The sequence below is a fragment of the Cricetulus griseus genome, chromosome 3 (genome assembly GCF_003668045.3).
Source record: "Cricetulus griseus strain 17A/GY chromosome 3, alternate assembly CriGri-PICRH-1.0, whole genome shotgun sequence".
Lineage (NCBI taxonomy): Eukaryota > Metazoa > Chordata > Mammalia > Rodentia > Cricetidae > Cricetulus > Cricetulus griseus.
The window spans coordinates 22,890,467-23,034,645 of record NC_048596.1 but is presented as its reverse complement, the minus strand read 5'-3'; the positions used below and the strand labels follow the sequence as shown (position 1 = coordinate 23,034,645).

The 144,179-nt window shown below is 40.3% G+C and overlaps 3 protein-coding genes across 4 annotated transcripts; 2 read left to right on the top strand and 1 right to left on the bottom strand.

Annotated features, from left to right (window-relative positions):
* The first annotated feature begins 2,189 nt into the window (after nt 1–2,189).
* LOC113834833 (mortality factor 4-like protein 1) lies at nt 2,190–3,877 on the top strand. Its single transcript, XM_027407430.2, has one exon. It carries the CDS (start codon nt 2,243–2,245, stop codon nt 3,212–3,214), a length of 972 nt encoding a protein of 323 aa, XP_027263231.1. The 5' UTR covers nt 2,190–2,242; the 3' UTR covers nt 3,215–3,877.
* A 1,720-nt stretch (nt 3,878–5,597) lies between these two features.
* Nucleotides 5,598–34,669, bottom strand: Noc3l (NOC3 like DNA replication regulator). The gene is given in 21 exon segments (NM_001244292.1): nt 5,598–6,023; nt 6,533–6,617; nt 8,589–8,686; nt 10,494–10,622; nt 11,763–11,944; nt 12,263–12,334; nt 12,416–12,479; nt 12,561–12,633; nt 13,917–14,017; nt 14,247–14,327; nt 18,349–18,480; nt 20,908–21,036; nt 21,312–21,487; nt 23,469–23,562; nt 23,737–23,898; nt 27,753–27,883; nt 29,477–29,530; nt 30,066–30,223; nt 31,434–31,569; nt 33,371–33,578; nt 34,569–34,669. Coding segments are annotated over 21 exon segments (2,403 nt in total). The 5' UTR covers nt 34,578–34,669; the 3' UTR covers nt 5,598–5,894.
* A 25,115-nt stretch (nt 34,670–59,784) lies between these two features.
* Tbc1d12 (TBC1 domain family member 12) lies at nt 59,785–142,689 on the top strand. 2 transcript variants are annotated; one of them, XM_027407426.2, is made up of 13 exons: nt 59,785–60,537; nt 88,907–89,030; nt 103,164–103,279; nt 113,249–113,331; nt 115,995–116,112; nt 118,071–118,177; nt 125,293–125,373; nt 127,106–127,194; nt 130,527–130,598; nt 134,357–134,485; nt 135,211–135,320; nt 138,985–139,243; nt 140,912–142,689. In XM_027407426.2, exons 1-13 carry the CDS (start codon nt 59,840–59,842, stop codon nt 140,978–140,980), a joined length of 2,055 nt encoding a protein of 684 aa, XP_027263227.1. In that variant the 5' UTR covers nt 59,785–59,839; the 3' UTR covers nt 140,981–142,689. The 2 variants fall into 2 exon arrangements, with proteins under 2 accessions (XP_027263227.1, XP_027263228.1); XM_027407427.2 differs by lacking the exons at nt 59,785–60,537; nt 88,907–89,030 and adding an exon at nt 96,979–96,997.
* Nucleotides 142,690–144,179: the final 1,490 nt, after the last annotated feature.

Below are 144,179 nucleotides of genomic sequence, written 5' to 3'. Positions count from 1 at the left end.
GCACTATTTTAGTAAAAAAACAATTCCTTATGACAATTCACTCAATCCTGTGTGTACCACAATTAAGACATGTTTACACTGAAACTCTTTACATACAGCTTCTTCTATAAAGATGGGTTGACACATGGTCAACATAAGGTCTAGGGGGGATGACTGAAGTAAGCATAATAGCCCATGGGGGTCAAGACTGGCTTGGGCCTAAGATAACACTGAAGTTACTTTGGCTGTTGGGTTTTACAGACTGAGAAGCAGTGCTTAAGGTCTACAGAGGGAGAGTCTGGGATGAACAAACATAATAGTCTGGGGGAGCCAGGCAAAGCCAAAGATTGTAAACTACATCCATTTCCAGCATCCTGGGTAGAAAACAGGTAAGCATCTCCTGGCTTTGATAAGTCTGAATGTTCAACTTTCCTGGTTTCCCTAGTGCTTACCTGTGTGACCAAGGATCTCGTGCCCTCAACTTGAACCATGTCAAAGTTAGCAGCCCAATTTATAAAGAAAAACTATCTGGCAATAAAGAATTAGAGTAAGAAGCAAGCATGATACTTGGTAGGGAGGTGACAGAGATGCTCTTCCTCTCAATCACCTGTCCATTGACAACTCATTATTTGTCAAGATAAGAATACCACAAAGTGTCTGGGAATTGGGTGGTAAGGATCCGGGCAGAAATACTCTCCTGAGGTAAGGCCTCTTCGATTCAGTCATCCATAGCATAAGCACAAGTTTACAGAGTCTCCTGAAAATCAATATGGAGCCTCAACTCAATCAAAGTGGAGTTACAAGTGCCTTGTTTTAATCAAACCTGTTTCCTTAAAGGCTTCCCATCTTGATGGCTCTGGAGGTATTGATGGCTCATGAAGGCCCAGGATAATATATGCTAGGTCTTTTCAAAATTTTTCTTCCCCTTCCAGTTCCCTTCCAATATCTATGCAGATACTGAAGGCTTGGTACTGAAAACATAAGGGCTCTAAAATTAACTCTAAAACACAAAGCTCCATGAAAAGCTACTCTCTCCTGCCAATAAAGAATAAGGTTTTGGAGATACTGTATTTGGCAAAGTAAAATGCAGCCCTCCTAGCTGAGTGGTGGTGGCGCACACCTTTAATCCCAGCACTCGGGAGGCAGAGGCAGGTGGATCTCTGTGAGTTCGAGGCCAGCTTGGTCTACAAAGCGAGTTCCAGGACAGGCTTCAGAAGCTACAAAGAAACCCTATCTTGAAAAACAAAAATAAAAAAATAAAAAATAAAGATGCAGCCCCCAGGAAAGTAACCACAAGGTGTACTTTTAACCCCTTTACAATTGCCCCTCTCTCAAAAGCACCAAGGCCAGAAAAGGAGAGCACAGAGTCTCCAAGTGATCATACAGCAACCCCTTGGACAAAGTCCGGACCTTTCTCATCCCTCCCAGGACCCACAGTTAACTTACATATTCTCTGCCATCTTTTCCTACAAGTAACCAAAAGCTAAAGATTTCTGACAAGAGTTTGTTAAGTAGCTGGCTTTTAAACACATTCTGAACCTCCATTATGAAGATACTCTGACATCTCTTTGACTGAACACATACTCTGAAATGGAAATAATTCAGATGACAGCCTCTGAACCTGGAAATAATTCTTTCTGACAATGAACTTTGGAATACTGCATTTTTAAATAGTGTGAATTACCTGACTTGGCATCAAAGATCATGGAGCATCAAGGCTGTTTTGTTCCCACTATCCCACTTGACTATTAAATGCGTAGTGCACAGTAGGTGCCCCAGCCCTGTCTTCAACAATAATTAAGGCTGTACCTTAATCTAATCCTCAAGGTATATGTACACGTGCCTGGATTACTAGTGCCTGTAATACTTATCTCCAGAAAGGAAACACAAGGCTACATGAAAAAGGTAATGTACACATATAGTTCACCCTCAATTTCGATGGACTATCTGAATGCTAACTGTATAGAGTTATGGTCCAACTGTGACAAGAAACTGACAAGTGTAAAATGGTCATGAAATACCCAATCAGTCAATTCCTATTTTAAGTCTCATGCTCTACCAACCGAGCTAGCCGGGTGGCGGTTCAATTCCTATTTTAAAACTGACTTTTCACTTATAGATGTTGTTGCTGCCAAAATAAAATATAAATATATCCATGTTAGAAATAATTGACGGTTTTCTGACGCTAAGTTGGGTGGGGTAGAGAGTAGGGGGCGGTAGTCGGGGGTGGTGGGAGAAGGAGGAGGCGGCGAATCACTTATAAATGGCGCCCAAGCAGGACCCGAAGCCCAAATTCCAGGAGGGTGAGAGAGTGCTGTGCTTTCATGGGCCTCTTCTCTATGAAGCAAAGTGTGTAAAGGTTGCCATAAAGGACAAACAAGTGAAATACTTTATCCATTACAGTGGTTGGAATAAAAATTGGGATGAATGGGTTCCAGAAAGCCGAGTCCTCAAATATGTGGACACCAATTTGCAGAAACAGCGAGAGCTTCAAAAGGCCAATCAGGAACAGTATGCAGAGGGCAAGATGAGAGGGGCTGCTCCGGGAAAGAAGACATCTGGTCTGCAACAGAAAAATGTTGAAGTGAAAACAAAAAAGACCAAGCAGAAAACACCCGGAAATGGAGATGGTGGCAGTACCAGTGAGACACCTCAGCCTCCTAGGAAGAAAAGAGCCCGGGTAGATCCAACTGTTGAAAATGAAGAAACATTCATGAACAGAGTTGAAGTTAAAGTAAAGATCCCGGAAGAGCTGAAACCATGGCTTGTGGATGACTGGGACTTGATCACCAGACAAAAACAGCTTTTTTATCTTCCTGCCAAGAAGAATGTGGATTCCATTTTGGAGGATTATGCAAACTATAAGAAATCTCGAGGAAATACAGATAATAAGGAGTATGCTGTTAATGAGGTTGTGGCAGGGATAAAGGAGTACTTCAATGTAATGCTGGGCACTCAGCTACTCTACAAATTTGAGAGACCACAGTATGCTGAGATTCTTGCAGATCACCCTGATGCACCCATGTCCCAGGTGTATGGAGCACCACATTTACTGAGATTATTTGTGCGAATTGGAGCGATGTTGGCCTATACACCTCTAGATGAGAAAAGCCTTGCTTTATTACTGAACTATCTACATGATTTCCTCAAGTACCTGGCGAAGAATTCTGCAACTTTGTTCAGTGCCAGTGATTATGAAGTGGCTCCTCCTGAGTACCATCGGAAAGCCGTGTGAGGGGCGTGCTCACGCTCTCTCTCTCTCTCTCTCTCTCTCACTCGTGCTTGGATCTCTGTAAACAGTTTGATTCTTAGTCCTTCTCTTGTACAAATGCTGTACTTTGAAGACCATTAGTGTATAACAATTGATGTTTGTTTTCTGTTTGATTTAAACAGAGAAAATAAAAGGAGTCAGTGCTCCTTTTCTTCTTTCTTTTCATTTCAAAGTTTCTACCAGTGTATTCAGTGATGGACAACAGAGAGACATGCTGTAGAGTGTTTTATTGCCTAGTTGACAAAGCTGCTTTTGAATGCTGGTGGTTCTGTTCCTTTGACACTACGCACTTTTATAATATGTGTTAATGCTCTATGACAAAATGCTCTGATTCCTAGTGCCAAAGGTTCACTTCAGTGTATATAACTGAACACTCATCCATCTGTGCTCTTTTTTTTTTTAATGGTGCTTAAAGAGCCCATCCTTTGCAAGTCATCCATGTTGTTCCTTAGGTATTTTATCTTTGCTTAATTGTTAAAAAATGGTGGCTTGTTTCATGGTTTTTGTATTTGTGTCTAATGCACGTTTTAACATTATAGACGCAATGCATCGTGTAGCTACAGTTTTATGGAAAAGTCAATCTTGTAGGAGTTGTTTTTCAGATCTTCAATAAATTTTTTCTTTAAATTTCAAAAAAAAAAAAAAAAAAAAAGAAATAATTGACTTATGGCATACAGACAGATCTTTGGGTTGTACAAATATTTCTAACATTCCTGGATTTTTTTTTTATTATTATTCAAACACTGGGGCTTCTATGATGAACCATACATTTTCTCATCATCAATAATCAAGCCTTAGCTGGGTGTGGTAGCTGGCAGCAGAGCCAAGAGCCTCTCTGTGAATTCAAGGCTGGCCTGGTCTATATAGGGAGTTCCAGGACAGCTAGGACTACACAAAGAGACCCTGTCTCAAAACAAAAAAAACAATAAAACCTTAAAAATGTAGCTCCAGAAATATTTTTAGGCTGGGTATGGTGGTGCATGCCTTTAATCCCAGGCAGAGGCAGGCATATCTCTGAGTTCCAGGACTGCCCAAGCTATAAGGCGAGACGCTGAATTAAGAAAAAAGAAAAACAAAAACAAAAACAAAACAAAACAAAATAGACTTACTTTTACTTCTGGAACTCAATAAAAGAATATGCTCATGCCAGACAGCAGTGGCACACGCCTTTAGTCCCAGCACTCGGGAGGCAGAGGCAGGAGGATCTCTGTGATTTTGAGACCAGCCTGGTTGGTCTACAAGAGCTAGTTCCAGGACAGCTTCCAAAGCCACAGAGAAACACTGTCTCGAGGGAAAAAAACAAAAAACAAAAAACTCACATATTCAAATCCAGCTAGTTAATTGTCTCCCATTGCTCTCTCCTCCAATAGCTGTCAACCTGTCTCTGTCCAGACACCCACACACCCAGCTGAATTCTCAAAAGGAGTCACTGTTCCTTACTCTGCAGGACAGTAAGGGAATTTTTTCACATCTTCATGAGGAAAGAGCTCTAAGTCCCAGAGGATTGACTGTTGAATTAACAGTCTATTTAGCTGAACTGCTTTTCACTAACAATAAAAAACAATCAAAAACTCACAAGACTATGCAGTACAAAAGGAAGCTACTTTATTCAACTATTAGTAGCAGAAAATATTTATGTACACATTTTATAAATCATCTCTACAATATGCCAATGGCTATGATATAAAATAGTGCTTTATAACTCTCTATATAGGCATGTACAGTTTTTATCTGTAAGAATATAGAAGAAAAACACTTTACTATTTGTAGGGAACCAATGTCCCTACAGCACAATGGAATTCTCAGACCTGTTTTTGTCCTACTGAGCAACTTCCCCCCATCACTCTCATGTAAAAAAAATAAACACAACTTCAGAGTCTAGAATCTCATCCAAACTTTCTTTGAAACTAATCATAAGTGCACTCATCTGTCCTCCTTGTTGGTTTTTTGTTTTGTTTCTTTGACACAGAGTTTCTTGTTGTAACAGTTCTGGCTGTCCTGGAACTCACTCTTTAGACCAGACTGGCTCTGAACTCTCAAAGATCTGTCTGCCTCTGCCTCCTGAGTGCTCCCCGCCCCTCCCACCCCCCCAATACCCATTCCTTTTTAAAGGTCAGATTTGCTTATTCCTTATGAGTATCATTCAACAACAGCCAATGAACAAGAGTCTAAATCTTAAGCTAATTTTTAAAAAATCTTTACAAAATCTATGTATTATTTGCTTTCATTTATGATGCTGCAATAACAATATTTACTTGTAAAGAGGATTTAAAAATCGTCTTGTTTAGTTTTTGTCAACTTGACATACACTAAAGTCACCCATGAAGAGGGAACCTTAATTGAAGAACTGCCTCCATCAGACTTGCCTGTGGGCATGTCTGTAGGGCATTTATAGAATTAGTGACTAATGTGGTAGGGCCCAGCCCATAGTGGACAGTGCCACTCCTGAGCAAGTTGGCCGGGGCTGTACATAAAAGCAAGCCATAAACAGCAAACCAACAGCAGTGTCTTCTGTGGGCTCTGCTTCAGTCATCCTATAGTCATCCTTAGGAAGTTTTCCTTCAACACAAAGAAAAAGGCCCTCGTGTAGCTGCACAGACACATACAGATATATAAGACAGTCCACTGACTCTTCACCTTTGTACTACTGTACAGATGTTTTCAAACATTTGGTGAAATCCAGTGGTATCTCAGTAGTAACTTCATTGCAATATCTTTTGATTAGTTGATTTAAATCTTCATTCAAAAATGAGTCCCCTTGTAAAAGTTTATCCTGGAAAAAATATTAAAATTAACAGTTAAAACTGGTCACATTGTGCCAGATGGTGGTGGCACAATAATCCTTTACTCTCAGCATTTGGGAGGCAGAGGCAGGTGGATCTTCTGTGAGTTCAAGGAAAAAGTGAGTTCCAGACCAGCCAGAGCTATACACAGTGAAACTCTGTCTCAAAACAAACAAACAAAAACAACAAAAAAGAAATAGAGTAATGAGAGCTATCCAGTCAGATCTCAGATGTACCCTACACTAAATGAAAGTCTCACCAACCATCTCTAGAATTTCAGCCCCATGCATCCAACCCACTCTCAACTCCTAGAGCCAGGCCTTTGTGGTCAATACCTGTAAGTCTCAATTCATGGGAGGCTAAGGCAAGACAATAATAAATTCGAGGTCAGCCTGGATTATAAAGCAATACTCTGTCTCAAAAAAAGGAGAAAAAAGAAAACTGGCAGAGTTGAACTGACACACTGATATTCCCTCTATTTAAAAAAGTTATCACATACCTTCTTTTTGGAGTTTGAAGGTTCAACAGGAGGGTTGAATGTCATTGCTGCCATGCTGTAAGCCTCAAAAAGTTCAACTGCAGATCTATAGTTTTAAAAAATATAAGATATGTAAAGATAACACCATTATTTTATAACTCTAAGAGCTACACTGTATCTGAAGAATAATATCAAACATTCAACCATTCAGTTCATTCATTTGAGATACAAACTAGCCAGGCTTGGTGGCAAAGGCCTTTAATCCCAGCACTGGGGAGGCAGAGGCAGGTGGATCTCTCCATCAGTCTGAGACCAGCCTGGTCTACAGAGCGAGTTCCAGGACAGGCTCCAAAGCTACAGGAAAACTCCCAAACACAAGCAAACAAACAAACAAACAAAAAACCCCAAACAATACCACCAAAAAACCCCAAGCAACATCACCAAAAAAGAATGTACTCTTTTCCCTTTTTTTAAAAGTCCAATGTTAGGAGTCAGTGAGGCTGTGACTCAATGAGCAGTGCTTACCCAGCACATGCCAGGTCTTTGCTTATGTTCCTTGCAATGCGAAAAGAAAAAAGAAAAAAAGAAAGGAAAGGAAAGGAAAGGAAAGGAAAGGAAAGGAAAGGAAAGGAAAGGAAAGGAAAGGAAAGGAAAGGAAAGGAAAGGAAAGGAAAGGAAAAGAAAAGGAGCAAGGCTAGTGGCAGACATGGGAAGCTGTGAAAAAGAAAAGGCAGCCTCAGTATTTCTGACCAAACATTAACTCTTTTTTCCACAAAGGGCTCATAGAAAACAGCAATGCTGAGCCTCATTTGGAGGGCACAGCAGCTAACTATATTGGCAATTTAAAAGTACAAAATAGGGGTTGAAGAGAGAGATGGCTCAGTGGTTAAGAGCACTTGCTCTTGCAGAGGACCAGGTTCAATTCGAAACCATTGCAACTCCAGTTTCAGGGAATCTGATGTACTTTTTTGACCCAATGGAGCACCCAGCACACACGTGGTGCAGAGACATATGTGTAGGCAAAACACTCATACACATAAATGAATCTAAAAAGTTTTTTTTCAATTTGGTAATGAAATTACCAAATCCAGTATTTAAAGACAAACATGAAAAGTGAACTTTAAGTGAATTCTTCCGATCTTAAAAGGTCACAACTAGTCAGGCATAGTGGTGCACACCTGTAATCCCAAGTGCTTGGGAGGTGGAGTGAAGAGGATCAAGAGTGTAAGGTCATCATACAGAAACGTGGCCACCCTGGGCTCCATGGACCCCGTCTCAATCAAACAAAAATACGAATTTCTTCCATTTTTGTTCAGAATTTAAGAACAGTATGAAATTAGTAGCCTACAATCATATGGTATCTAAATTAAAGAAATCTATGGGCTTATAAAAAAAAAGAAAAGAAAAGCCTGGGGCTGGGCAGATAGCTAGTTGCTAAAGTACTTATCATGCAAGCATGAGAACGTGAGTTCAATCCTAGTCATTACCTTTAAAAGGAAGGAAGGAAGGAAGGAAGGAAGGAAGGAAGGAAGGAAGGAAGGAAGGAAGGAAGGAAAGAAGGAAGGAAGGAAATCAGATGTACTTATTTGTAATCCTAAACTGGAAAGACTGAGAATCAGGATAGCAAGGGTTCGATGGCCGGCAAGTCTAGATCCTGTCTCAAAAATATAAGGTGGATGGCTTCAGAGGAACAACACACAATCTGACCCCTAGCCTCCCTAAGCTCCTGTACACAAGTATGTACGCGCGCGCGCGCGCGCGCGCGCACACACACACACACACACACACACACACACACACACACACACACACACACACACACACACACACAGAGTATAAAAGGACAAAGACCAGATTCAGGGTATTTTAAGTCTTAGAATAGAAATTGGTTCTTTGTGTTTGATTCCAAACACAAAAAACAAAACAAAACAAAAACAGGCCAGGTGACACATGTTTTTAGTTATAGCCTTGGGAGGCAAAATCCAGTGGATATCTGAGTTTCAGGCCAGCCAAGGTGACATAGTGAGAACCTGTCTCAAAAAGCAGAAACATAAAGCAATGCACTGTCAAAGGCTACCTTCGGCTCAGCTCAGGCTTGAGGGCCTCGGAGCCTTCAGACGGTGCCCCAGCAAGTAGGTGAACTGCAAATCTTTGCACAACAGGATGGTAATGTCTCTGAAGAGGAAAAGAAACATTCACAGGTCAGTACTTTCAAAAACACAAGCCACAGCTTATTTTACAACTATAAAAACAAACAAACAAACAAACAAAAAACAGAAACATTTACACAAATCATTCAAAACACACACATTCATCACCTTTAGACCAGGAAATTGCTGTGAGATTACGTCTCCTACAAATGACAGGGAAGCTTCACCCTTTGTACTTCAACAGTATGGCTGGCTGCCTTAACAAGATCTGAACAAGGACAGCATCCAAGAGACAGGCTAATGTGGAAGGGGACTCTGACAAGGGCCCTACTCCTAGGCAAAGAACTACGGGTAACTAAGGAACACAGAGAGTGGGAGAGTTAAGTCTTTCCCAGGGTTGATCCCTTTAACTGGTTATCCAATACCAAGAGGTCAGCCCATAAAGCAACAATAAACAGTCTTGGCAAGTTGTATTTATGTATGTGCATGTATTTATACATTTATATTAAATATAATTTGTGTATGTATGTGTGTATGTATATATACAAGTGTATGTATATACATGTGTGTATATATATATACATGATATAAATATGTAAACAATTAAATATATGTGTATATATAAACAAAGGAAGAAAACATTAATTTGAGAGGGAGCTAGGAGAGATGGACTTGAGAAGGGATGGAGAGATAAAAGGGAAGGGAGAAATGATGTAATTATACTTTAGTTTTCAAAAAGTAAACTTTTAAAAAGTCTAAAAGAGTATTACTAGCCAGGTGTGGTGAAGCACATCCTTAGTATCACCACTTGGGAGACAGAGGTCTCACAGAGATCTCTGAGTTCTTGGGCGGCCAGGGTTACATGGAGAGTCCCTGTCTCAAAACATAAAGCAGAGTACTACCTTTGTTTCAGGATTAAATACATATTTGGAGAGATGGCTTAGTGGTAAGAGCACTGACTGCCCTTCCAGAGGAGCAGGGTTGGATTCCCAGAACCCATATGGGAGCTAATTCCAAGAGGAACCAATGCCCTCTTTTGTCTCCATGAGCACTGTATAAACACGGTACAGAGACACACATGCAGACAAAACACTCATCCACAAAACAATGTAAAAAATAAATAAATAAATAAACATCTGTGAAATGACCAAGTTAACAGCATAAAGAGAACTACCAAAAGACAGTTTCATTTCATAGTAAAAAATAAAAATAGTAAAAAATTTACCACAGTTTCTATAAGGCTCACTCTAATGCTGGCCTCACTATAGGATTCTGGCACTGTAGGTGAAGCTACTTTGCAATGGAGTCTACCAAACCTCCTTGGACACGATTCAATACAGTATATATGTGCTTGATAATAAATTCTCTTTTTAGGCGTGTGGTAGTGGCGCATGCCTTTAATCCCAGCACTCGGGAGGCAGAGGCAGGCAGATCTCTGTGAGTTCCAGACCAGCCTAGTCTACAAGAGCCCCCAAAGCCACAGAGAAACCTTGCCTTGAAACCCCCCCAAAAAAATTAATAAATAATGAACAAATAATAAATAAGTAAATAAATCTCCTTTTTTTTTCTGAACAGTGTTAGGGAGCCTTCAATAAATCTCCATAAACTCATTATAAAATTACCACCACTCTCCTGTTTTAGAAAATACACTCAACAGCTTAAGGAATATAGGGTTAAAGCAAGGTTCCAGAACACATTCATGAGCACTCTGGCAATAATACTTGAGGAAAAGGTGAAAACACATTGCTCATTCACAAAAAATGATGAGAGGAAGGAAGAAAAGGGCAAGTGGGGAGAGGGGAGTGGAGGAAAGAGGGGAGAAGGGCCCTTACCCGAAGTGCATGCAGCTCCCACAACGCGGTGTTCTGGGCGTTACAGTACTCTGGCTCCTCCAGCTCAGGCAGGAACACCCCACTGCCCTGAGACTCGTTATCAAGCAACAGATCCGTTCTGGGAAAAGTCTGCAAAAACATCACATTAAAGTGAAGAATTAACTAAGTTAGTTCAAAGAATGTAACTGACCTATACTTGTATTTAAATTTGCAGTTTTAATGTTAATGAGTTATGTGTTAATGAGAAATAATTTGCATCTGTATCACGAAACAATGTCTTGGTTTGGAAAGATTTACCAAATCTGCAAAGATGGTATATTCTTCCCACCTTCCAATCTCACTTTAAGATAGAAATATCTACAGCATCATTTATAAGAGCAATTTCTATATTCATTAAAAACAAAGAAGCATAAAAAAGCCAAGCCATGAGTGTGACTCCCACTTCTACCTGTTTCTTAACTCACAATAGTTTATTGAGTACAGTGCAAGCGGCCGCAGGCTGGGCAGTAACTAGAGCGCGCTGGCCACTCCACTTTTACAGTTCATCAGCACTGTGGCTGCGTTGAGTCACTTCCCTCCTCTTCACCCTTGTCCCAGCTATGAAGCAGGACAGGTAAGAATTGCTAGAGCTAGCTGAGTTATAAAAACTAATTGTTTGTGAAGTGCTTGCAACAATGTCAGGTGCACTGTAAGAATTGTGTTTGCTAAAGAATGAAAAAGCTTTAATCATTAAAAACATAAAATGTCTATCATTATACAATCTGAAAACAGTATATTGCATAATTCACATCATCTCCTTTCCATGACAACAAATGCTGTTTGTGTGTAGTGCAGGCCCTTCCTTACACAGGACAGTAATGACAGATACCAGGTGATGAAAATTAGCACCTGATTTTATTACAAATGTGGATTTCTTTTTTCCCCCCTTTTAAAAGAAATGTAATCTCACTATGCTGGTGCCACATGCCTTTAATCCCACCACCTGGGAGGCAAAAGCATTGGATGTTTGTGAGTCTGAGGCCAGGCTGGCCTGCATAGCTAGTTCCCGGCCAGTCAGAACTACACAGTGAGATCCTGATTCAAAGAGAAAGACAGGCTCTCAGTCTGCTGTTCAAGCTGGCTTAAAACTCCTGGGCTTGAGCTGTCCTCTCACATTAGCATAACTGTAGGCATGAAAACTACTGCACCTGGGTATGAATGAATTGAGTAATAATGGTAACTATTCAGGTGAAAGGGAACTCGGCTCTACTTCTTCACACCACTACTTACATGCATCAGTATTCTGGTAGTTGCTAAAAGGCCAATGCTTGAATTTGGAAGAACCTGCAGAGCAAGCGTACAAAGGCGCTTGATGAAGGCAAGAGCTCGCTGATGAGAAACCTGCTTTCTGCGCTTGCTTAGCATGACATCAAGGCAGTGGAGTACAATCTCAATACCATCGTTGGTAGCACCTAAAACAGACGTCCTTCAGTGTCGTTCTCATTGTTTTCACTATACAACCTTCTAAACCCCAGAAAATCCACAAAATGAATTCTCACACCTGCTGCAAACCATCTTCTAGTCAGTAGAGCAATACTTAGAGATGCTCTAGGAAGCATTTCCTGTCAACCCCAAATGTTCTTTCAACCCCACATCTTACATAACATTAACAGGTTCATGGCAAGAGCATGTCAGCATTTTTATGCACCAGATCCTATTTCTCGTCGGCTACAATTATGATCATAACATATTATACATATGTACCAAACAAGTATCTTCTAAAAACATACCTGCATGTAATTTAAACAACGTTTTGTAGAGATGTGTATAGAATTTCATCGGGTCGATATTTAGAACATCACCTTTGAGATGACAACAAACACAATTAGGTTAAATTACAGTCTTCAGTGACAAAGCAAATAAAACCTAAGACCGTAACTCACCTTGCCCAGAAAGAATATGAAAAGCAGTTTGAACACAGTGAAGACTTTCTTGATAACTCAGGTCCTTAAAAAATAATAATAATAAATGAGAATGACAGTTGCCATTTATATCTTTAAAAAGTAATTCACTGGTGGAGTTACTTACACCAGACTCAATGAGGGTATGAAGAACCACTAATAAATCATCAAAAAATTCCACATTTATAAGATGTGCAAACCTAGAATCAAATAAAACTTAGTTACTAAATAATCCAAAAGCAGAAATAAAGCAAGTAAAAATAGCTTGACTTTAAAATTGTATTTTAAATATTACTCATTTCAAGTTGTTAGTCATAATGGAAATAAGTGATCACTGACAGCTTTCACTTAATTCAAACTGACCTTTTACACAATTCTTCACATGGCTGAATGTTATACTTGGTAGGAATAAATGAGGCCTCAGTAAAAAAAATATGATATCCTGAGAAACAAGTTACCAAGAGCAAACAACTGCCCTAACTAAATGCATTAAGTTTCTACAAATCATAAGGAGTCAGCAGAAATAAGCTCTCAGGAAACAGAAAGCAGAAAAAAGAAAGGATTCTGTTGGGCAGTGGTGGCACACGCCTTTAATTCCAGCACTTAGGAGGCAGAGGCAGGTGGACCTCTGTGAGTTCAAGGCCAACTTGGTCTACAGAATGAGTTCCAGGACAGCCAGAGATGTTACACAGAAAAACCCTGTCTCTAAAAACAGAGAGAGAGAGAGAGAGAGAGAGAGAGAGAGAGAGAGAGAGAGAGAAAGGATGAAAGGATTCAGCCATTTATAAGAACATGGACTTTTGGGGTTGAGAGAGCTACAGTTGGTACACATACGAGGTCTCAGGTTTGATCCCTGGTCTTTAACCTGGGACTATGGACACTATGACCGCTTGAAAATAAAATGGAAAACCTGTTGGAGTGGTGGTGACTAAAGTTCTGCTACTATGACTATGTGACGCTACGTTGCATTACTTGACTGCCCTGGGCCTCTATTTCTGAAACAACTTAGGCAGCAGAGTTCAGGAATCTTCTCAGCTACTAGATGTACACTAGCAAACATCAGGTACAGAAGTCTGTTAAAGCTGTATAAACCTCTGAACAAAAAAGTCAGAGATTCCACACCTGTTGCTACCAATCTTGTGGGAAACAATGTGGCATTATTAACCAGAATTTAAAATGAGAAAGGGTTTTCATTTCATGGTGCACAGGCACACATGAACACAAATAAAACAAAACAAAATCAAGAACTGAGAGCTGAACCTTAGGGATGCCAGAAACATATTAAGCAGAAAGAAAAAATGAGAAATTATAAAAAATTTGAAATGAGGAAAGCAAAAGGCCCACAAGGAAAGGGGGCAGAATCGAAAGGAATGAGAAGTGGAGAAGAGCATTAGGACAGCATCAGGGGACACTCTGAGAGTCAAAGCTATGTTGCCAATATGTATTTACATCTAAAGGGTTCAGTCATCTACACAGCCCTTACTTGGCAAGACCTTCTAGAACCGCTGGCAGAAGAGGTGACCTCTGGGCCTTCTTCAATATTCTGAAGTAGGTCACAAACACTATGTTCAGAGTCTCTGTGTGCTGTCAGAGAAAGGAGACAAGAACACCTTAGAACTCTCTGGCAGCTCTCTCTGAGAGTTAGAATAATCACAACTTTCTTTTCCCTGGCATGCATCACATTGCACTTTCTTATATGTCATGAACACCATCTACCTAAGATTCACGAAATAAACCAAAATGATCTAACTTTAAGTTGAAACAAATTATAATTAAAATCACTCCGGGAGTATGACAGAATGGAGCTGCTCACCAGCTTCAGCTTTCTCTCGGTGCTCTCCGAAGCTTCAGCTTCCCGAAGTTCCCGCTCCAGTTTCTCCTCTGCTTTCTTCCACTGAAAACAGAAAAAGAGAAAAATAAATAAAGAAGAAATTTATACTAGTGAGGGCAAAAATTAGGCAAAGTGTCAACACAAAAACACAATATGGTCTATGAATATAAACATAAGCAAATGTTGAAAAAAAATGGGTAAAATACACAAGTGAGCTGGTAACTGGTAACACTGGCTGCCCCTAGGAAAAAGGTGGAAGAATGAAAGGTAGGAGAAAGAAGGACAGAGAGGACTCCTTCTCTAACAGTGGTAACTACTAATGTTTATAAAGACTGCCCAGCCTATGAACTTTTACATGTGCCACACATATCATCTTAACATTTAAATGTAAATTGACACTTAAAGGTAGGTATTATTTGCCCTTCTTCTAAATTAACCTTCAAAAGTGTCAGTAAATGAAAACAACCCCAATTTAAGAGACTAAAACTTTGGAAAATAAAACGATAGAATCAATAAAAAATGACTGTACCCTTTCTGTCAAGGAAAATGAAATCTGTATTTCATGATTCTAAATGGCTTTTCAAAAGCCACACAAAACCCAGTTTTTCTCTGTCTGCCTACAATTTTCCAATCAGACGTTAAATGATCTCAAAAACTGATCGTGTATCAAATACTGATCAAGTACCATGCCTGCCTGCCCGCCTGCCAACTGTGTTCCCTGCTATGATGCTCATGTACTAACCCTCTGAAACACAAGCAAACTGCCAATTAAATGCTTTATTCTACAAGTTGCCTTGGTCATGGTGTTTTATCTCAGCAAAAGAACAATTACTAAGACAGCTAAGTAGTTAAGAGCAACTGTGGCTTTTGCAGAGGACCCAGGTTCAGTTCCCAGCACCTCACAATAGTTTGTAACTCCAGTTCCAAAGAATTAAATACCCTCTTCTGACCTCCTTGAGTACTAGGAACCCATATGGTGCACATATGTGTAGGCTAAACACTCATTAACATAAAACAAAAATTATATTTAAAAAAAGACCTGAAAGTAAATTCTCAAGAGAAGAATATGAATGGCAAATAAAATGTTTTCAACATTGTTAACCACTTTGAGGTTCCATCTCACCCATTCAGTATGGCTGTCATCAAGAAATCATTAACAACTGGACAGTGGCCGAGCACACCTTTAATCCCAGTACTTGGGAGGCAAAGGCAGGTGGAACTCTGAGTTCAAAGCCAGCCTGGTCTACAGAGCAAGTTCCAGGACAGAAGAGGCTACCTAGAGAAACCCTGTTTCTACAAAAGGGGAGAGGGGAGACAGGGAGGGGTTGAGGGAGAGAGAAAGAAGACAAGGAAAGAAAAGAAATCACTAACAAAGGCTGACAAGAAGTCACTCTTGGTGGGAATGTAAACTGGTACAGACACTATGAAAATCAGTGTGGAGATTACTCAAAAAGCCAGAGGCAGAACTACATGTGATCCAGGTATTCTTCTCCTGGATATATAACCTACTATAAGTTACTATTTTGCTCATCCAAGTTCACTGTTGCTCTATTCGAAATATCTGGAAATAGAAAAGGCCTGCATGTCTATCAACTAATGAATGGATAATGGAAATATGGAACATACACACAATGGACTCTTATTCAGGTCTAAATAAAATGAAATTACAAAATTTGCAGGCAACTGGATGAAAGCACAGAAAATTATACTAAGAGAATTAGACTAGGCACAAAAAAAAAAAAAAAAAAATCTCCTTCATGTAGACTCTAGCTTCCAAACGCTAAGTCTGCACGTGTCAGGCCGGAGGTGGTAGCCCATACCTTTAATCCCTGCACTCAGGAGAAAGAGGCAGGAGTATCTCTCTGAGTTTGAGGCCAGCCTGGTCTACATAGTGAGCTCTAGAGCAGCTGGGACTAGGAAATTACAAAGAGGCATTGGGACCTGCGGTGGTACTGCAGAGGCCAGCATGGTCTACAAAGCTACTAAGACAAACCCTGTCTCAAAACTCCCCTGCCTCCAGCAAAGAAAAGTAAACAAAGAGGCATTGGGAGGGAAATGCCTTAAAGGAGGAGGCAGTAAAATGTAAATAATACAAAAGCAGAGGGGGAATTACTGGTGCTAGAAAGACTTAAGCAAGAGAAACATGATGGGGGAGGGGGAACTAACCAAATCAGAGACCTATAAAAACCTACTGTCTTAGGGTTTCTATTGCTTGCCAAAACATCATGACCAAAATGCTACTTGGGGAGGAAAGGGTTTATTTAATTTATACTTCCACATCATTGGAAGGAGGTCAGACAGGAACTCAAGCAGGGTTGGAACCCAGAGGCAGGAGCTGATAGAGACCATGGAAGAATGCTGGCTTGTTAGTAGAATATAGCAGTCTGAATATAATTGGCCCTAATCTCACAGGGAGTGGCATTGTTAGGAAGTGTGGCTTTGTGAGAGAGGGTATGGCCTTGTTGGAAAAGTGTGTCACTGTGGGGGTGGGCTTTGAAGTTTCCTATGCTCAGGATACTGGCCAGTGTCTCAGTTGACTTCCTGTTGCCTGCAAAATATAGGACTCTCAGCTACTCCTCCAGTATTACATCTGCCTGCACAATGCCATGTTCTGCCAAGATGATAATTGACGGAACCTCTGAAATTGCAAGCAAGCCACTCCAATTAAATGTTTTCCTTGTAAGATTTGTCATGCTCATGGTGTCTCTTCACAGTAATAAAAACCCTAAGATACCTATCTTGTAACCAAATTTATTTGTTTTTTTTGGGGGGGGGGGGCAGGGGTTGAAGGGGGATACCCTGCATGGCTAGGAAAAGCTGATCCCAGAAGCTGCCAGGTTTTATACAAAAACGCTAGTGCCCCAGAAGTCCCTAAGCAATACAGGCTCTTGCCATTCCTCTTGGGTGCCCACTAGAGCTAAATGGTAACACCCTGTTACAGAAGACACCACACACCTTATATTCATGATATAAAGAAATCAAGCTGGAGTTTAGCTGGAACAGTCCTCCCTGCTAGCTAACTTTCACAGTCCCTGAAGGTGCTACACAGCTGCTGGGGGAGAAAAAGCAGCAATGGCCTTATTTATCTAGTTGTGAATCCTATGTTTTTGATTGCCCAGTTAAGCAGGATGTGCCCACTTATGAATAGCAGCCTACTCTTACGGTAGTAGCTAACTGCTCTCTGACTAGACTTAAGACTTCCTTCACAGGACAGAATATAAGCCTGGTACTGTAAACAGTCACAAAACTATGATGGGGGAAGATCATAGCCCTAGGGGAGAAATGAACTGACATAGCCTCAAGCTGCCTTCTAAATATTTATGCTTATATTCACAGAAAATTCAGCCTTAATCAAAGAAGCCTCCCTCAGGTGAACAGTGGTGAATCCATGGACTCACTCAGCACATGGCGATGAGAATAAGTGATAGATGAGTGCACAGCTCAAAACAACTTTAGCCTCCTCTCTAAGGTTGGGGAACATTGCAGTTAAGGGGAAGGAAAGGCTGTAAGAGTGGGAAAATAGGAAGAAAGCCTATGAAATGTCATCTTCTGAACAAAACACAACCACTACAATCAGGAATTCATGGCAGCTGGGCTGCCTGGACTAAGTCAAGGATGGACGAATCAACACTCAGGCTTGGAGGGAAAAGGAGCTCAGGCAGGCACACCACTAACTGCTGAACTATTTGCTACTAATAGATTTAGAGAGGGAAAACTGCCTTCATTTGTTATACCCACAGATGACCCAATGGATACCCCAAATTGTCACAGATGGCCCTGGTTAAACTAAATGGGTCACAAAATGAGCCTATGAAAGAGACTACTGTGTATATCTGTGGGGGAGGAGGGACTGATAGAGACAGCAGGAGATTAACAAAACAGTGGGAGAGGGTAATCAGAATACAGTGTGTGTGTGTGTGTGTGTGTGTGTGTAAAACTGTCAAACAACAAAAGTAATCAATAAAGATCCTTTGCTAACTATGATTTATGTGAGATTTTTCTAATTACCCTTTGATTTCACTTATAATCCAAGATCAATCAAAACAGAATACTTAAATGAAATGAGGAAGAAAATAAACCAAACCTTTCTTTGCATTCTTGATAGAGTTTTTCTCTTTTCCTTGAAAGTCATGAACTTTTTTGGTTTGTTAATGTCCTCTGTGTCTTTTTTCACTTCTACTTCCTTGATTCGCAGGCATAAAAATGTTTTTAGCATCTAATATTAGAAAACAAACAAACAGGCAGCTTAATACTTACACTATTCCCAAAGACTAGTAGAAAAGAGCTTACGCCAAATGTGTTGAACGTCTTGTTCTACCCTCTTCTGATAACCATACTCTGACATCTACCTACGAAAAGTACACTAGTGTTCGGCTGAAGATTCAAAACAGCTCATTCACAAATATAAGGGAAAAACAGTGTGTGCACTGGGTAACCGGGCCAGAAAGAGGTTTTGGGAAAGTATGGAAAAAGACAAATCAACACATTCTGACTAGCTGTACTCTACCAAGTTTTGCAATTAGTAGCGTCAGCATTTACCTGATCCTCACAATACAAAATAGTACCAAGAGAAGTTGCTGAGACTCTTCAGCAACTTTCATAGGACACAACCACAGGATTTGTATTCTTTCAACATTTCAACTTGCACATGTTTCAGATAACAGGACTAAAAGCATGGGAGGAAAAGGAATAACCAAAAGCATAAAGTGTGAAACAGATCTAAAGTTATCCTAGGTATTGGAAAGATAAACCAATTATTTTGTAGGAATTCTATGTGCTTATAAAATATTATTAGCCAATGAAAAACAACTACAAATAATTAAAGGATACAGTTTGTAGGGGACTGGGGAATCTAACTTATTCTAGCATCACTGAAAGTCAAAGTATTTCTCTATAGCTGAGTTTCACATTCAAGCCATATTATCTAATATCTTTTCTTTTAAGAGGACTGCTATTTATCATTTTGGTGGTGGAAAATAACATATTAAGTGAAGAAACTCAAGCCCAGAAAGAAAAGCACATATTCTCCCATTTGTGGATTTTTTTTTTCCCCAAGACAGGGTTTCTATGTGTAGACCAGGGTGGCCTTGAACTCACCGAAATCCATCTGCTTCTGTCTCCTGAGTGCTGGGCAGAATGAAAGGCTTGTACCACCATTGCCCAACTTAGTTTCTAATTTTTTTTTTATAACTATCTATGAGAGAGAGAGAGAGTAGACACCAGAAAACTAGGTTGGGCTCATGAGAGGGGAGGATAAAAACTTTTAGCAAAAAATTAGTCTTCATTTAAATCTCAGTAAATGTTACCTATGCTATATAAAAAACTTTAAAAGTTGTGATTATTGGATAAGCACCTAGCCATTTTGAGATTTTTAATCCCTGATAATGTTCTATTAGTAACTGCTGCTTCAAATTTACTTGCAGGCATGTTTCCTCTTCTGATTAGTGATGCTACTGAAATGTAGGTATGTTTTTACACACTGATATACACTTAACTATTTCTATTGAGTTTCTTTTCTGTTTTTGTCTGTTATCTTTCATTAGTTCTCACTGTATAAATTTAAATTTTCTAGTAAAGCACTATCTTTGAAAAAGTATACAGAGAAGCAAAACTTTATTAATTAAACATGTATATATGACTAGAAAAATGGCTCACTCAGTAAAGGGCCTGCCATGGAAGCTTGAGGACCTGAGTTCAGATCCCTGGTTCTCATATTAAAAAGTTGGGTGTGACAGTGTGCCCATAACCCAGTGCTGAAGGGACTACACAGAGACAGGTGTATCCCAAAACTCAGTGACCAGTCAAATCAATAAGCTTCAGATACAAGGTAAGGCCCTGTCTCAAAGAAATAAAAGTGGACAGCAATCAAAGAAAATACTCAAGTTCACCTGTGCCATCAGCAATCACACACCTACATGTGAGCCTGAACACATGCATGCAGAGACCCATGTTATTAAGTCAAATACCCCCTACACACACACACACACACACACACACACACACACACACACACACACACACACGATGTGCAAATAAAAACATGTGCAACGTAGGCAGCTTTACAGCTCACAAAGTAACAAAAGATTAAACAGTAACATTCAGTATTGGGCAGTCCGTTGGGAAATGACTCAAACCACTAATGACATCCTGAATGACACAATATTATTAGAAAACCATCTGGCAATCTCTCGGTTTTTTTTTAAATGTGATTACTACTGGATCCACTAACTCTATCCAAGAAGTCTAATTCATAGAATACTCACAATATAAAAACCCAATATGGACGGTGGCCTCCCCAACACTGACTGTTACCCGGAAAACCCTTGAGATGACTGGCTATTTACCCAGCAGGGTGCTGTATGTTCATGTGTGGGATGCTGAAGCTGACCACACAACATATCATTCTGCTGCAGAAAGTGTTCCTTCTAGAAGCCTATTTTTTAAGTTTTGAAACAGGATGCATATGTCTCTTTACAAATACATCTAGGAAGATATATACAACAAACTGTCAGCAATGCTTACATTTAATGGATGCATATTTTTAACTTTTCACCTTATGTAAGTCTGTAAATAAATTTCTTGAAACAACAAAAATTAAACTTCATAATTTAAAACAAACTTCAAGAAGAAAAGAAAGGCTTACCTCTGGCCTAACTTCATAATTTCTGCCCTTTACAAAACCAGAAATCACTTTAATTACACCAAGAGAAGCTTGGCCTAATTTATCTTGTTTAAAGAGTTTCTTTACTGCTTCACAACACATTTCAGATACCTGAAAAAGAAAGTGTTACAATAAAGTAGTATTGACAGTATGAATCAGGCATCCCTGCTGTTGGGGAACTGTTCTGTGCATTATGTTAAAAGCCTCCATGGAGAATCACTCAGTAAACTAACGCTCAAATCATTTTCTTACAGACAGTACATAATAACCTGATACTAACTTCGTACTAACAGCTTATAAAGAACTTAGGGGTAAGATGAAATACCCTAAGATGTATAATCGTCTCATAAGGACAAGAGCAATAAACCAGTTTTGGAGTAACTCACCAATTTTGACCCATCGTTCATCAAGGGGACAATCAGGACAATGATGTTGTTGTGAAAGTTAAAATGGGGCAGGGCCACCAGCAGCTCACACAGGCTTTTCACAGCCACTTCAGCCAACCCTTTGTAGGCCTTTAAGGATACCACATTGCTCTTCTTCAACTTCCTTTGCTTCCAGTCTAATTAAAACACAAATGCAGTTACTTTTATCACTGCTCAGAGACTGAAATGATTAGCTTTTGTTTAACAGTAAACATGTATTCCCACACTTTTACTAAACTATAAAATATTTTCATGGTCAGATCTGTGTAGAACATCTGTATCTTTATGGTTTCAGACAGAAGCTACAAGCTACATAAACAGGAAACTGTAAAATATAGGATTTTGATCTTGGAACCAAAAGAGGTGAGAGAGAGAAAGAGAGAGAGAGAGAGAGAGAGAGAGAGAGAGAGAGAGAGAGAGAGAGAATGAGAGAATGAGAGAGAAAGAGAAGACTGTAAATCATCTTACTAATCTTTCAAACTAGTTACATGCCAAGATGGTAATACAAAACCCACAAGTTGACACAGTGAGTAATGGACCTCAGTTCAACCTGTGGAATCCACAGGATGGAAGGAGAGAACTGCCTCCCACAAGTTGCCCTCTTGAAACTCACATTCCCACAATACCAAATATGCACCCACATGTATAGCCACAAACAAATATATGTCTTTAAAAAAAGCATTTTGGACTTCCTTTTTTGTTTTGTTTGGAGACAGTCTCTGTGTAATAGTCCTGGCTGTCCTAGAACTAAACTCAGAGATCCCCCAGCCTCTGTCTCCTGGGTACCGGGATTAAAGGTGTATGCCACCACCATCTGAAGAAATGGTAATTTGGACACACATATAACTTAGTATTAAAGTTAATTTCATTTTTAGTGAAGTTACATTGTATGTGCCAAATTGCTGTGTGCATGATGAACGACTGTGAGTTCACATCCATGTGCGTGACAAAGCCAGAGGTCAAAACCACATGTCATTTTCTGTCACCTTTCACCTTATTTTATGGAGAGAGAGAGAGAGAGAGAGAGAGAGAGAGAGAGAGAGAGAGTGTGTGTGTGTGTGTGTGTGTTCTCTGTGTGGTGCACAGGTGAGTACAGGTGTCCATATGCTCCAAAAGAGGGCATGAGATTCACTGGAGCTGGAGTTACAGGCAGTTGTGAGCAGCCTGGCGTGTGTCCTAAAAACCAAACTTATGTCTCCTGAGCCACCTCTCCAGGTTCTCCACATTAGTTTTTGAGACAAGGTCTCTATTGGTCCTGTCCTGGGGCTTGCCAATGGCCAGGTACCTCCAGGATCAAATCCTAGTATGTTCGAAGCAGATGCCAAAGCATAAAAACAGTACCCAAGCCTCCCATCTCTACTCTACCACTTTTTTTTGCCCCACTTGGGCCAAAAGGAGACTCAGCAGTACTGTCTCAGCTGATAACTAGGTGATCCTTGGTCCTAGCACTCAGGAAAGGAGTCCAGGGAGATGAACTAAGTAAGCATCTAGGTTTCTTCTCCATTCACCACCCAATTTTCACTATGCCCCTCTTTATTTGGAGAAGGATGTGCAAAGAGCTTATCATACTAGCCAAGCTTAAGTTTGTTTTTAAAACATGAACAACTATTTCAAAATACATCTTTTTGTCTACAGTTTTAAAATAATAAGAAATCTCAACTGTTCATTAATTCAGCACACATATGACTACTTATGAAGGACGATAGCATGCTGAGCATTTAGCTCAGCTGTAGTATGCTTGCCTAGTGTGCCTGAGTTCCTGCATTCAATCCCAACACTATAAAAAGGAAAGACAAAGAACTACAGAAATAATAAGGCTAACACTAACAGCTGATAAAGTATCTAAATACTTTGTCTATAAATTCAACTGCTTCTCATAATCCTACAAGGTAAATGATATTATTACTATTTATTGATTAAAAAAAAGCACGGAGCTGGGCGTTGGTGGCGCACGCCTTTAATCCCAGCACTGGGGAGGCAGAGGCAGGGGGATCTCCTCGAACAGGGAGTTCGAGGCCAGCCTGGTCTCCAGAGCGAGTGCCAGGATAGGCTCCAAAGCTACACAGAGAAACCCTGTCTCGAAAAACCAAAAAAAAAAAAAAAAAGTTTAATAAATACCTTTAACTATTTGCTCCAGATTTTCCAAATAAAATTTGTATTGGCTAACCAGGCCTTCTTCAAATTCTCTTAACTTCTGGGTTTCTTTACGAATCTGAAAAGACCAAATCAGAGTATTAACTTCAAAAGCTGGCAAGAAAACAAGTGCCTTACACTTTGGGTTGGTTCAAGAACAAAGATTACATAACAACAATAACCCTCTATTCTCCCACCTCTAGTCCTCTAAAAGTTCTGGATTATTTTATACAATAATTTTATCTAGTATCACCTTGGTAGATTTTTCTGCTTCAGTTAGAGGCCGGATTTTATATGAGGGAGTGATGTCCTTAAATAGCTCCATCAGTGAAATTATCACCAACTTCCGAACAGTGACAGCCACATCAGGGTCCTGCTCCATTAGCATGGAACGCAACTCTTTCAGTTTTTTAATCTGTTAAAGAAATGAATCATAAGACTACAAAAATGGTGGCAAAACATTTTAGAGCAATAGACAACAGCCCCGCATCTGACTTTGTAAGTGGAATTCACATAACAACTCACAGAGCCAAGCTGCATTAAATTACAATGGACACATCACTAAAGTCATAGGGAAATCATACTTTAGTTATATACGAAAGTACAAACTACTAAAAATAGGTGTGATGGTGTACATCTTTAATATCAGCACTCACTTGGTAGGCAGAAGCAGGTAGATTTCTGTGGGTTCCAGGCCAACCTGGTCTACAGGTTCTGAGTTTCAGAACAGCCAGACCTACACAGTGAGACTTGATCTCCAAATTAAACAAACAAATGAAGTTGAGCTAGCACGATGGCTCAGCAGGTAAAAGCACTTCCAGAGCATGCCTGAAGATTGTAATTTCTATCCCAGGAACCCTTGGGAGAGAATCAACTCCTAAAAGCTATGTTTGAACTGCACATATTCACCATGGTAAGTACACCATGTGCATACAAGTAATTATTTAGTAGGGCAGTGGTGGCACACACCTTTAATCCCAGTACTCAGAGGCAGGTCTCTACAGAGTGAGTTCCAAGATAGCTAGGGCTACACAGAGAAGCTCTGTCTCAAAAAACCAACCAACCAGACAAACAAAAATACTAAATCAATCAAGAATATAACCACTGGTTGTAGCTCAGTGGTAGAGAACTTGACCAGGATGCATGAGGGCCTATGTTCAATATCTGATAGTGGGGAAAAATATATATGCATATATATATGCCAAGTTATATTAATTTCAATAAGAGTTAAAGATAATTCACATGATGAAATATAAAAGTGTAAAGCTGGTGCTACCTTCAGCAGCATATATACTAAAACTGGAGAGTAGTCAGCAAAGATGTGAAGCAATCTTATTGAAAAAAATGAGTAAGAAGTTGGTTTCAATTAAAATGCTTACTCTGAATTATTACCATTGCTACTGGAGCAGAAGAGTGGGTGAAGAGCAGTACTTCAGCTTGCTAGCGATGCTTCCCAGAGCAAGGACAAATGTGCCTTCATCTTTTTGCTATCCTGAAATTGTGTGGCATAGGAATAAGCCTCTGGAGTAGAAGACCTGGACCTAATAAAGTGGCTATCAAAATGGGGAGGAGAGGTAATCACCTGAGTTATTTGGAGATGCTGGGAGTTGAACTGTGGCCTGGGCAGATACTCTGCTGCTCCACCACTGAGGCACCTCCAGTTCTCACTTAAGATTTCTGAGATTTTTTTGGACAGGTTCTCACTACATAGCCCTCGAAGGTCTAGAAATCACAAGAGATCTGCCCACCTCCACCTCCCAAATGCTGGGAAACGACATGTGCCACCATGCCCTGCTCTTACTTGAGTTTCTGAAGGCCCAGTTTTTCAGTAGGAAAATGACATAAAAAGACATTATGGAATCACATCATAAGATGTTGTCAGGCCAGTGAGAAGACTCACTGAGTAAAGGCATTTGCCATTCAGGCCTGATTACCTGAATTCAATCTCCAGAAACCCCTGAATGAACGTATTCATGAGAGCTGCTCACTGACTACAACGTGCACTATGTGACACACAACACACAGGTATACACAAGTCAAACAAATGATAATAAAATAAACCCTTTTATTTTATTTATTTATCTTTTGGTTGTTTTTTGTTTTGCTTTTTCTTCCAAGACAGGGTTTCTATGTAGTCCTGCCTGTCCTGGAACTTACTCTGTAGACTAGACATGAGCCATCTCTACCCAGCATAAACTCCTTTTAAAAACTGACACTTACTGCCAGGCAGAGGCAGCGCATGCCTTTAATCCCAGCACTTGGAAGGCAGAAGCAGGTGGACCTCTTAAGTTCAAGCGTGAGTTCCAGGACAGCCAGGGCTGTTACACAGAGAAACCCTGTCTCAAAAAACCAAAATAAACAAAACAAAACAAAAAACCTACCACATGCACATCTGGGTAACACTAATTAGATTTGATGGGTTATCAAAACAAACAACAAAAACAGTCAAAGCATGGTGGCATAAGATTTAAACCCAGCACTTCAGCGGCAAGCAGATCACTGAATTCCAGGCCAGTTTGGTCTGAAAAATTACTTCCAGGCCAGCTGGAGTGACATACTGAGATCCCGTTTCAAAAAAAAAAGATGGGAGAAGGATTTGTTGGGGTGATTTAGGGAGAAGTGGAAGGAAGAAATGGGGGGATGAACACGATCACAGTTCACTGTATACATTTATGAAATTCTCAAAAATAAATTAAATTTATTTCTAAATAATATCTCTATGGTTCTATGGTGATTAAATAAGAAAATAAGAGATGAGGCCAAGTAGTGGTGACGCACGCCTTTATTCCCAGCACTCGGGAGGCAGAGGCAGGCAGATCTCCGTGAGTTCGAGGCCAGCCTGGTCTACAAAGCTACACAGAGAAACCCTGTCTCAAAAACAAACAAAAAACCAAGAAAAGAGAGATGAAAAATATCCTAACTCCCCTCTCTGACTCGGTCCATATATTACCTTTTTTAAAAAAATAAAAAAATAGAAAAGACAAGTACTACTCGAAGTTTTCCTACATGACATTTTTTTTTTTTTTCTAAGTAACTGGGGCTAGAGAGATGGCAGACAAAACACATGACTGACAACCTGAGTTCAATCCCTGGAACCCTTGTAAAAAGGAGAGAAAAGTCCACAGAGTTGTTCTGACACCCATATTATTATGACACATCCCTCCCTCCACAACAGTAAATAATGTTCATGTATATAATCTAATTTATCATTCAATAAATAAATATTTGTCATACTTGGGTGCTGGGAAAATCAATATGACAAGAATGAAATCACTTAATATGACATTATGTTTATTCTCATTTAATTCTCACAACAAAGTGTTTAAATGCTGTCTTCTTGGGAAAAATTACTTAGCCCATCTCAAACAACACTTAGGGGAGCCAAGACTGAACCTCAGATTTCTTGAGTTTACATGTGATAAATATGGACACTTTTACCACTATACCCAAAACACACTGGTATTTTCTTCCCTGACTCTACTTCACTGGGAGCATTTCCTTCCTTCTTTATTGTTCTCTTTTCTTCCTTCCTCTCATTTTTCCCCCCTGCCTCCTTCTCTCCCTTCTTTGTTTTGTTTCTCTGGTTATTTGGGGACAAGATCTTACTTACAGGCTGACTGAATTAGTACCAATCCTCCTGCCTCAGCTTCCCAAGTGCTAAGGTTACAAGTGTACACAATCATGCCTTGTACAGTATTTTCTAATTACAGATATTCCTGAACTAATTCTACTGGCTTTTATACAGAATGTGCCTTATTAAAAACTCTATAAAGGTAGACATGATGGTACACACCTAACATCCCAAAAGTTAGGAAACTGAGGCAGGAACAAGTTTGAGGCCAGCCTGGGAAGACTTACAGAGAAAGCCAGGCAGTGCATGAATAAACACACGCACGCGCGCCAACACTCACCCTCTTTCCTCTCCCTCTGTCTCTCTCTCTCTCACTCTCTCCTCTAGCTCTTGACTGGTCAGGTAAATCTGCAAGAAGATCTTCCCTAATACAGTAACTTTTAGACACCTACCACCCTCAGAGTTGCCAAGGTTAAGTCCTCTATCTTTGTTTGCAAATGAGGAAAACAAACATCTAAGTAGCTTTTCTAAGCTCATGAAAGAAACTAGGCTGAGATGCAGGATGAAGCTAGGAGTCCATCTACTATTTTAGTCCATTCCAGCCTATGTTTAGTTAATTCCTTTCCATTTTGTGTACACTTAAAGGAAACTAGAGCTCTTTAACATATTGTGGATTATACAAAATTAATACCACTTACATTGCTTTCCGGATCTGATAGTATGGAAGATGCCAAGGTTGCAATCTGTATTTTCTTTTCCTGTAGTTTCTTCTTTCTCACAATTAAATGTTCTTCTATGGTGAGCTCTTGAATGGGGTTCTCAACGACCTCTGAAAGAAATTGAGTTTTTCTTCTTAAATATTCCTTTATTTACATAGATCTAACAAATGCATACTTTTCATATAAAATAGTATTAATGATGATAGTAAAAATCTGTGTTTATTGCTGTGCATCATTCTCTTCACAATCATGTAAAATAGGCACCACCATTCTATTATCGAACACGGTATGTGGCATTTTGTACGTGTAAAAACTACAGCAAAAGAAGTAGCTAGGCTAACTTCAAATTCAAAACCTAGCAGAAACAGACCCAAAGCCTGAGCTCAAATTTTTTGTTGTTGTTGTTTTTGTTGTTGTTTTTTTGAGACAGGGTTTCTCTGTGTGGCCCTGGCTGTCCTGGAACTCACTCTATAGACCAGACTGGCCTCTAACTCGAAGATTCACTGGCGTCTGCCTCCCAAGTGCTGGGATTAAAGATGTGTGCCATCACTACCTGGCCTAAGCGCAAATTCTTAAATATTATACGAAGAAGCCAATGACTTCATTAGCTAAAGAAACACTCTTGACTTAGCATTTTCTTAAGGCACAAAATACCATCCTTTTGTTTTCAACTCTATCCAGTGCTTTGAATTATACCTTAAGAGATTCATAGGAGCTGGGTGGTGGTAGCAGCACATGCCAGGCTGGCAGATCTCTGTGAGTTTAAGGCCAGCCTGATCTACAAAATGAGTTCCAGGACAGCCAGGGCTTTGTTACACCGAGAAATCCGGTTTCAAAAGAAAGGGTGGGAGAGGGAGGGAGAGAGATTCATAGGAAACTAGATAATAAACACAAGCATAGCCTGTGATGAGCTTCTGATAAATGATTGAAACCAGCTAAATATAACAGTTGATTTATAATCTCACATACATTTTTAATGAGGTCTGCTAAGTTAAAGCAAAATTTAACTAATAGTTTCAAATAATTTTTATTAGTTAAAGCCATTCTTCTGGGCATGGTAGCGCACATCTGTAATCCCGGCATTTGGCAGGCTAAGGCAGGACTGCCATGAGTTTAAGGTCATCCTGGGTTACACAGTAAGTTCCCAGTCAATCTGAGCATTTGAGACCTAGTCTAAAAATAAAAAGCAAGGGTGGGGAACAGAAGGAGCCTGCTGTCCATCCTCTGATCTCCACATGCACACATACATAATAAAAATATAATTTTAAAATCTTTAATAAGCAGCAAAAATTCATTTTAAATGTTAAAAACCCACATTTCAGTATCTGAAAAAGAGATATACTAAGCACAATTGTCCTTTTTTTAAAAAAAAAATTGTATATCACAAAATCAATTTTGTTGTTTTAAAAAGTAATCGTTTTTTTTCTAAGTAGGTCATTTTCTTATAATTAGAAGGATTCAAAACAGTAACAATTAAAATTCATGTTTACCTCACCAATGGAAAATGTAATTGCTCACATTTCCATAATAAACTGTGTCAAATTTCACAAGGTGAGACTTTCAAATGTAGAAAATGACCTTTAAAGGAGCAGTGCTCCATGATTCCCACTCTAGGTACACTGCCTAAAAGAACTACACTCATCCTGCAAGAAATCACTTCCTGATTAGTTGTCTATCAACTACAAAGAATGTCTGTCTCTTACCTTCCTCAACTTCCAGCTCTTCTTCATCCTCTTCTTCTTGCTGGATGTCCGTGACTATGGGACAGATTTACATATTAAAGTTGTGATAACATTAAGTGGTAAACAAAACAGAAGAAAGCAACTGGACAGTGGTTACCACAGAACTCAGCATAGCCAATCACCTCTGAGTGAGTAAGGGACCACCAACAAAGTTCCTAGAAGCTGGCAGAATTTAGCTTTTGCTTAGCTAGAGCTTCCTGAGTATATGCTTTGCTCTAAATCAGAATGGTGTCTTTGATTTTTGCCTTTTTCCATTATATTTCACAAACACGTTTTCAGTTATTTTTCTGTCTCTACCTCTGTGCCACCCCACTCTCTCTTGGAAGAGATAATCACCCAAACCTTGTATCTCTAGTCGCAGTTTCAATGCAACAGACACCCAAAAGAACTATCTATCCCCTGGCCAGAATCACTAAGTCTGCTATATGCTAACGGCAGCTACTCTTATTTAGTAGATAGGACTGAAAGCCAAACACTAAACTTTGAATGAAACAAAAATGTGTTCTAGCAGTAAAAACTAAGTAACTAGTAAGTCAGCCATTAGACTCACCTGGCTTCTCCCTCGTCTGTGGGATTATCCCACTTTTATCCTTGATGGGCAGCAAATGAATCAACTCCTTCTCTGGTGCAGTTTGCAGGGTTCTTGGCATTTTTTCATATTTATCTATCACACTCTCATGCTTTCGTTTCTTGATATGAACTGGCTCACTGCAGAAAAAAGTTCAATTTCAGTTTTAAAGGGTGCTCTTCTAGTTAGGTCTTTATTGCTGAGATAACACAATGACCAAAAGCAACCTGGGGAGGAAAGGGTCTGTTCCAGCTTATAATTGTAGTCCCTCATGCAGGGAGGAGTAGAAGGTATGGAGGAGCACTGCTTACTGGCGTGTTCAATTTTTCTGACAATACCCAGGACCACATGCCAAGAGATGGCACTGTGCACAATAGGCTGGCCCCTTCCACATCAAAACATAAATCAAGAAATGCCCCACAGGCTTGCCTGTAAGCCAGTGGTTCTCAACCTATGGGTCCCAACCTCTTTGGCAAAACTCTATCATCAAAAACATTTACACTATGATTCACAACAGTAGCAAAATTATAGTTATAAAGTAGCATCAAAAATAATTTTATGGTCGGGTGTCACTAATACATTTTCTATCCCCAATAACATGCTTCTCTCCATTGATAAGGTTAAGCCAGTCCCAGGGATGGAGACCGAAGAAGCAACCCACCCTAACTAAAGCAAGGAGATTATATAGGTTACAGGTGAGGGGTGATGATGTGTCTGCCACAAACTGGGTTTGTGCCCAAGTATGGTCAATAGCTGAAGACTTAAGGTAGGGACTTGGACAGCTGGAAACATCTGGGAAGAGAGCTGCAGTAGCCACCAAGAATGTGGAACTGGGCTTTTTTGATGCCTTCCCTCTGTTCAGGGACTCTGAGCTGGTGGAGTCTGGAGAGACAGGCATGGGGCTTTCTAGATCTAGCAGGAGTGAGCTGGAGGTCCCAAGCAGTTACCACATGAGGAACTGTATTAAAGGTTTGCAGCATTAGGAAGGTTGAGAATCACTGCTATAAGCCAATCTGATGGAACATATTTTCAAGTGAGGGTTCCTCTTCTCAGATTGCTCTAGCTTGTGTCAAACAAAAACAGACAAAAACAGAAACAATAACAAAACTAACCAGCACCAGTACCTAAAGGTCTATCATTCAGAAAATCTACTGTAAACCAAGCAAGATGATACATGCTCATAAACCCAGAATTCTGAAGGCTGAGGCAGGAGGGCCATCAGTTACAGTCCATCTTGGGCTACATAGTAAGAACACTAGTCTAGTACATACAGGGCCCTGGGTCTGATGCTCAGAACCACACTGGTAACATGTACAGATGTGAACAGTTATCATCCAGATGAAACATTACCTAGAAGAAAGATCTCTTGTGAGAAAAGATGCTTTTTGTCCCAAATCTTTCATCAGCTGTAAGTCATCGTCATCCATCATATCTAACGGAAGGGCTTGGTCTTCCTCGTCCTCCTCTTCCCTCTCCATCCCTTTAACTGTTCCACCAAAAAGAAAAAAAGTATTAAAAGTCTTCCTCCCCTCCCTCCAGTACTCCCAATGAAAGCACTAGTGACATGCTGGGTGGCAATTCTTTTCCATGTGGAGATACTCTGAATCCTGAAACCTGAAAATCAGTGTTTCCCTGTATACTGATCTGTGTCTCAGGGCACCTGAGAACCAACGGCTGAGTTCATTAGCACCTTCTCATCTCCACAGACTTCTGCTTCATTTCAGCTGCCCTCTCCAAAGGTCAGGTCCCAAGCCTTGGTCACAACCACCTGTCCTTCCGGCATCATTTGGTTCCTTCCAATGTTCTGCTTTCCTAACTACATATACAGACCTGTATGTCCTCCACCACTCGCTGTTCTGTACACTAGTGTGTCGCACTCTTACTCCCTTGCTTCGAATGCATGATGCACTTCAACCATTCTGTAACATCCTCAGCACTCTGCTTTCTACATTAAAGGTATTCATCATAACCCACAAGACCCCAACCTTACTCATATCATCCTAACTTCCTTCTCTGCTCGTGTGTGTGTGTGTGTGTGTGTGTGTGTGTGTGTGTGTGTATCAATATAAGGCCAGAAACCCAAGTACAGAAGATTCAACTGTGAACAAGATAATCTTAGTGTTTTCCCTAACGAAACTTAACGTTCCTACTAACAGTAAGACTGACAAACACTGCTATACAAACATGACACAGAATGAACCTCCGATCTACTTTAAAGGATACATTTCTCAAACCAAAAATTGGTGTATATTGTTGGCCAACTTTTTCTCTTCCGTTAAATATCTTTTTTTTTTCTATCATTATACTTCTAACTCTCTCACCTGACTCACTTCATCCAAGGACCTACCCTCCTACGATAGTAAAATGAGGCAAGGGGGAAAAACAAAAAAACCATCAATTTTCTTAAGATCAGATTTAACAGTGTTTGCATCCATCTTTTCCTTATACTCATCCGTCTCTCACTACTTCACTTAGATGCTAAGCTGTAAGAATGGAATTTTTCCTTTTACTTTTATTAAGGAACTGTTAGCACATTATGCTTTTCTTTCTTCTATTTTTTTCTTTCAGTTTTACAAGACAGGATTTCTCTGTGTAGCCCTGGCTGTCCTGGAACTCACTCTGTAGACCAGGCTGGCCATGCTAGCCATGTGGTCAATCTCCAATCTAGGAAAAATGAGTTGGTTGATTAGATACTTTGAGAGACCTCTTCTAAGTTTTACAACTTGAAAAGTGTCATATGCTGCCAGGCAGTGGTGGCACATGCCTTTAATTCCAACACTCAGGAGAAAGAAACTGGCAGATTTCTGAGTTCGAGGCCAGTCGGTTCTACAGAGTGAGCTCCAAGTCAGCCAGGGCTATACAGAGAAACCCTGTCTAGAAAAACAAAACTAAAGATATGGAACAGGAAGAACCTATTGACAACTTGGTGCAGAACACACCGATACAAAGCACTCTAGCCTTGGCTAACTCTCAGTGAATGGGCAGGTGACAGCCCTGACATATAGCTCACAATTTATTTACACAGCTACTCTGTGTGTCTCCCAAGTATGACATTTTCAGATCTGCTATCTGGACCAACTAAAAGCAGAAGCTAACTTTCTCACAGTGCATACTAACTTGAAATGTTTTCTCATATTGACTATGGTAAAGCATAAAGGAATTCTATCCTTACCTAGACTTACGAAGATCCCAACACAGGACAAACGGTTACCAGAAAACAAGTCACCTCCATGGAGAATACTTTAGAATAATTAAAGAGAACTAGGGTAAGCAAATGCTCTTATTACCTGGTCGTTTGCTCTTTGGGTCCTCCAATGGGAAGGGTTTTTTAGACACAGCATCTTTTACAGCTTGCCTTAGTTTCCTCTGCTCTTTTCGGTACTTCTTGATAGTACTTTGTTGTTTAAATTGCTTATTTTTTAGTTTGTTTTCAAGTTTCACTTTACTAGTTTTTATCAACTTTCGAAAGCTTGGGACCTGCTTTTTATTTCTTCTCTAGAAAACAAGAACAGAAGGAACACTGCAACTGAGAAGTTTAAATTATTTTTTTAATCAAGTTAAGGAAAATAGTTTACAAATTAAATTAGACCAATTCCACAAATGTTTCACAACCATGGATCCTGCATAAGAACTAAAACCATCATATGGCAGTAACTAATCCTACAGAATGGCACTGGAGCATCAGTTACTCAGCACAGGATTTTCCCGTGATCTGAATCTAGTCTCTCAATTGTGTAAAATCTGAAAAGAAAAACGTTATGAATCTCTTATCTTGAGGTAAATGGTTATTCAAGAGTAGCTTAACACTTGTACTGTAACACAATCAGAGCAAAAAAATGGCTACTTTTAACAATAACAACTGGCATTTACTTGGTGTTTTATTGTTTACAAAGCACACAAACTTCCCAACTACATATATATAATAATCCTCACATAACAGATGAAGAAGTGAAGGTTACAGAGGTCATGCAACTTGATGAAGATCCCTGACATAAGGGTAAACTGAATTATGCCCTTTGGATTCCATTTCTCTTGCTGGTAACTGCTTTATAATGCAAATCCCAAGACCACTTCTAAATCTCCCTCTCCATCTAGGAAAATCACCAGCCTTCCTGTCTCCTTTAAAGGGGAAACCGGTCCTCTCCGGATCCGGTGCCTCCTCAAGTTGGTTCACACAAGTCTGGACTTGCTTCTCATGTGTAGAAAAGGATTCTAGAGACAGTCTGGAAACACTCTTCAGCCTGGCACCCTCCAGATTGCTGACCCCACACCTGCTGCTCCCCGAGGCCGTGCTGGGGCGCGGCGGGAGAGGAAGCAAAGCCCCCGCTGGGACCCGCAGGGGATGCTGCAGAGAGCGGCCAGGAGCCCCAACGGGGCCGCCGCCCCCTGTAATCAGAGTGAACACCTACGGGAAAGACAAGCTAGGCAGAGACTGTCAACCCGAGAAGCCCTAAGTCACGGGGCCGAGGTCCCGAGGGCACTTACCGCCTTCATCCTTACGCCTTATACCACATATAAGACCCACCGGACGGGGAAAGGCGCCGGAGCCAGAGGAAGCAACACACGTGCCCAAAGCGCAGCCTTTCTCAGACAGGAAGCCGCTACACCTTTCTGCCGCCGGAAACGGGAGGCGGGACTTCCTTCTGCAGGCCGGGGCGCGCGCGCGCCCCCTGGCGGCTCTGGTTTCGTGCTCAGGCTTCGCAGGCTGCCCCGGCTGCGACTCGCTGAGGCGGGGTGCTGGTGGGCGAGCGGCTGGCCCAACTGGTGGACTAGGATAGGGTTCCGGCCCGGGTCCTTTGAAGTCCTGGGGAAGACAGAAGGCGAAGTCTTTTGGCCTTTTCCGTCGCCTGCATCTCGTGGCTCATTCTGTTGCGGGTATTCGACTTCCCGGCCTTCTAGAGGGCGGAGAGCATCTTATTAGATAAAGCTGCGCCCTGCACAGGCTCTGGGGTTTTGTTCCAAACGACGAATGATTTCTCACCACCTTCTACCAACCAAAAGTCCACGCTCCTTAGTTTAGAGGTGGCACAGGCCTTTAATCCCAGCCCTCTGGAGGCAGAGGCAGGCGGGTCTCTTGGAGTTGAGTGAAGACCCTGTCAAAAGAAAAAGTCTGTGGTTTTCTGTGGGATCGCTCTTGCCTTGGTTTTAACCATTATATGAGACAGTACTATATTAGTGAGGCTTTCAGAATTAGGATTCTGTTAACCTTTTGATAAAAATACCGTTGGCTATATAGTAATCATGACCAAATAGTTAATTCTTACAGGAAGTGATAGGCATTGCAAGAATATGTTTTTCAGGTACTTGTCTCCCAAAGACTTTGTCCTGCATTAAAAAAAGAAGAAGAAGGGGGAGGGGCTAGTGGCAGTGCATGCCTTTAATCCCTTTAATCCCAGCACAGGCAGAGAAAGAGGCAGAGGCAGAGGCAGGCAGATCTCTGGGAGTTCAAGGCCAGCTTGGTCTAAAAGCGAGTTCCAACACAGGGCTACTCAGAAAAACCCTATCTCCAAAAAACAAACAAACAAACAAAAAAGAAACAATGGACTAGAGAAATGGTGTGCTTGCTGCTCTTCCAGGAGACCGGAATTCTCTTCCCAGCTCCCACATGCATCTTCGCCTCCAGCTCCAGGGGTTCTTCTGGGCGTCTCAGGCACCCACCCACACATATATAAAAATAAACATAAGAATGTTTAAAAAGAAAACCACCTAAAGCTGAATTTAAGGCTATTAAAGGTGGTGTTATTTGACTAACCCCCAACTCAATATGCTCCTGTTTCGTCCCCAAATACTGACTACATAGTAGAGCCACCATGCCCAGGCTTAAGCATATATATATATATATATATATATATATATATATATATATATGATTGGATTACATGACAATCCCAGTTCCCTTTCCCTCCCTTCGTCCCCTACCACCGCCCCAACTAAAATCCTACCTATCATATGTCCTTTCTTCTAATCTACAATTGACTCAAGCATATCATTCTTGATCATAAACCTGACACAGTTGGCCTCACAGCCCTGAGCTGGCGAGATAAGTCAGAAGAGGCCCAGAGGACACTGAGGTCATGGACAGCGTGGCGGTCTTACAGAGCCTGAGACACTAGTCCTTGCTGCTTTCCACAGACAAATGCCTTCCGTCTGGCACCGTCTTTCTTCCTCCCTTCTAACTTCCTCTGTGTTCTCGCTCTCCTTCCACACCCTGTCTTGGAAACGGCAGAGCCTGTCCCAGTGTTGGATTACTTCATCACACAAATTGAAAACATAAGCCTGTGTTCTTACCAAGCGCCTGAGTTCCTTCCCGAACATAACAGTTACTCCCATTTCTCTGGCTTGTTCCAAAGATGAGGCATCGCCATTTCTATTCAAAACTAACTCCACATTTCTTTCTCTTCTGTCAACTATCCTCCCCCACCCTGCTTTTCGCTAATAGTTCCTTCCCCATTTGCTTATTTACATAGAGATCTTCCTTCTATCTGTGTGTATGTGTGATGTTTTCGCCTTTTAGTAACTATTTCGTCTTTCTCCTTTCAGGAAAAAAATTGTCATCCTGTGTCTCCACTTCCTCTTCTCTATTCGCATAACCAGCTCTGTGCCAGCTTTTGAAATTTTATTTTAGATTGTCTTATTTTCAATGTATGAGTGTTTTGCCTACATGTTTGTATATACACCGAATGTGTGACTGGTACAGAAGAAGCTGTCAAATCCCTTAGAACTGGAGTTATGGAGGGTTGTGAGCCACCAAGTGGGCTCTAGGAATTGAACCCTGGCCCTCTGCAAAAGCAACAAGTACTCCAGACCTTTAAGCTATTTCTCCAGCACCCGCACCCTCATGCTAGCTTTTTAAGGAACTGATTCTTATTCTTTGCCCATTTTATACTTAAGTTTATAATCAAGTAAAATCTTTGAGTCATTTTTAAACATTTGTTGCCATGTTACCTCTCTCCTGCCTTGAAATCAAGCAGCTTTTTGTTTGAAAGCAAATTTTTTAAAAAATGATTCCTGCCAACTTAATATAAGTAAGCTAAGATGAACCTAATCTAATTGACTGTTTGTTTTACAGACTGAGTTTCTCTATGTAGCCCTGGCCATCCTCACCTAGGCTGGTGTCAAACTCAGAGACCAACCAGCCTCTGCCTCCTGAGTGCTGGGATTAAAGGTGAGTGCCACCATCGCCCGGCCTCTAATTAACTTCTTGATCCTGTCCACTCCAGCTTGTCACCCATTCAGCTAACCCACTGTTAAGCCTAGTTTGTGCTTGACGTCTTCTTGGCTCCCTCTCAGCTTTTCTGGATACGGGCTGATGGGGATTGATGGACTATGTTAATAGCATTGCATGTGAGTCCTTTGGGGAGGTGTGTTCACCAGTTGGATCTTCCTGTGACATTCCCCTGCAGCTGGTTATAGGAAAGTAACCAAGAAGCTCCAAATTGTGGTTTTCTCCTAAGTGTATGCAGTGTTACAGTGTTACCCTCTTTAGCCTCATTGGGTCTCTTGTTATTTGCTGCTACTTTCTCTTCTGCCCCCCCCCCGTCTCTTCAGTAGAATATAGGCTCCCGTGGTTCTTCTAGCTGCCTCTTCCCCAAGTTCTTTTATTCCTTCTCTCTCCAGCCTCTTCAATGAAGGAGATGTTCATTAATATGAATAGTGCAAGCAGGAGGTTTCCTATGAGTTCGAGGCCAACCTGGTGGGCTGACTGAGTTCCAGAGAGCCAGGGCAACAACACATAGAAACCCTGTAAGGGTGTGAGTATGTAGCTGAGGCTAGGGTCACAGATCTATAATCCCAGCTACTCAAGAATATAAGGCAGGATTGTCACAAGTTCAAGGTCAGCCTGTACAACTTAATGAGACCCTTCTCCAAAAGAAAATTTTAATACTTATTTTTTTTACTTGTGTGTGTATGTGTGTATGCCTCATGTCCGTGGGTGTCCATAGAGGCCAAAAGAGACTGTCAGATTCCCTGGGGTTGGAGTTACATACGAACCACCAGACTTAAGTGAATTCTATTCCTGTTGAAGAGCAGCAAACACTCTTAACCCCTAAGCCATACTTCAAGCCCATGTCTCAAAAACTTTTAAAGTAAAAAGAGAGTAAGGTATATAACTACCTTAGTTAGGGTTTCTATTGCTGTGAAGAGACATCATGACCATGGCAACACTTACAAAGAAAAAACATTTAATTGGGGTGGCTTACATTTTCAGAGATTTAGTTCATCACCATCATGGTGGTGTTGTTTTTACTCTTACACTTACTCTTTTGGCTCTTTTGGGGGTCCTGCTACGCAGCTCCCAAATCAATCACACACAGTGTCTTATTTTTTCTTATGAATGCCCAGCCTTTGCTTGGCTTGTTTCTTGCCAGCTTTTCTTAAAGTATTCCATCTAGCTTTTGCCTCTGGGCTTTTACCTTTACTTACTTCTACAATCTTACTTTCACTCTTAACTCTGTGGCTGGTTGTATAGCTGGGTGGATGGCCCCTAGTGTCCTCCTCTCCTTGTTCTATCGTTCCTTCTCCTTTCCTTTCAGATTTCTCCTTCTCTTTATTCTCTCTGCCTGCCAGCCCTACCCATCCTTTCTCCTGCCTCATTGTTGGTCATTCAGCTCTTTATTAGACCATCAGGTATTTTAGATAGACAAAGAATCACAGTTTCACAGAGTTAAACAAATACAACATAAAAAATACAACATACCGGGCATTGGTGGCACACACCTTTAATCCCAGCACTCGGGAGGCAGAGGCAGGAGGATCTCTGTGAGTTCGAGGCCAGCTTGGTCTACAAGAGCTAGTTCCAGGATAGTCTCCAAAGCCATGGAGAAACCCTGTCTCGAAAAACCAAAAAACCAAAAAACCAAAAACAAAAAAAAAAACCCACCACATCTTTACATCATTAAAACAAATGTATAAACAAATGTAACACGTCTTAAAGTCATATTCTACATCATCATGGTGTAACATGGTGGCATACAGGCAAACATAGTACTGGAGAAGGACCTGAGAGTCCATTATCTCGACCCTCAGGAGACAGGAAGTGGTTTGAGACACTAGGCATGGCTTGAGCATATAAGACCTCAAAGCTCACACCACAGTGATGCATTTCCTCCAACAAGGCCATGCCTACTCCAACAAAGCCACATATAAAAGTGCCACTCTCTATGAGCATATGGGGACCAGTTATATTCAAACTACTACAATAAATTATTGGTACTACACTTGCCTAATCCATGTAAGGCTGTAGGCTTAATCCTCAATCAAATGCACATACACGCACACATTAAAAAAACAAAAAACAAAGATGACCATGGTGGCAAACACTTTTAATTCCAGCACTCAGGAGGCAGAGATGGATGGATCTCTGTGAGTTCCAGGCCAACCTAGTCTATAGAGTGAGTTCCAGGACAGCCAGTGCTACACAGAGGAACCCTGTCTCAGAAAACAAACAAAAAGATGTTTTTCTTAAGGAATGAAATTATGTCATTTGCAGTAAAATGGTTGGAACTGGAAAGCATCATATTAAAATGAGGTATGCTTAAAAAAATACCACCTGTGGAATAGAATCGAAGACCCTGATATCAACCCACACACCTATGAACACCTAATTTTTGACAAAGAAGCTAAAAATATAAAATGGAAAAAAACAAAATATATTCAACAAATACTGCTGGTATAACTGGCTCTCAACATGTAGAAGAATGCAAATAGATCCATATCTGTCACCATGCACAAAACTCAAGTCCAACTGGATCAAAGACCTCAATATAAATCCATCCACACTAAACCTCATAGTAGAGAGTGTGTGAAATACATTTGAACACATAGGCACAGGAGACCACTACCTAAGTAGAACACGAGTAGCCCAGACTCTGAGAGCAACAATTAATAAATGGGACCTCCTGAAACTGAGAAGCTTCTGTAAAGCAAAGAACATGCTCAACAAGACAAAATGTCTCCCTCCAGAATAGGAAAATATCTTCACCAATCCCACATCAGACAGAGGGCTGATCTCCAAAATATACAAAGAACTCAAGAAACTAGAAATCAAACTACCGAGTAATCCAATAATAAAAATGGGGTACCAATCTAAAAAGAGAATTCTCAACAGAATAATCTCAAATGGCAGAAAGACACTTAAGGAAATGTTCAACATCCTTAGTCATCAGGGAAATGCAAGTCAAAACCACTCTTGAGATTCCATCTTACACCGATCAGAATGGCTAAAATCAAAAACACCGATGACAGCTTATGCTGGAGAGGATGTGGAGAAGGGGAATACTCCTCCATTGCTGATAGGAGTGCAAACTTGTAGAGCCACTGTGGAAATCAGTATGACAATTTTTCAGAAAATTATGGATCAACGTACCTCAAGACCCTGCAATACCACTGTTGGGCATATACCTGAAGAAGGCACATTCACACCACATGGACATTTCAACTATGTTCATAGCAACATTATTTGTAATAGCCAGATGGAAACAGCCTAGATGCCTCTCAACTGAAGAATGGATAAAGAAAAGGTGGTATATTTACACAATAGAGTACTAATCAGCAGTAAGAAACAATGACATCCTAAAATTCGCAGGCAAATGGGCAGAACTAGAAAAAACCATCCTAAGAGAGGTAACCCAAAACCAGAAAGACAAATATAGTATGTACTCATAAGTGGATACTAGAAATAAATCAAAAGATACCCAGCCTACAATCCATAACCCCAGAGAAGCTATAATCCTCTTCCAGAAACAGATGGAAGCAGATGCAGAAATCCACAACTAATCAATGGGCCAAGCTCCTGGAGTACAATCAAAGTGAGGGGAGAACAAAAATATGGACAAAGGAGTCAAGACCATGATGGGGAAACTCACAGAATCAGCTGACCCAGGCTAGTGAGAGATCACTGACTCAAGTCTAACAAATGGGGAAACCTGCATAAGACCGAACTAGACACCCTTAATATAGGTGACAATGGTGTGACTGGGACAATGTATGAGGCCACTGGCAGTGGGTCCAAGACCTAACACTAATGTACAAACTGACAGTGGAGCCCATTCTATATGGAGAGATACCATGCCCAGCCTAGACACAGGGGTGTCGGTGTGGAGAGGTGCCTTGGTCCTGCCTCAACTAAATAATGGGACAGACTTAGTAGACGTCCTAGGGGAGGCCTTATCCTCTCCGTGGAGCAGATGGGAGAAGGGGAGAATGGAGGAAGTGGGTAGGAGGGGGAACTGGATTGGAATATAAAAAATAATAGAAAAAGAAAAAATACTACCTGCTGTGGTGGTGTATATGGCTTTAATACCAGCACTGCAGAGGCAGAGGCAGGTCAATCTCTGTTAGTTTGAGGCCAGCCTGGTCTACAGAGCAAGTTTCACAACAGGCTCCAAAGCCACAGAGAAACCATCTCAAGAAAAAAAATACCACGTTTCTCACATATTTGGAATTTAGATTTTTTTTTTTTTTTTTGAGACAGGGTTTTTCTGTTTAACTGCCCCGGCTGTGCTGGAACTCACTCCGAAGACCAGGCTAACCCTGTACTCACAGAGATCTGTCTGTCTCTGCCTTCAAAGAGCTGGGATTAAAGGTGTGTGCCACTACTATCTGGCTGGAATCTAGATTTTTTAAAGCATTAAAGTAGAATTAATATTAATTGGGAGGGAAGAGGAGCAAGTGAAAGGGGATGAAAAGATGAAAGTATGACTGAAGTGTGCTGCATTCATTTATGAAATCCATCATTTTGTGCAAATCATATACCTTAACAAAAAAAGATAGAAATTGCAGCAGCCACCAAGAGTTTCAGAAACAAGAAACCAAATATCCCTTCAGTGATGCTGGTTGCAGACTTCTGGCCTCTGAAACTATGAGAGGATGAATTTCTGTTGCTTTAAGTCACCAAGTTTGAGGTAATTTGTTATAGCAGCCAAGGAAGATGAATACACTAATATTTATGCCAATGTCCTCCTTGGAGATAGGACAACACTTCATTAAAAGTTCACATAATGAGCAAGCTCTAACTACAAAGACAGCCCACTCACAATCACACTATCAGGAGCTTTCTCTTTCCCATCTTACTTCTATACACTATAACCAGTGGCTCCTGGACTTCACCCTCAAAAATAAATGATTTACACCATATGCTCATGTATTGGTTCCTTAAGGGTTACCATAACAAAATAGCATAATAGAGAACTTTTCAGAAATGTTCTCTCGCAAGGTTATCAAAGCTACAAGTCTAAAATCAAGGCATTGGCATAGTTGGTTCTTTTTTAGGGACTTCTGTTCTCATTACTGGTGACAGTTGGTGATCCTTGGCAGCCTTTGGCTTGAAGACACTTCAGTCTTTGCCTCCATCTTTATTTAGTATTCTCCTTTGTCTCTGTGTCTTCAAATGGCTGTCTTCTCTGATGACACTGAATTAAGGGGACAACCTCATGACCTCAAAGTAAATTGATTGTATCTGCAAAAGCCCTATTTCTAAGAAAGGTTGCATTACTATGTACAGCCACTGGGAATTGTTAACATATAGTGTTGCTCTCCCTTATCTCCAAAACCAGAAACCAAAGATATTATTGAGCTCTAAGTACTATGTTTTCCCTATCAAGACATAAAGATTATCAGTTGGGCACACAAGGAAAATAACAAATAACTAATAATATATTAGAACAAGCATGGCAAAATACTGTTGTAAAAGTTATACGAGTACCATCTCCAAAGTGGGAGGGAAAGGTACAAATAACAGCAAACTACTGTGTCTTCCCTGTGAAAGTACATGTCATTGTGGTGATGTATTATTTATGATCTAATAAAGCTTGCCTGAAGATCAGAATGGTGTAATCCCAGCAGCCACACTAGTTAGCCATAGAGTCTGGACAGTGGTGGCATATGCCTTTAGTCCCAGCACTAGAGGGGTCATTCAATAGTCTTTGGCATTTAGTCTCCAGCCATTCTGAGGATTCGTGGAGACAGGATAGCCCTTTTAGTCTGAGGTATAGGTAAGAGCTAGTGGCTGGCTGCTTTGCTTTTCTGATCTTCAGCCCGAACCTCAGTATCTGTCTCTAGGTTTTCATTGTTCATGCTACATATCATGCTATAACTAAAAACATTTTTACAATTTGTACACCTTGCATACTTGCCATTCTCACCTCCCTATCACCCCTGCACTCTCCACTTTCCCCCACAGATCTCTCTCACACATTCATGTCTATTCCTTTGGTGACCTATCAAGATTAACCAGGGCCATCTGTATGCACGAAAGTTTTGAGCTATCTGTTGGAGCCTGGTAGACTCAGCAGAGGGTACCCAACTAAAGATAATGATCCACTCCCTCCCAGAATCTCTTAAGAGCCATTAGCTCTGAGTCGGGTGGTGGTGGCAGACGCCTTTAGTCCCAGCACTGGGAGGCAGAGGCAGATGGATCTCTGTGAGTTCGAGGCCAGCCTGGTCTCCAGAGTGACTGCCAGGATAGGCTCCAAAGCTACACAGAGAAACCCTGTCTCGAAAAACCAAAAAAAAAAAAAAAAAAAAAAAAAAAAAAAAAAGCCATTAGCTCTGAAGTAAAAGGCAGGGCTCTGTGAATCCTCCCCTTCCTTGACTGATTGTTGGTAGGGCTGGTCCTAGAATAAGCACTTACAACTAATGTGAGTTAATGAATACATATTAAGCCATAACAGAGTCACACTCAGAGTCAAACCTAAGACAACTTCCACTTATTTAAGCACTTAAATGTTTCCAAACTAAGTGTAACTTATTTTCTATTATTGCCAATGATCTTATGACATAAATATTAGCTTCACTGAACTGATATAGATATATAGATGTGAATATTGTTATATAGCCCTAGTTAGCCTTGAATTCTTTTTTTTTTTTCTTCTGTTTTTCAAGACAGGGTTTCTCTGTGTAGCTTTGGAGCCTATCCTGGCACTTGCTCTGGAGACCAGCCTGGCCTCGAGCTCACAGAGATCAGCTTGCATCTGCCTCCCGAGTGCTGGGATTAAAGGTGTGCACTACCACTGCCTGGCAGCCTTGAATTCTTGACAATTTTCCTTCCTAGCCTCTCAGGTGCTGGGACTAGAGGTAGGAGTCACCACCATAGCACACTAATTAATTTTTATTTAAGAATTAGGGCATTAAGTATTATATTGAATTACAAATTTAGCTGTACAGTTGGAAGGTTTATTTTTTTTTTTTTCTGTCTCACCCAGTTCCACTGGACCAGTTTCTCGCTTGCCTACTGGTTTCCACAGCCGCTTATTAAATAATCACTCTGAAGTTTAACATTAATTATAATCGTTTGGCCGATGGCTCAGGTGTACTACTGAGTATCTTTCACAGTTAGATTAATTTTTCTTTTTTTGTTTTTCGAGACAGGGTGTCTCTGTGTAGCTTTGGAGCCTATCCTGGCACTCACTCTGTAGACGAGGCTGGCCTCGAACTCACAGAGATCGCCTGCCTCTGCCTCCTGAGTGCTGAGATTAAAGGCATGCACCACCAACGCCTGGCTAAATTAACCCAGTTTTACTAATCTGTTTATCACCACATGGCTGTGGCTTATCAGTAATATTCTGGCATCTTACTTCTATGGCAGTTACACGATGTCTCTCTGACTCTGCCTTCTTTCTCTCCGTAACTTTGGATTTGCAGCCTGGCTGTATTCCGCATGGCCATTGGCCAAATCAGCTTCATTTATCAACCCATAAAAGCAACATATATTTGCAGCAAATACAAGGACATCCCACATCACAGCTGGGAAATGTAACAAGGTTCCAGTCCCACTAGAGAGAGTAGTTTTTCAGCAAAAGGGATCAAGTACCGAGGGCTCCTTTGTCAATCTGCAGTAATATAGGCAAGGCAAAAATTAAGTTGAGATTTTCCTAGGGTCATGATATGTGTTCTTTCTCCTTTAAGATTTCTGTTGATAAATGAAACCTCAGCATTTCCTCATTGCATACTTGCATGAGTAGTTAAGAGCCATTCTCTATTCATTGGTTTTCAAAATCCCCAGGGAAGAGAAAGTAATTCAGTACACAAAAACATAAGCAGTGTCTGAACACCCCTGTGGCAACACAACTTCCTCACTCTCCCCTCTGTGCCAGACTCTGCTAGGAACTGTCTGTGAAAGACTGTCTGTCAAACAAGAATGTATTGTCAGTAAGGCGTTACTCTAAAGTTGCTGGTCAGTACAGTTGATCCAGGAAGAGAATATAGGGTAAAACTAACCCCTAGGGCATCATGTGTCATTCTTAAAAGCCCCACAGTGCCTCCCCCCGACCCCCCAGGTTATTCTAAGGCACTCTCCACTATATCTGTCAACAACCAGAAGTCCTTGCTCTGGTTACAAGCTCACAGGCTTACCCACATGTACTCTGAAGATCTGCTTGGGTGGGATTTATGCTTTTAATGTTTTCCTTCATTTTCCAAGCTGATGCTATTGATTGCATTTAAAATTGCAAATATGGAGCTGGAGAGATGGCTCAGAGGTTAAGAGCACTGACTGATCTTTCAGAGTTCCTGAGTTCAATTCCCAGTAACCACATGGTGGCTCACAACCATCTATTATGAGATCTGGTGCCCTCTTCTGGTGTGCAGATATACATGGAAGCAGGGTGTTGTATACATAATAAATAAATAAAATCTTTTTAAAAATTGCAAATAAATGTATACACAAATAAAATAGGCATTTCATCAAAATGTGAAGTTGATGACAGGTCTGAATGATCCAAAATATCTCTCCAATGTGTCAAACAGGAAAAAAAAAAAACAAAAACAGATCTACAGCTAAAGAATATCTTTCTTTAATTCATTGAAGAAGAAGGAAAGTCTCTTAAGGACTGTTAGAACTTAATTTACAAATGATATTTGTTTATTTAAACATGCATTTTGTGTGTGGGGGAGTGTGCACTCATGCGTGTGACACCTGTGGAGTTCAGTTCAGATGACAACTCATGGGAGTCAGTCTTCTGCCATGTGGGTCCCAGAGATTGACTTCAAGTTGGTGAGCTTGGCAGTAATAACCTTTTCCCTCTGGGCCATTTTGAACCTGTTTAAGACTTTATAACTACCCAAATGAAAGAGATTTGACAGTCTTGAGAAGAGGCAAAATATGGGAAGTGAAAGGCTGGAGGGATGACTCAGTGGTTAAGAGCCCTTGTTGCTCTTCCAGAGAACCCAGGTTCAGTTACCAGAACCTATATGATGACCCACAACCATCTATAACTCCAGTTACAGGGGATCTGCTGTCCTCTTCTGATCGCCAGGGGCACCAGGCCCACGTGGTACACATACATACATTCAGGCAAAACATGCACACACACACACACACACACACACACACACATATATATATTATATATATATATATATATATATATATTGTTTTGTAAAGTGGAGGAAGGGAAAGAGGTAACTAAAAGAAGCCACAAAACAGCTACACTTTAAAATTCACATAATGATTTAATGTGTCAGTCCTAGTAAGTAAATTATGTATTAAGTCATCACTTTAAAATACTAATAGATGTTATATTTCATACTATTTCTGTGGGTTCAGGTTTGAGGAGTGGCTTAGCAGGCTTGTTCTGGTTGCAGAGATTGCAATCTAGATGACTATCAAAGCTGTGTTCAGTTGAAGGCTTATGTGAGTGGGGATCAAGGATTAGCTACCATTCTGACTTTTTCCCTTTGTTTTTATTTAAATTAGAAATAATCTTATTTTACGTATCAATACCAGTTCCCTCCATTTTGACTTTTATGGCTGTCAAAAAGAGCTTCAGTTTCTCTGTGACCCTCTCCAGTGGACAACTTGTATTCATGACAGTCAGCTGACTTTTCCTGAGGTCTTTATCCAAGAGAGAAGAAGGGGAATACGCATGTTTTTGAGACCCGGCTAGGGATGTCATTGTTTTTGCCATTCTATTTATCAGAAGTGACTCCCTTACTTCACACTGCACTCAGGGATAGAGGAGTGAAAACTGGATTCTTGGAGGGATATCAGACATTGAGGATGTTGGGCTAGGTGCAGAGGTCAAATGTTAAGAGTATTTCCCTAGTGTTTGCTAGGCCCTGGATTTGATTCCCATCACCACAAAATAAGATAAAAGTGTGGACATTTAAAAAGTAACACAACAATTGTGCATGTGCACATGTGTGTGTGTGTGTGTGTGTGTGTGTGTGTGTGTGTGTGTCTGTCTGTCTGTCTGTCTGTCTGTCTGTCTGTCTGCCTGCCTGTGCACTCATACCACCATATGAAGGGGGAGGTCGGAGGACAACTTGTAGGAGCCAGTTCTCTTCTACCACATGGGTCTGTTGTGTCACAAACTTTTCCTGGAGCACTAAAGTAACAATTATACCAATATCCAATTTGGTGAACTAAAGAGTTTTTTTTTTTTTTTTTTTTATTGTGGTCACTATCAGGAATGGGAGAAGGGATAACAGCAGCATCACCAGAAAACCCATCCCATCCTTGGTGAGGACTCTGGAAAAGGCAGCCCTGAGCTCTCCACAGCTTGTAGGAAGCTCCAGTCTGAATGCCTTTTTTCCTTCTGCTCACAGTCTCCACTTCCAGGACTGTTCGCTTCCTGTGCTGCTGGGTAGGGGGCCTTCAAGAATAGTAAAAAGCAATAAAGTTTAATTAGTTAAAACCAAGTTTGGGGTGGGGGTTAGGATCAGCATCACTTCTAGGAGCCAAGTACTGACCATGTGGGAGAAGAACACCAGATGCTCCCTGGACACATCCATTGTGTCTTCAAGCCACTGAGCACAGAGTTCTCTACGCAGCTTCAGGTCAACTTTCAGCCAGCATTGGTAGCTCAGAGATCCACAGTGCATGGAGTCCCCATCATACCTGCTCCACAGGCACCTCCAGATCAGAGACACCTGAGAAGCATTCTCCATTGGGAGCCTGGGAGAGGGCTTCGAAGGGATGAGGGGTCTTAACAGGACCATCTGTGTAAGGTCAGCATCAGAGGCACAAAGGAGGCAAGAAAGCCAAGCTGTACCCAGGAAGGGAGAAGGCTCAGGACACAGGACAGGTACACAGAACAGATCATCTGAAGTTCAGGGCTGAGCCAAGCAGGAGGGACTGGAAACTGGAAACATGTGGAACAAGCAGAGAAGTAGATGCATAAAGTCTTCACTGAGGGTACAAGGGGCAGGGGCCTGAAGGGCTCCCAAGACAGAGTTGGTTCTTGATCTGTAGGACCAGTTGCTCTATTTGGCCAATCTGGACATGTTCCACCATTATCCAGAACCTTGAGTGTGTCACACTGTATAATTCCAGAGGATGTTTCTGCCACATCATGGGGAGACATGTCAAACTTGAGATAAAAGGGACTCCAGGCTGCATTCACCCACCTTCTACAACCTGACAGTTATACAGGCTCCAGGCCTGTTATGAGTTGGATGGTCCAGACTAAATCACAGGCTTACAACCATCCAGAGTCTCTGGTTCTCATCCCTGTAGCAACCAGGGATTTCCCCGGTAAGATTGACTGGGAGTAGCCCTAGGGGAGTAGCAGCCATGGTGAGGACGTCTTCCAAGTTCTTATAGCTCTCAGGTTTGTTCCCAGACTTGTGACCTTTGCTTAACTCCTGTTTTCCACCCTAGGCTCTTCCTTCCCTCCTGGAGGAAATGTTTCAATTTCTGAGGAACATGCCATAAAAAGGATCTCAGAGATTGTCAGGTTTGGAGTGCCTTGACTAGCTAAGCCATCTCATCAGTCCCATGACATATTTTAAACCATCAGAGACAAATTCAATGAGTATTGAGACCTAATAGGCGCTGAATTCAAAGACATATTTTCCTATCACTAAAGAAATAGATTTGAGATTTGGTGAAGTTTTTGGTTTGTCTCTTTAGTTGGTTGGTTTTATTTATCAGTTGTTACTTTTGAAATTTTTAAAAGATTTCTTTATTTGTATGTGTGCATGAATGTGTGTATGTACTTGTGTGTTTGTTCCCACAAACCATAAGAGGCTGTTGGATCCCTCAGAGCTGAAGTTACAGGCAATTACAGGATGCCTGATTTGTTCCTCGGGTGCTGGGATCTGAACTCTGGTCATTATGTTTGCAAAAGTGATCTGGGAGTTAGATGTTGGCTCAATGATTAAGAGCTCTGGCTGCTCTTCCAGAGGACCTGGGTTCAATCCCCAGCACCTACAGGGTAACTTGAAGGCATCTGATACCCTCTCGTGACCTCCTTGTGACACCAGGCATGCATTTGTTGCGCATACACAAATGCAGGCAAAACTCTCAAACACATAAAAATAGGAACCCAACAACAACAAAAGGAACAAAGCACTCTTAATAGCTGAACCACCTCATCAGCCCTGCTTTCTAAATTTTTGAGACAAGGTCTTGCTATATAGGCTGCCTGCTCTGGGCTTGGAGCTTGCATTACTCCCACCTCAGCTCAAATGCTAGTTGAGCACCACTAAGCCCAACTTGAGAAATAGAGGTTTTATGTAGGAAGAGGCGATGGTTTGAAAGAAAATGTCCCACAAATGGAGTAACACTATTGGGAGGTGGTGCTTAGTTGGTGTAGGTGTGGCTTTGTTGGAGGAAGTGTATCCCCGTGAAGGCAGGCTTTGAGGTCTCATATATGCTCAAGCCACACCAGTGTCAGAGAACATTTCCTGTTTCCTGTGAGTCAGGATGTAAGAACTCTCAGCTCCTTCTCCGTCTGCATGCTGCCTTGCTTCCCACTGTGACAATAATGGACTGAACCTCCATGCTGTAAGCTGCCACCAACCAAATGTTTTCCAGTGACGAACTCCTTTAATCCCAGCACTTGGGAGGCAGAGGCAAGTGGATCTCTGTGAGTTCTAGACCAGCCTGGTCTACAAGAGCTAGTTCCAGGATAGGCTCCAAAGCCACAGAGAAACCCTGTCTCTAAAAACCAAAAAACCAAAAAACAAAACAAAACAAAACAAAGAGTTAACAGTAGTCATGGTGTCTCTTCACAGCAATAGAAACCCTAAGGCAAGATTGGACTTAATTTTTAAATTGGGAAAACATTACTTTAAAAGAATTTAATTTCTTATTTAGTGTGTGGAGGTGGCTACAAGTATGGTCAGACAGCAACTTGGGGAAACTGGTTTTCTGCATCTACTCTGTGGGGTCCTGGGATCTAACTCAGATTATTAGGCTTGGCAGCAAACACCTGTACATGCTGATCCATGTAGCTGCTTTTTGTTTGTTTGATTGATTATTTAAAAGAGATTCTTGTTGTGAAGTATACCTTGCTATGTAGACCAGGCTGGCTCGAACTTGTGATGATACTCCTCCTCCTGCCTCTCCAGGCAATGTCAGAATAAGGATATTTCAGGACTATTGTAGTTTTAAAAATAAAAGGACCAAGAAGGTGTGTAGCACGGGTTCTAATAGGTCTTAATAATAAAGCCCCCTGTGTCAGATTTTGGGGGCAGGGAAGCTGCAAAATCAGAGAAGCAAAGCAGCCAGCTACTAGTTCTTAACCTCTACCTCAGATCGAATGGGCAATCCTGTCTCCATGAATCCTCAAGCTGTCTGCCTCAGACTTGACTTCCTAGACTACAGTGAGCTCCTGTCTCCTCTCCCTTAGATTCCTTTCCCTGTCCAGCTCATATCCCTTCCTGTCTCTACCTCCATAGTGCTGGGATTAACAGCTTGTGACTCCAAGTGCTGGGATCACCTTTGTGTGAGCTCTTTCTCTTTTAGACTGGATCAATTTCGTGTAGCCCAGGGTGTCCTTGAACTAATAGAGAACTATCTGCCTCTGTAGTGCTGGGATTAAAGGTGTGTACAACCTGGCTATATAGCTAACTAGTGTGGCTAGCTTTGCACTCTCATCTTCATGCAAACTTTGTTAGATCATAAACAAAATGTCCCCACAAAGGTGATATTTAAACCAGGGGCTGAGGGGCTGGAGAGATGGCTCATCGGTTAAGAGCACCAGCTGTACTTCCAGAGAAATTTCCCAGCATCAACATGGCAGCTCATGCCTGTCTGTAACTCCAGTTCCAGGGGATCTTACTCCCTCACACAGATATAGGTGCAGGCAAAACACCAATGCATGTAAAATAAAAATAAATAAGTATATCATGGGCTGATTTAGGAACTGGTTTTCTGCCCAGCAAAATAACTCGTGGCAAGTTATTTTGTATCCCATGTGACTGTGCATTCATAAGACTTAGTAGGACCTGTACACAGATAGTGACTTACTATCCCTAACAGGTCAGTGTTTAGTACCTACAAAGAATTAGGAAATATTTACTGGCCTACTAAATTAAACTTACTGATGAATTAAGATGAATCCTTCGAATAAGAAGAAGCAACCCCACCGGATTGCTGTTGATTTCAAGTGCTATGGTTCCACCAAGTAGCTTTTGTTTCATTTGCCTTTGTCTTTTCTTTACTTTTTTTTTTTTTTTTTGAGACAGGTCATGGATAGTGACTAGGACACCGTCAGTCAAACTATGCCAGCAGAATTTTGATGTTTGTGACATTTGAAACTGACTTTTAATAAGTGGATTATACACTGTACTCTGTACTTCCCTGAGCCATGTCAATTACTCTTTCCTAATATTCAGCAGCTTTATTAGTCTTTGATGGCATCTGAGTATGAGATCCATGCACCTAGATTTTTTTGGGGGGGGTGATTCAAGCCAGGGTTTCTCTATGGCTTTGGAGGCTGTCCTGGAACTAGCTCTTGTAGACCAGGATGGTCTCAAGCTAACAGAGATCCACCTGCCTCTGCCTCCTGAGTGCTGGGATTAAAGGCTTGAGCCACCACCACCGCCCGGCCATGCACCTAGATTTTAAATCTCAAAATCATACTGTTGAATATTAGTCTAGCCCACTTTTACTTTCATCCCAAGGAGAACTGTTTCCTATAGATTTACTTTGTGATTTAGTTTGAAAGTACTATTTAGTGGCTATGTTCCTCTTCAGTTTAACCACTATCCCCCTGCGTGCTACTCACTTTTTTTCCCTCGGGCCCTACATTCTCAATTGTTTATGAAAACAAAATAGAAAACCAAGTCACCAGTGCAAGAGGCTCCCTAGTAGATTAGATCCCCCTAGGAATTTATATTATGAAATTATATGTTAAAGATAATCACCATTTTCCAGTTGATATTTTGGTTGCCTTTTTCTAAACATTTAAAATGCTGCAAGATTACTGTGCTGGCTAGTTCCATGCCAACTTTATACAAGCTGGAGTCATTTGTGGAGAAGGAAGCCCAGATAAAATGCTTCCAGAAAAAGAAAAAAGAAAAAGAAAATGCCCTCACCAGATTGGCTGTGGGCAAGCCTATGGGACATGTTCTTTTCTTCTTTTTTTTTTTTTTTTGTGGGGGCATGTTCTTGATTGATAATTGAAGTGGGAGGAACCTTCCTCACTTGGGGCAGTGCTATGGCCTCTGCTTCAGTTCCTGCTTCCAGGTTCCTGCCCTGACTTCCCTCAGTGAGGTTTGAGAGTTACAAGATGAAATAAACCCAGTGTGGTTTATCACAGCAATAGAAACTCTAAGACAATTCCTTTTAGTCCACACTCTGTATGCTTTTCCAAGCTCCCCTTTCAATCCACACATTTCCAAATACTTCATAGGATGACTTGTCACTAAGGGGAACAAGAAATAGATTGAACCCAGGGCCTTGTACTTGCTAAGCATATGTTGTACCAATGAACTATACTCTCAGCTTAATATTTAACATGAGTTGATTACTTCTGTGTATTAAGACTATAGATATGTTTGTGCTTTGAGGTTTGGTGGGTTGCTTTGTTTTGTTTAGAATTCTATCAGACTGAAAAATGTAACTTTTTTTTTTTTACTTTAATTAGGTAATTATTTTGAGAAAGGGTTGGAACTTGCTATGTGGATCAGACTACTGACCTGGGACTCAAGTTCTAGGCCAGTTTCTGCATCCACAGTTCAGGGATTAAAGTCTTGTACCACCTCTCCTGGCTTTAAACAGTGGGGTTTTTGTTGTTGTTGTTGTTTGTTTTTGGAGACAGGGTTTCTCTGTGTTAGCCCTGGCAATCCTGGAACTTGTTTCGTAGATCAGGCTGGCCTTGGACTCACAGAAATCTGTGTGCCTCTGCCTCTGCTGGGATTAAAGGCATGTACTACCACCACTACCACTGGGCAGTAAAGTGTGGTTTTAGACCCTGAATTTTGAGACCCTGCAGTGATGCTGAGCAGGTTTGTGAGCCCCCCTCCCCCGTTATCAGGAAGTGGCCAAGAACTGGATCCCCAAAGCCAGCATGTGGGGTGCTGTGGGTGTCTTGGGGGTATTGTGGGCCACAGACTAGGAGCTGATCCTGAACTGGGTGCCTTACATCAACTGCAAGTTGAAGAATGATTAGGCAAATGCCGGCCACACACAGGATCTCCCTGGTGTCACACCCTGCTGCCTTGGAAACTGCTTAGCCTAGTGGAGGATACTAAGGAAGCAGCATTATCCTGGGGAGCCTCTGAAATTATGGACACTTGGGCTGCCTTATTGAGCGGTGTAGCATTAAACCTTGTTCTCACAAATAAATAAATAAAGCATGGTTTTTAAAAGGTGTCATTGAAAGAAATAACAGAAATGTGGAATTGGCTTCAGGTCTTTTTGTGGGATATTTTGATTGTACTCTGACACTCCCAAGACTGCCCAATACAGTTATATCTTGATTGGGGGAGTGGGGGAGCCAGTGATTACCTGACCCAAATTGGCCATAGAGAGGTCAGCTATTTGTATAGAGAAGACACACAGGAAGGAAAGGGAAGGGCTTAGAGTTTGAGCTCTCTTGGATCTGGGACCAGGGAAGAGACATGTTACTTTCAGTGTCTTTGGCAGTAAAGCAAGGTCAGCTAGTTGCTACTCAGCCCTCTGGGATAGAAGGTTTTCATCCCAGCCTTTGATTTTTGAGTCTTATCGATAAATAGAACGATGGAGACAATTTAAACCTACAAATTTCGGGCATGGCAGAGCTGGGGTCCCAGGACCAGAAGCCTCACCTGAGTGGCTGGCAGAGCTCTGACTGAGGAGCTGTGTGGTGGCAGACAATAATTAAAATATCAGTAGATTCATGTGCAGTTGCTAAGCTGACAGACAAACAAAGGTCTGCCACCTGCTGTTACTGAAAATAGAAACATCTAACAAACTTCAGATTTCTCATACTGAATTTATGTAAAAACTTTCATTGGATTGTAAAAGTGGCAGCTATTTCCTACTTTCATTTGTTATATTTTGTTTTTGTTTTGTTTATTTGAGAGAAAGTCTCATGTAGCCCAAGCTGGCCTCAAACTTGCTAGTAGATGAAGGTGACCTTGAACTTTTGCCTCTGCCCACCTCCTCTGTATTTGGATTACTTACTAGCTTGTACCACCATGCTTGGTTTATGTGGTGCTGGGGAGCAAACCTAGGGCTTTGTACAATTCAGCCAAGCTCTCTAACATCTGAATTACAAACCCAGCCCCTATTTTTATTTTTAGAAATCTATAACTTTAAAAAAATTTTTTTTGAGACAGGAGTTGTCTTAGGGTTTTCATTGCTGTGAAGAGACAACATAACCAAGGCAACTCTTATAAAGAAAACATTTCGTTGAAGTGACTCGTTTACAGTTTCAGAGGTTCAGTCCATTACCATGATGGGAGGGTGGCTTTGTGCAAGCAGATGTAATTCAGGAGGAGCAGTGCAGAGTCTCTGAAGTTAACTCAGATACTGGGCAGAATCCTGAGCCCAGGAAACCCCAAAGCCCACCCCCACAGTGACACACTTCCTCCAACAAGGTCGGACCCACTCCCACAAAGCCACACCTCCTATTGATGCCTTTCTCTGTGAGATTATGGGGGCCCAATATATTCAAACTACCACAGGGCTTTATCTTGAAAAACCAGCCTGGCCTCAAATTCACAGAGTAACTTCAAGTGTGTGCCTGTATGCAGAGTTGAAAGAACAACTTGCCCGGGTGGGTACCCTCCTCCCACCAAGTGTGTCTCAGGGATAAAGCTCAGAGTGTTAGGCTTGGCAGTATGCAAGGACCTGTACAGCTGAACCATTCTCCTAGCCCTCCATCTATAGCTTTTAAATATGACCTTATAGGTCCTTTTCTTTTCAGATGCAGCTTAATGTCCTGTTGCAATACTAAAATTATTTGCATTACTCCACCATTTGTAGCATTTTTAAAAGAGTTAACATTTAATCAATTTAATTTTTTTTGCTTGGTTTTGTTTTCAATACTCAGGTGGGGCTTCTGGTCCTGAGGCCCTAGCTCTGCCATGTCTGCAATTTGTAGGTTTAAATTAAGTTTTTACCATTCTATTTATCAATAAGACTCAACAGTCATAGACTGGGGTGAAAACCTGCTAGCTCAGAGAGCCTGAGTAGCAACTAGCAGACCTTTGTGTAACCCTGGCTGTCTTGGAACTTGCTCTGTAGACCAGGCTGGCCTCAAACTCAGAGAGATCCACCTGCCTCTGCCTCCTGAGTAGTGGGATTAAAGTTGTGTGCCACCACTGCCTGGCTTCAATTTAAAATTTTTATAGAGGCTGGAGAAGATGGCTCAGTGGAGCATTTACTGCTCTTGCAGAAGACCCGGGTTTGGTTTCCATGACATGTTAGCCCACAACCATCTGTAACTCCATTTCCAGGGGAATTGAGCCTTTTCTGATCACAAAGGGATCCTGCAAGCATGCTGTGCACATACATACACACTGGCACACATACATATAGGTGGTGATATTTTATGTATGCTTTAACAAATAAAGCTTGCTGAAGATCAGAGTGTGGGGCTAGTCACACTTGTTAGCCATAGAGGCCAGGCAGTAGTGGCATACACCTTCAACCCCAGGCCTCAGGAGATGGAGGCAGAAGGATCTCTGTGAGTTCAAGGCCACCCTGGGCTAAACAAGAGTGAATCAGTCTAAAAGAGAAACAGAGCTCACACAAAGGTGATCCCAGCACATGCTTTAAATCCTAGCACCAGGGAGGTGGAGAGAGGAATGGGCTGAAGGAGACAGGAGCTCATTGCAGCCTTGAGGAGGCACTCTGAGGACAGGATAGCCCTTTGGTCTGAGGATTCAGTAGAGATAAAAGATCTCTCTTATGGCTGGCTCCTTTACTTCTCTGGCCTTTCAGTATTTACCCTGATATCTGACTCCAGGTTTTTATTATTGAGACCTATTATAACTCATGCTACACATTATATATATGCATATATATGTGTGTGTGTGTGTGTGTGTGTGTGTGTGTGTGTGTGTAATGTTATGAAAGAAGTATAAGATGGGCATGGTAGTGCATACCTGGAATCTATAATCTCAACACTTGAGAGATGAAGCCAAAAAGAATCAGGAATCAAGGCCATCCTCAGCTGTATATTGAGTTTGAAGCCAGCTAGGGCTGCATGAGACTCTATCTCAAATAAGCAAGCAATCAATCAAAAATAATACCAACAAAAAGTATAAAATGAAGGGTCTACCCTTTTTGTGGCAATTCTTTTTGATCTTTATTGATACATAATTTTATACATCATTGTAATTATAGCATTCAATTACACATTTTTTTTCAAGATGGGATTTCTATGTGTGGTCCTGGCTGTCCTGGAGCTTGCTTTGACTACCTTTGTAAACCAGGTTGCCCTTAAACTCAGAGATCCATCTATTTCTGCCTCCTGAATGCTAGGACTAAAGGCATGTGCCATTATGCCTGGCACTCATCCTTTTATTTAGCATAGATTTCTCTGAAGTTTTGCTTTTTTGTCACTTGTCTTCGATATACACAGAATTGTCTGCACTTCTTGTATTGATGACTGTTTAGGTAAATTAGAATTTCTGCCTCTAAAGCATTTTTTAGCTATAAGCATCTCTGCACAGCTGTTATCTTTTCTTTGGAATGGTTTCCTTATGACAGATTCCCAGGGGTAAGATTACAATGCCTCTGAATATGTGGCAAGAATTGCTCCACTAAAGGATCATTGTGTATTTTTAAAGCATTTCCTATATCTCTTGGTCTGTGGTTTGTCCCGCTGTGGCTTACCAAACAGCAGCTGCTCTGTGATCCTCTATCACCCATTTCCCGCTCATCTCTCACCCGGCTAAGTTAATGGGCAATATGCAGCCTCGCAATACTTATTATCTTGCTATAATCCACAACCTTGATCCAAGTCACCCTTCTTACCAGATGGGGTTTTACCAGGAATGTATAGAATTTAAATTATTTGCAGAAGTTCAAGATGACTTCAGTAGCAAACCAAATTGCATACTTTTGAAAGACCATACATTTCTACTACATTACAGAGCTTTTTCTTTTTTTCTTTTTTGGGGGGAGAGGTAGTTTCAAGGCAGGGTTTTTGTGTGGCTTTGGAGGCTGTCCTGGAAACCCGCCGCACTGCACGGCACCAGTCCCTCTTTGTTTCATTAGTGAGTGAAAAGTGCTATCTCCTAGCTTTGATTTGTCATTCCAAATCATGATGAAATGCTCATCAGTATTCCATTTAACATATCTTCTCCAGAAAAAAATATATATTCAAAATTTTTTACCCTTCTCCTCCTTCTTTTTTTGAACAGACTACTTCACAGTGCAGCCCCTGCTGGACTGGAACTCACTATGTAGTCCAACAATCTTCCCATCTCAGCCTTCCAATTTCTGGGATTACAGATAGAGCTCATTTTAAAATTGGGTTGTCTTTTTAAATATTGAGTTAAGAATCTTTTTTTTTTCTTGAGACAAAATTTTGCTATGGTGTCCTCAAATATGCTATGTATCCCAAGGTGGCCTTGAACTTGACATCCTTGCCTCATCCTAGAGAGTTCTGTGATTATAGGTGTATCCTACCATACTGACCTATTATTTCATATGTATTATGCGTACTGTCCCCGTAACAGATACAGGATTCCTATCAGGATATGTGGTTCATACACATGTCTTTGTTTCCTTCCTTCTGAAAGGTCTGTGTACATATATGCAAGTGTCTGTGTGTTCCTTTATATAGGGCAAGTACACACTCATGCCTAGGGAGGCCAGAGGTCAACTTCAGGTGTTATTCCCTCAGAACTCTCACCTTATTGTTAGAGATATGGGCTCTCTCTCTCTCTCTCTCTCTCTCTCTCTCTCTCTCTCTCTCTCTCTCTCTCTCCAGGGTTTCTCTGTGGCTTTGGAGGCTGTCCTGGAACTAGTTCTTGTAGACCAGGCTGGTCTCTAAGTCACAGAGATCCACCTGCCTCTGCCTCCCAAGTGCTGGGATTAAAGGCTGGCGCCACCAACGCCCGGTTGAGATATGGTCTCTTAATGAGATCTAAAGCTAGCTGGTTTGACTAGGCTGGTTGCCAAAGCTTCCCAGAGACCTGCCTCTCCAGCGATGGGATTACAAGGGCATTATACCACACCAGCATTTTGTATGCGTGCTGGGGATAGAATGAAGGTCCTCATGCTTGCATGGTCACTTAACCAACTGAGCTATCTTCCTACATCTGGAAAGATCTTGATAATAAATGCTTTTGCTTAGGCTTACAGAAAAGCTCATTGTAAGAAACACTTGATAGTTCTTAATCAGAATGATGGATACATGGATGCATATTTTACTACTAAACAAATGGTTATATATTCACTCTGAAGTCTATTTGTTGGGGTTTTTGTTTGTTTTTGTTTTTGTTTTTCAGATAGGGTTTCTCCCTATAACTACCCAGGCTATGCTGGAACTAGATCGGAAGACCAGGCTGGCCTCCACCTCACAGAGATCTGTCTGTCTCTGCCTCCCGAGTGCTGGAATTAAAGACGTGCACCCCCACAAAACTTTAAAGACTTGATGGTACTGCTTTGCAAAGTACTTCATCTCATTTCTGTACTTACTTTAAGAGACATTTGTAGAGTGAATGGCCTCTAGTTACTGCTTCATCCAATGACAACGATGTCTATTTAGGCCTTTTACTACTACAACTTCATCGCCTCTTTTGAAATGCCAACACTATTGGATTTCTGCCCCAGCCCTACCCTCATTCGTTTCTGGAGGTAAGGTCACTAAAGATTCACCTTGGTGCTTTCCATCAATGGCTCCTCCACCACTGGAGTGCCCCCACCCCCAGTCCAGTTTCCAGTTTCTTCACATCAGCCTCATAGCTTTGTAATTGCTGGCCGCTGTCCTATCATCACTCCTGTGGCTAGCTACTATCTGTCTTGTGATTTGTACATTAAATACATTTTATTTCCACCAAATGGTCATCATCCTATTTTAATCCATTACCATAGGGTGCTGCAGTTATTGACCGATTGTCGCGTGGTACCAGACAAGGCTTTGGTAAATGTGGAAGGCGAAGTAGAAAAGGTGGGCGAGGGGTTGTTCTGGGGGCAGTGAAGACCTGAACCGTTGCAATCTTACTCCTCACTATTAATAAGGGAAAAAAAAAAAACTGTCAAGATGGTAGAACTTAGGCTAGCAAGCGAATCGCGTCAAGTGGGGTTTTGGCCAAGCGTGCGGTCCCAGCACCGCTGCTAAGCTTTGCCACCCTGCGAGCGAGCGAGCGAGCGCGCCAACCATCCTCTCCCATCCAGGCGCAGCTCTGGCGGATCCCAGATTGTCCTCCCGGGTCGCTCTAGCTGCCGTCTCTATGGTTCGGGGACGCGCCGGGTCGCGGCCGGCCGGGCCCGCTGGTGCGCGTGCGCGATCCTGGCGCGTGCCCGGCCTCCGGCAACTGCCCTAGCTGGCGGGTGGGAGGGGTGGGTCTGGGAACGTTGCGGCGGCGGCGGCGGCGGCGGCGGCCGCGGCCCCTGCGCGCAGGGCAGTCCTCCGCCGGCGCCTCAGATGATGGGTCCCGAGGATGCCGGAGCCTGCTCGGGAAGGAACGCCGAGCTGCTCCCAGTCCCGGGGCCCATGGGTCAGGACGGGAAGACCGTCCTCGCCGCCGGCGGCTTCGGCGGAGGCGCCGTCGCCGCAGAGTCGCCCGGGGAGGCTGGAGAGGAGGAAGCGCCGCGGCCGCGGCAGCTCCTGCAGCGGTATCTCGCGGCGGCCGCGGGCCCGCTGCAGCCCGGGCTCGGCGGGGCAGAGTCGGCGGCTGTCCCCGAGGCGTGCCATTCAGGCATGACCAACGGGGACTCGGGCTTTTTGCTGCGCCAGGGCCGTCGCCGCCGATCCTGCGGCCACCCCCGCCTGCCGGAGCCCGCGGACTTGGGTGTGGACGGTGCGGGCGGCCCGGACGACTGGGCCGCGCCGCTGGAGGACCCGCTCCGGAGCTGCTGCCTGGCGGCTGGGGACACCGACGATCCGGAACCCACGGCCGCCACCTCTGCCGCCAGGGTGGGTGGGAGCGCGGAGCCCAGCCCCGGCCTCCCCGACGCCCGCTTGAGCTCTCGGAACACGTTCGAGGTGAGCCGCCGCCAGAGCGCCAGCGACCTCCTGCCCTCGGCGGGGTCGCCCGCACCCCCGCCAGCGGCGGAGCAGGGTCCCGGGGGCAGCACGGCTCGAGCTCGACGGAGCGGTGGCTTCGCGGATTTCTTCGCCAGGTATCGCACCGGCCGCGCGGGGGACTTGGGCGGGGCCCGGAGAGAGCGCTGAGCGCTGCGCGCGGAGCGCGGAGGGCGGCGGGCGGCGGGCGTCCGGGCGCGTCGGGACTCAGCTTTGATCTGGCGTTAGGGAAGGAGAACCGGGTGGCTTTGTGAGCTCCAGGCCAGGAGCCAGTCTGGTGTTACTCAGCCCCCTGGGAGCATTGTGCTTCCAAGTCTGACCAGCCACTTAATGCCATATAGTCAGTCTCCTCATCTGGAACAGCAGACAAACACTGCTCTATTATTTTAAAAATTGACTACTAGGATTTATTTGGACGAGGTGGGTGGCAGTGTATTCCTACAGGTGTGGTGTAGAAGTCTGCGAAGTTCATTTGCTTGGAATCTAAGACTATTCCGTTAGTTTGGGAATTCTTGATTTTTTTTAAATTTTACAGTTATTTATATAGGTGTGTGCTTGTGCGTGCATATGCGTGTGTGCGTGTGCACCTATGTGTGAATGTATCCTCGCATAGAGGTCAGAGAACAACCTTTGGGAGTCGTGGGACTCGGTTCTCACGGGATTCAACTCAAGTCGTCAAGCTTAGTGGAAAGTGTCTCTATTCATTGAGCTATTTTACCGGCCTAGTTGGGGAATTCTTGAAATTAGAAATGATTATCTTTTCATAGTATTTGTTTCAGTTGCCTTTACTAAAACCCATGGAAATACACACTTGTAACACCAGTACTAAAGAAGGATGAGGCAGGAGGATAGCCAGGAGTTCCAGACCAGCCTGGGCTACAAAGCTACTAGCAAGAAGATACCGTCTTTAAACAAAACAAAACAGGCACACAGTATAGTGCTTAGAAATTAGATCCCAGCCTTTTAGACCAAATTACTATTGCACTCTAGGAAATTAGGAAATCCCTTTTCTGCTTATCTCAGACAAGCTTCATCACTTTTCATCAGGGTCCACCATCCCTGGTGTTAGTTGAGCCCAGGGCCCTGTACATGTTAAGGCAAGTAGTCCACCTACAGACTACATCCTCAGCAACTTCTTGTGGTGTGTGTGTGGGGGGGCGTTGACTCACTTTCATGTGAGTTTTTTATGTTTGGGAGCATGTATTTTGTGGGCATGGATTGCTGGAACACTGTAATTACCTGGAAAGATATCTGTCTCCCCTACCCCCCCCCAATAAGAAGGTCCTGCTATGTAGTTGAGATTGGTCTTAAACCCACCCCCAACCCTGCCTCAGACCCTCTCCATTGCTGTGGTAACTGATTTTTAGTGGTGTTTTATCTGTGACTTGACATTTTTTAAATTAAATTATTATGCTGGCTTTTGCAGGTTCCAGAGCAAGGATTTTTGGTGTAATAGGGGTAGGGAAGTCATGGTGGAAAACTTAGTCCACATTCCTGAAAAGCAAGTGTTGGTGAGGTAGATTTTGACTAGTTGTTTTGTTTTGTTTTGATTTTTTTCTTGACACAGCCTTGTTGTAGCCCAGGCTTGCCTTGACTTGTTTGTGTAGCTAACCAAGATTGACCTTATACTTCTCTCTAGGATTAGAGGTTTGTGTCACTAAGTCTGGTTTATATGGTTCTAGGAATCAAATCCAGTGCCTTATGCACACAAGGCTAGCCCTTTACCAGCTGAGCCCCAGTCCCAGCCCCAGCCCTCCTTTCTGAATTAGAAAGTTACACCATTAGTGTGCCTATTGGTACCCAATGAGGTACATTTTATATTGCACTTGGCATTTCTTACACCTTTATATTTCAATATCTCCTATTTTTCGTGCTTGTATAAATTTACAAGTACAACATTTCTTAAATGAAGGATGGAAAATCCAAATTTTAATTTTATCACAGTATTAAATATATAGTAATGAGATCGATTATTGTGCCTGAATTTTCAAAAATATATTTAATTATATCATTGTTGTTCTTTTTAAAGATCTAGTTGGTATTATTTTGGAGATATCAGCCTGTTCCAGGTTGGCCTGGAACTCATTATGTGGCTCAGGCAGGTCTCGAACTTTTGATCTTCCCACCTCTGTCTCTCAAGTGCTGGGATTATAGGTATGAACTATTTGTAAAAATATATTCACATCTTGCAGTGAAAGTAATATACAAGGCCTCAGGACGACTTAAATATATGTGTCTTTGATGCCTTGTAGCATTGTACTGAACTATATCTATCATGGTCAAGTTTTGAGGTCAGGTGTCAGGTCAATTTAGACCTGAATGAGCTTTGGAGATCACCTACCAACAAGTATACTCTGAGTGCTTGCTTGGTGTACAGTATTGAGAATATCTGTGATCTAGACTATTGTCTCTGACCTGGCTAGTAGAGGTTAAGTGGGAAAACAGATAATAGAGCTATCCTGCAATTTGTGAGCAATAATAGGGCAAATCTGTATTAGGGGCTTTCATCTTATTAGCTGCAGGCAGACGTTGTCATCAAATTTTAAACCTCCTTTAACTTTTCATATGGCTAGATTTCATTCATATGACTGTTATTCATATGTAGCAGAGAACTGGATTTTTTCTGGTGTGTATGTATGTGTGCACTATGCATGTTTGTGTCTTTGCATGTTCACATGTGTGTGGATTGTCTTCCTCAGTCACTCTTTGCCTTCATGTATTGAGGCAGGGTCTCTTAGTTGAACCCAGAGTTCACCCATAAGGCTAGCCTTACTAGCTAGTTTGAACTGAGGATTCCCTAGCTTAGCTTCCCAATTGTTGGGATTACAGGCAGGTCACCACACCTACCAGTCTTTATGTGTGTATTCTGGGGATCCGAACTCATGTCCTTACACTCCATGGGAAGTGCTTTCCTGTTTGAGCCACCTCCCTGTCCCAAAGAACTAGGTTTAAGTTTTAAAACAAAACAAAACAAAACAAAAAAGTAGGCACTGGGAAGCTAATTTTTTTTTGACATTTTTATGTTACTTGAGTGAGTGAGTGAATGAGTGAGGGTATGCCAAGATACATGTTAAGGTTCTAGACATCATGGCTTCCTTTGCATGACACTCTTTGAATAGAGCAGAGTGAGAGGAACATTTTTTTTCCCCTTGAATTTATCGAAAACCTTAGCTGCATTTTGGACATCTTAAGGACAGGCACTGTGACACTCATCTGAATGTGCAGTATCTAACAATAGTGTTAACAAACCCCATTCAAATTGGGTTAAATTGACCACTTTCATGTCTTCTCTTTTTTACTGTTTTCTGAAGACTGTAATTTTGAACAAATCCTCAGTACTCAGGTAAAATAATCAGCAAATACCCATGTGGCTCACAACTATCTGTAATTCCAGTTTCAAGGGATCCAATAATCTCTGACTTCTGCAGACACTAGGCACCAATATGGTTCACAAACATGGTGTATATGTATACATGAAGGCTTAACACTTACGCACATGAAATAAAAAACAAAAACCATCAAGTGCTCTTACCTCCTGAGCCATCTCTTTGGGCCCCATTTTGTCTTTCTTAAAAATCAAACAACTAAATTATTTTTTGTGGGTCTTTCAAACACAAATGGCTTTATTTTGTGCATATAGTAGTAGACCTCAAGTATTCACTAACTAAATATTATAGATGTGAACTGAGTTAAAGAAGATTCTGAAAAATGCCATTTTTTTTTAATCTTTAAAATAAGAAGGTTGCTAGAGATGGGAAGAACCATTCCCCTCAGCTCTAAGATCTCCATTAAAGATGTGGGATTTGTTTTTGTTTTGTAAAGCCTACCTTAGCAGAATCATGTTAAACACCAGATTTCTGTGTTCTCTTTCTTAGATGTAGACGGTATAAACTAGGATCTAGTTGTCTACCCTTGGTTGGCCTCAAACTCCAGATCTTCCCAAGTGTTGGGATTATAGACATTTGCTACCATGTTCACTTTAGATCTGTTGTTTTTTTACTATAATTTCTTTGGGGGATGTGTCTGTTATGAGAAATAGCACCTCTGAAATCTACCAGTTTAAGAGGAATACAGGTGAATTTTTGTGTATCTGAGGAAACCACTTTAAAGTTTGTGTAGGAAGACATTTAAACACGTATTTGTACATGTGATTAGGTGGATGATGTCCTGGATTCTTGTACAGTGAAACGAAGCTTGGATTAAAAAGCAAATTGAAAAAGGAACTAAAAGGGAAAGAATGCTGAGAAAGATTAAAATATTTTTATCTTTTTTTGTTTTAAGGGAAAAATAAACATAGACAGGTGAAGCCAAATTTTTAGCTTAATTTTATGAAATGTTTAACTTGGCTTACTTACACTTTTTCTACTGTGTTGTCATGGGAAGTTTTGGAGAAAGAGCAGAAACATTTGGAAACTTTGAGGCAGTGCATCTGTTACCATCTCTAATGTATTCAGAAAGGGAAAGAGAAGTCTTTTCTGAGACTGCTGTTTCTTTCAGGGGCTCTGGGAACTCTGTTAGCTCCATGAAAAGTCATCCCAGATGGTGCTGTGGAGAGTGGCTTGGGACTTACTACTGATACACCTTTTTCTTTTGTCTGTGTGCATAGAGGGTGTGTGTGTGTGTGTGTGTGTGTGTGTGTGTGTGTGTGTGTGTGTGTGTGTGTGTGTGTGTGTGTGTGTGTGTGTGTGTGTGTGTGTGTGTGTGTATGTGTGTGTATTCACTTGCTCATGCACTTGTCTGTGGAGGCTGGAAGGCCTGGTTGGCATCAGGTGTCTTCTATCATTCTTCATCTTCCTGTTACTAGTTTGTTGGTTGGTTTGTTTGAGACGGTCTCTTACTGGCCTGAAGTGCACTCTTGGGTAAGCTGGATGGCCAGAGTCACAGAGTCTGTCTCTATTCACCCAGGCCCATCTCTGGGGGCTTGGGTATCTGAACTCAGGCCCTAATGCTTGGGCATAGTTCACTGACTTTCTGTCAGCACTGACTGACTTTAAAAACAAAACAAAAAACAGCTGAGGGCTGGAGAGGCAACATTTTTTTTTCATTTATTTGTTTGGTGTATGTGTTCATGTACATGCTGTGGAAGTGTGTGGAGGTCAGAGGATACCTTTTGAGACTGAGTTGTCTCCCCAGCTCCTTCAGTGGTTCTTAAATTTAAGTTTTTAAAATTACTTGGATGGAGGGAGAGTTACCAAGAATTGTTTCGTTTCTAAGTGAAGATTTTTGGATTCAGTAGAATCTCCCCAGAATCTGTCCTATAACCCCACCCATCTTCCTTCCTTCCTTCCTTTTATTTATTTATTTATTTTTTTTGAGACAAGGTTTCCTGGAACTCAATTTGTAGACCACATTGGCCTCGAACTCACAGGGATCAGCCTGCCTCTGCCTCCCAAGTGCTGGGATTAAAGGCGTGTGCCACTACTGCCCGGCACCCCACCATTCTTATCATGGTTGTTCATTGTATCATGGACAGCAATCTCTGAAATGATAAATGCTTCACCCAGTTGATTGATAGACCAGTCTCCGTGGTAACTGAATGAAAGTATAGCACACAGATTTATAGCTCATGGTACTTCACTGATTTAAAGCTTAGATCTGTTTATTGTTATAAACAGATAGCAGCTGGGTGGCGGTGGCACACGTCTTTAATCCCAGCACTCAGGTTGCAGAGGGAGGCAGATCCCTGAGTTCTGCTAGCCTGATCTACATGGTGAGTTCCAGGACAGCCAGTGCTACACAGGGAAACTGTCTCAAAAAAAAAAAAAAAAAAAAAAAAAAAACAAAAAACTAAACAAACAAAAAAGCAGCAATAGAGAACAGATGGAGAAATCCAAAATACAGCATTTACAGGCTTGAGAATTTATGTCTGCATAGTTAAATCTCAACTTTCTTTTTCCTAATGGGAGTTCTATTGTTATTTATGCTGTAGTCTGTCTGTGTTGTTTTAAGGAAAGTTTTAGCTTGTGAAAACCTTCCCGGGCTTCCGCTGCAGCAGCATAACTTTACTGTTTTTGCCGAGTATTGAGAAGCCTGTTAATTCCCTCCCTTCTGAAGCTCTGCACAGACATGGCTTGCATCCCACTCACATTTGCTGCTTCAGCCTTTCTTGAACTGATTCTTGTGGCTAAGCGGGGGAAACCCATGTGACTGTCTGGTTTTTCAGCAAAGTCTTTCCTGCAATTAAGAGAAGTTTAGTTTAGGAAGCCAGCTAGCTAGTTTAGAGTGAACTTGACAATCATGTGTTTAACTCACTTCTGAGTTTGGCTTTTCAATTCCTTTTTAATTTGAATTTTATGTTGAGTATTTTGTGTGTGTTAAAAACATTTTTATCTCCTTGTCCCTGGCCCCATGTAGATTATAACATTTTAAATTTGGAAATTAGCATCATAGTTTTTTAGATCAAATTATGTGTTGTTTTCTTTCTTTCTCCCCCAGCCCCCACCCCCAGACAGCCAGGGTTTCTCTGTCCTGGAACTCAGAGATCCAGCAGCCTCTGCCTCCTGAGTGCTGGGATTAAAGGTGTGCATCACTGTACCTAGCCACCGTTTTCTTGTATTTCCTTGAATACTGTAATGCACAAGTACCCTATCCATTATATGGTAGGCATTATTTAGAATTTCCAAATTTGGTTTTCATCCAGACTTCAGTTAACTAGAGGCGATTCTTTTGTTATTGTCCCTGAAAAAAATTAGTTAAGGACTATATCAGCTTTTGGTGGGGATGCTCCGGGAGGAGGAAGCAGAACTTAGATTATTAAATAAAACGAAGCTAATTGCTTTTTTTCCACACTGTTTTTTCTTACTCAGGTAGTGAGGAGAAGGTAAAAGCAACTGGGAGGTGTGGAAGCTTGGTTAGAAATCGGAGCTGCTATTAGAGAATAACTCTGAAGAGAAGGTCATAGAAGGAAAAATTGCTGGGAAGAATAAATAAGTTGAAAACAGCCTTTGATAATAATTTAGGTTGGGCAGTGGTGGCACACGCCTTTAGTCCCTGTAATCAGACTTTCTTTGGGCCGCCAGCACCCAAATAATGACATGGGGGACTTCTTATTAAGTATGAAAGTTTGGCCTTAACTTAAGCTTGTTTCTAACTAGCTCTCATAACCTAACCAGTTTATATTAATCTGTGTTCTGTCACGTGGCTCGTTACCTCTCTCCATACTGTAAGTCTGATTTCCTCAGCATCTTGCTGACGAATCTCCGCCTCTCTGATTCTTTTTTTTTTTTTTTTTTTTTTGCCTCTCTGATTCTTTACTCAAGTTCCTCTCTCTTCCCCAAAGTCCTGCCTACCCTCTTCTGCCTACCTATTGGCTATTCAGCGCTTTTTTAAATCAATCAGAAGGTGCTTTTTAGACAGGCAAGGTAAAAAAAAGACACATCTTCAGTGTACAAAAAGATTATCCCACAATAAGTTCCAGTACTCAGGAAGCAGGTGGATCTCTGAGTTCAAGGCCAGCCTGGCCTACAATTTGAGTTCCAGAGAAACTCTGTCTTGGGGGAAGGGTTCGCAGAAATAAAAAAATAAAATTTAGTTGTTAGTGCCTTGACTTGTGGTATTCAGAGTGCAACTACAGATTATAATTTTTCAACTTTTTCTTATTATTTTATAAATATCCTTTTCTTTACAATAACTTCTACACCTCTTCTAATTTACCCATCCTTTATGAAAATAATTTATTTATTTTTATTTCATGAGAATTCATGTTTTGCCTGCATTTATGTCTTCGTGAAGGTGTTGGATCCCTGGAACTGGAGTTATAGGCAGTTATGAACTGCCATGTGGGTGCTGGGATGAACCTGGGTCCTCTAGAAGAGCAGTCAGTGACCCCAGCTTTGCTTTTTTTTTTTTTTTTTTTTTTTTTTTTTTTTGTATATATAGAGTCTCACTGTGTAGCCTGCCTGGTCTAACACTCACTGTGTAGACCAAATGGCCTCAAATTCACAAAGAGCTACCTGCCTTGGCCTCCTGAGAGCTGGGGCTAATGATGTGTATCACTATGTCCCCAGCCTTCTGTGGCTTCTTTGTTGTTGTTGTTTGGTTGGTTGGGTTTTGCTTTGTTTTGTTTTTTGAGACAGGGTTTCTCTGTGGCTTTGGATCCTGTCCTGGAACTCACTCTGTAGACCAGGCTGGCCTGGAACTCACAGAGATCCATTTGCCTCTGCCTCTGGGATTAAAGGTGGCTGCCACCACTGCCAGGCCTTCCATGGCTTCTTAACAGTCCATATTTTGCATCTGAGATACATTTTATGATTTTACTTAAGGAAACATTTTAATGATTTTAGTTTAGGCTCTAAAGGCTGATTTGAGTAAATCTGGGTATTGAAAAGTACATGTAGCTGGGCATTGGTGGCACACGCCTTTAATCCCAGCATTCGGGATGCAGAAGCAGGCGGATCTCTGTGAGTTCGAGACCACCCTGGTCTACAAGAGCTAGTTCCAGGACAGCCTCCAAAGTCACAGAGAAACCCTGTCTTGAAACCAAAAAAAAAAAAAAAAGTACATGTATGAAGGGCTAGAGAGATGCCTCAGCAGTTAAGGGCTCATTTGCTATTTTTGCAAAGGACCTGGATTTGGTTCCCAGTACACACATGATGGATCAAAACTGTCTGAAACTTCCATGGATTTCTACTTTATTCTGGCCTCTGCAGGCACTAATCACACATGTTGCATATATATACATGCAGTCAGAAGAACACTCTTACATATAAAATAGAGATATATCTTTTTTAAAGTACATATTTGAAAAATTAAGACAACCAGGTGTGTGACATACACTTGTAGTCCCAGCAGGAGGACCAAGAGTTCAAGCTAGCTACAGCTAGCTACATAGAACTTCAAAGCCAGCCAGTGTTACAAAAGACCCTGTCTCCAAAGCAAACAAACAAAAATAAGACAAATGTAAAAGACAGTTTTATACAATGTATCCTTTCTTGAGTTCCAGAGCTAAAAAATGAATAGTAACTGTTAGTAACTGTTAACTCTCTTTAAGCTTCTCTTACTCATGAAGAAAAAATTCATTGTTATTAAAAACATATGCAACATATGCTGTGGAGAAACTTACATTCTAAATTAGTTATTGAACTTTTAAATATGTAAGGATCGAATCCTAACAATTTCTGTATTCTGTTTTTCACTGTTGTGACCTTTTAAAATCGTATCAATAGAGAATTCCACTGAAGAATAAAATTTAAGTTGCTGTTTTTTGTTTTTACTTTCATAGTTCACTGACTTTCTATCCTCATTTGACTTTTAAAGAGAAGGGGGGTGGGGGGGAGTGTGTGCCTGTGTGCTTATGTGCCTGCGTGCATGCTTGTGTTCGTGTGTGTGTGTGTGTGTGTGTGTGTGTGTGTGTGTGTGTGTGTGTGTGTTCATGCTGGCTGTAATACAGGCCACAAAGCATATGTGGAGGTCAGAGGAGGACACCTTGGGGGAAGTCAGTTCTCTCCCTGTACTGTTCAGGTCCCAGAGATCAAACAAAAGTCATCAGACTTGGCAGTCAGCACTCTCACCTCACTAAGTGACTTATTTTTTATTTTTTGAGACAGGGTCTTCCAGTGTAGACCAGGCTAGCCTCCAACTCACAGAGATCCCTTTGCCTCTGCCTCCCAGTGTTAGGTTTAAGGGCATGTGCCAGTACATCTGGCCCCAATTGACTTCTTAACAATATCAGATTATCAAGAATTAAAGAGACAGCTAACATTTGAAATAAGGGATTTTTTTATTCAGAACTGGGTACTAATTACAAAATTTGCTACATAAAGATGAATGCCATTTTTGTCATTGTTGTACAAGGTAACCAGCATAGTAATTAAGCATACAAATTGTATGTTGTATGTCTTTGTAATATAATTCCCAAAGCTCAATGATACGGTCAGGAATCATAGGTATTATTTTTCAAAACTGGCACATCTGGGTGAGGTAGTAGTACCTTTAGTGCCATTTGTTTGGGAGGTTGAGACAGGAAGATCTCAAAATCGACTGAAGGACACAGTAAGAGCTCACCTCAAACACAACAACCAAATCAAAACAAAAAGTAAAGCCAACACTGTGTTGTAGTTCCAGTGACTCAACTGTCCTGTGTGAAGGGTAGCCACTTAACATGCTTTGGGTCAAATGGTAGCTTCCCCCTTACTTCTGGAAGGAGCTAAGATTTTCTGTTCAATCTAAGATCCTTGAAACACAGTCCTGTAATTTAGTTGTTCATTTTGTAGAAGTACACCACCATATAGGAAATACCAGGTACCTTTGTTTATACTTGGAATTTCACCTAACTGCTCATGCATGAGCAAAATGTCATTGAAGCAGGAAGTGCAACAATAGCAACAGCAGCACATCTCAGGGGGTTGGCTTTTGTGGCTGTACTGATATCTGTTACTGCCTTTGAATTGTTTCACTGCTGAAGGGACGGATTATAAGAAAGTTCTTAAGTTCTTTTTTTTTTTCTTTTCTTTTCTTTTTTTTTTTTTTTTTTTTTTTTTTTTTTTTTTTTTTTTTTTTTTTTTTTTTTTTGGTCTTGTGAGACAGGGTTTCTTTGTGTAGCTTTGGCTGTCCTAGAACTCGCTCTGTAGACCAGGCTGGCCTCGAACTCATGGAGATCCACCTGCCTCTGCCTCCCAAGTGTTGTAATTAAAGGTGTGTGCCACCACTGCCTGGCTGAGAAAGTTCTTCATGTTAAAGCACAGTATCATGGTTCCACTGTGCCCTCTGGAACAGGTCGGTTCCTTGTGGGGCGAGTGTGTTTGAGATGGGATCTAGCCAGACAGTCGAAGCTAGCTTGGAACTTCCACCACGCCAGTAGTGAAATTCTGGATGTGCTCTCCCATGCCTTACCAACACATAGTTCTTATGAGCTAGCATGTAATTTCCTTAGTTTATTTGTTCAATAAATTTATTTGGGGCCTATTGTATACACTGAGCATTAAAGAAAATAGATGAAAATAGATGAAACATCTTAAGGAAGGACTGGGGAGATGGTTCAATAGGTAAAGTGCTTGCTAGCTGTTTAGGGTTTCTGTTGCTGTGAAGAGACGCCAAGAGCACGGCTACTCTCACAAAGAAAACATCCACTTATGGTGGTGACTTACAACTCAGAGGTTCAGTCCCTTATCATCATAGCAGGACATGACGGTGTGCTGGCAGACATGGTGCTGGAGAGGTGGCTGAGAATTCTGCATCTGGATCCACAGCAGCATAAGTGAATGCCTAGGCCTAGCTTGAGCATCTGAGACCTCAAAGCCTGCCCCCACAGTGACACACCTCCTCCAAAACATCTGCACCTACTCCAGAAAGGCCATACCTCCTAAAGGTACCACTCCTATGAGCCAAGCACTCAAACTTATGGAGACCATACCTATTCAAACCACCACAGTGACTGAGGAAGACACAGGGGCAGCCTCTGTTTTCACATGCACACATGTGCGTGCACACACACACATACACACACACCCCACCACCACCACCACCACCACCACCAACAACAACAACAACAGGATACTCCTGTAGAACCAGTATTTTTAATATTCCTTGATTAGTGTTACAAAGAGGCTATAGTAGCTTCAAGGCAACAGAGATTAACTTTGGAGTAAGAGGTGAGAAGGTTCTTTCCTATAGATCAAGCTTGGCTTTTTACCCAATGAGGAGGTCAGGGTTGGAATGAAGCTGTCAGCGGTACAGCCACATAGCAATATGTCTAAAATTATACATTAAATAGTACAGAGCTTTTTGGTACAGCATAATACTCATCAGTATGAATGACCCTGAGTTACATGAAGAAATGTGAAAACAAGAGGCACACAGGTTGGAACTAAATTTATATGACCAAGTAAGTTGAATGTATTCAGTGGGAGTGATGGCAGTGTGTGGGACAACTTTTCCCCAGTACTGGGAATTGATTCTGGCTCCCATACATGCTAGGCAAATGCTCTCACAACTAAGATACATTTCTAGCCTTTATTTATTTTAAGGTAGGTTCTCAGTAATTTGTCCAGACTAGCTCTGAACTCTTCCTTACCCTCTCATAGCATAGACCTGTATTGCTGGGCCTGTCATCTTGTCCCCCCTCTCTCCAATGAACAAAGGCAGTTTTATTAGTGGTTAGTAATTTTGAGTTGGAAGAGAGGGGTCAAAGGATCAGGCTGACATTTTCTTGTAGCTGGGACATCTTGATCTTCTGTGGCCACCTTCTTAGCACCAAGGATATGGATGTGCTCACCAGGCTGTTTTATGTGGTGCTAGGGATCAACACTGGCTGTCACACAAGCATCCTACCAACTAAGCCAGAGCCCTAGGATACTCCTTCAAACCAGCACCAAAGCTACAGCAAGCTTAGAATTGTGTTTCAGAATAGTAAATTGTAGCCGTGTGGCAGATATTTGGGGACAGGCACTGGGGCCTAGAGACAGCTGTAGTAGTGAGAGAGCAGTAGTTGGTAATACTAAAGGGCAGTGTCTAGGTCATGCAAGTCATAATAGGTACAACTTTCAGTTTTTGTGAAGATGGGATAGCTAATAAGCTGAGTGACACATAATGTATGTTTTTAACCTCCAGTGAAACCTAGTAAAAGTGAACTAGGAAACCTGATTTTTCTTTTTTTTTCTTTGAAATTTGCAGTTTGCTTTCTATTGTCAACTCTGTGCTGAGAAGTAATATAAAATTTCTATAAGGAGAATGCAAATAGAGAGCTGTGTCACTCTAGCTGGAGAGAGAAGTGGGAAGGGAGAGGGTTTTGTGCATTTTAGGCATTTCAAAAGTGGTGTAACATTTACCTTGCATTTTCATTTTCTTTATTTTTTTTATATATTTGAATTACAAACAAGATTGAATTACATGTTGATTCCAGGTCCCTTCTCCCTCCCTTCCTCCTCTACCACCCCCAACTAAAATCTTACTATCATATGTCCTTTCTTCTAATCTACACCTGACTTAAAATTTCTGCTTCCTCATGACCTCTGCATCCTTCCTTTTCTTCCCTTCTCACTCTCGTAGCTCCCTCCCCCGTCTTCCCATGTTCTCAATTTGCTCAGGTGATGGTGACCCTTTCCCCTTCTCCAGGGCACAAAGTTTGTCACTTTTAGGGTCTTCCTTGTTTACTAGTTTCTCTGGCAGTGTGGATTGTAGGATGGTATTCCCTTACTCTATGTCTAAAATCCACATATGAGTGACATATCACCTGATTTTTCTTTTGAGGAAGTTAAGAACTGTATCTGTTTTATTTTTTCCCTCTATGTATAGACATGAACTATTGGCTTAAAAAACTTTTTTAAGCTGCTGGGGGACAGGAGAAATGGCTCAGCAGTTGAGAGTGTTTAATTGCTTTTGTAGGGACCCAGGTTCTGTTCCTACATGGCAGCTCACAAGCATCTGTAACTACAGTTCTAGAGAATCTGATGCCCTCTTCTGGTCTTTGTAGGTACCAGACACTCACAGGATGCACAGACAAACATGAAGGCAAAGCATGTCTCTGTCTCTGTGCTGGATAGTTTTAAACCAACCTGAAACAAGCAAGAGTCATTTAAGAGGTGAGAACCTCAATTGGGAAAATGCCTCCATAAGATCGGATTGTAGAAAAGCCTGTAGGACATTTTCCTAATTAGTGATTGATGTGGGAGGGCCCAGCCCATTATGGATGAGGCCATCCCTTGGCTGGTGTTCCTGGGTTCTATAAGAAGCCAGGTTGAGTGAGCCATAGGGAGCAGGCCAGTAAGTAGCACTCCTCCTTGACCTCTGCATCAGCTCCTGCCTCCAGGTTCCTGCTAGGCTTGAGTTCCTGTTCTGACTTCTGTTGATGATGAACTGTGATATGGAGGCATAAGCCAAATAAACCCTTCCTCCCCAAGTAGTTTTGGGTATGGTGTTTTATTGCAGAAATGATGAAACCCTATAACTAAGACAGTCTCTCTGTGTGTATGTGTTGTGTCTGTCTGTTTGTCCCCCACCCCACCCCAGAGAGATGGCCAACAGTTAAGAGGACTGGCTGCTCTCTGAGGGAACCCAATTTCCACCATTCACACAGCAGCTCACAATTGTCTATAAAGCTGATTCACTCTTCTGGCCTCACTTGGGTCAAGACACAAATGCCATACAGAGACCTACATGTTGTAAGCAAAACACCTATACACATTAAAAATTTTCTTGAAAAAAATACCTTAAAGTGGCTTCCTAATGTGAATACAGCTGAACTTTAATGAAGAAAATAATTTCTCCCTTTGAACTGTTTAAACGATGGTATTTTAGCAGTGTGTAGGAAGAAAAAGATTGGGAATGAGGTGAAGTGCCTAGCATCTTGTTGGATGGATAGAATACAGGAACAAGATTAGTGCAGTTTGAAACAAAAACTGTCACAAATGCTTATTAGGTGTGATCTCGGTTAGTGACAGAATTGGATCATCAGTGTATCTTGGAAGTGGGAAAGTCATTGAGTATGAGGAGAATTTACAGGAACTGCAGTCATCTGCCCAGGAAAGATGCTCGTAAGTGCACCATGCTTCTCTATCTTTAGAGATACGCATTCATGTAAGCACATCAACTCTGAGAGTATTTTACTGGTGTGAATTTACCATACATCGTGTTGGGTTTCATAAAGACAGTTTCTTTCAAGTGTATTATGTATTTTATCTTCTCCCCTGCATCATTTCCCTGCATTCAGTCTTGATGATGAACTATTTATGTCTGTGTGCTTTGTGTACTACCTGAGGAGGCCAGGACAGAGTCTTGGATACCATATAGTTGGAGTTAGGCAATTTATAAGTTGTCTAATGTGAGTGCTGGGAACAGAACTCGGGTCTTCTGGAAGTGTAAGAAGTGCTGCCAAACTCTGAGCCATTGATGGCAAACCTTTGCCTTGGCTAAATATACAGTCTCTGCAGCTCTTTAAAAAAAAATCTGGTTTGTTATTTTTGAGCTCTGGCTGTCCTGGAACTCACTCTGTAGATCTCGGAGTTTTGAACTCCATCTGCCTCTGCCTCCCTCCTGAATGGAGGGATTAAAGGCATGAGCCACTATGCCTAGATAGAATTCTAAAACAAAACAAGCAGACTTTGACTTTGTAACCCAAACTGGCCTGAAATTTACTGTATAGCCTAGAGTAGCTTCAGACTCATGAGGACCATCCAGCATCAGCCTCCCAAGTGATGAGTTCACAAGCAAAAGCCATCATGCCAACTTAAAATACTATAAAAATTAGAGTTGTCATTGTCAGTGTTGCCAATAGTGGTGGTGGTTTGTTTTCATTTTTTGTGTTTTTGGTTTTTTGAGACAGGGTTTCTCTGTGTAACAGATGTGGCTATTCTAGAACTCAACTATGTATGTAGTCCAGGCTGGCCTCGAACTCACAGAGGTCCACCTGCGTCTGCCTCTCTAGTGTTGGGATTACAGGTGTGTGCCACCACCACACCAGTTTTGATTTTGTATTTTAAGACAAATTCTCAGGTAGTCCACATAGCTGGGCTGGCCTCACATTGCCTCTGTGGAGGGGGATGACCTTGAACTCCTCATCCTCCCGCCTCCATTTCCCTCATTTCAAACCGCCATGTCTGACTAGAATTTCGTTTTTTGACAAAGACTAGGTTATGAATTTTTCTCTCTAATAGTTCTTTCTGACCTCTGAATGTAGTTGGGGTGGTTAAGTACTCTGTTTAAACAAAAAAAAAATATTTATTTATTTATTGGTTTTTCGAGACAGGGTTTCTCTGTGGCTTTGGAGGCTGTCCTGGAACTAGCTCTTGTAGACAAGGCTGGTCTGGAACTCACAGAAATCTGCGTGCCTCTGCCTCCTGAGTGTTGGGATTAAAGGCATGCACCACCACCGCCCGGCTATTTATTTTTATTTTTAGAATTTTTAGTAGTGACAAAGACCACATCCAGAAACAGCCTGAGAAAGAAAAATCATAGGATTTTTTTTTTTTTTAATTTTCTGGACGAAGAAGTAGGTGTGTGTGTGTGTGTGTGTGTGTGTGTGTGTGTGTGTGGTCATCCAAAAGTCTTTTTCAAATGAAAAATTGATTGAGGCTTGGAAGAATGTAAGTAATCTTTTTGCTAGATCTTTAATCCAGTACTGAATTTTAAAGAGGTAGCACTTCGGCTTCTATGAATTAGTTGTGTTGTGTCTCTAGCATATTCTTTTTGGCTCTCTATTCTTCAGGAAAATTTAGGTGCAGAGTTCAGGAAGTTGATGTATTCTTGGCAGATCAGCTTCCTCAGGAACAAGTTTGAAGATAAAGTCATGATTTCCGATTTTGTTGTTGTTGTTTGAGACAAGGTCTCCCTGTGTAGCTCTGCCTGGCTGTGTTAGACCAGGCAGGCCTCTGACTCCAGCACGCTGGCATCAAAGGCATGTGCCGCCACATCCGTCCTTGATTTCTGAGCTCTTCAACTTCTTTTACTTTTGATTGAAGTAGTTGTAATCCGTTTTGATAAGATGATAAGGAGTAAGGAGAGTCAGAGTAAGGCAGTTACAGTGGAGAAATTGTCAGATTCCTGTTTGAAAGACCATGAAACCTACTGTGCTTTTTCTCCTATAGGTGTACTTAGAATTCTTAGAGCGTCAGATGCTAGAGACTTGTTCAGGCACTAAGATTTGAGAAATCTTAGGCAGGGGCTGGAGGGTGATTCAGAGGTTTGGAGTACTTGTTTTTCCAAAGGACTTGGGTTCAATTCCCAGCACCATGGTGGCTCCCAAACGCCTGTAACCCCAGTTCCAGGGGACCCCACATCTTTAGGCCTCTGTGGGGACTGCTGGGACATACATCCAGGCAAACACCCATACACATAAAGTGAGACATAAATAAATCTGGAAACCACAGGCAGAAAACTGGCATGGTTATCAGTGAGATTTGTTCCTTAAAAGGTCAGTTTTTCTTTTAATAGATTCATGGTGTATCATGAATCTTTGTGAAAAGAAGTGAAGAAATCATAGAAGATTGCAGACACACAAATGGGTGAAGCAAATAACAAGTACTAAGCATGCTGTCATTTGTCAACCATTGTAAAAGTCACAAGAGGGAAAGAGGAGGAATGTTTGTATTGCTGTATTTCTTTTTCCTTTTCTCTAACTCCAGGTTTCCTTGGTGTGCCTCTCCTTTCTTTCTTTTTATTTTTCTTTTCTTTATTTTCTCTATTTATTTTGGATTTTCAAGACAGGGTTTCTCTGTGTAACAGCTCCGGCTGTCCTGGAACTCTAATTTATAGACAGGCTGGCTAAACTCACAGAGATCCGCCTGCCTCCTGAGTGCTGGGGTTTAAGGCCTGAGCCACCACTGCCTGAACTTCTTTTTAAATATTTATTTATTTTATGTGTATGAGTGTTTTGTCTGCATGTATATCTGTGCAAAACATGTGCCTGGTGCCCTACTTGGCCAGAAGAGGGTGTCAGATCACTCGGGACTGGAGTTACAGATGATTATGAGCCACCATGTGGGTGCGGGAATTTGAATTTGGTTCCTCTGGAAGAACAGCCAGTGCTCGTAACTACTGAGCCATTTCTCTGACCCCTCCTTTTTTCTTTATATTTTTAGAAATACAGAACTCTCAATTAATGCTGTTTCTTAGTTCTAACTTTGCAACTGATTTTAAACTTCCTTTTTGCTTAAAAAAATTGAAATAATAAAATGAAAGATGTGTTTGTGTGCTGGTAGGTGTGTGTGTGAGTATGGTGTGTGGGGGAGGGTGGTGGTTGGAGTGGAAAATGAACTAAAGAGGAAAAGGATAGATTAATGCTATCATTTCCTTGTCTCTGTGTATTGACAAAAGATGCCCCACAGCGTCAAATAGAAGCCAGATGTAGAGGTGTTACCTGTTACCCTAGCTACTGAAGCTCTGTGCCTTCTGCATGTTCAATGAGTGCACCATTCTGTGCCTCAAGAGTTTTCTGGTATGCAGTAACTATTGTTACAATTTTTTTATCCTATAAAAATTATTTATCTGTGTCAGGGTAGTAATATGTAGCCCCAGCACTGTGTGGAGGGCAGAGGACTGTGGTGATACATTGTTGATGGTCTAATAAAGCCACTGAAGATCAGAATGCAAAGCCAGACACACTAGCCACAGCCATAGAAGATGGGCAGTGGTGGCACGCATCTCTAATCCCAGGACTCAGGAGACAAAGGCAGATGGATCTCTCTGAGTTCAAGGCCACCCATGGCTACAAGTCACTGAATCAATCTAAAAGAGAAACAGAGCTCACACCTTTAATCCCAGCCCTAGAGAGTTTTATAAAAGACAGGCACCCAGTGTCTCATGCTGTATTCTGAGATTCAGTTTCCAGTCACAGGGAAGACAGGAGCTCCATTCCAGCCTTGGTAGAGGTAAGAGCTTCTGGTTGGCTGCTTTGCTTCTCTGATTTCCAGCTTGAATCCCAATATCTACCTCTGGGTTTATATTATTTGTGTTACAGAGGGCAGCTTGCTGGAATCCATCCTCTCCTACCTTATGGGACCTGGAGATAGAAGTCAGGTGATCAGGTTTGGGGCAAGCGGCCTTGAACTGATCTTCCTGCCCATACTCTGAAGTGCTGGGACTATAGGTGTGGTCACCACACTCAGTTTAGCTGTGTTCTACACTTGCTTTCTATGCAGTCTGCTCTTACATTTGTAGTCCCAATTGAATCGAATTATTTGAAGCTATGCTTCATTGAGTTTGAAAAAAAAAAAAAAAAAAAAAAGAAAAAGAAAAAAAGAAAAGAAAAAAAGAAACTTTAAAGTACATCTTTCTATTATGTGGTTATCTCAGTTTTTTTACAGGTGACTTTATTTCTGGTGTAGAAAATGAACTCTAGTGTTACCCCCTTATAAGCACTACTTGTTCATGTACTCTGGGGCTCATTAGAGTTGATGGTAGGATAGCCTTTAAAGGTTGGGTAGGGAGGGTGGTTCCTTGTACTCCTGTCCCTTCAGAGTTAATTATTCATACAAAAGCTTCTTGTTGGTCTCTAGTGAAAGACCCCCAGATCCCTAAGGGCCTCAGGATCCCGAGGAGCCCCCAAGACTCAGAAACCAGACCAAGAGCTGCAAATGCAAGAGGGTTTATTGAACGAATGCGCATTCGGGTGTCAGCAATATCGGGAAAGCTGCACACCCCAGCAAGGGTTACAGGCTCCTTATATAGGAAAAAACCGCAGATCAGCATACAGGCAAGGGGCACAAAGTGATTGATTACAAAGTATGATCTCATGTTAGAGTGGTCACCCAGGTGTGACCTGCTTTTCTGCAAAGGAAAAACCATAGAACGTACTCTGGAAAGTCCTTGATTGTCTGTTGACCAGCCAGGTGTGACCCAAAGAGGATTGTCTTGGCGATTGCCCCCGTCTAGACCATAGGATGTGCCCCAGGGTTGGGGCCAGCTTCCTTGTAATGGCCAAGGCCTGTGGGCAACTTTTTCTCTCTGTGAACTAAAATCTTTCAAAACTTTTTCTCTCAGCAAACTAAAATATTTCACTAGTGGCACACATCTTTAATCTCAGCAGGAGGCAGAGGTAGGCAGATCTCTTGAGTGTGAGGCAAATCTGTGAGTTCTAGGACAGTCAGGCAGCATAGTGAGTGAGACTGTGTCCCCCTCCCCTCCTAAAAAAAGACTTCTGGCTTAGTCAGTGTTCCGTTGCTTGAAGAGATACCGTGGCCACAGGAACTCTTCTAAATGAAAGCATTTAATTGGGGGTTGCTTACAGTTTCAGAGGTTTAGTCCATTATCATCATGGGGGGGAAGCATGGCAACACTTAGGCAGACATGCTAGAGAAGTAGCTGAGAGTTCTATATCCAGATCCAGGCAGCAGGAAGAGAGAGAGCCACTGGGCCTTGGTGGGCTTTTGAAACCTCGAAGCCCACCCCCAGGGACACACTTTCTCCAACAGGACCACACCTCCTTATCCTTTTCAAATAGTGCAACTCACTTATAGCTAAGCATTCAAATATATGAGCCTATGGGGGCCATTCCCATTCAAACCATGTGACCCAGTGAATATGATGTGTGAGATAAATGTTTATATAGACGTGAAATGACCCTAAGAGGAGTATATAAGATCATGAAATGTTTATCAATTTTGACTCATATTTCTGCCAAAAAGTCAGAGGCAGAATGAGAGTGGCTTGCGCAGTATAGGAAATGTCCCAGGTTAGAGTCTCTCCACAGTTATAGTATGAACATTGGTGATCTGAACTTCTGAAATCTGATGGCTCCTCAAACTTCCAATCAAGACCAAATATAGATCTGAAGCCTTTGTCTTTTGTTTCTTGTACCAGAATTAGACTCAGGCTCTTGTACAAGTACAGGGTTAGGCACACGTTCTGTCATACCCAGCTCTAAAATGTGGATCTCTAGGGTGCCTACAAGATGCTCAGAAAATTTAGGATTTCTTTTAAATAGGGATTTTTTTTCCCAAGACAGGGTTTCTCTGTATAGCCCTGGCTGTCCTGGAACTCACTCTGTAGAGCAGGTTGGCATTGAACTCACAGAGATCCACCTTCAGCTGCTTCCCAAGTACTGGGATTAAAGGAGTGCACCACCACTGCCCAGATAGGTAGTGATCTTTAAAAACCCCAGAATCTAAAATACTGTTGATTTTAAACATCTCAGTTATTGAATCCTAGTAGGATCAGGAAGGTGGCTCAGCAGATAAAGCCTGGGAATCTTCCATCCCTGGAGCCAGCATAGTAGAAGAGAGTTTCTCCTCAGTCAGCCTGGCCTTCACATACAAATCACACACACACACACACACACACACACACACACACACACACACACACACACAAAATAAATGAATAAATAAATGTAAATGCTTTTTAAAAGAGCCTATGTGGTTGAGAGAGAGAGAGAACCTATTCCTGCAGTTTTCTCTCTGACCTCCATATTCACACTGTATGCCCCCTATAAATAAATAAAGGTTAAAAAAAGCCAAATAGGTAACAGATGGGAAGTATCATTATGTACAATATACACTGATGAACCCTTTGTCCAGCCTTAGAAATCACAGTTTGCCAATTCAGTTGAAATACTGCCATTGAATAACCAATGGCCATGTTTACTCTTGAACAGCAATTGCTCTTCTGACTTGTCTTGCTTTGTTTTGTTGTTTGCTTATTTTTCCTTGTTTGTTTGGAAGCAGTCTTGCTCTCTAGGCTGCCCTCTCTAACTCACTGTATGTAGTCTAGACTGGCTTCAAACGTGATTGTTCTGCTTCAGCCTCTGTAGCCCTTATGCATGCCAAGCCATCTCCCTGGCCCTCCCACTAGATTCTTAATATATTTCAGGATGATCATATCACTTAATTGTAATTTAATTACTTAATTAAATTAAGTTTAATTTAATCACACACATATGTGATATTACTTATGATTTATTTAAGCTTGCCTGAGGATTCAGAAAGCAAAGTCAGCCACAAGCCATAGAAGCTAGGCACACACCTTTAATCCCAGCAGCCAGAAGCTATGAGATGGTGGCACACATCTTTAATTCCAGGACTCAGGATTAAGAGATAGACAGATCTCTGTGAGTCCAAGACCACCCTGGACTACCAGAGAGTGAATGAGAGCTCATGCCTTTAATCCCAGGATTTAATCCCAGGATTTGAGAGGTATAAAAGGTAGAGCGCATTCAGTCTCCAGTCACACTGAAGATAGGAAGGCATAGAGTCTCTAGTCATGTTGAGGAGAGCACAGCAGTCTGAGTGAATCTGAGGAGCAGTGAAGTCAGGAGCAGTTTGAGGATCACCCCTTTGGTCTGAGCTGAGGTAGAGCTAGTGGCTGGTTGTTTTGCTTCTCTGGTCTTCAGCTTGAAACTTGAACCCCAATATCAGTATTTGGGTCTTTTATTTATCGACATATGTACATATGTATATGTTTTTTTTTTTTTCTTGAGACAGGGTTTCTCTGTGTAGCTTTGGGGCGAATCCTGGCACTCACTCTGTAGACCAGGCTGGCCTTGAACTCACAGAGATCTACCTGCCTCTGCTTCCTGGGTGCTGGGATTAAAGGCGTGCACCACCACTGCCAGACTGTATTTTTTTTTTTTTTTTTGAGACAGGGTCTTTCTACATAGCCCTGGCTATCATGGAACTGACTGTGTTCACCAGGCTGGCCTTGATCTGCCTGCTTTTGTCAAGAGTGCCCACACCACTACACCTGACTCAGTTAAATCCTTATAAACTTTTGTTGGTTTCATTCCAAGTTAACTTCCTGGATTTTTTTTCTTTGTTGTTGTAATTTTCAATATTTTACATTTCCAGCTGCTGTTTTTGGACACAGAATCAAGAACTGATTTTTGGTTTTATCTGTGAATTAGGACTTTTGCTTCTTTCTACCAGTTACTTCTTTTTATTGTCTTATTGTACTAAGTAAGAATCTTCAATATAATGTTGGATAGAAACAGTGATGCCATAATCCTTGTCTTGTTTCTGATTTCAAAACAACTTGCTTTGGTATTTTATCAAGAATAGCCTATTGTAAGGGCTAGAGAGATGGCTTAGCAATTGTGAGCAATGACTGCTCTTCCACAGAGCCCAGGTTTGATTCCCAGCACCCACATGGTGGCTTCCAACCATCTGTAACTCCAGTTCCAGAGATTTGATTCACCCTTCCTACCTCAGCAGGCACTGCCTACATTTGCAAGCACACACATGCTACTTGCAAACAAAACACACACACACACACACACACACACACACACACACACACACACACACAGAGAGAGAGAGAGAGAGAGAGAGAGAGAGAGAGAGAGAGAGAGAGAGAGAGAGAGAGAGCATATGCCTTTAATTCCCCCACTCCAGAGGCAGAAGCAGGAAGATCTCTTTGGGTTTAAGGCTAGCTTGGTCTGCATACTGAGTTGTTCCAGGACAACCAGCTACATGGAGAGACCCTGTCTCAAAAACCAAACCAAAAGTAAAAAGAATAACCTATTGGATAGTCCTTTTAGTAAGTGTCTGCTGTCAAATAAAAGCTTCAGGTCTTAACTCCAGGCTGTAGAGAGCCCATTGGCTGAATTACTTTATTGATGACTCTCAGGTATGTAAGCATTCTCCATTTTCCAGATTTCTTTTTAATAACAAGTACAGGAGAATTCCAAGGGCTGGTAGATTCTTCAATATATTTAGCTGTTCCTGAACCAGCTTTTCTAGAGCCTGTAGCTTCTCAGAGGTCATAGGACATTGCCCCACCCAGACAGGTTCATCAGTTAACCACTTTAAGGGTAAGGCTTTTGGTCCCTCTGTTGGTTTGGCACTTGTATTCTGTTTTTGTACAGCCTGGATAGTTGGTGTTTGTTTTATATAGTGTCTTACAATATTTTTCCACAACCACAAGTTTGTTTATGGTTCATATCTGATACTGGAGGAATGTTAATCTGGGTATTCCATTGCTGCAATAGATCACAACCCCATTGATTTATTGCTCTATTAGCCACATATGGCCTCAATCTTCCTCTTTGTCCTTCTGGCCCTATACATTCAACCCATCTCCTGCTTTGTTTGACCTGAGATAGGGTTCCAATCCCTAAGAATTGAACGTTTACCTCCTGCAGAGGCCAGCTTGGATGCCAAGATTCTTGAGCTATAATGGTAACATCCACCCCCATGTCAAGAAGCCCCACAAGCATCCTGTTATTTATTTGTAGTCTTAATTTTGGTCTTTGATCATTTATAAAAGTCTGCCAAAATACACATTTTTTTTGTTTCCTCCATGTTTGATTCATCCTCCAAAGCTAATCTACCATCCAGAGCGGTATGATTTTTTACAGGCACTGGATTTCCTAATTGTTCTGGGGAGGATTGTCCTCAGTGACTGGGAATGACTGGACCACCTTCAAGAGACCCCCCAAGGGTTTCCCCATGATAAAGGGTTTCCTTGCTTGTCCCTGGTCGATCTACATTCATTGCTTCAGTGTCAGCTTTTGCTGCACCTTCTACACCTAACAGTTTCTGCTGTTACTGAGATGATGATAAAATTTTCCTGTAAATGTTATTTAACACATTAATTTCCTGAGTAATATTAATAGCTTAATATTTCACTATTTTTGCATTTATTTTATCCCCCCCCACACACACACAGGGTTTCTCTGCATAGCCCTGGCTATCCTGGAACTCACTCTTAGACCAGGTTGGCCTCAAACTCACAGAAATAGCCTGTCTCTGCCTCTTGAGTGCTAGGATCAAGGTCATGCACCACCACTGCATTTAAATATTAACATTTTACTTATTTTATTTGTGTGTGTGCGCACATGTGTGACTTCTGATGTATGTACAGAGATCAGAGGACAACTTGTGAGAGTAGATTCTTTGCTTCCACTATGTGTGTTCAAGTTGTCAGGCTTGGCAGATAGTAAGCTCCCATTCTCACTGAGCTATCTCACTGGCTCACACCCTTGCATTTTTGAGGTAAGCCCAACTTAGTCATAAATGAGTACCATATGGAAGTTTATATTTAGTTTGCTATTTGTTTAGGATTTTTATCTTTACCAAAATGGAATTATATTGATCTACTAATTGTGCTGTAACATGATGTTTCTGTCTAGTTTTGCTATTAAGTTCATATTGGCCTTAACCAAAAAAAAAAAAAAAAGAATTATTTAGATACGGTATCATTATGTAAGAGAGGTTCTCAACCTTCCTAATGCTGGGACCCTTTAGCACAGTTTATCATGTGTGGTGATCCAGTCACAAAACTATTTTCACTGCTACTTTATAACTGTAATTTTGCTACTCTTCTGATTTATAGTGTAAATATCTGTGTTTTCCAGTGGTCTTAGGTGACCCCTGTGAAAGGGTCACTTAATCCCCTCTAAAGGGTCACAACCTACAAGTTGAGAAAACTACTGTTACATAGGTTAGGTGAGCCTCAACTCTTGTCCAGACTGGCCTGTATCTCAGCTGTCCTCTGGCCTTAGTTTCTCCAGTACTAAGATCTCATTTGGGCAGCCCTGTGCCTATCTAGGCCTTATAGAATTGACAACATTGTTTTCTCTTCAGTTCATTAAAGAAGTTTATAAAATATTGGTATAATAGGGGGCTGGATAGATGGCTCAGGAATGAAGAGTAGGTACTGGCCTTGCTGAGTACTCAAGTTTGGTTCTAGCTCCCACATAGTATAGCTTATAATTTCCTATAACTCAAGCCCCAGTGGATCCAGTTCTCTCTTCTGGCTTTCGTAGAGACTGTACACACAATGCTGATATCCTTGCACAGGCGCACATGCATGCATGTAATTAAAAATAAACCTTAAAATATAAATATATCTATATTTTGGGAATTTGATAGAGCTGTCATATGATCCCTTTTGCTTGATTTTTAAAAAAAATTTATTTATATATTATGCATACAGTGTTCTGTCTGCATGTATTCCTGCAGGCCAGAAGAGGGCACCAGATCTCATTACAGGTGGTTGTGAGCCACCATGTGGTTGCTGGGAATTGAACTCAGGACCCTCTGGAAGAACAGCCAGTGCTCTTAACCTCTGAGCCATCTCTCCAGCCCCCTTTTTCATAATTTCTATATGTTGGTATTTTCATTTTGCTCATGCATTTCCTTTAGTTATCAATGTTTTCTAGAGTGGGTTAGATTGATATAACATCTTTCAGTAATAATCCAATTGTCTGGACTTCTTCAGAGACAGTTTTTGTCTTCTTATTTCTCTAGATACTTTCATAATTTGTTGTTGTTGTTGCTGAGAATTAGACATTCTGGGGACCCTGTTAAAGCTGTTCCATTTCTTACCACTTGCTGATTTTTGTTTGCTGAAGGCTGCCATTTAGTTTTACAAGCTATTTTTGCAAAATATATTTTTTAAATGTGGCTGCAGGTGTTCTATTAGTTCTGTGATCAGCTGAAAACACAAGTTTTTCTTAAACACCTCTGGCTCCAAAAAGGGGAAATACAAAGGTTCCTGGCTTCCTTAGTGTTTTGATAGCTACCCACGCAAAGTGCTGCTGTGGTGAGAAGTGAAACTGAGGATGTGCTTTGCCGGGGCCCAAGGCACTCACTACAAGGCCAGCCAAGTGCACAGTGCCATGATTGGAAGGCTGTGGTTGCTCCACTGTTTCCCCCAGTACTGGTCAACCACTCCAGGAACAAAACTATTATCCCGTCCCATTGTGGAAGGGGGTGCTCTAATGGGGCTTAGTAATTGGTGTACATATGCTTTTTGCATTGAAAAGATCAGTAGTCTTCTCTATCTGATTATTGAAAACAGCTGATGAAGTTCAGAGTTTCTAAAGTAGTTATTTCTACTTAATTCTACCTTGGTAGAAGGGGTGACCTAAATTTTCATATGCTGCACACTTTGCAGCGGTTTTTTGAAGTGCAAATATTTAAATTTGAAGTGCAAATATTTAAATTTGATTAAGATCTACTCATAATTATTTTTATCTTACGAATTTCCTTGGTGTCACTTCCAATAATTCTTCACCTAAACCATGACAACAGAGGTTTTCTTCTGTGTACTGACGTGGACAGAAGAGGACTTCGAGAATGAAAAGAACATAATAGGGAAGAGTGGCTGGCAGAAGTTGCCTGGGATCAAGACAGGTGAATTGGAGACGGGGATTGGAGAGAAAACCGGCACACTGGTGCTGCTAGGCCTTTGCTGAGGTCAGTTTCCAAGTGGAAAGGGCTGTAGGCTTGCAGTCTCCAAGCGGAGGCTGCCGGTTTCCTGAGGGACTATGCAGTCTGGGCATTGGTTCTCCGGGATGTATTGTGCCATATCTCTGCTCACTCCGCAGCAGCTGGAAACCCAGGAAAGCCCCTTTCTCAGTTCACCATCCTCTATGTGCCCTCTACTGGGAATGCTGAAAAGTTTCATTTTTTTTTAAAAGAAATGCTTAAAGATTTCTATTACTACAGAGCATATATCGAAAGATTAATGCAGAGCTATGAGGCAAAGTTGATAAAGTGCATACATACATCAAACATTTCAGTCAGCCATTGTGGCAACTGAGATGCTTTAGTGGGTAAAGAACTTGCCACCAATCTTGATAACTTGAATTCAATCCCCATGCCCCACAGAATGAATAGAGAAGCAACTCCCGCAGGTATCTTTCGACTTCCACTCACACGTACGGTGGCATAAGCATGCACACCTACACACACAATTAAAAAAATCAGTCAATCATAAATGTAATAACAAGCAAAATTAATAAACCATGCATTGTAGTTTGAAATTGCTTGTCTCTCCCTCCCTTCATTTCCCCCTTGCTTCTTTTTTGTTAGATCTTCCATAAGAGACAACTTTCTTCCATGATTACATCTGGCCTTTCTGCAGTAAGCTTTGTTACATAGTTATTTTAGGAAAAGCAATTAATAACTATGGGATGGTGGTAGATAAACTTTTTTTTTTTAAGATTTTATTTATTTATTATGTATACAACATTCTGCTTCCATGTATATCTGCACACCAGAAGAGGGCACCAGATCTCATAACGGATGGTTGTGAGCCACCATGTGGTTGCTATGTATTGAACTCAGGACCTCTAGAAGATCAGTCAGTGCTCTTTAACCTCTGAGCCATCTCTCCAGCCTGGTAGATACACTTTTATTACAAATATTTTAAAAATATTACTAAAAGCGATTAAATAGCAATTTTCAAAATAGTCTATTACCTAGGACTAGACAGATGTCTAGGTAACTAAGAGCTCTTTCTATTCTGACAAAGGACCCAGGTTCAATTCCCACCACCTGTATGGTGGCTCACAGCCATCTATATCTCTAATTCTAGGAGTTTTGATGCTCTTCTGACCTTCAGAGATTCCTGCATGTTCATGGTGCACATGCGTGAATATGTAACACATACACATAAAATAGAATTAAGTATTTTTAAAAATACATAATGTTGGGGCTGGAGAGATGGCTCAGAGGTTAAGAGCACTGACTGCACTTCCAGAGGTCCTGAGTTCAATTCCCAGCAACCACATGGTGACTCACAACCATCTGTTATGTGATCTGGTGCCCTCTTCTGGTGTGCAGATATACATGGAAGCAGGATGTATACATAATTAATAAATAAAATCTTTAAAAAAATACATATGTTAACTAAGCTCTTAAGCTCTCAGATTCTTGGTTTTGTAGTCAAGTATCTGAATCATTAATTTAAAGTTAATATATTTAGTTTATGGCTTTCACCTTTTCTTATTATTTATCTTGTCAGTATTTATGTTGATAGCTGGGCCTGGTGGCATGTTTCTGTAAACCCGGTACTTGGGAGGTGGAGGAGTTCAGTGTCATCATAGGCTATATAGGTAGCTGGAGGTCAGCCGGGGCTATTAAATATCTTGCTTGAAAAAAATAAATGTGTATTGATGAATCTACTAATACATCTGTATAAGTCAGGTATTCTTAACTGAGTTGTGTTAGTCTAAACAATATTAGTACAAGTAATAGGAATAATTTTACTTATAAGTATTTTGAATTTGCTTTGGAAATAAATACACTTTAAAGGTCACTATTTATAGCTCCCTGCTTATGGAAAAACAATTCATGTAAACTTTCTGTGTTTCAGAAACCTTTTCCCAAAAAGGACAAAGGAACTCAAATCAGTTGTCCATAGTGCTCCTGGATGGAAATTATTTGGTAAAGTCCCTCCCAGAGAAAATCTTCAAAAAACGTCTAAAATTATTCAGCAGGTAAGTTCTAATATGAGTGTGCAGTTTCTCGGGGCTCCTAAAGCATTCCTCATTTGTCAGGTGAGGTGGCACTTGGCTAGCAGCTCAGTTCGTGAGAGCCCAAGGCAGCAGGATCACCCCAAATTTAAGGCTAGGCTAAGCTACATCGTGAACACAAGGTCAACACGGGCTAGATAATGGGTCCTGTCTCAAATAAAGCATTGGTTTTTTAAGCATTTTTAAAAATTATTTTTAAAGGCCGGGTGTTGGTGGCGCACGCCTTTAATCCCAGCACTCGGGAAGCAGGGGCAGGCGGATCTCTGTGAGTTCGAGACCAGCATGGTCTACAAGAGCTAGTTCCAGGACAGCCTCCAAAGCCACAGAGAAACCCTGTCTCGAAAAACAAAAAAACAAAACAAAACAAAAAAATATTTTTAAAGGATTTATTTTTATCTTACGTATAATTTGCCTGTATTTATGTAAATGCACCATATGTGTGCCTGGTACCAGCTGAGGTTAAAAAAATGAAAAAGCACCAGATCCTCTGGAACTGGAGTCCAGATGATTGTGAGCAAACTGGGGTCCTCTACAAGAGTAGTAAGCTCTTTTAACCACTAACAGCCTTCAAGCATTATTTTCTTGAAAAGTAACCATTTTCATTTTTTCTAGATACAAACTTTGGAATTGTAGATACTTACTGTAGTTGTCTTTCTTTCTTTCTCTCTCTCTTTTTTTTTTTTTTTTAAGAAGATAGGCCACAGTGTTTCCTGGTAATATGTTAAGATTGTGAAAATTCTTTAAAATAATAAGGCATTGACTTAACTTTCTAGTTATCCTTGAGTAGCTAAAGGGTAGAGGATACCAAGCATAGCTAATCACTTAGTACTTTGTCTGCAAAGATTTTATGGCCATCACTGCTGTGAACAGATGAGACTGGGACACAAAGCTGAGGGACTGTACCGCTGAACTGGAAGCTTCGCTGCTTTCCGCCTGCACTGAAAGGTGTTGCCCCTGAGCATTGCCTCATAATGCTCCTAGTGATTTACAAGCCAAACCTTTTAGTATTTGCATTACCGAGCATATGGAATTCCTAAAACTTCCACTCTTATTTGACACCTAAGCCTGTGCTACTCAGTACTCGGTTAGTGAAACTGGAAAATGGTGAGCCTGGATCAGTTTGGACTGTTCTAAAACTTTGGATTGTTGTTTAAAAGGAGCTCTCTAGCCTGGCATGGTGGGTGCACCACGCTAATCTCAACATTCACACTTGGAAGACAGCAGTAAGCAGGATCCTCTGAGTTCAAGACCAGCCTGATTTACAGTTTTCAGATTTAATATAGCCAGAATCTATAAAATAATGTTAAAGCTTTAATGATTGTTCATACTAGAAAATCTATTAAGGAGTTAATAATATGTCTTTTGTTTCTCAAGTAATAATTGTTTTTATATTTCATCCTAGTAGTAGTTTTTAGACCTTTAAGAGCACTCGGCTGGCTGTGGTGGCACACGCCTGTAAGGCTCTGGAGGCACAGGGAGGAGGGATGGCTGCAGCACACTCCAGGGCAGCCTGATCAACACAGCAGGTTCACATCAGCAATAATGCAGAAAGTAAAACAAGCAAAAGTTAAAGCACTGTAGTGTCGGGGGTGCAGTTCAGCTGGTAGAGTGCTTGCTAGCATGCTTGCACCAGGTCCTGGGTTTGATCTCTTAGCACTGCATAAACTGGGTGTAGTGGTACATGTGTGTAAGTTCTCAGCTTTATAGGGAGCTTGAGGCTAGCCTGGGCTACAAGACCACACAAAAAAAGACATTGTAATTAATTTCATTTATAAATATGAAAATAGTAAGTAGTTAGTATAGCTGCTTTAGAGTGCTGTCCTAAACCTTTTGTCTACCCACTCTGGTATGCAGAGGAGACATGTGAGTTCTTTATATTTCTGTTGATGCAAACTCAATAGAATCCCATATTTGTCAGGCAGGGGTAAGCTGTTAATAAAGAAGTTTTAATATTAAGTGGTACTAAATACTTTTCAATGGCATTATCATTGTGAATGTTTTCTTCTGAGATGGTGTGAGAAAAATCTGGGTACTATATGAAACAAATAGTATTGGATTTAAAATGAGGATGATGCTTGTAATGAGTTGTCCTACTGGTTCCCAAATAACGACACTGAGACTTCTTACTAATTTTGAAAGCTTGGATCCAGGCATTGGTGGTGCATGCCTTTAATCCCAACACTCGGGAGGCAGAGGCAGGCAGATCTCTGTGAGTTTGAGGCCAGCCTGGTCTCCAGAGCGAGTGCCAGGATAGGCTCCAAAGCTACACAGAGAAACCCTGTCTCAAAAACAACAACAACAACAAAAAAATATGAAGGCTTGGCCTTTAGCTTAGGCTTGTCGGAGCTCTCTCTCCCCCTCCCTCCCTCCTTCCTCTCTCTCTCTCTCTCTCTCTCTCTCTCTCTCTCTCTCTCTCTCTCTCTCTCTCTCTCTCTCTCTCTCTCTCTCTCTCTTTCTCTGTCCAATACAGGGTTTCTCTGTGTAGCTGCTTTTGAAACTGGCCTGGAACTCACAAAAATCTGCTTGCCTCTGCCTCCTGAGTGCTGAAATTAAAGGCCACATAGTGTTACTTCTCTTCCATTTTGCACCTCCTGTTTCCTCTTCATGTCTGACTGGAGATTCCACCTTTCTTCTTCTCAGAGACTCTCTGTGTCTGGAGGTCCCACCTATACCTCCTGCCTAGCTATTGGGGGTTCAGCGTTTTATTACACCAAGCACAGCAATACACCTTCAAAGTGTACAAATATCCCACAACATTTCCCCCTTCTTGTCTAAATAAAAAGGAAAGGTTCTAACTCTAACATAGTAAAACTATGTACAATAAGAACAATTATCAGGGAAGAATTACATTCACGATGTCCAGTCCATTAGTACTGGCGATGAGTCCAAAGGTTTGCACCTGATTTACTTTCTGTAAAGTAAATAACTTGTATTACCAACACAAAACTATATTTTCAGATCTCAAAATAGTTTTTTAAACAACTTAAGTGTTTATGTTTTCTTTGGTGTCTTTTACTTTTTTTTTTTTACTGAAAAAATGCATAAGCTTTTAAAGGTATATATATCTGCTTTAACACAAGTATGCAATGTGCTATGTGCACAGGTCAACTAAAGATTATTTTTTATTCTATGTGTGAGCCAGAAAAGGCATGTGCCAACTTTATAAGTCTGTTTGGACTGCATAACCAAACTGTAATACAAATCTCTATCCATGACATACGAAAGAAAGGATGGAATGTTATAAGTCATGAGGACTCTGTAGCCAACAAGATTTATCCTATCTCATCTCATCTCAGAGCTGTTCCCATGTCGAGGGATCAGCATGTATGTCACCTGTCCTGTAGTCTTTCTTGGCTTTTTCCTTGATGTGTGTAATCATGATCCTCAGGAGGTCTCCCCTGATCAAATCTGATCTTCATTCATTTTGAAAAGAACCATAACTTTTTTGTTTCCTGTGGAAACAAAGGCATAACCTCTCCCCCAATACAACATATTTTCTAACTTCCATTTTGAAGTTAAGGCATTCTTAAAATACATAGGTTGGTTTAATTTAGTAGTTTCCATAATCCAGTGTCTCTTAGCAGCTACTGTGTTTTGTCCATTAGCATTTAAAAAATTCAGAGTCAACAAAGCACCATTCAGACACCTGTGTGTTTTCCATTTTTTCATGATTTATTTTATATATATGTTTTACTTTATATATATATTTGGTTTTCCAACACAGGGTTTCTCTGTGGCTTTGGAGGCTGTCCTGGAACTAGCTCTTGTAGACCAGGCTGGTCTCAAACTCACTGAGATCCACCTGCCTCTGCCTCCCAAGTGCTAGGTTTAAATGTGTGTGCCACCACCGCCCGACTATTGTTTTCTTTCTTTAAAGGCTTTACTTTATCATTTTAAAACTATTTTATGACTGTCTATATCCATTTTCTTTCTTTCTTTAGCATCTAAGCTCATTTTAAAATATACTCTACCTGTTCAGAGGTTTTTCAGTCTGGACCTGACTTTCTGCAAATCTGCAGCGTTCTTTGACTGCTAGATAAGACTTAAACAGCTGCATGGCTCAGACAGCTGGCTCTACCTAACTATCCCAGCTCTGAGAGGCTGCTGTGTATGCACTGAGTCAGTCATTTTTATCTAGTCTCCAGCTGCAGAGTAGTGCATTGGCTGCTCATAGCAGTGCCTCTTAAATGAGCCGTGCCTTGTACGCTGTGAGCAGTAGCTCTGTGTAAGTGATGCACTTTGGACACCAAATATAACAAGTTTTTCTCTGTCCTGCCAGTTCCCAAATAATTACACGGAGACATCTTATTAATTATAAAAAACCATCCCATAGCCCAGACTTGTCCCAACTAACTCTTATAACTTAAATTAACCCATATTTTTAAGTCTGTGTTCTGCCACATGGCATTACCTCTCTACCATCTTGCACCTCCTGTCTCCTCTCCGTGTCTGTCTGGAGATTCCACCTTTCTTCCTCCCAGAGACCTCTCTGTCTCTGGAAGACCCACCTATACCTCCTGCCTAGCTATTGGCCATTCAGCTTTTTATTACACCAATTTAGGATGTCTTGCAGGAAAATCTTGAGTTTCATGCCAAGTTAGGCTGTCTCAAGGGAAAAAAAAAGGAAAAGAATTAACCTTTTCTGAGAGAGAGAGAGAGAGAGAGAGAGAGAGAGAGAGAGAGAATACGCATGTGATTTAAAGAGTCTCACTTTATAGCCCTGGCTAATCTAGAACTCACTTTTCAGATGAGGCTGGACTCAAATTAAGAAATCCTCTTACCTTTGCCACCTGGGTGCTGGGATTAAAGGCATGTGCACCACCACAACTGGCTTTATATGTATTATTTTTTAGTGCTTACTTAGAATTAGGATAGTCTTAATTCTAGGTTGTGGTAGTACACACCTTAGGCAGATCTCTGTGAGACTAGGCTGGTCTATAAAGCAAGTTCCAGGATAGCTAAGGCTACACAAAGAAACCATGTCTCAAATAAATAAACAAACTATAATATATATATATATATATATATATATATAGTCTTTTTAAATTGTTTTTTATGTATATGGGTATTTTGTCTACATGTATGTCTGTGTGTCTCTAATGCTTAAAGGCTGTCAGACACCCACCCCCACCCCCACCCCCCGACTAGAGTTGTAGATGTAAGCTGCTATGTGTGTCCCCTGGAAGAATAGCAAGCATTCTTAACACTGAGCCATCTTTCCAGTGTCTGTTAAAATATTCTTAAACGCTCTGTTGTTCTAAGAGGGTCTAATGAAGCCCACATGGACCAGGAGCTGGCTGATGTGAAAGATGACTCTTCTGTTTCACCTGCTTCTGTCTTCATACTGGCTGACATTTAGACACCTGTGTGCCACTACCCTGGTTTGGACAGTACTGGTGACTGAAGCTAGGCCTCTGTTATCCTAGGTAGGCATCCTACCAATTTAGCTATATTGCCAACAAGTCTACTAAGATCCTTACTGAATTCTTCACACATGATTATTTGTTAAATGGAATCACTTTTATTTCAATTATTTTAAAGTATGCCATAAGAAAATTACTACTAAAAAACTGAGAACATTGTTAACCTAAAAAGGCCCAGAACCTCTTCCATCATAAAGTTTAGCATGTAATGTGAAATTAACTTTTGTCTAGCTGAATGTGGTGGCTCACAGCTGCATTTTTAAAATTTGGGAGCCTAAGGCAAGTAGGTTGCTGTTAGTTTTGTGAGTAGTTGGAGGCTAGCCTGGGCTTTAGGTGGGAGGGCTAGAAAAGTGAGACTGTTGGAAAAAACCTACCAACCAATCAAAACTTTGGTTTATAGTTTTTCTCGAGCAGATTCTTCCTCAAGAAGCCAAACAGTGATCTAGCTACTTGTTAAAGTGTTCGGTTTTCTTTTCCACATTTTTCATGAGTGGTATGAATGTGTATACACTTGAATACCACAAAATATGTGTGTTGGACAGGAGACAACTTGGGGAGTCCATTCTCTCTTTCTGCCTTGTGGGTCCTGGAGACTCTACTCAGATTATCAGTTTGCCTGTAAGTGCCTTTCCCTCCCACGGCCTTCTGTGTTCCTTCCCTGTTTGCCTCGCGCTGCTATTCTCTTTCCCTAAAGTTTTAGGCGAGTGTGGCTTTGTCTTTATAGTAATGTACATTTACAACTTGATGTCACTGTGCTAACTTGAAACAATTTTTCTTAGCTTTGTTGTTTGAATTTTGTAACGCATTAAGAATGGAAAAGGGGTCAAGACCAGGTTGGAGAAACCCACAGAAACAGCTGACCTGAACAAGGGGGAGCTCATGGACCCCAGATTGATAGCTGGGAAACCAGCCTAGGACTGATCCAGACCCCCTGAAAGAGGAGGTCAGTTTGGAGGTCTGGACAATCTATGGGGCCACTGGTAGTGGATCAGTATTTACTCCTAGTACACAAATGAACTTTGAGAGCCCTCTCCTCATAGAGGGATGCTCTTGAAGCCTAGACACACGGGGGAGAGTCTAGGCTCTGCTCCAAATGATATGACAGACTTTGAAGATCCCCCAAGGAAGGCCTCACCCTCCCTGGGGAGCAGAAAGGGGTTTGGATAGGGGGGTCGGTGGGGGGGGCAGGAGAGTTGGGGAGGGAGGGGGAACTGAGATTGACATGTTAAAGAAGCTTGTTTATAATTTACATGAAAAAAAAAATAGAAAACAGAGCCAGGCAGAGACCAGCAGCTCTCTGTGAGTTTGAGGCCAGCCTGGTGTACAAAACTAGTTCCTGGACAGCCAGGGCTGTTCCACAGAGAAACCCAGAGTTTCTCTGTATTGTTTTGAAGGCTGTCCTGGAACTCACTCTGTAGACCAGGCTGGTCTTGAACTCACAGAGATCCGATTGCCTTTGCCTCCCGAGTGCTGGGATTAAAGGCATGTGCCACCAACGCCCGGCTGATTTAAACATTTTTAAAAAATATTTATTTATTATGTATACAACATTCTGCCTCCATATATGCCTGCACGCCAGAAGAGGGTACCATATCTCATTACAGACGATTGTGAGCCACCATGTTGTTGCTGGGAATTGAACTCAGGACCTCTGGAAGAACAGCCAGTGCTCTTAACCTCTGAGCCACCTCCCCAGCCCGATTTAAACATTTAAAACATTTTTTTTGTGATTACTAGTGACACAATTAACACAATTATATTTTTTATGAAGTATAAGATGTTATAGGATGATACTTTTCCCCCATCACATTTTTAAGCCTTTTAAATTCCTTTCTTTTGGCCACGAGATGATGACATAGGGGGTGTAGGTGCTGCCTTCAAGTCTGATGACACGGGTTGGATTTGCAGGACCCATATGGTAGGAAGAGAGAACTGATCGTGACTGTTGTCCTCTGACCTCCACACATACATACTTATACACACAAATAAAAATGTAATAAGTGTACATTTATTTAAGTATTATTGCATGAATATATATATGAGATATATTTTCCTGCAGCTTATTTTAAGAAAGCCTCACCATATATAATGTTGCTAGTTTTATTTATATGAAATCTAACCATCATGTTTTATATAATTTTTTATAGATTGAAGTTTCTAAGTGAAAGTTAAATATTTTTAAAACATTTTATTTATATAGTAAATTATATTAAAAATCTGGTCGATTTTAGTTTTATCCATGTTAGCAGTAAAGAAACATAAAAATGCTTAGTGGGAGAGCACTTGCTTGTCATACGTACGTCCCTGCTTCTTTCCGTTACCAGCAAAGGAAAACAAGCTAACATTAAATGTGTTCTAGTCTAATAGCAAAGTCACACAGAGACTGGGCCCTTAACTTAATGATCAAGCTCTGAGCCAGAAGAATATTGATAGTATTGTTTTTTGAGGATGATCACATGTGTTCTCTTGCAGGTGTGAAATTCCTGCTTGTGGCCTTTTGAACCATTGGTGAGCCATATTACAAGTTGAATTTCTAGTATCAATTATATTGTCATTCATTTGACCTTGATTTCTGGCTTTTCTAAGTAATAGATAGTCTCTGACCTCCAAATTGCAAATGGGAATGATTTCAAATGAGCATGTTATGAGTAATTATAATATAGTTGGATCCTAGAGTGACTATATACCCTTTTCAGTCTTTATTTCTAGAGTGACTATATACCCTTTTCAGTCTTTATTTCAACCTGACATTTTTTTAGTAAAAAATGAATTAGTGTGTGTGTGTGTGTGTGTGTGTGTGTGTGTGTGTGTGTGTGTGTGTGTAGCATTATTTCTGTGTTGTCCTTCATGTGAAAATGAGACGATGATGCCCAGGTTTTCCATCAATACTGGTGCCATTCTCGGAATAAAGTCTGAATTGAATAATTAAATGACTTTAACAAAACTTGACTATCAAGGAAAGCAAGTTTTAAAATACTGATTTATTTCTGGGCTGAGATGTAGTTCAATTGTTAGAACACTTGCCTAGCATGCACCAAGCCCTGTATGGCATAAACCAGGTATGGTGGTGCCTGCCTATCATCCCTGTACTCACAGGGGAGAATAAGGGAGGGGACCAGAGTAGCTACATAGTGAATTCCAGGCCAGTGTGGCCTACATGAGACTGTCTTAAAAAACAAACAAACAAAAAACAACAGGTCACCTTGCTTAGTTAAGTCTTTGTTTTTGAACAAGTCTTTGTTATTTGTGAACAAACTCTTGGATTTTAATTGATTTTGTTTATATATAGATAACCTTTGCATAAGAGTTGACTGAATACTGCAAAAATAATGTTCTTCAGCACTGTGAAATTGCCCAGTGGTTGGGCTGTGTTGAGTTTATTCTTGCAAAGTCCTTAAGCTTATTAAAATGTAAACGCCTTTCTTTCCCTTTTGTCACCTTGAAAGGGAAGTGAATAACTTCCTTTCTGTGTGTTTTACATTCATAATTGATAAAACAATTATGTCTTTCTATTTATGAATGCATAGATTTCATTCAAGTTTATGTGGCTTGAATATTAGGAGAGGAACTCAAAACAATTCTGGGATTATACTTGTTAGAGGGGGGATATTAGCCTTAAAGGAAAGAGTAGTGGGTGGGGGCACTAACAGATTAAATAGGCTAAGAGAATTTGAATGTAAGTCTTTTGCTATAATCAGAAAAAGAGTCTTGGAAATAAGTTACAGTTTAGAAATACTCTGCTATTTTATAGCATTAGTAGTTTGAATGTCCAAGTTATGTTAAAAGTTTGATTCTCTGGTTATCTCAGACCTATCTATATATTAGGCTTGGCTTAAGATCAGACTTTTAAAAATTGCAGTAATAACTGCCGGATGACGTTTATTGTAAGATACTGCTCAGAAAGTGATGAAATTTTTTGGCCTAACATTTTAATTAAGCTTAAACTTAAGTATGGGTTTTTTCTCTCTTAATTAATAGGTTGGGGAATGAAACTCAGGATCAGCAAAGACATTCTAATTTACCAAATCCTTTTCACTTGGAAATTTCCCTGGCTTGGATCAAGTTGTATTAGAGTACATTCGCTCTGGGTAGAGATGTTCACATGGAGTGTTTCTTTGTTTCTGAATGTTGTGTGGTGCTCGCTAAGCTGCTCCTGGTGTGGAGAGATGAGATTTACTTACTCCTCCAAGAGGAGTGTTCTTACAATCTGAACCTCAAAGTCCAGTCTATACATAAATATTAGTATTAGGCTATTTTGTCTTTCTACAAGAGAGCTCCTACTGTGGTTTTCTTTTTTTCTCAGACTCAATATTTTATTTTTTTTTAATTAACCTTTGCTTTATATGTATGGGTGTTTTGCCTGCATGTGTGTCTGTGAACCATGTATCTGCTGTTCTTGTGGAGGCTAGAATAGGGTATCATATTACCTGAGACTGGAATTATAAGTGGTTGTAAATTACCATGTGTGTGAATGGAATTGAACCCGGTCTTCTACAGGAGCAACCAATACTCTTAACCACTGAGGAGTCTTTCTACTCTTAGAGTTTCTTTCTGTATTTAAAGACAGGATTTCTCTTTGTTGTCCTTGCTGTCCTGGAACTCTGTAGACCAGGCTGGCCTAGAACTCTGCCTCCCAATTGCTGAGATTAAAGGTGTGCACCACTACTGCCTGCCCACAGTTTATTTCTAAAAACATGCTATTGCAAGACTTCACTTGGTTTTTGTTTGTTTTGTTTTTGTTTTGTTTTGTTTTGTTTTGTTTTTTGGTAGATCTTTTCAGCATAGAACCCAAGGCATCCTGTGGTAGAATATCTAGTGCTGGCAACTGAAAGAGTGGTGTTAGCAAGCTCTAGGGTTTTCTCTAGCAGAGCTACAAGGACAGATGTCTTGAACTGATCCTGGATTCTTCCTTAAGATGATCCTACTTTCACTTCAGTGAATGAATAGTTTGCTTTGACAAGCATTGATTGGTACAATACACATGATTTTGGCTCTTGGTAGAAATAAATATATTGAGTGTTATCTCTCTAGTAGAGTTGTGTTTAGCCTGTGAGAATACAACTGAGTGATTTTCCACAAATATGGTATGTGGATTATATGCTATAGTGAACCAGTTAGAAGTGACCAGGTAGACAAGATGAAGAAAGCCTTTTTAGATACAGGAAGTGAATGAGAATATGGGCATGAATAAGCTGTATGCGGTTAATTGGCTGGTGTGTTAAGTATTGCCCATATAAATCAACTCACAAGGAGCAAAAGCTTATTTTGGATCATGGTTTCAGGGGTTTCAGTCCACAGTCAGCTGTTTCCATTTCTGGCATGTGGTAAGACAGACACTAGGGTGGGGAACCCATGGTCAAAGCTGCTTGCCAAGCTCTGGGTAGGGGCATCTGTGGGCAAGCTTGATCGGCCTGACCTTGGTCTCTATACTCACATGGTGGAAGGAGAGAACTGATGTAAGTTTTCCTCTGACCTTCACATGCAGTGTGGCATGCACGTGTACCCATGCCTGTACACATACAGGTACATGTAAAAATAAATACAGTGCTATAAAATGAGAATGAGTTGTAAGATGGAAGATAAAAAAATGTTTTTCTTTTGAAACAGTCTTTTCTCATGTTATGTGCCAGTCTCATTCTCACTCCCTCCCCTCCTCCTGCACCCCCCAAGACCAGAAATTTTTAAGAAAGAAAAAAAAAGCTGTTCACCTCACAGCAGATGGAGATGATCCTCAAAATTTGCTTCTTCAGGGGCACGACCCCAGTGATCTAACATCCCTACTAGCCCCACCTCCTACAGGTTGTACCACCTGACATTGGGCAACAGACTGGTGACTAAGACTTTTTACATGGGAGCCTTTAAGGGACATTTAAAATCCAAATCATAACAGCTGTCATATCAGGGATGTAGAGTAGATGGTGAAGTAGCTATAAAGTTAGAAAATTTTATACAAAATATCTTTAGGTAAGGTACTGAAATATCAAATTCATATATATGAGAAAAGTAAGTAGCATAGGAACTGAAACAGATTTGAAGATAATGGACATGAAGTTATATTGGGTCAGTCTGGCATTTTGCTTCTCAAACACAGTGTCTTATTAGCTTTATTTAGAGAATGTGTTAAGAATACAGATCTTGGAGCTGTGGACTTGACTCGGTGGTTAAAAGCACTGCTGCTCTTCCAGAGGACCCAGCTTTGATTTTTCACACTCATATGGTGACTCACAACCAGCTGTAACTCCAGTTCCAGGGGATCCTATGCCCTCTTGTGGCCTCTACAGGCACTGAATGCTCATGGTGACAAGACATAAATGCAGGCAAAACGCCAATACACTTAAATAATAATAAAAAAAAATACAAATTTTTCCTGGCATGGCCGCATATGCTTTTAAAATCCCAGCACCTAGGAGGCAGAAGTAAGCAGATCTCTGTGAGTTCAAGGCTAGCCTGTTCTGCATAGTGAGACTCTACATAGTGAGTTCCAGGCCGACTAGGACTACATAGAAAGAACTTGTCAAAAATGAGGGAGGTGGGGGGAGGGAGAAGGAGGGAGAACAAATAACTTTTGGCAGCACCATACATTAAGTTTGTTTTGTTTGTTTGTTTGTTTTTTGAGGCAGGGTCCCACACTGATTTGCCTGGAACCTCACAGAGATCTGCCTTTACCTCCCAAGTATGAGCATACACCACCATGCCCAGCTGCTATATCACTTTTAAAAATTACGTTGTGTGTCTGTATGTGTGTATACACAAATGTTCCATGGCATACAGTTGATAGAGTCAGTTCCCTACTTCCACCATGTGGGTCTCCATCTGTCTAGTCCTGCTATATCACTTTTTACAGCTTGTAATTCACTGCTGAAATTTCAAGCTGATTGTTTCCTCCTTAAAATACAGAAAGTTCATATTTTGCATTATTATGATTCAGTAGAGAGAAATACTTTGAGCTGGAAAATGTGTAATAATCATGTATCTTAGTTAGGGTTTCTATTGCTGTGAAGAGATATCATGACCTTGGCAACCCTTATAAAGGAAAACATGTAACTGAGGTGGCGGCTTACAGTTTCAGAGGTTTAGTCCATTGTCATCATGGCTGGGAGCATGGTGACATGCTAGAGAGTCCTACATCTGGTAGGCAATAGGAAGTCAACTGAGACACTGGGCAGTATCCTGAGCATAGGAAACCTCAAAGCCTGCCCCCACAGTGACACACTTCCTCCAACAAGTCCATACCCACTCTCACAAAGCCACACCCCCTAATAGTGCCACTCCCTATGAGATTATGGGGGCCAATTTCATTCAAACTTCCACATCATATAAAAAGAATTATAGGCTATAATAGTTAAGCACTAGTGAAGGAAACCCCTGACCACTTTAAGTACATTTAATTTTCTTGATATAAATGATCAATTAATGTCTTTTGTGATTGTTGATAATTTTCAAAAGATGTGTGTCTGTGTGTGATGTGTATGTATATTCAGGTGCCTGCAGAGGCCAAAAGAGGTTGTCCCCTGGAGCTAGAGTTAGAGGGGGTTGTGAGCTGTTAACCATAGGTGCTGTAATCTGAGCACTGATATTCTATAAGAACATCAAGTGCTCTTAACTGTTGAAGTCTCTCCAGACTCAGGCTGCTTTTTTTATTTTTAAGAAAAACAGTATGAATCATACAGATAATAAGTGAAGAAACTTATTACTGATCTTTTGTTAATTTCTAGGAATGAATTTCATAAAATTGTAAACATTTCTTTAAAAATGCTCAAATGGGCCTGGTGGTGGCAGCGGTGCACACCTTTAATCTCAGCACTTAGGAGGCAGAGACAGAGGCAGGTAGATCTCTGCCTGTTTGAGACCAGCCTGAGTCCAAAAACTCTTGATGAGGTCTTGAGATCATAGGCCCTGGTTGGAGGTGGGTGCTTAATACAGTTGTTAGCTAAACTGACATAGTATCAAGCTGACTTCTAAATATATGTACTCATACCCATAGAAAAACCCTATCTTGGAGAGGGGGGAAGCTCAAATGGGGAAATATAAATGATTTTACAAAAATATATTAACATCATACCTTTTCATGGGATTATCAGACTTAATGAAATAAAGGATTATTATAAAAACTTTTTTAAGTTAGTATATTTGATGTGATGTATTGGTAACTTGTTAAAAATTAGAGTAAGGAGATGTACTTACTTAAGCCCAGACTTTGTTCTCTTGGAGTTTTTGTCTCTGTAGTAGTTAGAGTCACAGAAGCCTGAAATCTCAAAGTTCCTTGTGTTTAGAATCTCAGTGTCATCCTATAGAGTGTTCTTCTGAGCATCACAGTTGGATAGTCTAATCCTGTCTCAGCATTCCGATCACTCATCTACAGTATAGAAAGTAAGGTTATCTGCTTGTAGATTACTTGAAACTTAGATGCTGCTGCTGAGGGTAATAAAACAAAGATTCCCTAAGACCACCCCTAGTTCATCTAGAGTATTTTTGTTGTTCTTTCTCCTAACACATTTTGGTACTTTTTAGTATATCACATAAATTCATAATTTAGGCTACCCCTGGAAATAAAAAATTATTTTCTTAATATGCTATATCACTTATAGCATAATTCCCTTAATAATACAGGTTTAATAATATATACTGAAAATTAGAAAAATCTCTATATAAATTATATCCTTATTTGCTCTAGGAATATGAAGCACGAACAGGGAGAACCTGTAAAGTACCACCTCAGTCTTCAAGACGTAAGAATTTTGAGTTTGAGCCACTTTCTACCACTGCTTTGATTCTTGAGGACCGACCATCGTAAGTATTTAGCGATCATTAGGTTCATATCATTATTTATACTTAAATTTAGATTTAATTGTTCTCACTATTTCACTTAAAATTGAAGGAATATGGTCTCATTTAGCCCAGGCTGACTTTAAATCTTGTTGTACTTCCCAGTGTTAGAATTATAGGATGCATCACCGTGTATCTTAAAATGAACAGGGAAAAACATATTGTTGATGTTCAGGCTTTATCTGTACAGTGTCACTATGTAGTCCTGGCTGTCCTGGAACTCATTATATGGACCAGGCTGGCCGCAAACTCACAGAGATCCACCTCCTTCTGCCTCCGGAGTGCTGGAATTAAAGGTATGCACCACCACAACAAGCCCTTATATAAAACAAAATCTTCATTCTTTCCAGGAATGATGATGTATACCTGTAGTCCCTTCTATCCAGGAGGCTAAAGTAGAAGCATCACTTGAATTTGTGATCAGGCTGGGAGATTCATGCACACACACACACACACACACACACACACACACACACACACACACACTTCCGTCTCAGAACTGAACTGTACTACCACCAATAAAATAAACTTGTTTTTTATGTCTGTTTCTATTTCAACACAGTGTTCTTTATCTTATGGCAGTTATTGTAAGGGGAATTACTTTGGTTTTGATGTTTAATATGTATTTAAGATATACCTGTCCTTGCCTTTTATATCGTATACTAGTGAAGGTCAACCAGCTCATTTACTACCATTAAGAATCTATTCTTGGGCTGGAGAGATGGCTCAGTGGTTAAGAGCACTGGCTGCTCTTTGAGAGGACTGAGGTTCAATACTCAGTACCCATATGGCAGCTTACAACTATGTGTAACTGCAGTTCCAGGCTATCTTCTGGCCTGTTGGTGCCTGTGTCCAAAAACACATGAAATCAAAACACCCATACGCAAAGTAGTAATAGTTTGAGGGTAGAGTGTATTTACAATGTGCAAGGCCCCCGGTTCAATCCAAAGCAAAAACCTTACACCCTTAATACAATTTGTTTCTTAATCCCTTTTCTCCTCTCTGAGTCTCCTAGGTATGACTTGGGGTTTTGCTTTTTGTTATTAGTTTTTGTTTTTTTTTTCTCCTAGCATCTTGCCACTTTGCTGGTCTATATCTTGTTGAGCATAGACAATCTGCAGCTAAACAAAGTAGAATGTTTTGTAGATTCTTTCAAAGAAGATGAAAGGCTGGGCTTATACGTGCATTTAGGACAAAAAGTGGTGGCCCTCATACAACTTTTAATTGGATAGAATTGGGAGTGAGAATGATCTGGATGTGATATATGTCTACCCATTGATGGCCATAGTTGATGGGGCTGATCTGTGTGGCTAGGTGGGTGTTTCTTACCCCTCTGCATGTATTGAAAGGTTCCTGCAGGTATTGCCACTGGTGGGAAAGTTGACTATAGAGAGATAATATAATGCCTTTAATTCTAGTATTCAGGAGGCAGAGGCAAGCGGATCTCTGCGAGTTTGGGGCCAGCTTGGTGTACAGGTTGAGTTCTAGGACAGCCAAGGCTATCCTCTCCAAAAAAAGAAAGAAAGAAAGAAAGAAAACTCAGAGCACTGCTAATTTTGAGGGCACTGGGTCAAGTCCTCTCTGGACTGACCCTGTGCTTTATTTTCCTTACACATTTAAACACAGTAGAACTTGTGACCTGTGACCTTTACAGTAAGAATGAGTTCAACTGTCTGATAAACAGAGGTCAAGTCTGGAAGTGTGATAGCATAGGATAGAGTCAATTGATAGAGGAAACCAAAATACATGGACCCTCTTTCATAGGGATGTGTTCTATTCACTTGAGAGACAAAACTCAGGATCAAGGCCCAACTTGCTCAGGATGTTAGGGGATCCAGAAAACTTGACTCATAGAGTAGCAAAAAGATCATTAGGTTGATTGACCACTTTTCACTCCGTCATTCTAGGTGACTATGTGCCACTCTTTTCCTTCCATTGAAGAAAATAGGCCCAAGTAATTGACAATCCTGGTTTCTCCAGTGTTCATTCTAAGCTGTGCTTTCTACACGTGCCCTTCTTAATGCAATGAGTTTTGTCAAAGAGGATGACCTTCCATAACAGAGGAGCTTTTTAGGAACCTGGTAATAGCAGCTGGGAATACTGATTCACAGCTGTTATTCCAGCCCTTGGATGGCCAAGGCAAAAGCATTGCTTTGAGTTGGAGACCAACCTATGCTACATAGTGAGATTTGTGCAACCCTGGGGTATACAGTGAAATCCCTCTTTCATCCTCCTTGTCCCCCCCCTTACAGTTAGTAACGAGACCATGTAAAAGTTTCATTTCAGACTTCCAGGTATAAAAATGAACCAGGCCAATTCCAAGAGTCTTTTCTTAGGGAGTCATTTGCAGGAAAACAAGAATGATTAGATAAACAAGGAAAGAATACTTGGTTGAGAACTTTTAGACTCCTAAGTAGGGAGGTAGCTTGAGTTTCCATTCTAAGCTTCTAAAATTCATCTAAAATAGAACATGCATTTTACAAAGAGTATATTTTTTTTCTCACAAGTAGTTTATACAGTGTTTGGATCCAGCCCTTCACGTCTTATCTTTTATATCTCACATACCTCTTTCCATCATGCTTTATTACCTTTGCTGGTGTTTTCACTGGAATGCTATCTCCTTATTTGTACTCACCATGTTTTTGTTCTAAGTGCTAGGGATGTGTCTTTATATTGAGTCTTTGTTGCCATCTTCACTCTTCCAGTGATACCTATTTCTTTTTATTAATTTTTAACTTGTTTCCCTTATTTATTTTGCTTTATGTGTATGGATATTTTTCCTGTATGTATGTCTGGTGCCTGCTGAGTCCAGAAGGAACTGAATACCCTGGAATTGGAGTTACAATTATGAGCCACCATGTGGGTGCTGGGAACCAAACCAGTGCACTTAACCTTTGAGTGATCTCTGTAGCCTATGTGTCTACTTCTTTAACCCCTTATGACAGCCTGAACAAACAGTTCTTGAAATAATATTATTTGAAATTGACTTGAAATAATATCCTATACATATAATTGTGTGTGATCTCAGTCTGCCAAAATTGTATAAGCATCTGAAAAAGGACTTTTTTGAAGATGGAAGTTTTTCTGTCCCATCCACCTGGACCCTATCCCGGCATCTGCTTCCAAATTACCACATAGAGACTTAGTATAATTTATAAATGCTCGGCCAATAGCTCAAGCTTGTTACTAGCTAACTCTTACATTTAAATTAACCTACATTTCTCTTTATGCTGTGCCATGTGGCTCATGGCTTGTTATCTCATTTTCTATATGTCCTGCTCCCTTGGCAGCTTGCTGACATCTCCCTGCTGTCCCCATCTTCATCCCAGCATCCTCTGTGTGTCCTGGCTGTCCCTTCCTGTCAGCTTTTTATTAACCAATGAGAATAATACATAGTCACAGTGTACAAAAGGATCATTCCATAGCACTTTTCTGTTTTTTCTTTTTTTTTTTTCTTTTGGCTTTTCGAGACACGGTTTCTCTGTGGCTTTGGAGGCTGTCCTGGAACTAGCTCATGTAGACCAGCTGGTTGAGAACTGACAGAGATCTGCCTGCCTCTGCCTCCCGAGTGCTGGGATCAAAGGTGTGCGCCACCACCTCCCAGCTCTGCTTTTTATTCTATTGATCTAAAATTAATATAGTAATTAATTAGAATAACTATTGGAGCTTTTCCCCCCATGTGTCTGGTCATTTGTAATCTAGAGATTACAAGTGATCTCTGTTCCATTCAACTCTGAGTTGCTATAATGAATTCTTCTTAAATTTGAGTGGAGTTGTTTTAGAAGAAAAATGATTTGTGTGTGTGACTTACATAATTGTAATTTAAACCAACAGTGTCTTTAGAAGGTGCTTGAATGTGGGGATGCTTAGTCACTCATTACTTCTCTTCTCTTCAATAAGTAGCCTTATCGGGTGGCTACAACTACCTGAAACTCCAGTTCCAGAGACTCTGAGACCCTCTTGCTTCTGTGCACACCTGCATGCATATGGTGTACATAAACTCAGACATACAGACATAGAAAAATAAGTCGTAGATAAAAGAGAACAGAATTTCCTCTTTAGCATGGAAGTGATGTTGGAAACTTCCTCCTGCATAAACAAAAGTAGTAATGTCAGGAGTTTCTTCTCTAAAGGAAACCTGTGCTTGGTTCTCCCTTTTCCTCTCTTGTTTCCATAATTTTAGATGCATCTGGAATCACTGAGTGCATATGGTTCTTCTTACTTCACAGATTTCTGTGGTTGAAACTTTTCTTTACAAATGGAGCAATGATACCATTTCATCATTTGAAATCTCATTTAGAAGGTTTCAACTATATTACTTACTGTAAATTCATCCTTTATTTTATATATTCCTTTTACTCTACTAATCAAGAAAAAATAAAAAATAACTAAAAAAATAAAATAAAATAACTAAAAATCAAGAAATCCACAGAGAAACCTTGTCTTGAAAAAACAAAACCAAGAAATCAAGATACCTTTAAGGAATATGATGTATCCAGGTACACCAATAAGTTGGTGTGCATCTCTTCAATTTGTTAAAGAAAAAAAAAAGAACAACTGATACTTAATAACACTTTTAAAAAACTATCAGTGGATAGAATTGCTTCCATTTTTCTTGTAGAAACTTCTTTAACAACTTCAACAACAGCTTCTTTAAGATAGGGTCTCACTACCTGGCTCAAGCTGATTTAGGATTTGTAATCCTTTTGCCTCAGTTCCCCAGTGCTGGGGCAACATGTGCACCAATACCAAATCGAATAATGGAAATTCTGAAAGGTACTAGTGAAAGGTTGTTGTTGTTTTCTTTCCGGCCAGGTCCCACCTAGCTTCAACCCCAAATAAGTACACAGAGACATATATTAGTTTATAAACTGTTGCCAGATGGCTGGGGCTTCTTATTGGCTAGCTCTGTCTTAATTATTAACACATTTCTATAAATCTGTGCATTTCCACATGGTCTTGGCTTACGGAGAACGCCTGAACCTGTTACTCCTTTGGCAGCTACTCCAGCACCTCTTCCTCTCCCCCAGCATTCTTCTCATCTCCTAGCCCTGCCTATCTTCATGCCTCTACTGGCTATTGGTCAAACAGTTTTTTATTCATCAACCAATAAGAGAAACTTATATACAGAAGGACATCCCCCAACAAAAGCTGGCTATGGTGGTTTGGGTAAGAACTGCTCTAAGAGGCTCATTGTCTTCGTATTCTATTGCTGTGAAGAGACACCATGACCAAGGCATCGATTATAAAACAGAACATTTAATTGGGGGCTTGCTTACAGTTTCAGAGGTCTAGTCCTTTTTTTTTTTTTTTTCTTCTGAGAAGGGTTTTTCTGTGTACCCTTGGCTCTTCTGAAGACTAGACTGGATTCGAACTCAGAGATCCGCCTATCATCCTGAGTGCTGGGATTAAAGGTGTATGTTACCACCTCCCGGCAGGTTTAGTTCATTTTCATCATTGGCAAGGAGCATGGCAGCATACAGGCAGACATAGTACTGGAAGAGAAGCTGAGAGGTTTTTGTTTTGTTTTGCTTTTTTCTGGTTTTTCAAGACAGGCTTTCTCTGTAGCGTTAGCTGGCCTGGAACTCATAGAGATCCACCTGTCTCTGCTCCTGAGTGCTGGAATTAAAGGCATCTGCCACCACCACCTGGCTGAGAAGGTGAGAGTCCTTCATCCAGATGCACAGGCAGCAGGGAGAAACATTGGGACTAGCTTGGGCTTTTGAAACCTGAAGCCCTGTCCCCCCACCTCCAGTGATACACTTCCCAACAAGGCCACACCTTCTGGTCCCCTCAAGTAGTGCATTTAAATATATGAGCCTACAAGGGCCATTCTCATTCAAACCACTATACTCATATAGATGTGGCCTTGTTGGAGGAAGTATGTCATTGGGTGGGGGACTTTTGAGGTTTCAAAAGCCCATTCCAGGCCCAGTCTCTCCTGCGGATCAGGATATAGCTCTCAGCTACTGCCTCAGCACCCTCCATCCTTTATTTCTTCTGACAGATGTAAAAATTAGTGAAGTTTTAGAAAGAAAAACCCACCCTAATATGTGGTGATATATTACTTATGATTTATTAAAGGTTGCCTGAGGATTCAGAAAGCAAAGCCAGTCACAAGCTATAGAGGTCAAGTAGTGGTGGTGCACACCTTTCCTCCCAGCAGCCACACTAGTTAGCCATGGAGAGGTATGTAAGACAGGTGCCTAGGGTCTCCGTCTCTCTTCAGTCTTCAGTCACCTTGAGAACAGGATTGCCCTAGCCTTGGTAGAGGTGAGAACTCTGTAGTGGTTGGCTGCTTTGCTTTTCTGGTCTTCATGTTGAACCCCAGTATCTGTCTCTGGGTTTTTATTATTCCTGCTACATACTTTAATATTTTTTTCATTCCTATTTCCTTCAGTTGGATTATGATGTGCTTTGATGTTCTTTTCATGTTCCTTTCTGGGTTTGTCTTTGCATGTGTAGTCTTATAATTACAAAAAATTTAGAATGTGTTGTTCTTTTCCCTCTCTTCTTCCTCAAGTGTAAGTTAAACATACTTTATGTTACTTGATAGTACTTCATGACCCATAGCTGTTTTAGGCTGGGCCTCCCTGTCCCGCCCCCTGCGTTTCTTCAGCTTTGGCTTGATCCTTCAGATCTACTCTTTGTCTTAGATTCTCCTCCTGCTCCTCAGCTCAGAAGATTGGAGACTGGTGGCATCAGTTCCTGCATTCCCTTCTCCTGCAGAGATCGGGAAACTCCAGGCAGTAATAACAGAAGTTTTAGGGCTATAATAGTTGTTTCCTCATGAAGATCACTGTCTCTTGCTACAGGTCTTGAATTGTTGTTTATCGTATCTTCCAGTTATTTAAGACAAGAGGGTAAATTGCTGGGGAGTATGCAGGTTGGTGGTGGTGGCAGTTATGACACCTTCAATCCCAGCTGCAAAGGTCGGCTGCTCTCTGTGAGTTTCAGGCCAGCCTGGTCTGCAGAGCGAGTTCCAGGACAGCCATGGAGGTTAAATCCTGTTGCAAAAACAAAAACAAAAAAACAGGAGTTCGTCGTATTCTGTTATGGTCTAAGCAGAAGTCTCACACTTTATTCCTCCTTGCTCCAATGTCCTGGAATAATCTGGTTAACTTGAGAAGGGAGTGGTGGTAGACCTTGGAATTTGAACATTTATCATTCACACACCTTGTTTATTATTGTTGTGTGCACATTGTGCAAGGCGAGTGTGTGCTGTGGCACATGTGGGGAGCTCACAGGTGAACTTTGAGGACCGGTTTCTCTTCTTCCACTGTGAGTTCTGGGCATTGAACTCAGGTTGCCAGGCTTAAGTGGCAAGCACTTTCCCCACGGACCCATCTCGCCAACCCTACAAGTGGATTTCTTTTGGGTTATCATACATCTAGTCACTAACTTTGTAAAGCCATTGATTGGATGAAACAAAATGCAATACATGTAACGGGTTAATTCTCAAATTTGTACGGAGATTGTTATTTTAAGATTCTAATAAGAGGAAACCAGTTTGATAGTTTGTTACAGAGGTACACTTGTACTTACCAAGGACTCAAGAATTCTACTTCTCAGTATTTACTTGAGGGAAATGGAAGTAGATGCCCAATGAATTGACATTAGGTTTTTGTGAATTTTTTTTTCAAGACAGGGTTACTCTGTCTTGAAAAAACCAGCCTACATTAGTTCTTTATGCTAGTTTTATTCATAAAAGCTTTATACTGGAAAGAACCACCCAAATGTACATCTGTCTGAATAAATACATGAAAGAATTCTTAGTAGTTACAAGAAAAGCTTTTATATACATCACAGACAATTTCAAAAGTAGATTGAACAAAAAAAAAAAAAAGAATTAGATACAAAGTTAAGCATGCTGGCACATGCCTCCCATCCTAGCTTTCAGGAGCCTGAGGCAAGAGGATTGAGAGTGCAAGGCAGACCAGGTGCAAAAAAGAAATTTGACACCAGAAAATGTAATGGTTAGCTAGGGGGTGTTGGTGCACATCTTTAAGCCCAGCACTCAGGAGGCAGAGATGGGCAGATCTCTATGAGTTCAAGACCAGCCTGGTCTACAGAGTGAGTTCCAGGACAGCCAGGGCTATATAGAGAAACCCTGCCTTGAAAAAACAAAAACAAAAAGAAAGAAAGAAAATTTAATGGCAATAAACTAGTATGTAGTAATAGAATGAAATGAAATTAAATGAAAGATGAGATTTTATAAGATGAGATGTAGGTTTAATATTGGGTATATATAAGTCCTGGGAAAAAATTTTTTATATATTTTGCTTGGTATGTTGGCTGTAGAGATTATATATTTGTCAAAAATCATCAAATCATTCTGTTCTTTTTATTTTAAGACTTAAAAAAGGATTTATGTATGTGTGTGAATGTTTGCCTTCATTTTCTCTAAATGTGTGTAGGTACCCATGTAGGTCAAAAGAGGGCACTGATCTCTGGTACTGAAGTTACAGATGAGCCATCTTATAGATGCTAAAAACTGATTCCCAGTCTTCTGCAAGAGCAGCCACTGCTCCAAACTGCTGAGCTTTCTTTCCAGCCTCCCATCTACTGTTTGTTTGTTTGTTTGTTTGTTTGTTTGTTTGTTTCTAAGGCAGGGCTTCACTGTGTAGCCCTGGCTGTCCTGGAACTCACTATGTAGGTGAGGCTGGCCTGGTTCTCACAGAGCTCTGCCTACCTCTGCCTCCCTAGTTAGGATGTGTGCCACTATGCCTGTTTCCCATGCTACTATTTTAAAAACAATTTTTGATTTGTCTTTTAGTGCAGGGTCTCACACTGTAGTTCATGTTGGTCAGGAACTCACGGTATAGCCCAGACTAGCCTCAGATTCACATCAGTCCTGCGTCAGCCTCCCCAAGTGTTGGGATTATAAGCATGAGTCACTGCACCCTGTCTCTTGTAAAACTATTCTTAAACTATGGATAATTCTTAAGTTGTATGTCAAAAGGGTTTATATAAAACAAAGAGAACTCTAGGAAGTGGGTATAACAAATAATCTAAATTACATCGCCTAAGATCTGAAATGTTTAAATATCTAAACATGAATCAATCAGATGTCTCAGTGTATAAAACTATTAAGTTTGAGACCTGAATTCTGGTCTGAAGAGATGGCTCAGCCGTTAAAGGCTAGGCTCATAACCAAAAATATAAGAGTTTGGTTCCCAGAGAACCTGAATTCTGACTCTAGGACCCATACAGTGGAAGACAAGAAGCAGTTCCTGCAAGTTTCCCTTTGACCTCCATACACAGGCCTCCCTGCCCCCCACTTACACATACACACAAGCGCACGCATGTGCACAGACAGACAGACAGACAGACAGACAGACAGACAGACAGACAATAAATAACGCAGTACAACTTTTTAAAATTAAGTAAATATGGGGCTAAAGAGATCAGTGATTAGAGTATTTGCTGTTTTTTCAGAGGAACTGGGTTCAGTTCCCAGCACCCACATGGGCAGCTCACAGCTATCCATAGCCCCAGCTTCAGGGGGTCTAACACCTTCTTCTGGCTCTGCAAGCACCTGCACACATGAGACACAAATACATAAACTCAGGTTCACATATATACTTGAAATAAATCTTAAAAATGAATGTATATCTGTATATATAAACATGATTTATTACTGTCTATATATACAAAAATATTAGGAATCTGAAATCTGAGTTTGTTTTGAAATGCAGAGCTTCTTTTTGCCTTTCATTTACCTTTTCTTTGTTGGTGAGACAGGGTAGGACCAGGCCGACCTCACATTGTGCCTCCTGAGTACTGGGATTAAAGACCTGCGCTGCCATGTCCACTCATTTGTGTTATCTATGAAAATTACTTTAGGTGACTTTTTTTTGTATCTGGTTCTAAAAAGGTAGTAAGTTTAAGTTGTTTAAATTTGTCCCTTTTTTTAAAAAAAAAAAATTACAGGAATCTTCCTGCGAAGTCTGTGGAAGAAGCTTTACGTCACAGGCAAGAATATGATGAGATGGTGGCTGAAGCTAAAAAACGAGGTATATTTGGCTTACAATTCTGTAGTTAATTTGCATATTTTTAACTATTTAATTTTATTATGAAGATAACTATTTTTCTCTAGCACTTTTTATATAATTTAGGTTTATTTGGGGGTTTTATGTTTGTTTTGGCTTAGGGGTTTTGTTTGTTTTGTTTTTTAATTTTTATTTGAGACAGCATCTCACTATGAAGCCACTGTGGTCTTAGGCTCATCATGTATTTCAGGACCCAGTTTCTCTAGTTCTGGGATTATATGTGAGAGTCACCGTGTCCAGATCTGGTTTCTTTTTTTAAAAGAGTGTTATAAAGATATTATTTGTGAGCTTATTCCTCTTATTCCTGTTGTTTCATTTTTATAGTGTTTAGACTTTCATCCTTTTACACTATATCATTTTCTCAAAATGACAGTCATTTTTCCAGTGTTACTTAAAGTTTTCTATATTGTTGTGAGAATATTATTTGAAGCTAAAATTTGCTTTTATAATTAATTAGTAAAGTCCATCTAAAGTCTCAGTGTTGCCATTTGGTTAGGAAATAAATACTCTCATTTTTTATTCATTTTTTTTCTCTTCCAGCTCTCCCTACCCACTATATATAAGTGTACTTTAACAGTGTATATAATATGTGTTGACAATCATTAGTTAAGGATACTCATTTTTTACAACTATGTATTTCTAATATATATATATATATATATATATATAATATTTTTTATGTTTTAAGACAAAATTTTTTAACTTATTTTTTTATTTAGCTTAAGTGAATGGAATTAATTAAGGGAATAATAGCATATAGTTCAGCTTTATGCTACTGCTGCTTTGGAAGTCAAGTTTTGTCTTTAATGTTAGAGTAAACAATGTATGTAAGCCCAGTTACTTACATAGTCTTCTAAAATGCCTAGTTACTTGAACATTGGTTGACTTTATCTTAATATATAGAATTAAAAATATTTCTTAAGTTTGAGGCCAGCCTGGTCTACAGAGCAAGTTCCAGGACAGCCAGGGCTACACAGAAAAACACTCCTTGTCTTGAACACACACACACACACACACACACACACACACACACACACACACACACAAATACAGAGCCAGTAAGCTTTTATTTACTACGGGTTACCTTAACTTTACTGTTTTGACTAATATTATTGAGAAGTAGATGGTACATTTTATAACAGAAATAATAATAAATTAGAAAATCAAATTGCTTTAGGCTTAATTCTATTTTATGTGATCTCTAGTTGTGATACTCTGAATAGGCCATCTGTTTCCTTATCTATAAAATTGGAAGCAGGTGACTAGGTTGGATTTTCAACCTCTCATTTAAAACTTCTTTCTTAAAGACATCATTACATACATTCTGAGTACATAAAACATACATGTGGAGCCAGTGCTTGGTTTCTTGCTTGCCTCTCGAGATAGTTTCTGAGTCACACATGAAATGCAATTTGAAAATATGTTGACTAGCTGATCTCCTACAAGTTCTTGCTAGTTATATTTTTTTTTATAACTTTTGAGTTTTTTTTGAGACTGGGTTTCTCTGTGCAGCTCTGGCTGTCCTGAAACTTGCCCTGTAGACCATGCTTGCCTCAAACTCACAGAGATCTGTCTGCTTCTGCCTCCCGAGTGGTGGGATTAAAGGCACATACCACCATTGCCCTGCTTTTGTTCCAGAATTGTAACCTCTAAATTCAGAGTTGTTGAGAAATTTTATTATGATATAATTATTAAAATAAAACACCATGCTAAAAGGTGTTTAATAGTAATAGTGCCATTGGCAAAATAATTTTTAATGTCGTATTTTTTATGTTGAGATTAATAAATTCTTTGCATGAAAAATGTCTGTTGGTTAGTTGCTTACAGCTTTTTAATATAATTATTTCATCAACAGATTTTACTTTGGTAGATTAAGTAAACAGAAATATGTGTATGTATTATCAGCCAGGCATAGTGCTACACCCCTGTATTCCCAGCCCTCTGGAGGCAGTGCTAGAAGGATGAAGTACATGTGAGGACAGTCTGGTATACATAATGAATTCCAGGCTATCCAGAAAGAGACCCTGTCTTAAGACACCCTGAGGATGTAAATAAGTTGGGAGAGTGCCTGCCTCGTGTGGGCAAAGTCCTGAGTAGAGCCTCAATATTGCATAAACCAGGAGTGGCAGCATACACCTGTAACCCCAGCACTGGGAAGGTAGAAGCAGGAATATCAGGAATTCAGGGTTATCCTGGCTTCATAACAAGTTTGAAGTCAGCCTGGGCTACTTAAGACCCTATCTTAAAATTTATTAAAGGCTATAGAAGAGAAAAAATGGCAAAGAAAGATGTAGAACAGCTAGGCAGCATGGACAGCCTCGAGGAACTTTGTCTCAATGAAAACAAAGAAAAAAAGAAAAAAAACTAACCAGAAAGAAGTAACAACAATTTACTAGTCATTTTTAAAAAATTATTTTTGCCCTTTATCTCATACTTTTGTAAGAAGATCATACTTTAAAATGATGTTAGACAAGGCTTTTTTTGTTTTTCATCTTTTTCTCCCCTTTTCTTCCTCTCTACTAGCAGAAGATTCCTCTTGAAGGAGCCTTTTTATAGACTTAGGTACAAAGAAAGGGATTTTGATCTAGCTCATTTGTATTGAAATAATTCTTACTTGTTCAAAACAGAAATTAAAGAAGCACATAAAAGAAAAAGAATAATGAGAGAACGATTTAAGCAGGAAGAAAGCATTGCGAGTGCAATGGTAATTTGGATCAATGAGATACTGCCCAATTGGGAAGTAATGTAAGTAAGCAGATTTTCCACAAGTTTAGTGTGTCTCCAAATATTTCATCTTTTCCAAGTCTATATTATCATTTTTCAGCATGTATCTTATGCTGTGGCTAAATTTTACTATTAACATATTGCCTGAAACTCCTCATGTTTCTCTGCTCCTTCATGAACTCCTGTCTGTAATGCATACTTTTCTTACTGACCGTCCTCTGTGCTGTCACAATCGTACGTGTCCTCTGGAACCATGGAATATGAGCTGACTCAGGAAACTTTAGTCTTCTGAATTACCACTGGTCTCAACTCTAATGTAACACTAATTGTAAACGATTCGTTATTGGAGCTCACTAAATAGAACAATATATTATAAGGTACATTTATCAGATGTTAAAAGTGTTTCTAAGGTTGAGTTTTATGTACATGCCTGTAATCCCAGCAATCTGGATGCTGACACAGGAGGATTGCCATGAATTCAGTGCTAGCCTGGATAATATAGTGAGTTCCAGACCAGCCAGAACTACCTAGAGATATAGCATCTGTAAATAAATACATATATAAGAAAATGAAAATAATAAAAGTTATTTTTAAATACTGTTCTCTTAATTAAGAAAATATATGAATTATCTTTCCCCTCTAAAACTCCTGTGGTACTTTAGGGGTGAAGCACCCACCCCACCCCCACCCCCCGAAGTTTTCTTTTTTGACAATATTTCTACGTATGTTTTATCTTCCCTTTGGACTAAAGGGTTGAAGGATACCTTCTACAATGTATGTAGGATGTACATTGACAATTTGTTAAATATTGGAAATGTGACAGACATAGGACACAGTAGTCCCACTCATCTTTGTGAAATCTTGGTTGCCTGTGGTCTAAAAATGGAAAATTAACTAAATAAATATAAATAGAAAACTCTAGAAATTAAAACTCAGAAGTTTTAAATTGTGTGTTCTTCTGAGAAGTGCAATGAAATCTATCCTGCTATACTTTGTCCTGGCCATAAATTACCCTTTGTCCAGCCTCTTTGTGCAGCATTCATGACCGGTGAGTTCCTCACTCAGTGACATTTGAGTTACCAGAGCTGCTGTCATATATCAAAAGCTTCTGTTAAGTAATTTTTCTTTTACTTACGAAAGATTAGGGATGCTGGTGATGACATTTGTCAAAGAGAAGCTGTGAAATACTTCTTTAAGAAGAAAAACTAGCAGTATCCTATTTTGGGTGAGAAAGAGAAGCAATCTTTACATGACATTTATTATATGCTTTTATTGTTAGCTATTGTTAATCTCTTATTGTCTCCACATTATAAATTCAATTTTAACTTAGTTATATTTGTGTAAGAAAAATCTATAGAGTTTTGTACTATTTGTGGTTTTGGAGTTTACAATGTATTTCCTGCAGATAAAGCAATTATTATATTATCGATGTTCAGTAGTTACAGTTGAGTCTTAGTGCTTCTATTGGGCATTTATATTTTTGCTCACATTTATCTTACTCAAGGTTGGAGAAGCTAAGTGATTTGCTCAAGGTTATACAAAAAGGGGGTGAACTAGATTTGAACCCAGGTCTGATGTCAAACCCTGTATTCTTTTAGTGAACTGCTGCTTCCTAAACACTAGGGCCTTAACCAGGCCTTACCCATAGTAGGTTCTTTGTGATTTTAGTTTTGGTACTGAATTGGCAGTCCATTTTATGTCTTTTTTATATTTAATATTTTCCGCATGGTTCCGATTTTCTGATTACATCTTTGGTGTAAGCAACATCTGGGAGAGGCTATTCCCTTTAATTGCTGTTAGTCCATCTTAGAGGGCTGTTATAGCCCACAGGCATGAACTCAAAGGAAGAGTGCATTATACACTTAGCACCTTAAATTCTTAAAGTCATCTGATCACTTGGCCGTAGGTAAACCATCATGCAACTAGTATTTTTGGCATAAAAAGTAACATTTTCCTTTTCTCTCATCCTTTAATTCTAGGCGGAGTACAAGAAGAGTTCGAGAATTATGGTGGCAGGGATTGCCCCCTAGTGTCCGTGGGAAAGTTTGGAGTCTAGCTGTAGGAAATGAACTAAATATCACTCCTGGTTTGTATTCTATATTCAGTTATTCCCACACATACAAATTATCATCTCCAGAGTTTTATAAATCATCTTAGTAGAGTTGCCATTTAAAAGACGCTACCATATATGCCACTTTCAGATCATGCTTCACGGCCTTGCAAACTTTGTAATAGTTAATGAGTTTTTATATGTATATATATGTAAGATTTTTGGGCTTTTTCCTTTAGTTTACTGCTACCACAGTAATATTTTGGCATCCAAATACTACAAATGTAGGTGATACAAAGCTTGTGAGAGTCTGTGCAGTGAAGAGTGCACACAGGAAACACTAGTCTAGGGCCTGAATTGATGGACTTCCTCTGTGTTCAGACAATAAACAATGTACTGAGGGAACTTGGTTTCATTTTTTTTTCTGCTGAATGTCTATCCAAACCAGCCTTTTTATTTGGAATTTGGGGGGGGGGGGTTTCCTTAATTTTTTAAGCTAACAAAGTAATGGGTTTCACTAAGCAGTTTTTTTTTGTGTTATGTTGTTTCGATTTTATTTTAAAGCTTAGCTAGGTCTGTAGTCCTAGCACTTGGGAGGCTGCAACAGCTTTGCTTCAGTTTTGAGGTATCTGGGGCTACATATTAAGTTGTAGGCCAGACTAGGCTGTAGTGTCTATAGAACCTGAATCAGAAAACCTAATAATAACGATAATTATGATGATGATGATGATGATTAAGTTTAGAAAAAGAAGAGATTGTCAAGGAATTTCCTCAAGTCTCTTAAAACCTTGACAAATATTAAAATGCTAGAGTAGTTTTGATGACTTAAAGAAAAAAATTTAAATAAAATTAGGATAATATCAAATAAAATAATTTTTTAAAAAGTAGGCATGACGCATGTCTGTGATCCGACCAATGTAATGTTAGCAAACGAGACAGAAAGAGGAGGATCAGAAGTCCAGGGTCGTTCTGTGCTACATAGCTGAAGGGCTACATGACATTGACTCCAAAACTTTTTTCTAACAAAATAGGTGCCTGAGTGTCAGTGTTAATACTAGATGGTTAGACATACGGCAGGAGACTTTGATCTCTAGTAGTAGAAGTAATCTATTGTATGTCTGGGGATGTAATTCTGTAAAGTGCTTATCTAGCATGAACGTGGCTCTGGGCTTGGTCCCCAGCACTGCATGATACAGGCATACCTAAAATCCTAGCATTCTAGAGGTGGAGACAGTAGGACCACAAACTCTAAGGTTATCCTCAGCTACTTAATGAGTTCAGGACCAGCTTGGGCTACATGAAACATTTTTTCAATTAAAAGAAAAGAAGGAATAAAATATGTTATCGCTGTTATCTTTTAAGTACACAATTAATATTTATTGGAAAATATAAGCAATAATATAAATTTTGCCACCCAAATTTTTTTTGGTTTTTCGAGACAGGGTTTCTCTGTGTAACAGGCCTGGCTGTCCTGGAACTTACTCTGTAGACCAGGCTGGCCTCGAACTGACAAAGATTCACCTGGCTCTGCCTTCTGAGTGCTGGGATAAAAGGTGCGCGCCACCACTGCCCAGCCCAAGCTATTGTTGATCTTACTGTTATACTGTTGGTACAGTATATAATGATTTTCACTGTGCTGGCCAAATCAACAAACATGCTAATGCACTATCAAAACACTTGTTTTTATTTTCAGAGTCTAAGATGTTCAAGTGAAGTGAAATACAAGATATGACTGAAAGTAATTTAGAAATATTTCCAAAATATCTAAAAAATAAAACCTTTTAGGGCCACTGAGATAGCTCAAGTCAAAGCATGTACAGTGAAAGCCTGATGACCTGTGTTTGACCCTTGGGACCCATGGAAGGTGGAAGGAGAGCCCACTCCACACAGCTGTCCTCTGTCCACACATGCCCAGGACACATGTTGCCCCAATAACAGTGACTACATTTTAATTAAAAAAGAAATCATTGATCTATTTATTTCAGTTCTAAGAGTCTACTAGAAGGAAATACATAGGATTGGGTTCAAAAGTTTTTTGACAAGGATTTTATTGCTGTAATTAACATTAATATAAAATTGGATAAAATCATAAAAATCCAAATGCCTAGGTTTTTGTTGTTGTTTGTCCTGGAGCTAGCTCTGTAGACCAAGCTGACGTTGAATTCACAGAGATCCACCTGCCTCTGCCTCCCGAGTGCTGGGATTAAAGGCATGTCACCACCATCACCTGGCCAAGTGCCCATTTTTAATCATTAAAATGATATTAACTGTAAATATTACAGTTACTTGATTTTTTAAAAGTTGTTTTTCACCATAAGCAGGAGGATTTTTGAGTTTGAGGTGAACCTAGTCTATATAGCAAGTTCCAGGCTAGCCAGGGGCCACAGAGTGAGACCCTATCTCAAAAAAAAAACCAAAAAAACAAAACAAACAAAACCCAACATTTAAAAAAAATTTTTCCAAGTACCATATAATGAACATTTAAAAAGTAGAATTGGAGTTTATTAAGCTATTTTAATGTAGAGTAAGCACTAACTAGGTCAGAGAAAGGTGCTAAGGAAGAAAGTTAACAGGCACTCAAGAACATAGGTGAGTGCTTTTCAAGGGGCCACAAAGCGTGCTCTATTTACTTTGAGAAACAGAAAACTTGCTGGGCGGTGGTGGTGCATGCCTTTAATACCAGCGTTCGGGAGGCAGGGGCAGGCAGATCTCTGTGAGTTTGAGGCCTTCTTGGTCTACAGAGCGAGTTCCAGGACAGCCAGGGCTGTTACACAGAGAAACCCTGTCTCATAAAACAAAATAAGAGGGGGCTGGAGAGATGTCTCAGAGATTAAGAGCACTGGCTGCTCTTCCACAGGTCCTGAGTTCAATTCCCAGCAACCACATGATGGCTCACAAGCATCCAAAATGAGATCTGGTGCCCTCTTCTGGTCTGCAGGGACACAGGCAGATAGAACACTGTATACATAATAAATAAATAAATCTTAAAAAAAAAAAAAAAAAAAAAAAAAAAAAAAAAAAGAGGGCGTTGGTGGCGCACGCCTTTAATCCCAGCACTCGGGAGGTAGAGGCAGGTGGATCTCTGTGAGTTCGAGACCAGCCTGGTCTACAAGAGCTAGTTCCAGGATAGGCTCCAAAGCTACAGAGAAACCCTGTCTCGAAAAACCAAAACCAAAAAAAAAAAAAAAAACAAGAGAAAGAAAACTTGGCAAATGGCAGCTAAGAACAGCTTAACTCCAGTCCCAGAGCATCTTATGCTTGCTTCTGTCCTCTACAAGCACTGCACACACAAAGTGCACATACATAGGTGCAGGCAAAACACCCAATACCCATACATATTGAAACAACAGAACAAAACCGCTTTTGGAGGGCTGGGTGAGATGGCTCATCTTGTAGAGGAGCTTTCCACAAGGCCTGATGATTTGGATGCCGGGGTCTCACATGGAAAGAACCAGGTCTCACAAGTTGTCCTCTGACCTTCACACACACCTTTGTTTCATCCAAATACGGAATAATTTTAAAAAGAACTTTTAAGAAATAGCTTAATGGGTTAGGTATAGTGACACAGGTCTATAATTGGAACTAAGGAGGTTGAGGCAGAATGATTGAAAATTGAAGACCTGTATAGGTTACAGAGTGAGTTTGAGACCAGTCTGGGAAACTTAGACCCAGTTTCAAGATAAATATAATAGAATCTGGGCATGGTAGTATATGCCTTTAATCCCAGCATTCAGGAGGCAAAGGCAGGCAGATCTTTGAGTTCAAAGTCAGTGTGGTTTACATAGTGAGTTCCAGGTCAGCCTGGTCTACACAGTGAGACCCTATCTCAAAGCAATATTAACATTAAAAAAACAAAATAACAACAACAATAAACACAAAAAGGCCCCCAAAAGCAGATTAAGCTGTGTGGTAGAGGGCTCTCCTACCAACACCCAAGGCTATAGGTTCATTCCCTACTGTACTGAAAAAGGAAAAAAGAAAAGGCTGGCGGTATATTAATGTAGTTTAGCGATAGGGCACTTGTCTGGCAAATGCAAAGTCCTAAGTTCAAGCCACAGTGCTGCCTCCCAAACGTTTAAGGTAAAATTTTAGGTTTTAATATTCACCTTAGAATATATTAGACTTTATATGACTTAATATCTGTAAATAAGACATAGGTTTCTTGTGTTTTCTATGAGACAAGTTAAAAGGAAGTGGTTTTCTCTTAGCTTTAAAAAGCACTGGTGGTTATTTGAATTTTTTTTAATTTTCAACTTTTTTGTTGCTGATAACTTGGGCTTTAGAATATGAGGTGGTAGCTTGCTCGATAACTTAGATATTAAAATGTTAGTGATGATGTTTTATGTCAGTAAAACCAAAAGGCTCAAGATTAACATATTCAAAGATCTGTAATATGGCTTAAGTCATTTATTTCCAGTGTAATTTTAGGTTTTCTTTACTAAACAACTATGTATTGAAGAATGAAATAGGGAACCGATTCTCTTCCTTTCAATCTTGAGTGCAGTAAGCTTATTTTTATAACTTTGTTTCCTTTCTAATAATTGACACCTTATTTGTATTTGTTTTAATTATAAAGTGTATATCAATAGATAATATTAGCTAGGAGTTGTGGGCTTTAAAGTTAGTCAGGTAGGTTCATATCTGGTTCCACCATGTATTAGATTGTGACCTTGGGCAAACTACTTACTATCTAAAAGTCTGGCTTTTATTTATGTGTTAAATGGGGGTAAGATCATTAGCTACACCGAAGAATTGTTTTGTTTTTATAATATATTTCTTGTGAAAGTGTTCTTTATTGAATGTCTATACATCATCATCTCCCCAAAATCTTAAGACTAAAACCCTGAAATGAGAGTATACTCCATTCAAGTATAAGTCTTCCACCTTTCCCTTTTTGGATTCAGTGTGAAACTGAGACAAAGGTCTTTTTACTGGGGATATTAATTATAAATCTTTTTGGGAAAGTTACTCTTTTGTTTGTTACCACACTTTTCGTACTAGATTTAATTTTGTGGTTTCCTAATGTGAATGATTTGTCAACTGGAGCCCTTTCTTCTTCCAGGTAGCTTAGAACTTGGATAAAGAAGGAAACTGACAGTTTGAATTTTTTTTAAAATACATGCAGTTGATAATCGACAACCTCAAGCAATTATATACATACAATTTTAAACTGCAGTTACCTCTTCTCCCAAATCATTCATGGATTTGGAAATAAGTAGTTTTTCTCTTAAATCATTCATGGACTTGGAAACAAGTGGCTTTAACTTTTTATTTCTTTTAAATTTTATTTTCAAATAATGGGTAGTCATAAGTGAATAGAAAGAGAAATAGAATTGTAAAGTACGTTTGAAATACATGTAGTCAGTTACTTTGTAAGATCTGAGTCTTGACAATATAAGAATACTTGTTATAGTATAGTTGTCATACATCAGAATTTTATGTTAAAAAGAAACAAACAATGGGGTGCTGGTAGCACATGCCTTTAATCCAGAGGTTCTGAGTTCAATTCCAAGCAACCGCTTGTTGGCTCACAACTATCTATAATGAGATCTGGTGCCCTCTTCTGGCATGCAGGCAGAACACTGTATACATAATAAATAAATAAGAAAGAAAGAAAGAAAGAAAGAAAGAAGTCTGGGGATTTAACTCAGTGGTAGAGTCCTGGCTTTGGGTTCAGTCCCCAGCACTGAAAAAAAAAAAGTCAAACAATTTTGTCTAACCTCTAATGGAACAAGATAAAATGAGATCAATACATATATCAATACAATCAATACAAAATATCATCACTTTGTTTTTTAAGATTTATTTTTATTGTTTTTACTTATGTGTATGTTCCTGTATGTGGGTATGTACATGTGAGTGCAGATGCCCATGGAGACCAGAGGTGTAGGACCCCCTGGAGCTTTAGTTGCCTGACATATGGGTATAGGAGGGGAGCAAAACTTGGGACCTATGCAAGAGTGGTAGACATTGTTACTGCTGAGCCATCTCTAGCCCCTGAGTTTTTAAAACTGAGGATATATAAAAATCAGATGTGCACATCTTCACCTTTGGAGGAGTTCATAAGAGCCTTGCTAACAGTAGTAGTTACATCCTAGAGAGGGAAATGTTTTTTTTTTTTTGTTGTTGTTGTTGTTGTTTTTGTTTTTTGAGACAGGGTTTCTCTGTGGCTTTGGAGGCTGTCCTGGAACTAGCTCTTGTAGACCAGGCTGGACTCGAGATCCGCCTGCCTCTGGAGTGCTGGGATTAAAGGCGTGCACCACCACAAGCCCAGCTGGGAAATATGTTTTATTCCATGCTTTTTTGTACAATTTGTTTTTCAGAAATCATTTTTGTGTTTTACATTTAAAAATAAATAAAAATTTTAGTCCATGCCTTTAGTCCCTGCATATGGGAGGCAGACACAGGCAGACCTCTGCGTATTTGAGGCCGGCCTGGTCTACAAAGCAAGTTCTAGCACATCCAGGGCTACTTGGTGAGAACCTGTCTCAAAAGAAAATAAAAGATGCCAGAAGATACCAGACTGGTGGCACACACCTTTAATCCCAGCACTTGAGATGCAGAGGCAAGGCAGATCTCTGAGTTTGAGGCTGGCCTGGTCTACAGGGTGAGTTCCAGGACAGCCAGGGCTACATAGTGAAACTTTGTCTCAGAAAACAAAATAAAACAAACAAACAGAATAAACAAAATAAACAGCTGCCACCACCACCACCACAATAAAAAAAAATAAAAACAAAAACAGAGAAAAGATGCCAGAACCTACAGAAAATTACTTGTTTAATCATTGTTTAGTTATGAATGGGTATCATTGTATCCAATTTACATCTGAAAAGATTAAGTTCCAGAGTAGTTAAATAAGTTTCTTAAAATCCAGAGGTAGTGATTGGCAGAGCTGGGATGCAGTCTGAGTCTGCCTCCCAAGTTTCGGCTGCTCTTGGCCAGTTTGGCTGTTGAGCAGGAGACCTCCTCCTTCCTGTGCTTGCACTTGCTCCCGGGATGACCTTACACCTGTGTCATGGAATGAAGAGTTCTGATAAAACCAGTTTGCTTCACTTTACCACATTTTTGATACCTGCTTATAGTAAAAATTAAAATGAGTTTATTTTTTTTGTCTTATTTATGATTTTTTGTTTTATCTCCTCCCTCCCCAGAACTTTATGAAATCTTTCTTTCAAGAGCAAGAGAACGGTGGAAAAGCTTCAGTGAAACAAGTTCTGATAATGACATTGAAGGTATGAGGGTTTCCAAATTCAGTTATTGAATATACTATGGGATTTTATATCATGTACCAGATTTAAGTACGGTACCTCATTTCAGTAGATGATAGTATTCTGAGTTTCGGAATGGGAACAGGCTTAGAGTAGTTAGTGAGTTAGAAGCAACAGGCTGAGCTACATACAAATCAGGTCTATTTGCTCCAATCCCAGGATTCACATCACAGCCAAGAGGCTAGTGGGATGAATCAAGTATTTTCAGACAATCTGTTAATAAAGATGAATGTTCTTTACTCTCTCTGAACTCCTCTTTCTCCATCCACTAACCTTAGTCCCTGATAAATTACATATAATTCTGACTATGATTTACCTTACTCTTTGTTCATTTAATTCATCCATAACTCCCACCCTTACCTATGCCTTGTCAATTAGTTTCCATAATTATTTAAGAATTTTTCCTTGTATCAATTTATTAAATTTATTTAATTATATTTTGCACTTTAATAATGAGGAATCATTTTCCTAATCTGTCACTTTTCTTTTTGTCTTGTTTTCTTTAGATAGGTTCTCATTCAGTTCAGTCTGGCCTTGAATTTACTGTGAAGTTTAGGATGGCACTGAACTTCTGGTGTTCTGCCTCTACCTCCCGAGTTCTAGGATTATAGGTGTGAACCACTATGTCCTGTTTATGTGGTGGACATCCGTTGGTGCTGGGGACTGAACTCAGGCCTTCATATATGCTGAGCATAAATTCTACCAGCTAAGCTACGTTTCTCACCACCTTTTCTTGTTTTGTATTTATAGCTGTGTAGCAAGCAAACTCACTAGACATGGTGGTGCACACCTTTAATCCCAGTAAAGGCAGGCAGATCTCTGTAAGTTCAAGGCCAGCCTGGTCTACAAAGCAAGTTCCAGAATAGCCAGGGCTGTTATACAGAGAAACCCTGTCTTGAAAAATCCAGATAAATAAATTAATAAATGTAAGTTCAAAAGAAAGCAAACTATTCTCTTGCCTATAAGTAAAACTCTAAAATGTATCTTTCAATAAAGAAATAGCACTTATATTATAATGGTTGTCTGTGAGCAACCATTTTGTAAAATGCTGTTTTCGGTAGTGACATTAGGAAAGAGAACTATTATTAAGTAATCAGAGAGAAGACTTGACTTTGAGGGCCATGAAAGAATCATTTTGAGATCAATTAGCTATCATAGCTATCGGTGGAGAATGCAAATAACAAAGGAAGTGAAGAAGCAGAGCGGTAGTGGTGCATGCTTTTAGTCACAGCACTTGGGAGGCACAGGCAGGTGGATCTCGGTGACTTTGAGGCCATCCTGGTCTCTAGAGTGAGTTCCAGGACAGGCTCCAAAGCAATACAGAGAAAAACCCTGTCTTGAAAAACCAAAATAAATAAATAAATAAATAAAAATCACAAGTTGAAAAACAGCTAGATAAGATGCATGCCTTTTAATGCCAGCACTTGAGAAGCTGAGGCAAGAAGATTGCTATGAGTTTGAGGCTAGCCTGTTGACCGTAGTGAGGTCCAGGACAGCTGGAACTACATAGTGAGACCTGTCTCAGAAACAAACAAAAGAAAACAATGCTGGGGATGGGGGAAGAGGCTAAGTTCTAAGTTCTAGCAATACTATTCAGTGTTCCTTGCACATTCTTGATTATTCAACTTTTCTATTTATGTTAACATATAGGCAATGCGTTGACCACTGTTTAAATTTTATCTGATTGGTAATGCAGGGATATCTGTTGCTGACCGAGAGGCTAGTCTGGAATTAATTAAGTTGGACATATCCCGTACATTTCCATCTCTCTACATCTTTCAGAAGGTGAGGTTTTCTAGTCAGTTTTTAACTGCTATTTTATTTTATTCTTTCAATATTATGAGGGGCAAATTCTGTAAATCCACTAGTACTCCATTTTATTTTATTTATTTTTTTGAGACAGAGTCTCAGTATGTAACCCTGGCTGGCCTGAAATTCCCTATATAGACCAGGCTGGTTTAAAAGTCACAGAGTTCCACCTGCCTATATTTTCCAAGTTCTGGGATTAAAGACATGAGTTACCCAGTCAAGCCATGTATCACTATTTCTATAATATTTATTTGTATTTTATGTACATTGGTGTTTTGCCCACATGTATGTCTATGTAAGGGTATTAGATCTCCTGGAACTACAGTTATAGACAGTTGTGAGCTGCCATGTTGGTGCTGGGAATTGAACCCCAGTCCTCTGGAAGAGCAGCCAGTGCTCTTAACCATTGAGCCATCTCTCCAGCCCCCAGTTACTATTTTTAAAAGTAAAAAATATTTTAGGGGGCTGGAGAGATGGCTTAGAGGTTAAGAACTCTGGTTGTTCTTCTGGTCCTGAGTTCAATTCCCAGCATCCACATGGTAGATCCCAGTCATCTGTAATGAGATCTGGTGTACAAGCATTCGTGCAGGCTGAACACTGTATACATAATAATAAATCTTTTTAAAAAAAAAAAAGAAAAGAAAAATGTTTTAAAAATTTGAAAAGAGGCTAGGTGTGGTGGTAGGTGACTTTAATTCCATAAGTAGATCTTTGAGGTTGAGGCCAACCCACAGCTACATAGTGACACCTTGCTTTTATTAAAACACAAGAGGGATGGTGGTGGCACACGCCTTTAAACCCAGGAGGCAGAGACAGGCCTATCTCAGTGAGTTCAAGGCCAGCCTGGTCTACAAATCGAGTTCCAGGACAGCCAGGACTGTTACCCAGAGAAACCCTGTCTCAGAAAAAAATAAACAAAAAACCCACAAAACAAAAAAAGTCAAAAGAAACTTGGTTTTTGTTTTTATCAGGAGTGGAGAAATGGCTCCATGGTAAAGAGCACCTATTGCTCTTAAGGAGGATCTGTGTTCAGTTCCTAGCTTACAACCAACCATCCCTAACTCCAGTTCCAGGGCATCTAACCCCCTCTTCTGACCTCCATGGCACCAGGAACATACATGCAGATAAAACACTCATATACATAAAATAAATAAATTTTAAAAAATTAAAAATAATTTGTGTTTATATAAAAATGCAAAACTAACAAAAAATTAAGGAAGTTGTTTTCTATGAAATAAAACATATTGTACTTACCATAGCACATACTTGGTATGTGGTAGGTGTTAAGTATTCTGGCGACTGTACTGGCCTGTCTTTGGGGTTCCGGCAGGAAACATCCTCAGCTGCAGCCACTAAGAACACCACCTGTGCACATTCACTATGTTCCCCCTGCCCAACTCCCATCCTTCTTTTCTCTTCCCTCCTTCCCTCCTTCCCTCCTTCCCTCCTTCCCTCCTTCCCTCCTTCCCTCCCTCCCTCCCTCTCTCTTCTCTCTCTCCCCCTCTTTCCTCTCTCCTGCTCCTTCTATCTCCTGAGGCTGGTCCCCCCCCCCCTTCTTTATGATCCCTTTCCCTAATAAAAAACCCTCTGCTTGAACTGTGTCACATGGCGACATGGCGTCTTTCTCTTACATGCCGCTTTTCTTAAATTACAACAGTAGGCACTTACATTTCTATTATAGTGAATTTTTATATTTGAATTATTAATGGATGTACCTTACAAACTGTTAAAATATAAATACATTGGTTCCAAGTTATTTAAAATTACCACTGAACTAGAAAGAGTTTACTTTAATATTTAATTTTTACAGGAATAGCTGGCCATCTTTAATTCTTAATATTAAAATCTAAGGAAATAGTTTATGTAGAATAAAGACTGTGCTGACAGACATTTTTTAACTCTTGGTCAGTGAGCTGGCTCAACAGGTAAAGGTGTTTGCTGCCAAGCCTGACAACTTGAGTTTGATCCTAGGAACAGTGAGAACCAATTCCTGGCATGCATGTACCTATACACATGCACAGTAAATAAATAAAATGAAGAAAAAAAAAAAAAGACACTGGAGCTGGAACGCTACCCCACAGTTAGAGCAATCAGTTGCTCTTCTAGAAGACCCAGGTTTTATTCCTGGCACCTTTGTGGCAGATCACAGCCCTCTGTAAATCCAGTTCCCGGAGATTTGATTCTCTTCTAGACATCATGCACACACATTGTACACAGATAAACATGCAGCAGAACATCTATACACATACTTTTTTTTTTTTTTTTTTTTTTTTTTTTTTTCGAGACAGGGCTTTCTCTGTGGCATTGGAGGCTGTCCTGGAACTAGCTCTTGTAGACCAGGCTGGTCTTGAACTCACAGAGATCCACCTGCCTCTGCCTCCCGAGTGCTGGGATTGAAGGCATGCGCCACCAATGCCCGGCTATACACATACTTTTAAGTTGCTATTGATATTAAAATTACTAACACAACTCAGTATATCTGATTGGTATTTTTTTTTTTTTTAAGACAAGGTCTTACTGTGTAATCTCAGTTGTCTTGGAACTCACTATGTAGATCACATTGACCTCAAACTCATAGTGATACCCCTGCTTTGCTGGGATTAAAGCTGTGTGCATCATGCCTGCCCTTTTATTTTTTTCTGAAATTATACAAAGTGAAATGGGCTCAATATAAGAACATGTGCATGTGGAGATATCTTGTTTGTGCAAATAAAGTGTGGAGCTTGCCACTAGCTAACAGACAGACAGGAAGTGAGTTGGCTGGGTGGAGACAGGAAGTGAGAGAACTGGGGAGAGAAAGGATTATAGGTGGGAGTAAACAGGAACACTTTTCAGTGGGGAAGTTGACAAGGTAAGGTGTGGCTGTGGCTTGCTCCTTCATCTCTCTGATATTTGAGCTTTTGCCCCTGTGTCTGACTCTGGGCTTTTATTATTAAGACCTATTAGAACTTGAGATACATGTGCGTGCATGTGCAAGGCCCTAGTTTCAATCCTCATGTGTATATGAATAAAATAGAAAAAAATTTAAATAGAAAAATAATCTGTATTTATCATATTCTAGAAGTGTTTAAAATTGTTTGCAAATGATAAAAATTGCATTCAAGTGAGTATATTTGACTTATTAGTCAAGATCAAACTTTTATTAACTCTGAAAACATCTTGATAGAATGCCTTTAGGATATTTTTATAATGATTAAATATACTAAAACTGGTCATTTAGGGAATGCTACAGTTTTACAGTTTCTAATATCTCATAAGCATTAACCTAGAGATACTTACTGTTTCAAATTTTATTCTTTTCTTCTAAGGGTGGCCCATATCACGATGTTTTACATAGTATCTTAGGGGCATATACATGTTACAGACCTGATGTTGGTTATGTAAGTATTGATTTCAGTCTGATTTTTTGCATATAAACATTTTATCTATACTCATCAAGACTTCCTATGTTGTGTTAGATATTTATAGACACATTACTTGTAGCTCTGTCTTTTGTGCTTATTAGTTTATCTGAAGTGGAAACTTTCCATCTCTTACCAACTGTTGAGAATAAACTGGCTGCATGTTAACACCTCTGCTCTCAGTGATGTGCTTTGACTTGTCTCCCTAACCGTTTTCTTTTCTGTTGCCATCCCTCTGTTGAATAAATTTTCTTCATATTCTGCTAGGTTGGGGGAAGACAAGTCACCTGTCTACACAGGATAGGGAAGGAAAATTTCTTACCTTATAGATTGAACCAACTCTGCTTTTTAGCCCTACTCTTCTGCTTCAGAATGTCTCCTAGCTTTAGTTCTTGAGCCAGACAGGATTCTCTGGCTTGCTGATTATTGGCTTTTTTTCTGTAGATCTTTGTTTCAACATTTCCACTTATTTTAATTAAAATTGCTAAAATGCTGTTTATATTTATTTACACTGTTTATAACTTTTGGTATTCTGTTTGTCTTTCCAAGGTAATATTTGCATTTTCCTTTATTGCCATGTTGAATTTGGGGAAGAAACAAAAAAAATTTGAGTGTCTAGTGTTTAATTAGAAGCTATTGAACTTTCATATTCTCTTTTTTCATTTAAAGATTTGTAGATTTGTTGCCTGGTACAACTTTGTTCTGTTATACATTAATCTGCATGTTTGTTCATTCATTTAAACATATTTATGTGCGTATCATTGTTACATAACAGGCCATGTTCTAGACACTTCTAGATACTTCAGTGCATAAAGCATGGTTACATCTCTCCATGGAGCTCAAGGAGCAAACAATATACAAATAAATTGTTTATTAAAAGGTTACTATAAAGTGGTGAGGGGAAGGTACTGCAGGGTAAAGAGAGGGATTGCCAGGTCTGGTTGGAAAAAAGTGAGATTTCAGCAAGTTTTACATTCTTTTGTTAGGTATTCTTCACAAGAATTATAGAACACACTATATCCCCCCCCCCTTTTTTTGTACTTACAGTTTTTCTCTGTAACTAATTTTTTTTATAAAAGATTCGTTTTTTAACACATTTTAAAAATGCGTGCAATAAAATTTTAAAACTGAAGATTTTCTGATTAGGTTCAAATGAAATATTTTAGAATACTACCATAAATGACATCCATAAGCAACACATAATAACTTGTCCTGACCCTCAGGACGTCAACCTGGGGTAAGAGAGTTAGAGATAGGGAATGGGGATAATAGACGAAGAAAGAACGACCACAAGACAGGATTCTGATCAAGTGGCAAACTTTAGTTTTCTCAGGTTAGCTTATATAGTCAGTAGAGCAGGATATGGGGAGGGGTAGAATGGGTTGTTTGTGCACCAGGTGTTAGTGTAGGTAGGATATTAGGAATCCACAAAGAGGATGTTTGGCAGGGTAAAGAGTTCATGAGTAAGAGGTCCAGGAAGGGTTGCCTAGGTGACTGAGCCTGTGGGTGGAGGACTGGGTCAAGTTGTTTCTTTTCTTGAGCTGAGGTTCTAAGGAGCTGCTATGTAAAGGTTAATATACAACTATGTGGCCGGCCAAGCATGGCCAAGCATGGCTAAGCCCTGAGATCTTTGGCTCCCAACCATAACTAAAAGAATTAGACTTTAGAACCCCATGAAGGAACTATTTTCTTTCATTATGCACTAGAGTGATACATGATGTATGTGAATAATCTTTATGTAGCTCTACACACACACACACACACACACACACACACACACACACACACACACACACACACAGTAAAAATTCTAACCGTTAACATCAACTAATTGGTAGCATTTTTTAGTACACAGTTTTTAATGAATGTTTTAGAGCAAATTAAATGTGGTTTTATACCTTTCATTTGCACTTTTATTTGCTCTTTTCTATTTATTGGTGGTTAACATTTTGCTTCTTATATACATTTGGCACATATTTAGGTACTAGGAGTAAATTATTAACAGATACGGTTCTCTGTATTAGTTCCTATTATTGTTATAACAAATGAGTACAAATTTAGGGTCTTCAGACAGTATAGATTTGAAAGTTGTACAGTCCAGAAGCTCAGAATTGACTTCATGTTTCAGCAGGAGAGTGACAGGGCTGTGCTTTTTTTGTAGGCTCCAGGGCAGAACCCATTTTTCCACCTTCCAAAAGCTGATTCCATTATTTATTTTGCAGCATTTCTGATTTCAGTCTGACTCTCCTGCCTCCCATTTCCACTTCGGGGTCCTTTGGGTTGGTACTTCTGGGCCCATTCCAATAATCCCATCTTAGAATTAGATTTTACTTAATCATTTCCTCAAAGTGCTTTTGTAGTATCTTCACAGGTGCTAGATATGAGGACATAAACATCTTTGGGAACAGTTATTCTGCTTACTATAGTCTCTGTTTCCATAGCGCTCATATTAGAGAAAATTAAATCGACAGTTGTCATAAAATTTGCAAAAAAAAACAGAATAGAACAAAAAAAAAGTATTAAAAAGTGTGATGGCTCATACCTGTAATCCTCTCAGTACCCTGAAGCAGAGGGGTTGCAATGAGCCAGAGGCCAGCCTTGGCTATATAGTGAGTTCCAGGCCAGCTAAGCTCCAACATGAAATGCTATCCTTCTCATCCCCAAGAAAAGAAAGAATAGAACAAATCAGTGCAGTGTAGTAATATTAGTGCGTGGAAACCCATCTCTAAAGTATGTTACAAGGGGATGTAAGAATGAATTTAGTGCAAGGGAGTAATATTAGTGAGTGGGAATCCATCTGAAGTATGTTACAAGGAGATGTAAGAAGCTGGAGATAGCCGGGCAGTAGTGGTGCACACCTTTAGTCCCAGTACTCAGGAGGCAGGGACACGCAGATCTCTGTCAGTTCAAGGACCGCCAGGACTACACAGAGAAACCCTGTCTTGAAAAAGCAAAAATTAAAAACATTTTTAAAAAGAAGAGGAAGCTGGAGATGGTGATTATGGACAAACCTTTCAGAATATTTGTTTGGAAACAAGACACACCCATCATTGCAGTTACTCTCAGGGGACTCCACGAGAATGTCTATTATAGAATTCTTGACTTTGTTTTTAATTAAAGAGAGGTGTAATTGCTATAGATAACTCACTAGCCATTTTATCAAGGCCTTTCATAATGTAAATGAATCGTTTTCTAAGTGTCTTCTATTTATCCCATTATAAATGTCGTATTCTACATGGGCTATCATTTCTTTGTTTAAATAACTTTTTGTTAAGGGATTTCTTTTTTTACCATTCATTTCCTAAATTTGTGATTCCCCACAAATTCAGGCTGTTTCAAGCCCCACAACAATTCTTTCTTGGAATTTTAGTTTATTCTATAGAATTCCTTTATTCTTAGTCCTTCTTATGTTATAATGTGAAAACAGTCACTCAATTTTCATTAATGTGTAATTTTGAAAGAATGTAAACTAAGAAGAAATAATTTGTTGGTATACTGAGATAGGATTTTAGAGAAAATAAAAGCTGATTTAATTTTTTTCTGATTTTATTAAACCCTAACAAGAACAAGAAATGCAAAATTAGGGAAATTCACAACTATTATAGTTTCTTAGTAGTTGCTTTTACTGGGAAAAAAAAGAAATTGGTAAATTCTTAGTATCAGTTTATAAATTTTGAGGAGGGTAACTAAACTGTAGAATTATTTAAATCCATTTTTATTTTCCCTTCCCTTTGAAGGTCCAAGGGATGTCCTTTATTGCAGCTGTGCTCATTCTCAATTTGGAAGAAGCAGACGCCTTCATTGCCTTTGCAAATCTCCTAAATAAGCCGTGCCAGTTGGCCTTTTTTCGGGTGGATCATAGCATGGTATGAACATTTAGAATAGACTGTTTGGCTCAGATGTTTCTGTATTTTGAATGTCTGCTTAGAGTAAAAAACATGAGTCTAATCAAATAGATGAGGCTTTTGAGAGGGCCAAGCAGATGCCATAACAGACTGTTTAGTCTTCTTTCAGAGATCAGGCCTCAATTACAGTTTCTGAGAAAGAGCCACGAACAAAGGGGAATCAATCTCCAACATCCCAACAGCAAGGAGAGAAGGCTTGGGGCTTAAGCCATAAAAAGCTCAAGATGATAACCAAATAAAGAGAAAGCCTGGACTTGTTCAGGCCTGCCCCCAAATGGAAAACTGTAGCCCTGATCAGCCCCTAACTAGTCCTAGCCAGTTAGATCATACTAATATGATTGCTACTTGCTTAAGCCAATTGTAGATAAAATGACTTAACTGCCTTAGGACCTCCCCTTCTGCTGTGCTTAAAAGGAGCCCACATGTCTCTCTGGGTCTTCTTCCCATCTTACTTTTTGTGTGTGATGGCAGGCCTCAGCATGCTAGAATAAAAACCAAAAAACAAAACACGCTCGCTGATTGCATACATGGATGGTAGTCTTTTGTGGGACTTCTTTAAGATCCTAACAGTTTTCATTGAGTGACAATTTTAGGAAAACTTGAAGCAACTCAAAAGATCGGTAGTAAAGATTTCCCCTTCTGTAGTAGATTTTGTAATTTTATTGATTTTTTTTCTCTCTTTATAGATGTTGAAGTATTTTGCAACATTTGAAGTATTCTTTGAGGAAAACCTGTCCAAACTATTTCTTCATTTCAAGTCATACAGTCTTACACCAGATATATACTTGATAGATTGGTAAGTCATTAACAGACATAAATAACAATAAAAAGGAAATAAAGTAAAACTTTCTGTTTTTTAGGAAATATAATAAATTTGATAGATGAGAACCTTTCTCCAGGCAGTGGTAGTGCACGCCTTTAATCCCAACCCTTGGGAGACAGAGGCAGGTAGATCTCTGTGAGTTCAAGGCCAGCCTGGTCTATGGAATGAGTTCCAGGACTGGTTCCATAGCTACTTGAGAAACCATGTTTTGAAAAACAAACAAAACAACAACAAAACCAGAACCTTTCCCTTACAAATAGAAAAAGCCCCACATTTTGTAGGGATGTATTTAAAAACAGACTGGAGCCTGGCATGGTAGTGCATACCTCTAATCCCAACACAGGAACTCTGGGTTTAAGGCCAGCCTGGTCTACAAAGTGAGTTCCAGTATTACAAGGAGAAATCCCATCTCGAGAAACAAATGAAAATCATAGACTGGCTTGAAATCAGTTTCTGTTTTTAATTATAAAAGGGAATAGAAGATAACCTGTAGAAATTACCCAGTGCTTAAGAGTGCATGCTCTGTCTAGGTCAGTGACGCAGTCCTTTAAAAGAAAAAAAAAGTGCACGCCACTCTTGCAGAGAACCTGAGTTCATTTCCTGATACCTAGCTTGAGCAGCTCCACAGCCTGTAACTACAGCTCCAGAGGATCCAACACCTTCTATCTGTCTTCCTTGCCTACTGCAGTCATGTCACACACAGGCGCTCGAACACACACACACACACACACACACACACACACACACACACACACACACACACACACACACACACCTGAATTATGCATGTTTAAGTATTTTTTAAAATAAAGGAAAGAGAGAAGAATAGGGGACTGGGAAGATGGGTCAGCGTGGGAAAGCACTTGCACCACAAACCTGACAACTTGAGTTTGATCCCTAGAACCTATATAAAAATCCAGATTCAGACAGGCAGTGGTGACGCACACCCTTAATCCCAACACTTGGGAGGCAGAGATAGGTGGATCTCAGTGAGTTCAAGGCCAGCCTGGTCAACAGAGTGAGTTCCAGGGCAGCTAGGACTGTTACACAGAGACACCCTGTGTCAAAAAACAAAACAAAACAAACAAATCCAGATGCAGTGGCACATATTTCAGCATTCTAATGGCGATATGGGAGGCAGACACAAGAGAATCACCAGGAAGCTAGCTTAGAGTAGTGAGCACACAGCATCAGAAGCAAGAGAGACCCTGCCTCAACAAGGCACAAGACCAGAGCCAACTCCAGTAGTGGTCCTCTGATATCCACATAAAACCATGGCAAACATGTATATGCACAGACATGCACACACACAATAAATAAATGCTCTCTTTTTTAAAAGAGAGTATAGTAATACCTTGAAATGTAGTGAACTGTAGTGATGGATTATCTTATTTAATGCCTAGCATATACTAATATCTCATTTAAAAATAGTAGCAATTTCTTGTTTTGTTTTTCTTTTTTTTGAGACAGGGTTTGGAGACTGCTGGAGCTCACTCTGGAGACCCGGCTGGCTTCGAATTCACAGAGCTCCACCTGTCTCTGCCTCCCACGTGCTGGGATTAAAGTGTGTGCTACCTACACCCCGCACAATTTCTTTATTCTTAACACAGACAAGCTGTGTTATATATGGTAGTGTTTCTTTAATAAGATGTTTTTCAAAGTTTTATCCAAAGTTATGAAAATAAATATTATTTATTTTCTTATTTCCAGGATGTTCTGTTCTAACTTTAAGGGTTTGTGTGGTAAGCAACAGACAGTTGATTAAGTATCATTGGTGAATTTTGATAAGTGGGGAATTTAGGGGATGGAGAGATGGTACAGTGGTTAAGAACACTGGCAGCTCTCCCAGAAGATTCAGGTTCAATTTCCAGCAACCTCAAAGGTGGCTCTCAAGTGTCTGTGACTCCAATCCAAAGTTATTGGGTGCCCTCCTCTGGCCTCCTCAGGCACTGCATGAACAGACAGACATGAGCAGACAGACTCACTAATTTTAAAAAAGAAAATGTTTTTAAAAAGTGGAGATTATCAAATCGTCAACAATAAAGAGTAGTTATAAAACTTTAGTTAATTTTCAGACAAGGCTTCTAGTCCAGGCTGGCTTCAAGCTTCCTGTGTAACTGAGGATGACTTTGAAATTCTAATCTACCCTGCCTCCATGTGTTAAAGTTTCAGGCATGTGCCACCGTATTCAGTTTATCCATTTTATACTGGGAATGATACCCAGGGTATCTTGCATGCTAGGCTAGTGCTCCACCACTGAACCCAGGCTACGTATAAACTTTGGTGTAGAAAAATGAATAAGCAAATAATGACCTTTACCAAATAGGATGTCTTCCTAGTCATTTGAGCCTCTTTTCTTTCTCTTCCCTTGTGTATTATAGCTTGCTTCTCCTCTCTCTAACCTCTGTGTTCCTCTTTCTCTCTCTCCCCACCTTCCTCATTTTTCTGGTTAGTGTTCTCCCTCCTCCCTCCCTCCCCCTTCTCTCCCTCCTCCCCCTTCCCTCCCTCCCTCCCTGCCTGCCTCCCTGTTGGTTTGGTTTGTATGTGTGGTGCTGAAGATTAAACACATAGCCTTGCACATGCTAACAAGGTTCTCTAGGATTGAGCTACACCTCAAGTCTTGAGCATTCTTTATGTATCTGACACTTTTAAACACTTGATTAAGCTAAGTATAGTAGTGTTTAAATGAAGTCCCAGCCCTAGAAGAGGCAGGAGCATAAGTTATAAGTAGGAGCCTAACTACATAGTGACAACTTGTCTGTCCCCCAACCAACAATAAATAAATAAATAACAACCTCCAGGTGGTGGTGACATACACCTTCAATCCCAGCATTCGGATCTCTATGAGTTTGAGACCAGCCTGGTCTACAAGAGCTAGTTCCAGGACAGTCTCCAAAGCCACATACAGAGAAACCCTGTCTTGAAAACAAAACAACAACAACAAAAAAAACTTAAATAAATAAATAACAACCAACAATAACAAGAAAATGACTTTACTACTTTAATTTTCAAAGCAGCCCTAAAGTAGTTAATTTCAATGTCTTTAATGCTATAATGAGGAACGTAAGGCATAGCAAGACTGAATATTATGCTCAGTGTCACATAACAAAGTAGGAAATTAGAGATTCAAACTCAAGCATTTTGTTTGCAGAGTTCCATGGCTCTAAACATTACGCTATTCTACTCCCTCTGGTTTATTCCAGACTTCATCTCCATGTAAGGTTGTAAGTTTGCTTAATGTCATTACTTACTGCTTAGTTTACCACTATTCAAGTTTTGAAAAGAGACATTATAATGTATGTGTTCTCTCATTCAATTTTTTCTTTGAAACCAGTCATAAGAGCACTCACTCCTCTTTTTGTTGTTGTTGTTTGGTTGTTTTTTTTTTGTCTAGACAGGGCTTCTCTGTGTAGCCTTGGCTGTCCTGGAACTCAGTCTGTAGACCAGACTGGCCTTGAACTCACAGAGATCCACCTGCCTTTGCCTCCCAGGTGCTGGAATTAAAGTCATGAATCACCACTGTCTAGCTGTACTTGTCTTTTTATCTCTGTACCCTTCTTTTACCATAGTGATGCTTAGAGGAGTGATTAAGTCAATAAATTAAACCATTCAGTAACTGTTTCCTCCTTAACTTTAGGATCTTCACGCTATACAGCAAATCACTGCCACTTGATCTGGCTTGTCGTGTCTGGGATGTGTTTTGCAGAGATGGAGAGGAATTTTTATTTAGGACTGGATTAGGGATCCTCCGGCTATATGAAGACATACTCCTACAGATGGACTTTATTCATATAGCACAATTTCTTACCAAATTGCCAGAAGATATCACATCAGAAAAGCTTTTCAGCTGTATTGCAGCCATTCAGATGCAGAATAGCACCAAAAAATGGACTCAGGTAGAGTGACTCTTTTTTAAACTTTTAGTATTTGAAATTATCTGTTGACTTTTTTGTAAAAGTCCTGTTGTATTTTAGTCTATTGTTCCCTACAGTAATCAATAATTTACCAGAGCAGTCATGGGATTACTTTGATATGTCAGACAGATACACATTATATTAAATACCTGCTGTGAGACTGGCAAGATGGTTCAAGGGTAAAGGTTCCTGCTGCCAAGTATGATGACCTGAGTTCAATCCCTGGGTCCCAATGATTGAAGACTCCACACATGCACTATGGCACATACATACCCTGAGTCCCACATGTGGCACATGCATGCTAATTCACTCACATACCCGAGACAGATAGACAGACAGATAGATAGATAAAAGTAGAAAATGAAACAACACCGAAAAGCCCCATCTGCTGCGTACTAAAAGCTTGCAACAGAAAGAGCCTAATGTTTGATCCTAGTTTTTTGTTGTTTTGAGTCAGGGTCTCATTTAACCCAGGTTGGACTTACAGTATAGCTGACGATGACCTTTGTCTTAGTCAGAGTTATATTGCTGTAAAGAGACACCATGACCGACCATGGAAACTCTCATAAAAGAAAACATTTAATTGGGGCTTGCTTAACGGTTTCAGAAGTTTGTCTGTTACCTCATTTTGGGGAATGGTGGGGAGCAGGCAGACTGATAGCTGGGAGTTCTGCATCTGGATCTGGATCTGGATCTGTATGCATCAGGAAGAGAGAGACACTGGGCCTGGCTTGAGCTTTTGAAACCACAAAGCCTAGTGACGCACCTACTCCAACAAAGCCATTCTTCCTAATCCCTCCCAAGTATTCCCATTCCCTGATGACCAAGCATTCAAACATATGAGCCTGTAGAAGCCATTCTTATTCAAACCAGCCCAGCCTTGAACCTCTGGTCCCCCTAATCCTCTTCTGGGATTACATCATATGCAACCACATCTAGGGACCCTGGCTTTTCAGATGCTCAGTCTTGTTAGCAGACGAATATACACTGGTAAATGACATAAAGTAAACATTGCTTGCCATTTAGTCCATCCATGGATGACACAAATTCTTTTAAGTTCTTAGTTTAATTGCCCTTGAAATGAAATAGGATATTAGTCCAGCAATATCTGAGTAATTTGCAGTTGATAAAAACTGGAATCTAATTATATTCAGTAAAACTGGGCTGGGCTTTAAAAAAAAAAAAAAAAGGAGAGGTGGGGAGATGGCTCAACAAGTAAAGGTCCCTTCTGTCAAGCCTAGTGACCCGAGTTCAATCCCCAGGACCTGTGTGGCAGAACACAACCAACTCATGAAAGCTGTCTGCTGACCAAGGCATGCACATATACTCACATACACAACAAATGAATCAATAAAATGTAAAAACAAGAAAAACCAAAGGAATCAAACACAAAATTCCAAGGAAATCTGAAGCCTGAGTTGGTGGCATGTGCCTGAACTCTCAGCACTGTGGCAGCAGGAGGATCAGCAGTTCAGAATCACCCTCGGCTATGTACGAAGTTCAGAGCCAGTGTGGGCTATGTGAGACCCTGCTCAAGGAAATTTTATTGAATGGGTGGAATGAGGACTTGAGAATGGTAGTATTTGAGAAACACTTTCTGTGTTTATCGCCCATGGTTATCTAAAGTTCTTTGTTTCATGTAATTTGCAGGTCTTTGCATCTGTAACGAAGGACATTAAAGAAGGGGAAAGGAACAGCAGTCCTCCTCTGAAGAGCTAACATTTGAGCCAGGGACAAACTGAAATGCAAAAGCTAGTTTTGAGAGAAAGCTTCCTGTTTCCTATGCAGGGAGCATGGCGGGAAGTGTTGGAGAGAAGAATCAAGAGCTGGAAAACTGCTAAGCTGACGTTCCATGGCTGAAGTAGATGAAATGTGTAATTTATAGACAGTATTAACAAAAAAGTACCTGTAAAGCCATTTCTCAGAGGAAAAGGCTTAGATGGCTATTACATACTCCATAATTTGGAGTGACTCTTTTAAATGCAATAATTTTTTAAAAATAGCTTCAAAGAAACTTCAATTTTTTTATATCTTTTCTTTTTTTAACGATTACCACAAACACCCTTTGGGGGTCAGAATAGGATTGTTAAAATCCTACTTTTACCTCCAAAAAGGATACATGTATTATCTGTCTCCAGTGCTGAGCTTTTGAAGCTATTGTAGACCAGTAGTAAGCAACTTACCTTGTAGGTTATTTAAGTCACCGTTAGGGCAGTTCAGACCCTCGGGAACTAGAAATGCTGGTGAGACATTGCTTCCTGTTTTGTTTATGGTATTTCCCACAGTGTTGTGTCCCTTTGTTTTTTAAGAGAAGTTCTTTCTCTAAGGAATTTCTATCACAAAAGAATTTTAGCCTTTTTGTTTCTTGTCTGACAAATTGGTATGTGGTAACTTAACATTAAAAAGCTAACTGGTAGAATGAAAGATCTTTTTGCACTTTAGTGGACTAAAGACTTGACTTTGAGAGTAAGAATAAAAAAGCAACGAATTCTAAGAGTTCTAGGTAACACTACTTACAAGACTTGAATTTTTTAGTTAAAATCCATCTTCTATCTATAGAAACAAATTTTATTAATTTCAGTTTGAAATTTGAAATCTTATATAGCTAAGTCTAAGACTTGTGAAACTCTATGCATATTTTTTTCTAATTGATGGGAATAATAGTAAAAGTAATTTTACCTTTTTTCTTAGTCTTTTTGATGGCATCTCAGATAAATTATTAATCATTGGTAAACACATTAAATTTATTATACTTAATTTTTGAACCTAACCTAAATCATTTGAGTATTATGGGTAAACCTGTACAAAATACTATTTGGTTATTAATTAGATTTATACTGTTTTGTTATTGCAGTTGATTTAAAGCAACATAGAAACACACATTTCTGTTAGTGGTGGATATACATATATGTAGTCTTTAGACTAATAAGCCAGAGGTTCTTCCTTATGTTATACAATAAACAGCCATAAGAGTATGGGATCAGAGGGTGTCTATATATTTTTACCCTATGGGTTGATCATTCTAGCCTCGGGAGCGAAGAAGAATTAATTCCTATCATAGGGACTGGCTCAGTGAAACTGGTAGTGTAATAAAATATCGAAGGAGTTTCTAGAGTCTTAATAAGTCTTAGGAGGAGCTTTTAACTCTGGGGACTATCCCTTGATATTGGTGTCCCTTATAAAGGGTATATAACCTCTGGCGGTAATCTCTTTGAATTTATACTACTTGGCCTGCATTTAATTTTACTCTCAGGTATTAGTTTCCTGAGGTGGTCCTATGTTCTGTATTTCTTTTTCTTATTTTTTTTTATTGTACAGTTTCTTTACCTTCCAATTATAAATGTGTATATAAAATGTAAATACAAGAAATTCACTAAAAACCACTATTACAATTACTATGAAAATAAAACTTGTAAGCAGAATTATGACGAAATGAATCTTTATTATTTTGGTGCTATTAGGTTTAGACAACATCTAGAAAAAAAGGAATTGCTTTTCTTCTAGGGGGTCAGGTTTCTTCTCTAAGGGGTTTATGAGGTTGTCAGTACTTTGAGACTTTCAGAGAGCTGATGTACTGTACTGTATATTCTTTCCTTTTGGGCCACATAAACAGGCAATATGTAATTAATCACATGACACCACAGGCATTTATTTATTTATTTATTTATTTATTTATTTATTTATTTGGCCTAGAACTCACGATGCATACCACTCTGGGCAACTCACAAGAGATTAAAGGTGTGCTCATCTAGCTGGCAAAAAATGTATTAGGGATGGCTAGAGAGATGACTCAGTAGCTAGGAGCACTGTGAGTTCTTCCAGAGGACCCATGTTTGATTCCCACGGCCCCCATGGTGGCTCACAAGGTCTCTAACTCCAATTTGTTGGGTTCTAGGTGATCCAACACTCTCTCTTGACCTCCATGGGCTCTTCATGCACATGACACACTTACTTACAGGCAGGCAAAACACCTGTAGGGATATATTATTTATGATTAATTAAAGCTTGCCTGAGGATCCAGAAAGCAAATTCAGCCACAAGCCATAGAAGCCAGGCACACACCTTTAATCCCAACAGCCAAAAACTAGGAGGTGGTGGTTCACACTTTTAATCCTAGGACTCAGGATTAAGAGTTTAGATGGATCTCTGTGAATACAAGGCCACCCAAATCTACACATGAGTGAATCAGTCTAAAAGAGAATTATAGCTCACACTTTTAATCCCAACATTAGGGAGGTATATAAGACAGAAACCAGGTCTCAGAGAGGCATTTATTCTCCAGCCACAGTGAGCAGAGGCAGGAGTTTGAGACTTGGTGAAGAGCTCCTGCTTGGATCAGCCCTTTCAGCCTGAGCTAGAGGTGAGAGCTAGTGACCAGCTGATTTGCTTCCCTGATCTTCAGCTTGAACCCAGTATCTCTGTGTGGGTCATTTATTTATTCATGTTAGAAATACCCACGCACATAAGGTTTTTCCTTCCTTCCTTCCTTCCTTCCTTCCTTCCTTCCTTCCTTCCTTCCTTCCTTTCTTTCTTTCTTTCTTTCTTTCTTTCTTTCTTAAGTGTAGTTTGGGGGCTGACAATATGGTTTACTTGGTCAAGAGTGCTTATCTAATCCATACAAATTCCTGGGTTTAGTCCCTAGCACCACATAAGCCATGTGAGCTAGTGCACATCGCTGACCCCAACATTTCAGAGATGGGGTAGAAGGATCAGAATTTTAAGGTCAAAGCCAGTCAGCACTACATGATACCCTGTCTGTCACAGGTTCTGTAACCTCTATACACATACAGACTTACATACATGCACACAGTGGAACGCAAAATACATACCTACAAAGTAAATAAGTAAAAAAAAAAAAAATTACTAGAAACAACAGCAAAAAAACAAACTCAGGGTAAAGAGGCAGCTTTTTTCAATA

Bases quoted from the DNA above. Each gene is read 5' to 3' on its own strand.
- LOC113834833 (XM_027407430.2), top strand. From the start codon at position 2,243: ATGGCGCCCAAGCAGGACCCGAAGCCCAAATTCCAGGAGGGTGAGAGA.
- Tbc1d12 (XM_027407426.2), top strand. From the start codon at position 59,840: ATGATGGGTCCCGAGGATGCCGGAGCCTGCTCGGGAAGGAACGCCGAG. The intron at 60,538-88,906 runs GTATCGCACCGG...TCTGTGTTTCAG, and splicing joins TTCGCGGATTTCTTCGCCAG to AAACCTTTTCCCAAAAAGGA. The intron at 127,195-130,526 runs GTGAGGTTTTCT...TTTTCTTCTAAG, and splicing joins CTCTCTACATCTTTCAGAAG to GGTGGCCCATATCACGATGT.